The sequence below is a fragment of the Otolemur garnettii genome, unplaced genomic scaffold, assembly GCF_000181295.1.
Source record: "Otolemur garnettii isolate 467f Iridium unplaced genomic scaffold, OtoGar3 scaffold00001, whole genome shotgun sequence".
Classification (NCBI taxonomy): Eukaryota; Metazoa; Chordata; class Mammalia; order Primates; family Galagidae; genus Otolemur; species Otolemur garnettii.
In genome coordinates, this window is record NW_003852396.1 from 58,311,897 (window position 1) to 58,456,075 (window position 144,179).

At 36.0% G+C, this 144,179-nt stretch overlaps 2 protein-coding genes and 1 pseudogene across 2 annotated transcripts in view; 2 read left to right on the top strand and 1 right to left on the bottom strand.

The window, feature by feature from the left end:
* Window positions 1–3,411: 3,411 nt before the first annotated feature.
* On the bottom strand, window positions 3,412–66,006 carry DCDC1 (doublecortin domain containing 1). The gene is made up of 7 exons (XM_012802166.2): window positions 65,836–66,006; window positions 56,147–56,416; window positions 54,693–54,849; window positions 54,049–54,211; window positions 27,471–27,676; window positions 8,322–8,415; window positions 3,412–3,861 (listed from the first exon to the last, which is right to left on the bottom strand). The coding sequence occupies exons 1-7, from the start codon at window positions 65,925–65,927 to the stop codon at window positions 3,851–3,853; spliced, it is 993 nt and encodes a 330-aa protein (XP_012657620.1). The 5' UTR covers window positions 65,928–66,006; the 3' UTR covers window positions 3,412–3,850.
* Window positions 66,007–76,919: 10,913 nt separating this feature from the next.
* On the top strand, window positions 76,920–77,502 carry LOC100961989 (annotated as a pseudogene).
* A 19,714-nt stretch (window positions 77,503–97,216) lies between these two features.
* The window catches only part of DNAJC24 (DnaJ heat shock protein family (Hsp40) member C24), a 57,353-nt gene continuing 10,390 nt past the window's right edge, over window positions 97,217–144,179 (top strand). Inside the window, exons 1-3 of the mRNA XM_003781206.3 lie at window positions 97,217–97,264; window positions 98,044–98,187; window positions 137,415–137,553. Coding sequence (XP_003781254.1) covers window positions 98,077–98,187; window positions 137,415–137,553 — 250 coding nt within the window. The 5' untranslated portion in view covers window positions 97,217–97,264; window positions 98,044–98,076. The remainder of the gene's footprint in view (window positions 97,265–98,043; window positions 98,188–137,414; window positions 137,554–144,179) is intronic.

Sequence of the window (144,179 nt, forward strand, 5' to 3'; positions counted from 1 at the left end):
AAACTTTATGAAAGAAACAGGCAAATGCTAGAGGTAAACCCTAGAGCCACATATTGAATATTGCAGGAAAAGAAGTGCCAGGCAGAAACATTAACTCAAGCCCAAGACCAGGACATTCAAAACCTGAGGAAAGATCATGTCTTCAGAAGGAAATGGCAATTGTTCCATTTCCCCAGTTGATCCCCAACCCCAGTTGGTCCTCACTGGGGTCTTAGGAATAAGAGCCATGGAAACATAAGTAGCTGTCTCAGTTTGGAAATCTGTCAAAAGTTTTCTCCAATTGGAACTGATGTGGAGAGGAGGAGGAAGCTGTGCCCTGAAGTAAGTTTCTTAAGCTTAGTTTCATAAGTAGAGGCTCTTACAACAGCCACTGTGACCCAGGATTGTAATGCCATGCCTAAGACAAAGAGCATGCTATGCTACCAGACAGTGGCCACCCTCAGCTCTGAATGGGGTCCAGAAGCATAGACTCAGGCGGCGGGGGGGGGAAAATATTAAGGTATTCAGAATACTATAAAAGGAAAAAAACAATAACTCAAACAAGTCTTTTTGACTGGTGCTGCCACCAATGAGAATTTCCAAATGTGGCAAGAATGGAACAGTCTCAGAACCCTCTTTGAGAGTAATAATAATTGTAATAACGATGATAATTAATCATAGACAGTATTTAGCAAGTGTCAGGCACCTATTCTAAGGACTTTACATGAAATTCATTTAATTCTTACAACAACCTATTATGGTAAATACTACAATTCCTATTTTACAGATAAGGAAACTGACTCTGTGAAGCAAGTTAACCTATCCAAGGTTATGCAGGTAGCATAACTGGAATTTGAATTCTGGCTCCAAAATCAGAGTAGTTAACCAACATTTTATGTAGTCTGTTTGAAACAGGAGACAACAGTGTGCACTGGTCAAATTTTCCCTCAAGAGACTGTGAATACATGATACTGTAATTGATGCCTTCCTGGGAAGTCGCTTCTCAGGTCATAGACCTGAGTTGTATCATAGGTCATAGACTCTGGTATAGAATGGCCTTGGAAAGACTGATATAACAATTGCTTTCTCTTTGCTGCCTTCCTTCATATAGTCTCTCCTATGGGCTTTGGCAACAGTTATGTGGATCTAGAAGATCCCAAACATAGGATCCTAGAAACATTACTTTATGTGAAATGGACACATTACTTGTACTGACTCCTGTTTTGATTGTGCTGTGTGTGGAGTTGATGTTTGATAATCATTTTGTTTGGTTGGAAGAAAGGCACATGAAAATGCTGGTGTAGACCTAATTCAACTTTTGTGGTCCTGAGGGATGACACCCACTCCAGGAGCCCAGACGGTAGCTGCTGGAGACATTCCAGCTCAAATCAGGCATCCAGAAGCCATCTGGCTGACACTGGGAAGAATAAAAATTAGGACTTTAATTTCTTTGCACTTAAACTTGAGGAGTTTGAACTTTGATTGAATTTTAACTCACAAAGGTAAGATAATTTGATTTCAAAATGTATTTCTGTGTGAACTTAATTCTGGATTTAATTTCTTTGGAATTTTATTCATTGAATTTTAATTTCTCCACAAAAAGTTGATGATGAGCAAGGGTTAACATTCATAAAGTGGGGAAATCTCTATGTTATTGGGATTTTATGATTGAAATATGTTAATTCTGTATTTAATCTCATTCAGAACCTTGGAAGAACATATCTGAACATACTTAGCTATTTTGGACAGTTCTGCTGGGCATAACTTGTAGATGTAAAATGAAATAAGAAGTGAACATTTAGTGTGCCAAAAAATGGTCCTGGAGTCAATCTAATTATGCAGTATTTAAACTCATTTTAGAACCACTGGAGTAAATTTAATACCACTCACTGTAACCTACAGGGATCCACAAAGGAGCATAGTATGGTTATTGGAAGAGCAGCCTCCTAAGAGACTGATGCTCTCTTCCCTCAAGATGGACAGTGACTTCTCTGGTTCACTGTAATGTAATAATTAAGACAAAGAAGTGGAGAGATCAAAAAGTTGGGGAATTTTAGGAGTATTATCAAACAATTCCCTCAAAACTGGACACTATCTATGTCTGTCTGCTGCTGTTAAACACTTCTATAACATCCAATTGCTGAGAAGTGATTAGTGAACAGGGGAATAAATGCCAAAATGATAATGGAAGTTGGTTAGTGAAATGTGTGCTTTCCCTAAGTCAAAGAAACCAAAAGAGCAGGTGAAAAATTCTCCTTTGGCAGGGAAGAAAAAAAACAAACTTCAGCTTGGCTGTGGTACTGGAGTTGCCATCCCAGAAAGGTGCACCCCTGGCCTGACGTGGCTCAGCGATCATGGAAGTTCTACTTCCTACTGTATGTCTTTAAAGAAGCCCCACTGCCTCAAGCTTCCCCTCCACTTCCATCTGTATCGTCTCACACTCTTTCCTTTTGTGCAGCTTTAACCTCTGCTGAAGCAGCACTCTAAGATGCCTGCCCAGGTTGCTTACGTCATCTGCTAAGTTAATAATTGTTATTTTAGCTAGTGTTGCAATTTTAAAGGTAATTTTGAATGGTCTTCTTCAACCCTATTTTTCTCTTGGCTGTTATTTTGGTGGTCATGATGTTACAGAATGCGCTTTTCAAGTATATACATTTGGCCCTCCACATCTGTGGGTTCCACATCCCTAGACTCAACCAACCTCAGATGGAAAATACTTAAAATATTTTAAAAAGCACAAAAATGAAAATAATTAAAAATCATAAAATAATACAGTATATCAACTATTTACATAGCATTTAGATTATGTTAGGTATTTTAAGTATCCAGAGTTGATGTAAGGTATGCATGAGGTTCCATGCTTTGGTAATATACAAACATTCCTCCATTTTATATAAGGGACTCTTCGAGTACTCGTGGATTTTGGTTGGGGGTGGAGGTCCTACAATCAATCCTTCACATATATCAAGTAGTAACTGTATTATGTATTATGTACTAACATGATGATCATCTAAGGAATATGGTATCTGTGCAAAGTTATACGCTCTTCTGTAGAAAGAATAGATCTATATAGGATTTATAGCAAAATAATTTTTCCATGTGAATCAACATAAATTTCTTTATTAAAATCTTTTACAGTTTAGAAATCTAAAAACACAAGCAATTTGCAAATCCTAGGGGTTTTTCAAAACTTTTACTAGACTTCATGTCAATGTGCTCATTTCTCATAGCATAGGAGAAAACTTGGAAGTATATCTAATTCCAGAGGAAGCAACAGATAGGACAAAAGTTTTCATTTTATGTATTTGTTGCTTTTAGTCCTTGGGACGATTATACTTTTAATCTGTGATTATAAATATAAATTAATTTCTATGATTTTAACATTAGATATTATTAAGTGACATTCAAAGCAAGCAAAAAAGACATACATCAAATCCAAAGAATATTAATATTTATTTAAATTAAAAGATAATCTTCACATAACACTTTACCTTTCCCAAGTTGAGATTCAGAAGAAAGATCACTGAACATAAAAATTTAGGGATCTCAATTATTTGATATACAAAATTGTAATAATAAACAAAGAAAAAGAAATTTAAAAACCTAATGTTAAGTGACTAGGGTGTTACAGACTGGAAGTTCCTCCAACAGGATTAGCGTCTATAAGTATTTTAAGTCCAGTGAACTTGTAATGCTTCCACATGTTAGTAGTTGCATAGGCTAACTTCAGCTGGCATAAGCTTTTATAAGTATGCAGAAACACAGGGCAAGGCATGCATTAAAATGGGATAATAGCACACATCTGGGACATGTGAAGCATGAGGCATGAATCCAAATGCCTCTGGCATCCATGAAGTATCATGCCTCAGAGTCAGTGATTTTCTGTTTTGATAAGTAATTCTGTTATACCATATTAGGGATGGGGGGATATCAACTTTCTAAATATAAATCTTTCATCTTAAACAAGGTTTCTTACCAGTTCAATTTTGCCAGTTTACTCAAATGTAATTTTTTAATTCCAGATGAGCTAAAAATAATTCAAAGCTAGATAGGGTCCTAAGAAAATATGTTATTTGTTATTAATGCAAATTTAAGAGTAATTAGAAAATATTATTGATCATAATGAAAATGTTAGCTACTGTAATAGGACATAAGACAAAAAATATAAGAAAGGAAGACATCAATTTTAAGAATAATACTCTCTGGCTCAGCGCCTGTGGCTCAAGTGGCTAGGGTGCCAGCCACATACACCTAAGGTGGCAGGTTCGAATCCAGCCCGAGCCTGCCAAACAACAATAATGGCTGCAACCAAAAAATAGTCGGGCATTGTGGCAGGCACCTGTGGTCCCAGCTACTTGGGAGGCTGAGGCAGGAGACTCGCTTGAGCCCAGAAGTTGGAGATTGCTGTGAGCAGTGAAGCCACAGCACTCTACCCAGGGTGACAGCTTGAGGCTCTGTCTCAAATAAAAGAATAATGCTCTCACTATCCTCCCAAAAAGGTCAAAAGGAAGGGCTCCTGGGGTTTACAGGTAAATGACTTTATCTAAACTCTTCTAGATAATGGGTAAGCATCTACAGAAGCTTTGAAATAGTCAGAAGAAAACTCTTAATACAATAAAAAATAATTATCATATCTAATACAAACATTAAAAATGACAAGAAAAATATACTTTCTCAATATACACACATACTGTAATCCTTAGCCAAAAAAATTGAGTAATAAACTCTAAGTATTAAAATGTCACAGTTATCATTCAATAAGTATTAATAAAGGATGATAAATCAAGGAAATATTATACTTTATGTAGCTGAAGTGAGGAAATTGGGGAAAAAATGGAAGTATATAGTGTAGCCATATCTCCAATCACTGTAGTTATCTGGACCTAGCCTTGCAGCTACAGGCATGTTATTTAGTATCTTGGCTCCCCACAAGCATGGAGTTAAAGTTTAGATGAAGTGATAAGATTATCCCCATAGGACATTAAAATTCGCAAATGTGGAATTCATGGTATTTTCATTATGATCAACAATATTTTCTAATTACTCTTAAACTTGCATTAATAATAAATGTTTTCAGGTACTAACAAAATAGAACTTTTAGATATATTAGATGGCTATCTCATCTGTCAACAAAGATATACAATGAGATTATTTTAAAGCATGTTGTATAACTTTTTTTGCCTGAAGATGATCTCATTTTAATAATGTAACATTGGAAACAACTGAATGCCCAAGAAAAGACAGTTTAGTTCATTCATGCCATTACGAGTGTCAGTTATGGCCCAGACACTGTGCTAATTACTGGCGTTGCAACAAAAACAGTCTCTGTTCTTGCCCTCACTTATGGTACATTCTGGTCAAGAGACAGATCATGCAGGAAAGTGATATAAAATAAAATTCCTTCATACAACCAAGTACTATCTATCAAGTGTATTATCGTCCAGCAAATTTGTAGTGTGGTAGAAGTGCACACACACAAAAAGTAACAAAACAATAAAATAATTACAGTCTATATTAAACAGATTAGGAAAACCGAATGCTTTGATAGATGAGAGGAAGGAAGGGAGAAAGGTAGTGAGGGAGGAAGAAAGAGTGAGGGAAAAGAGAGAATGGAGAAGTATCAGGAGAAGAAATTAGAGGTACATCTGTGGTTTGAGACAAAAAAGAAAATAGAACACATTGATAGTGGCAAGAAAGGCATCCTTGTTTTTGTTTTTGTTTTTCAATTCTCTAAATAATAAATACAGTTTCTAAGTAATTAACATTGTTTCTCTAAGAACTAAATAAGTTAATATTTGTTATGAGTTTAGAATAGTGCCTGGCCCAGAATAAGTACTTATTCTGAGTTGATAACACAACGACCTAGTGTATGAATTTCTCTATGGTCGAATTAATTCCAAATCTGGCAATTCCGTGACAAAGGATATATACTTGGAAGAACAATACTGTGCTGCACCAGCACATACCAATTGTTCTCACCTCTTTCCCAAGCTCTGCTTTCAGTGACTTCAGTCTTTCCCCTCTGCAACTCTGCATTGATTTATAACTTCAGATCAACCAGGGTAGGAGCATCAACAGCATAAAATTGGTAATTTAGTGGAGAGTAATGGGGTCTGGAGTTCTTCCTAAGGGTTCCAAACTGGTCCATAACTAGTGTGATATATTTCTGATATATCATAGCTTTTAAATAACCTCTGGCAATTGAACCAACATATTTTTTTTAAATTGGGCTTTGTGTCCTTTCTATCATTGCTTACTAATTAAAAATGCTGTCCTCATTCAATATAAAATACTAGATAACAATGTACCACAGAAGCTTCTTCATATTTTAAAGAAAACACATTGAAATTTTTGGATATTGGTTTGTTCTGTAGAGTTTGCCATACCATTGATTGAATGTCTAATACTTCTTACATTTTATGAAGACAGTAATTATCTTATTTTTCAATGAAATTATACTTTCACACTAACTAATAATTCCACAAAGGAATTACACCATAGTTTATTTTTTTAAGCAGAAATTAAGAGCATAACAAAACTCTTGGCATATCCCCTAGCTGAACAGCAAGTAAAACTTTACACTTCTATGGAAATGTGTTGTTAAAAATATATTACTGAACAGTAGGAACTCTGACTTCCTGAAAAATTATCAGTTCAAATGCAAATATTTAAACTTGTTTATAATATCTTAAGTCAGGTAAAAACTTTCAGATTCAGAGACCTAAATTGTTCCAGACCTTTCCTGTGCTACTTGTTATTCTTTTAGAGAGAATAATTGCTCTGCTGTTGGAATACAGGGTGGCCATAAAGTTCATGGGCAAGTAAAAATAATGTGCAATTTTAAATTGCACCTGAACTTTATGGCCACCCTGTATTCTAACTATTATTTCTTTAAAGTAGGTTCTATGACATTATGTGGAAAAAGGGGCCATTAGAAACTATACACATTGATTAAACAATGAATAAGCATTTTGGAAAGCATTAACAGAGTACACTAGAATAAAATCCAAAGAGAGATAGAGGTACTTAAGCATATTCATTCTTCTTCCCCTCTCTGACCAACTTTTCTCACTCTCTGTCTATATGTCCTATTAACTTTCCTTTCTACCCTAATCACCTTATTGTCAGTGTAGGCCATTTTGCTTCTTTCTTTCCTTTTTCTTCCTCTGTATTTCTTTCCTATTGGGGTTTTAGAAAAGACAAAATAGAGCACCAAACTCTCTCTGCCCCTAGAACCAACACATTTTTAAAACCTCTATCTTTCTATCTAATCATTCAATAGCACAATTTTTCACTTTTCATTTAGAAATATGTATCCTATAGAAATTATCTGTTAAAATTAAAACCACAAAGAGATACCACCTTATCCCAGTCAGAATGGTCATTGTTAAGTCAAAAAACAACTGATGTTGACGTTGATGCAGTGAAAATGGAACTGTTATATACTGTTGATCAGAATGTAAATTGGTACAGCCTCTATGGAAAACAGTATAGAAATTTCTCAAAGAACTAAAAGTAGACCTACTATTTGATCTAGCTATCACACCAGTGAGCATCTACCTAAAGCAAAAGAAGTCATTATACCAAAATTACACATGCACTTATATGTTTACCACAACACAATTCACAGTTTCAAATATACAGAATCAATTTAAGTGCCTACCAATGAATGAATAAAGAAAATGTGGTACACACACACGTGCACACACACACACATACACACACACTGTGGAATACTACTCAGCCACGAAAAGAATAAAATTTTCATTTGCAACAACTTAGATGAAATTGTAAGCCATCATCCTAAGTAACTCTGGAACAAAAAGCCAAATACTGCATGTTATTACCTATATGTGGGAGCTAAGCTTTGGATACACAGGGAGGTACCGAGGGGTATAACAGACACTGGAGACTCAAAACGAGGGAGACTGAGAGGGGAGGGAGGGATGAAAAACTACCTACTAGGTACAATGTACACTATGTGGTGTTAGGGACACTAAAAGCCCAACTTCACTATTATACAAGGCATTTATATAATTAAAAATCACTTGGAACTGATTGGAATAAAATAAAAATAAAAACTAAAAAAAGGAAAAGAAACTGTTAAATTATAAAAATGTATTAATCACATTTAGTTATGATTTACTAAGATTAAAATGCCCATCAAGTTTTTTAATAATGCTTACTTATGCTAAATAAAAAAATTCCTAAAACCTTAATGCCCTTTTATGATTTCCCTTTATATAAGAATACCATATTTATTCATGTTATAATTTAAAACAAAATTATACGAATGTCTTTCAAAATGTCAACACATGGCTTACATAGTGTTTGCCACTTACCTTTTGAAATATCTTCAATTTTTCCTCCAAACAAATCATAAAGGTATCGGGCTGGTGAATTTAGATTCATTCTCATTGTACAAGTGTCTAAAACCTATACAGAAAAAAAATCTATAAACCAGGAAGCTCTGGTTAAATTGAACATACATTTAAAGTTCTTTCTATATTACATAGCTATTAAAATTATATTATAAAATAAAACTTAATGAGTTATAAAATGTTTCTAATATATAAAATGAAAAAATGGTTAAAGTTGTTGGATCCCAGGTATACTTTGTAAAAAGACACATACACAAAAATGGACAAGGAAAAGATAAAGAAAACATTAAATAGCAGTTATCCATTCTGTAATAATGGTAGAATTTTAGAACTCTGACGGAGTTTTGTATTATTCTTGCTCCTTTCTATATTTTCCATTTATTTTACAATGTGAGGATATTGCTTTTTAAATTAGATTTTAAGGTACTATTTTTAGCTTGAAGATTCTTTCCAAATATCCTAAAATAAATTATAAATATAATCTGATCGTGGCTCACCTTAATAACTTACATTGTTTGGGTAATATAAACTGGACTGAATAATTGTTTCAAGGTGTTCCATGAGTGTGAGGAGTCTCAAGGACTTTAATAGTTTCTAATATGGCCTATTTTCAATATTTTGATATCTTTATCTGTTCTTATTATCTTACATGTAGTCCTTGGAATCCACTGTGACAATCATCTTTCTAACTTCAGAGAAGACTTAAATACATATCAGTTGGAGAGAAATTTCTACTCAAGAGATAAGGAAAACTAAAAGAACAGAGCTGGGTAAGGTAGTGTCAGGTAATCTGAGCAGGTGTTCAGAGTAACTCCCAAAACATGAATTCTCTATTTTTACCTAAAATTACAAAATATATTCCAAATCCAGATCGAAAGTACTCTATATCCATTTTTACTACATGTAGCTATAATATTACTTTCCTATAACCAAGAAATACTACTAAAGGACAACGTTAAATTTACAATTATCAATATAGTAAAAAGAACATTTTTTGACTGCTGATATTACACCATCTTCATTTTTGCCTACTTCTATCTCTACTGCAGAATCGTAGTCGTAGATCAATCCAATTCATTTGTTTTGTGACAATGGACATATTTAATGTTTATACAGAGGCACTGTTATACTTTTAGTCTGGAGAACAACTTTGAAATGTGACTGATTCAGTTTATCTAGTAGCTGTATCTAAACATGTGTTGAATTATAAAGAAAACATTTAAATGACAAATTCAATTTAACAAATTGGCCTTTATTGGACTATATGTACCAGAGGTTCTCAGCCATTAGTCTACCCTATACGTGAGCAATAGTGTTTCCGCATGCCAGATTTTCATGGGCCTTCACAGGGTTGTTACGGGCTTTCTGCACACCAGCTACAATTCAGAGCATCAGGAAATTCTTCAGAAACTGTATTGCTGCTGTCTTTCTCAAAATCAAGAAAGCAGACCTGCTCATTATTAATAACATTATAATGTTGAATGTATCTTGTATAATCTTGTGTAATCTCTAATTTAGGAAGAACAGATCATTCACAAAACCGATGCTTTCCCTAGTTAAATGACATGGTGCTTTCAACATCCTTTATAACCTGACTGTAAACACTGCCATGTGACACATATTCATGGACCTCCACTCTACCTACCTGGAGTGTGTAAATGCAAGGGTTCACTTCCTGACCAATGCCATATGTTTTCACAATACAGACACAATGCTCCCTAACTTGGAAGGGCTACTCTGATGTCCCTGTCTCCAACTTTCTCCAGGCCCCTTGTCCATGGATAAGGTAACAAATCTCTAAATGTTTCTCTTCCTGCTTCCCTTCCACTCTCCTGAGTCATTTCTTTAGTGACTAGTGCACACATGTTCACCCAAGACTCCCGTCTTTAGCAAAGATGGCTATAAAGCAATATTTACATATAAGAGAGAAGTAGCAGGGAAAGAAACAAGCTTTGTCTGTGGCTTGAGACAGAAAGGAAAGTGGAACACATTGGCTGATACTGGCATGCAATCCATCCTTGTTTTTCTTTTTCGATACTCTAAGGAATTACCATGGTTGGTCTCTAACTAACAAAATTCTCATATTGGTTACTTTTTTCCTTGTAACTTTGTGCCCAATGACCATGCTTTTACCATTGCCACCACCACCTCTCTGACAGAAGTACTCAAGGGAGATAGTTCAGTACAAATTCCTCCTTAGCCAATCATCTCTTAAAACTATTAGCAATCTACAGTTGGTCTCATAAACCCTAAGCAAACTCCTGGCCTCAATAGGTTCTCCCATCTCATATTCTGCCTCCCAAAGTACTGGTGTTACAGGCAATAAGCCATCAGGCCCAGCCCTATATTTCAATGATTTGTAAAACTTATTTAGAATATTGCTGCCTTTGAGTCTTTAAAAAAATCAGTCTAATAAAAAGGTCACCACTTTCTAACTCAAAAATTCCTATTTTCATTGAATTAAAACATCATTTAAAATGTTTGTACAAGCCAAGTTTTAAGAATTAAATGAGCTTAAAAACTAATATTAGAAAATCAGATACTAAAAATTAATAATGCATCAGCAACATGCATTCCTTCCTCCTTGCAGAATGAAAACTCCTTGCAGTGTCTAAGCAATGCCATTCTTTAGTAATCATTTTCTCAGAATAAATTACCAGTAGTATGAATTAGTATCAATGTAAGTTTCTGCCCTCAAATGAAACTTCTATTTGTAAGGTCATCCATATAATTCACAATTGAAAAATACTTAATGGTGCCACCTTGATGTAACATTAAGGTTAATTAAATAGCATTTCCACTAATCTGCACCTGTTAAACTTGTTAAACTAATTACTTTTACAATTCACATTTTGTTAATTCTTTACAGGTTAGAAATAGAGAACTCTTCTGATACTAAAGCTTAAAATCATTATGCTGTAAAACTAGAATTCTCTTTACAAGCACTTGGAAGAGATATTCCACAGTCTTTTCAGTTTAACCCACCTGTTTACAGTTCTGGGAATCAACTCCACTACCAGGCACATCTGGTACAGTGTTTGAGCTCATGGAATGGTCACCATATAGGTGGTGTGATTACATAGTCTACAGCTTCTGGGTTGCCACTATCTCAGTTCAGGTCAAAGAGCACACTTAGACCAACATCACCAGAGGCCATGAGACAGGCCAACAAGCCATCAGACCCAACAATGTCATTCCTCCTCAAAAATAAGAGAACCTTGAAACCTTATAACATGTTGTTATGCCCAGAACCATTATCCTCAATTTACACTCCCCAACACACTCTCTTAAAAAGATCCACTATTGCAGGGGGTCAGTAAGCCACAGTCTGAAGGCCAATTCTGGCACACAACTTATTTCCATATGGCCTGTGGGCTAAGGATGGTTTGCACATTTATATTTCTTATAAAAGAAATCAAAAGAATAATTCTGTGATATGTGAAAATTACATGAAATTCAAATATATATACCCATAAAAAAAGACTTCTTGGAGAAAGTCACCCTTGATCATTTACATATTTTCTATGGCTACTTTTGTACTACAGAAGTAGAACTAAAATTGTTGCTACAGAGATCTTACAGCCTACAAAAAAAAAAAAAAATTACTATCTGATGTTTTACAGAAAAAGTTTGCCTACTCTGGTATACTAACATCATCCTTCACACAAAGTTCTATATTTTCCTTCCAGGATATATTAGCCTCAACTCCTTTATCCATTGCTAAATTCTAAATCTCTTCCATTGCTCACTCTGAAAAGGCTTCCTCTGATCAACAAACTTGACCAGAGATTAGATTCTCAACCTCTTAAAAGAAACCAGGCTTTCCCCCTAGTTCTCAAGAGGTGGGATTTTGTTCTCTATTATCATATTGATATTATCATATCAAGTTTGGAAAGTGGTGTTACAAAGCTATTTTAAGATAATTTCTTCCCATCCCTCTTACTGAACAAACAAAACAAACCTACTTCCCCCACTACCAGGATCTTGATGTTCAGCCACACTACCTTCCCTCACTCCAGTTATTCTTTCTCATTCATGAATTACTTTGGCCACATATGGCTTGCAAAATTCTAACTCTGCCTGACCCTCAAGTTCCACTCCCTTGGCATACTGAGAAGCCTGGAGCTGTTGGAAAAAGCCACACAGTCTAAACCAGTGGTTCTCAACCTTCCTAATGCTGCAATATATTTTAATTGTTAAAAAGGGGTCACGACCCACAGGTTGAGAACCCGCTGGTCTAAACACATCAATTATTACTATTCATGATCACCAACCTCCATGGTCTTTCAGTCCCTTCTATGTCATTTGTTTGGTCAAATCTTTCTCATTTTCCACAATGAGTATTTCTAGCCATCTGTTTATCTCCACTCACCCTCCTCTTTCCTACATTTCTCCTCACTTTCAGCCGATGACATGACCTCCTACATCAGAAAGAAAATTAAAGCCTTATTTTTCCTGCTATCAAAGCTACAAGCCTACTTCTAAAACCATCTACTCTTTTCCCTCTAGTCATATTATAGGAGTGCCTGCTCCTATCTAAGGCCAACATTCTACTTATGCTTTCAAGTACACATGCTCTCAGCTTTCAAAGCAGTGTATATTATTAATCACTTCATTTCTCTCATGTATATTCACCAACTTTTCCTGAACTAAATTTTTCTAATGATATACAAACATAGTCAAGTCTTTCCTATCTTAAAAATTGTTTTAATTTTTTAAAATTTTTAATTATTTTTTTAAATTCAGATTAATATGAAGGTACCAATGATTAGGTTACATTGTTTGTGTTTCTAAGATAAAGTTCAAGTTCTAGTTGAGGCAGTTGAGCCTTTCATCCTGAGTGTGCTGTACACCCTCACAATGTGTCCATCAGGCGAGAGACTACCCCCCTCCTTTGTTTTCCCCTCACCCCCTTAAATATACTTGTGCTAATTCTCTTGTGTGGGCATGTAGTTGTTTTTCTATTAGATTCATATTAGTATTGAGCACATTGGATACTTGCATTTCTGTTCTTGTGTTACTTTAGAAGAAGGTGTTTCCGCTCCATCCAGGGAAACACAAAAGATGTAAAGTCATCATCTTTTTTATAGCTGAATAGTATTCCATGGTATACACGCAGCAGTTATTGATCCATTCATCCGTTGATGGGCGATTGGGTTGCTTCTATATCTTGGCAACTGTGAACTGCAATAAACATCTAATGCAAATTTCCTTAAGACAAAATTATTTAATTATTATTTTTTTTTTTTTGCAGTTTTTGGTCAGGGCTGGGTTTGAACCCACCACCTCCGGCATATGGGGCCAGTGCCCTACTCCTTTGAGCCACAATGATTTATTTTCATTTGGGTAGATTCCTAGTAATTGAATTGTGGGATTCAATGGAATGTCTCCATTTAGCTCTTTGAGGATTCTCCATACTTCTTTCCTTAAAGGCTATATTAGTTTGCAATCTCACACTCAAGCCAACATTGCAGCTTTGAAATTTTGTGATGTGGTCTATTCTCACTGGGGTTAGGTGATATTTCAGGGTGGTTTTGATTTCTCTGATAATTACAGATGATGAGCACTTTTTCATGTGTTTCTTGGCCATTCACCTGTCTTCTTCTGAGAAGCTTCTGTTTATGTCTCTTGCCCAATGATAGATGGGATTTTTTGTTTGTTTGTTTTTGTTTCTGAGACAGAGTCTCACTATGTCATCCTCGGTAGAGTGCCATGGTGTCACAGCTCACAGCAACCTCCAACTCTTGGGCTTAAGCAATTCTCTTGCCTCAGCTTCACAAGTAGCTGGGACTACAGGCGCCCACCACAATGCCCAGCTATTTTATTGTTGCCATTGTCATTGTCATTGTTGTTGTTGTCATCATCATTGTTGTTAAGCTGGCCCAGACCAGGCTTAAACTTGCCAGCCTTGGTGCATGTGGCTGGTGCCGTAACCACTGTGCTACAGGCACCAAGCAGTTTGTTCTTTTTTTGTAGATAAATTTAAGTTCTCTGTAGATTCTAGTTATAATCCTTTGTCAGATTTGTAACATGCAGATATATTTTCCCATTTTGAAGAGTGCCTGTTTGCTTTGATTATTGTGTCCTTAGCTGTGCAGAACCTATCTTAAAAATGAAATCTTCCCTTTATCTGGTATCTCCCTCTAGCTACTCCTTCCTTTCGGAGCTAAATGTCTTAAAAGATTGGTCCATGTTCTCTATTTCTATTTCCTGTCCATTCATTTATAGGCCATTCCAGTCAGATTTTCTGCATCATTTTACAGAAATAAATCTCACAAAGATTAACAATGACTACTAGGTTGGTAAATCCAAAGATTTTCTTTACTTATTTTAACCAGTTAGGGTCATTTGACCATTTCCTCTTTCTTTGAATACTTGTTTCTTTTCTGTTTTTCTTTTCCTTTTTTATTTTCTTTATTTATTTATGTTTTTGGTTTTTGGTTTTTGTAGAGACAGAGTCTCACTTTGTAGTCCTTGATAGAGTGTCACACAGCTCACAGCAACCTCCAACTCCTGGGTTTAGGTGATTCTCTTGCCTCAGCCTCCTGAGTAGCTGGGACTACAGGCACCCACCACAACACCCGGCTATTTTTGTTGTTGTTGTTGTTGTTGCAGTTTGGCCTGGGTGGGGTTTGAACCTGCCACCCTTGGTATATGGTGCCAGTGCCCTACCCCACTGAGCCACAGGCGTTTTTGGCCCTCTGTAGTGTGCCATGGCATCATCATAGCTCACAGCAACCTCAATCTCTTGGACTCAAGTGATCTTCTTGACTCAGCCTCCCAAGTAGCTGGGACTACAGGTGTCCAACACAACAGTTGGCTATTTTTTCTTCTATTTTTAGTAGACAAGGGGGTCTTACTCTTGTTCAGGAGGTCTTCAGCTCTGGCCTCCCAGAGTATTAGGATCATAGGCAGGAGCCACTGCACCTGGCCTTAAACTCTCTTTTCCCTTGAATTCTGAGGTATAATAATTCACTAACTTTCGACTCGGCGCCTGTAGCTCTGTGGCTAGAGCACCAGCCACATACATAGGAGTTGGCAGGTTCAAACCAGCCGGGGCCTGCCAAACAACAATGATAATTACAACCAAAAAATAGCCGGGTCTTGTGTCGGGTGCCTGTAGTCTCAGCTACTTGGGAGGCTGAGGCAAGAGACTTGCTTAAGCCCAAGAGTTTGAGGTTGCTGTGAGCTGTGACGCCACAGGATTCTACCCAGGGCAACATAGTGTGACTCTGTCTCAAAAAATAATAATAATAATAATAATTCACTAACTTTTCTCCTGCTTTCTTCTATATTCTTTATAAGCACATCCCTCTCTATTCATTCACTGGGGTTTATCAAGGTAAAGCCTATCCCTCCTTCTGCCTTTCTCTAATAATAATTAATAAATAAATAAACAGCCAGAAAAAACTTAAACAAAAGAAATTAGGTTATTTAAGTCTTTCTAATTTTTTCTTTTAAAAACTGATTTGGTTATGCTAATTCCTTTTCATTGTCACATGAATTTTTGAAATAGCTTGCCAACTTATTCCCTCTACTTCAAAGAAAAAGCTTGTTGGGATTTTGGTAGGTATTGTGTTGATTATGCAGATAAATTTGCAGAAAACACATGTTTTTTGTATTTGACATCTTGAAGCATTTGTAGTTGACATCTATTGAAGTTTCCAGCTCATGAAAGTGGGCTTGGCCTTCTTTAATTTCTCTCAGTAATCATTTGTTTTTACTCCATAGATCTTGCACATATTGTGTTAAACAAATATCTAAGTATTTAATGTCTTTGAGTGCTATGGTACCTGATTTTTATTTATTTATTTATTTTTTGCAGTTTTTGACCAGGGCTGGGTTTGAACCCGCCACCTCCGGTATATGGAGCCGACACCCTACTCCTTTGAGCCACAGGTGCTGCCCTATGGTATTTGATTTTTTAACTTAATTTTCTAATTGTTGCAGGCATATAGAACCTTGCTGAATTTATTCCTTAGTTCTGCTAGCTTTTATGTTAATTATCTATAATGTTTTATGTTCCCACCATATTGTCTATAAATAAAAGTTTTACCTTTTCCTTTCAAATTTATAGACTTTTTCTTGCCTTACTACATAGGGTAGGGCCCTTAAGTAGTATGTTAAGTTGAAATGGTAAGAGAGAACATTTTTTCCTTGTCCCTGATCTTAGGGAAAAATAGTTCAGTCTTTCGTCATTAAGTATAAAGTTAAATTGGTATTTACTTATTTATTTTTAATTTCAGATTAATATGAGGGTATAAATAATTAAGTTACATTGTCTGCATTTTTTTTTTTGACAGTTTCACTTTGTCGCCCTGGGTAGAGTGCCATGGTACCATAGTTCACAGCAACCTCAAACTCTTGGGCTCAAGCAATCCTCATTGTTTGCATTTCTATATTTTTTTAATTTTTACTTTTTTTAGCAGGCCCAGGCTGGGTTTCAATCTGCCACCCCTGCTACATGGGGCTGGTACCCTAACCACTGAGCAACAGGCACCCCCTTGCTGTTAGCCTAAAGTTCAAGTTGTAGTTGAGCCCTTCATCCAGGGGATGTGTAGTATGTCCTTTCACTGTGCCACAGGTGAGAGCTTACCGATCTCCCTCCTTGCCTTTCCCCTTTCTCTCTTCTCCCCTCTGCCCACTTGAATATGGGATTGCTAACTAATACACCCTCTATGGAAAGAAGTATGGAGAATCCTCAAAGAGTTAAAAGTAGACCTTAAATTGGTATTTAAAAGAGATTCTTTGCCAGATTGAAAAAGTTTCCTTTCCAGTAAAAGTTTTTTTCATAAATGAATATTAAATTTTGTCAAATTCTTTTCCTATACCAATTGATAAGAACATACAGTTTTTCACATATTTTCTTAAGATGGTAAACTATATTAATTTTTTATCATTAACTATATTGCTGGGATAAACTCACTTGGTCCTGATGTATTATTGTTGGATTTGATTTGTTAATTTGGAAGGTTTTTTTTTTTTTGAGATAAAATCTTGCTCTATCCAGGCTAGAGAGAGTACAATGGCATCATCATACCTCACTGTAATCTTACATTCCTGGCCCAAATGATCCTTCTGCTTCAGCCTCTCAATTAGCTGATACTAGAGGTGCCTGCCACCATGCCCAGCTAATTTTTCTATTTTTTCTAGAGACTAGGTAGGGTCTTGCTCTTTCTTAGGCTGGTCTTGAATTCCTGGCCTCAAGCAACCCTCACACCTCAACCTCCCAAAGTGCTAGTGTTACAGACCTGAGCCACCATGCCTGGCCTGATTCATTAATATTTTAAGGAGTAATTTTGCATCTATGATGAGAGGCTATTGGTATGTATTTTTCTTTTCTACTAATGTCTCTGTGATGTTTGCCTCATCAAATAAAAGAGCAAGTATTTCTTCTTTCTCTACTTTCTAAAAGGTTTGTATACAACCAATATTAATTATTTCTTCTTTAAACATTTGATAGACTTCATCAATAAAATCATTTGGACCTGGAGTTTTGTTTTTGATAAAGTTTATAATTATAAATTAAGTTTCTTCAATAGACACAGAGATTTTCAGATTCTTAATTTTCTTCCATGTCAGTTTTGGTAATTCAAGTCTTTCTAGGAATTCTTCCAATTCATCTAATTTGTCAGTTTTATAAGCAAAATAATAGTGATATTACCTTACTATTCCTTTGATGACTGCAATATCTGTAGTCGTCATTTCTCTTTTACTACAGATAATAGCCCAGAATCTTTTTTTTCCTTGGTCAAGTCTGCCAGAGTCTTGTCAATTGTATTATCTTTTCAAAGAGCCAACGTCTGTTTTTGCAGATTTTCTCCACTGTCTGTTCATGTTCCCTTTTTCTAATTTCTACTCTTGATTATTTTCACACTAGGTGGCTGGGCACTGTGGTTCACACCTGTAATCATAGCACTTTGGGAGACTGAGGCTGGTGGATTGCTTGAGCTCATGAGCCTGAGACCAGCCTGAGAAAGAGACAGACTTTGTCTCAAAAAATAGACAGGTATTGTGACAGGATCTGTAGTCCCAGCTACTTGGGAGGCTGAGGCAAGAGGATCACTTGAGCCCAAGAATTTGAGGTTGCGATGAGCTATGATGCCATGGTACTCTACCAAGGGTGACAAAATGAGACTCTGTCTCAAAAAAAAATAAATAAAATTTTAAAAAGTTATTTTCATCCTTCAACTAACTTTGAGTAAAATTTGCTCTCTTTTTCTACCTTAAGGCAAAACATTAGACCACTAACCTTAAACATTTCTCCTGTAGGAATACTATTCTTTATCTAAATACTACTTGAGCTTCATTCCACAAATTTAAGAGGATGAATTCATTTTCATTCTGATTTCCCTCCATATGTCTTCTTTGACTTGTGTTATTTAGACTTGTGTTGTTTAACGTCCACATAGCTGAAAAGTGACCTTATATCTTTTGTTATTTATTTCTAATTTAATTCCTTTGAGGTCAGGAAACATATGGTTGTGTTATATTTTAATCCTTTTAAATGTATTGTGACTTTTTAAATGAATAATAAATGATATATCTCAGTATATGTTCCATTTCCATTTAAAATAATTTCTTAAAAACAAATTTCTACCCAAATTATTTTTGGTATCATTTCCTTCAGTGAAAAGTATCCTTAACTTTTCTTACAGTATAGATCATCTGGAAACAAATTGCCTCATCTTTTGTTTGTCTGGGAAAGTCTTTATTTAGCCTTCATTTTTGAAAAAAATAAAATATTTCCACTGTGTATAAAATTCTAAGGTGACATTTTTTTTTCTTTCAGCATTTTAAAATACTGTTTCCCCCCAACATTTAAAAAATATCTGTTATCTTCTGGCTTGTATTTCTGATAAGAAATCACCTTTCATTCTTATATTTGCATCCCTGTACTGAATGTGTCCCCCTCACTGTAGCTTAAACTTTTTTTTTTTTTTTGAGACAAAAGTCTCACTTTGTTGCCCCATTAGAGCGCTGTCATAGCTCACAGCAACCTCAGACTCTTGGGCTCAAGTGATTCTCTTGCCTCATCCTCCCGAATAGCTGGGACTACAGATGCCTGCCCCAACACCTGGCTATTTTCAGAGATGGGGGTCTCTCTCTACCTCAGGCTGGTCTCAAACATGTGAGCTCAGGCCATCTACCCACCTTGGCCTCCCAGAGTACTGGGATTATAAGCATGAGCCACCGCCCTACTGCCTTCCTACCTCCGGGGCCTAGTTTAAGCTTTTTATCAGTGTCTCTCACTTATCAGGTTTTCTTCCTTCTAGGGATTCAATAAGCTGCTTAGATCTGTGGGTTATTTTTCATGAAGTTAAAAAAAAAAATTGGCCATTATTTCTTCGAATATATTTACCCCCTTCCTAGTCTTTCTAGAACTCCAGTTATACATATATTATACTGATTAATATTATCCCACGAGTTGCTGTCATTCTGTCCTTTCTTCAGCCTTTTCCTTTTTCTTCTCTGTACTTCTATTGGATAGCTTTACTGCCTTGTCTTGAGGTTCACTGATCTTTCCCTTTTAATATTTAAGCTGATGTTAAACATATCCAGTCATTTTTTTCCTTTTTTACAATTAAGATATTACATTTTTCAGGTCTAGAAGTTCCATTGGTTCTATTTTCAGTTTCTATTTATCTCCACATTATACCTGTGGCCATAAAGTCTGTGTGCAGCTAAAAATAAACAGGTTTTTTAAATTCCTCAAACATATTTATAATAGCATATTGTGTTTTGTGTTTTTCTTGAATACCTCGAACATGTTTATAATAGCTTTTCAAATGTCTTTTTCTGTTAACTTTATTCTGGGGTCTGTTTCTATTGATTCACTTTTCTCCTGGACATAAATTATCTTTTCTGGTATCTTCATGAATGCCTCACAAGTTCATCAGGATCTCTACCCTTCCAATGGTCAAAATGCAAATGTCTCCTTACCCTGCATATACTCCCATGTCACTTCTCTTTTATATCCTAATTAGTTGTTCTTTTCCTAGTAGCTATTTGTGCCAGACCTTGTGGAGCTCACCTTATGCATAAGCAACTTAATAATCAACCAAAGACACAAAGGGATGCTTATGCGATTTGGGGGAATATTCCACAAATATTAATATTTCTCAAAGCACAGATCTGCTGGAAATAAATTGCCTCATCTTTTGTTTATTTGAGGATGCCTTCTTTTCATTTTCATTTTTGAAAAATATTTTCACTATATATAAAATCCTAAGGTGACCATTAGAATTTGATGGCATTGCTCTGCAAATTTCCAGCCATTTCAGCCTCCTGGAACTTTGATGTCTTTCTCTGCAGCTTATGGAGATTACTGTGGTTTTCTTATATTCTTTCTCTCTACTACAATTCAAAAATTGCTTCCAGGTACAAAGATGGGGTTAATTGTAGGACTCCAACTTTTCCCTTTCCTTTAAGCATTATATCTGATACTTCATGTTGCCTAATATATATAAATTGTTGTCTTATATATTTTACCCAGTTTTTCAGTTGTTTAGAATGAAATGCCTAGTCTGATACTAGTTACTCCTGGTATAACTGGCAATAGATACCTCATGTTTTTAATTTTTAATGACTATTTTAAATCATTCTTAAGTTAAGGCACATTAGGGATTAAAATATACTAGAACCTCCATAGTTGACCACCTCTTTAAGTTGATCTAGTTTTCATAGATTGGGCATGTACCATATATACATATCAGTACAGGAGGCCTAGTTCCTTATGTTGACCACCTCTATATATTGACCAGTTTGTTATAGTTCCTTGGGTGGTCAACCTACAAAGGTTATACCTCATAAGAAAAAATATACTCATGGCAGTTGTGAATAATAATAATAATAAAAAATATTACTCCTTTGCTCTTTGCCCTTTTGCCCTTAGCCTACAGTGTAGTAAATAGTATGATCACAGCTCACTTCAACCTCGAACTCCTGGGCTTAAGAGATTCTACTTCCTTAGCTTCTTGAGTAGCTGGGACTATAAGCCAGTGCCACCCTGCCTGGCAAATATTGCTCTTAAAATCAGAAAATGGGTTCTAGTCTCAGCTATACCAAATAATCCACTTTGAATATGACAGTTAACTTCTCAAATATCTCAGTTTTCTGAGTTGCTGCACAGGATGATTTTATAAAATTCTATGATTCTAATGTCCAAAAACTACGTTAAGTACATCAAAACTACTTTAATGATAAGGTATATATGAAGATCTAGCTAATAAACCCTTTAATTTAACCATTATTTTTATATGTTCTTAGCAATCAAAATGCATTAAAAATATGAAATGTACATATAAAAATGAGTAAAAACTTCAATGCAACAACACAGAAATAAATTTTGCTTTTTCAGGTTTAATATCATGTTTACGTCTTAACTGCCCCTTAATAATACTAAGAGCTGTCCTTAACTATGATCAGTAAACCTTTAGGCTCATTTGTTTTTATTTCCACTAAGGAAATTCACATTTTTGCTTCTCTAGTATTCTATTCAAGAAAAAAGTTCTGAGCACTAAATACTTACAATATTCTGAAACAGGGGAGTCCAACTTTCTTTTTCTCTGCTACACATTGAAAAAATAAGAGTTGTCTTGGGATAAACATTAAATACAAAAACACTAATGAAAGTTAACTCATTTAAAAAAAGGTCTGTGCATACTTTTCATGATATGGAACACCATAGATAAGAAAAAATAGCTCTCACAAAATCTGCATTCAGCCCACAGGCTGCAAGTTGGACACCCCTGTTCTAAAATAACCCAATTGTATAACTCTAGAAATTCATATTAAGAGCAGATAGTTGGCTATTCATAGACTCTTGACTATATTATCAAATTCGATATTTTAAAAATATCTGCTTTTATGTTTTTAATCAAATATTAATCAATCCTAGGTGTAATAAGACTGATTTATACATAGTAATAATTATTATCAATGAACTTTTCCTCATACTTCACAAAAAGCTCTTTAATGAAGTTCCAACATAGTAATTATGCATGACCTCCCCTGTCGGAATCCATGTTCAGTATCTTTAATCAAATTTTGTTACTCCAGGTGCTCCTTTTTAAATCTTTTAAAATGTTCTCTAAATTATTTTACCCACACATTGGGAAAATCTCTGCTGCTATAGTTACTGATCTGTGTGTGAACAGTCTACAATTTTATTATTATGATGTACTTTTTTCAACTGAATTGGGCCTTTCTTCAACTAGAAAGTATTTTTTCTTTCTTTCTTTCTTTTTTTTTCTTTTGTTTAGGTGCATGGAGTTACTTTTCAAATTAACAAATGGTAAAAATCAGGGAAGTCTGGATATTCCTCTGGTTTATAGGCATCTAATAAAATCTATTAATTACTTATACCTTGATAATCATATATGAGTAATTTTCTCAATAGGCATGTAGCTTTCAAGTAATAATAGAATGCTGCTTTTCAAGATACTGGGTAAAACAATCCATTGAGATAGAAAAATAATTATTTATTTTTTAATCTATAAAAAATCAACATTCCAAAAGATTGACACTTGACATACATTATCTAAAAAATGATAAACAGAAAGAAGGGAGATAACTAAGTAGTAAATAATTTAGCAGACCAGAAATGTCAGCACTTAAGCTAGGGAAATAAACTTGACTTGTATTGCAGAACCCCAGAAATGCTCAGAAATTTGAGACATCAGATATTTCTAAAAGCAGGGCTAAAAACAGATTGACTGTTTCTACAGAAAGTAGTTAAAGCCCCAGAGCCTTTCCCTCACATCAAGCATTCAGGCAACTATACTTTTACCTGAATGAGAAGTAAAGATAGATTTGTTCTCTGGAGAGACCAAACTAAAGAAGGGGAGAATTTAGAGGCACCAAGGAAACCTCATAGGGAACATAACTTACTGAAAAAAGAGAAATTAAGTCAAAGTCTGAAATACTGAAAGCACCACTCTTAGCCCCTTTCTCCACTTAGCTACTAGACTGCTCAAATTGCCAGAGTCTAGTTAGTGAAATTGATTACCCTCAGAGAAAAGACAGAATTAGGGAGTCCACTCCAAAGAAAAAGCTCATTCAAAACCTCTTCAGTGAAACACATTCCTCAATATGATACACTTGTGCTCACAGAGATTCTGAACCAAGTTTTTTAGTTCTTCACTTTTAAATATTGACGGAATATTAACTCATATTTAAGGAAAGCCTATACTATTCAAGACCAAAAACAAACAAAATAAACAAAGACCCCAAAACAAACAAATAAAAACCAGCTGGACATGATGGTTCACACCTTTAATCCAAGCACTTTGGGAGGCTGAGGCAGGACAGTTGCAAACAGAAAAATCAGCTGGGCATGGTGGTACACGTCTGTAGTCATAGCTGCTCAGGCAGCTGAGGCACAAGAATCACTTGAGACCAAGAGTTTGAGGTTGCAATGACACCACTGTACTCCTCTAGCCCAGATGACAAAGCAATACCTTGTCTCAAAAAAAAACAAAACAAACAACAACAAGAACAAAACCCAAGTACTTAGAGAAAACAGAAACAATGCAGGGAGAAGTAAAAAATTCATTGAATTGGGAGGTAAAGATAAGCAATTAGATGTTTGATTCAATGAAATTCAACATATAAAAGGAGAAGTTCTATAAAGTCAGAACAGAAAATGTACAGGAAAAGGACATTGTAAAAAAAAAATTCAACAAAATATCTCAGAAGAAAAGGATGAGACTTCAGATTGAAAGGACAACCTGTGTATCCAGCACATCTTGGAAAATTTTTGGAATGCTATCAATAAAGAGATGATTCTATAACAAATCTTTCATTCTTTGTGTCACAAAAGGAATCAGTGCAATACCAGACTTCTCAACAACAATACTGGAAATAAGAATCGATGGAGAAATATGTTTAATATTTGGAGGAAAAAATTGGAGAAGCCACCATATATGTGCACAATTTGAGTAAATGAGGATAGAGGAAAACTAGAGAACAAGAAACAAGCCATCCAACACAACAGAGCAGGAATGATAATCCCCAATGTGATGATGAAGATATCTGAGGATAGAGGTCGCAGAGAGCAACCATTTCAAACTGGAGGAAGAAGACAGGTGTCTTCTGTTTGTTTCACTCATTTCCTTATCTTTTATATTGTTTTCTTCACCACTGTAATTGCATATTAGTAATAGTACACGGAAAACCAAGGACAAAACAAACAAAAAATAATTATTAATTATTCAGAATAAAAAACATTTTTCATGAAGGAAATGATATCCTGGATAATAAAATAATCTATACTGTTTAATACTACTTCTCTAAGAATGAATCCAAGAGATAATTAGTGGAGAATAACACTTATCTACTTAACCTTAAAGGGTGGATTCCTGGTAATCATTTTCTATTTCCCATTAATTTGACATCTTATGCCCACAAATTTTTCTTAATACCTTTTTCTGTATGGGCATGATGGCTCATGCCTATAATCTTTGCACTCTAGGAGGCCAAGGTGGGTGGAGCTCCTGAACTCAGCAGTTTGAGACCCAGTCTGAGCAAGAGCAAACTCCCAGCTCTTCTAAAAATAGAAAAATTTGCTAGGCCTCATGATGGGCATCAGCTACTTAGGAGGCCTAAGGCACGAGGATCACTTGCACCCAAGAGTTTGAGGTTGCTCTGAGCTATGATTCCATGGCACTCCCTAGAGAGACAGAGTTAAGACTCTGTCTCAAAAAACAAAGAAACAAAACCAAAAAAACCCTTTTTCAACCCATGAATATATGTTTAGCTTATACTCTACAGTAGCAAGTGCTGTGTGATTATTAAAATCATATCAAGTAATTCTAAAACCAGATTCAAATTACAAAGGGAGATACTATAGCTCTAGTATTCCAGAGTTTTGTGAAGAAATATATCATTTTGGCCCTCATTTTAAACTTTATAATTACTTCCTAAAATAAATAAATGAATTTCCTTTTGATTTCCTACTTACAATTAAAATACAGACATTTCTGCTTGGCTCTATTCTGAGCTCATAGAGGACTTTTATGCTTTAACTGATTTTGCCACCCATCTTCAAAAATTCTTTCCTTACACTACTATAATAATGTTTACCATATTAAAGTCCTTTACATTCTACTTCAGATGTATATTAGCAATAATCTAAAATAGCTGACATTTCTAATATTTTATTATAAAGGAGAAAATAATCTGTGTTTCTCTTATGACTGTGCAACTTCCTTATTTCTATTACTGATTGTGGTATGTAACCTATAAAAAGAGCATCACCCTATGATTATCAACAAAGCTTCCAACATTTAAATTTTATTTATAAAAGAATTAGTTTGCCCGATTTTTCTCTTCCTAAAAGTTCTTATCAACACCCAGTACCATCATTTTGTAGCCTCCTCTCCCTTTTTACCTCATTTTTAAAAGTGATGTTTAGGCACATATTTACAAATACATTTACTACTAAACCATGTTCTACCACAAGTTTTATAAATGGAAAATTCTTTAAATTGAACAAATTATAAAAAGAAAAAAAATAAGCTAAAGATTTCCTTGATCATCCCGTTTTGAATAAATTGCTCTCTAGAGACAAAAAGCAAAATAGCAATGACATTTTTATTTATACTCAACCTTTCATCTGAAAACATATAATCTGTAAGAGTGTCTATTACCCCAATTTTACCACTGAGGCATAGAATTACAAAGATTGAACTGAAGTGAACTCAAAAGGTTATCTAATCTAGCTTCTATATCTAAGAATGACTGCATTTTAACAATCTAAGAGATATGTCCATCTTCTCTATTTTTCAAAATGTCCAGGGAAGATGTTTCAACTCACTTTAGAAATTGACTCTGGTCTGTAATATCCCTTGTTTTACTCATAATACAAATCTGAAGATAAGAAGGGGAAAAAAAAAAACAACCCAGGTTTCTCAGCTCCTTGGCATATGTTCTTAACCAGTAGTGGTTATAAAACCACCACAAAAATAAGTAAATTAAGAAATACATATTTTTATAAAATTTCTAATAACTAGTCAACTATTTGCATGTTCCAAGCAACATTCAATTTGAAATATTCAGAAACAACAAAATTATTTTTATTTCATAATAAGAATTTCCCATTAGGAAGAAAAATAATTTATATTGTGTATATAGTAGGAGTCTTAAAGATCAGAATAGAAAGCATTTACTGGGAACTTTCTGGATACCAGTCATTGAACTCCATGTGTAACATAACACTGAATTCTCACTGCAGTTCTCTGATATAGACACTATTGTTATCCCTATTTTTCAGATGAAGCTCAAGGAAACTAAGTTGCTTAAGGTCTCATAGCTGGTAAATGGTGAAGCCAAAAACGATTATGTTTTACTGTCTCTCTAACTCATTCTTAATAAATTCAGTTACTATATTATTATTATTATGCTGCTTTGAGTTAGGTGAAAAATCCTTATTTGTACTATCACATTGGGGATTAAGAAAAATCCTCAATTGTGTTTTTTCAAATTCCCATTAATTCCTCCATAGTTTTTAATATCAAAGATGATCTGGGAACTATAAATACCTTCTTAAAAACATGTTTATATAGTAAGTCATGCTTTAAATTTTGTTTTTTAAAGTTTGCATAACTATTTCCTGATTTTTTTTGTAGGCTCATCCAATTTTGTTTTTAAAAATGATATGAATACTTTCAAACTGAATTTTAGTTATTTTGGACTTCGCTAATTCTCTGAAGAGGAGTGTTTTAGGTCTTCTTACCATTCTAAATGTAAAGGGGCAGATTTGAGATTTGAAGCAAGCCCAGCTTAGATTGGCTTCCATTTAAATATCTTATAAAATAGTGTAACTAATTAGAATGTTTTCTCTAGTATAAACATAACTTTTCATTAGGTAAGTGGCCAACTATGTTAGCTAAATAATTTCCTGGAATATTGTTGCTATGCTAAGGTAATTTATGGTGTTAGTGTTATAATCAGACTTGTAATCATGTAAATTTTTTAGTTCTATGTAATGCCTTCTTAATAATTCAGTTTATTAGTTTATATTGATATCTAGAAGGAAAAAAAAACACATTTCAAAAGCCACAAAAAATTAACATTTAATTCATACCTCAATATTTAATACAAAATTACCTTTTCCATTGTTTCCTTTCCTACTGTAATCTCATGCCCATCCTGCCCCATGCCATTTTTAAAGAACAGAATTCGGACTGAGGTCTTCTCAGTAAGTTTCTTCATTCTAATGGAAAGAACAGGCTTGGTTTTCCGTCTTTTGACATCAGTAGGAAGCATCAACCCATTCATTGTCCAAGTTACTTTCTTCATTAACAACAGATGGTCTAGAAGATAATTTTTTTTAAGTCAAGTCAATATTTGGCTTTAAAATTTAAAATGGACACATCATGCTTCCCTCCCCCTACTACCTGTATCATATACACTGGCCAGTCTCCATTTAGATGCTGGTTTTCTGAAATTCTACCACCAGCTTCCCACTAACCGTGACATAAGCTGTAGCAAGCTGTCTGCTCTGATAGCCTGCATAAATCATCATTTCTGAAGGGAACAGATGTTCAGGGTATGAAAGAGTAATACCACAATTTAGTCCTAATTAAAATTCACCTTAGCATGCCTCTATCACTGATGAGATGCACACAGCTGAAAGGGTCCATTGCAAAGGTCCAATGTCCTTTGCTTCCTATAAAACAACATGGGTCCTGAACTCCTGTGCCCTTTAGAGTTGGGAAACACTTTTTTCCTCTTTAATACGATTTCTTGTCCATGTTGCTTTAAAGGTGATGACCTCCAAATGGTGACCTCCAAATGGTATCTCTTCTCCTATGACTAGAATGAAGGTGCTTTCTAGGACATCTTTGGTGAGAGATTTAAACCATTTCACTAAAAATGAAAAACAGTTTTTTACTAACAATTTACTTTGACCTATACATTTTCAAAGCTGTGTGCAGAAATCTAAGTTTCAAAACTCCCACTAACATTTAACGGAAGTGTGACTAAATTACTGTGTATGTCTTTGAAATGGTAAGGGTGAGAATAGGAAAGCAGTATACTGCAAACTGGTTGCTATCAGCATTCTTCTCTTTTCAAGAGGTTTTGTTTCATAAATAAATAATCTTCACCTGAGTTACTTTATTTGTGCATTCACTTTATTTTAGATCATATTTTCTTGTCATAAAAATTACGAAAATATAATTGTCCCTCCCTCATCTGCTCTTATTTGTTCTAATGACAAAAACATAATTTTATTTATCTATAACTGAAAATAGCTATATTTTTTTTTGTCCAAACTTCCAAATGACCCTACCTTTATTAGCACTTACCTTAAAAGAAGATTGGTTTCTTTGACCTAGACATATAACCTATTAATATTAATATGAAACATGAGCCAGTAGTTATAAATAATCTTCAAGTCTCAGAACGGCTATATTAACATTCAAAAAAAAAATCCTCTATTCTCTCTCTCTTTCTGTCAACCACACATATACGTACATACAGTGGGCAGAAATATAAGCAAAATTTGTCAATTAAAACTAGATTATAAAACCACAGATGTAATTAGCCTTCAAAAAGGAAAAATATTTTAATGGAAATTAGTTACTACATCTTTTTCATTTTGTAATCTGAAATTGATAGGAATTAGAATTAGAAAAAATGAGTTCTAAGTTAATGAGTTTATATGTATCCAAAAGATCCTCAAGAAGCTGACTAAAGAATAAATAAACAAATAAATATTTAATAACATGTATCCAAAGGAATTAAAAACAGGTACTCAAATGCATACATGTACACATATACTTGCAACAGCACTATTCCGAATGGCCAAAATGTGGATGCCTGTAAATAGATGGGCAAATGATAGTACAATGTATATTCATATGATGGAATATTATTCAGGCATAAAAAGGAATAAGGTACTGATACTTGCTACAATATGGATGAATCTTGAAAACACCATGCTAAGTGAAAGAAACCAAACATGAAAGGTGATTCCATTTACATGAAATATCCAGAAAAGATGGTTGCCAGGAGCAAGGAGGAAAGAAGAATGGAGAGAAACTGAATGAGTCAGGGATTTTATTTTGGAATGGTATAAACGTTTTGGAACCAGATAGAGATCGTGGCTGTAGAACACTGTGAATATACTAAATACTAATTGTTCACTCTGAAATTATTAATTTTATGTTATGTACATTTCACCTCAATAAATGAATAAATAAGAAGGAAGGAAGAAGAAGGAGTCTTATGGTCACTATATTTCTGAAAATAAAAACATACCTTTCACTGGGGAAAAAAAAAGGTAACAAATTTTCACAGTTTGATGGGAGTTCACACACAATCTCAACGCCCTCAGATGCTTTGCACAGTATAAAGCAGATGTCCTCAAACTATGGCCCACGGGCCATATGCGGCCTGCCTAGGACATTTGTCCAGCCCACCAGGTGTTTTTGCCGCTGCTGCCTGTCCTGCTTAGCAGCCCACTTGTCCCGGGGCCCTCAGTCCAGCCCTCCAATAGTCTGAAGAACAGTGAACTGGATAAAAAGTTTGAGGACTCCTGGATAAAGGGCATAAACTCCCACATTCAAACTAGGTTTGAATCCCAGCTTTGCTTTATAGTGACCCTAGGTTCTTTATACTTCCTTGAATTTCAGATTTCTCATCCACAAAGTAGCTATTGATCATCACTCCATCACCTGCTAAGGATTAAATATCTTATATGTAAAGGCACATAACATATTGAAGTCACACCATAAATGTTAACTTCTTCCCCTACCTCTCTCAATCCTATTGCTTATTACACAGCTCTAGAGCAGAGGTTATCAACCTGTGGGTCACAGCCCCTTTGTAAGCATGAAAATACATCCTACATATCAGATATTTACATTACAATTCATAACAGTAACAAAATTACAGTTATGAAGTAGCAGTGAAAATAATTTTATGTTGGGGGTCACCACAACATGAGGAACTGTATTAAAGGGTCATGGCATTGGGAAGGTTGAGAACCACTGCTGTAGAGAATATTAATTTTCATATTCACCAGGGACCAAACAGGAAAATTATCTACTCAGAGTATCAGAGCAAAGGGTATAAACTGCAGGAAATTGGTCACATTAAGTGAAGGAAAAGGCTGAGTAGCAACCAAAGGACAGTGAAACAACCCAGAGACTGGCAACAGCAAGAAACCACTCCCATCAAGGCCTAGATTTAGAGGATCTTACCCACAAAGGATTTTCCCCTTTGATTACTTCAACCAAAAGCAGAACTAGGGTAAAAGGAGTGAAGAGCCAATGAGGCAAAATTTCAGGGAGCCTGGGCTCTCACAGAACCCTTGGACTTCTTCCAAGGGTTCTCAAATTTTGTCCCATAAGTGCTTAATTCATCCCACCCTGGGCCCAGCCCTGGCGTTGACTATCTCCTCTATATGACGAACTCCTTAATTCCACTAAAAACAGCACTTACTATTACCAGGCACTATTTGTTTACGTATTTATTTATTCATCCATTCATTCATTCATTCAGTTTGTCTTCTCAACAACTTTATGAGGTAATATTATTCCTATTTACAGGTGAGGAAACTGAGGCACACAGGAGCTAACTTACCCAAGATCTTGCAGCTGGCATACAGTGGCACTGGGATTTAAATTTACTTCAAGAAACTGTGCTCTAATCACTACACTATTCACCTCTATCATACATTATCGGCGTTATCTCAAATTCAACATGTCGGTGGCACCTGTGGCTCAGTGAGTAGGGCAGTGGGTTCAAACCTGGTCCCGGCCAAACTGCAACAAAAAAATAGCTGGGCATTGTGGCAACCACCTGTAGTCCCAGCTACTCAGGAGGCTGAGGCAAAAGAATTGCCTAAGCCCAAGAGCTGGAGGTTGTTGTAAGCTGTGACACCATGGCACTCTACCATGGGTGATAAAGTGAGACTCTGTCTCTAAAAAAAATAGAATAAAATAAAAAATCAAATTCAACATGTCAAAAGCAAAATTTCATATCTTTCTGCACAGACGGACTTGCCCTTCACAGTTTTTCTGTTTGTTTTTGGTTATTGTTGCTGATGTTTTGAGACACAGTCTCACTCTGTTGCCCCATCTAGATTGCAGTGGAATCAGCATAGCCCACTGCAACCTCAGACTCCTGGCCTCATGCAATCCTTCCTCAGTCTTCTGAATATATGCCACCATCAGCCTAATTTTTCAATTTTTTTTTTTAACTTTTTGTAGACACAGGATCTTGCTATTGCCCAGGCTAGTCTTGAATTCCTGCCCTCAAGCAATTCTCCTGCCTCAGCCTCCCAAAGTGGTAGGATTATAAGATGAGCTATTGCACTCAGGCCCTTGTCAGCCCCTTCACAGTTCTTATTTCTACAGTTGGTTCCACTTCTTTCACAGTTATGTGCAATCTCAGGAATCTCACAGTTGTGAGATTGTGCAATCTCAGGAATCTCACAATCTGTGTAATCTCACAGGTCTTATTTCTACAATTGCTTCCATTTCTTTCACAGTTATGTGCAATTGGGGGGGAACTTGGAAATTCAAGTTCCAAGAACTTAAACTTTTCCTCCTTATTGATTGAATGATATTTATTGGGTATCCACATATCAAAGCACCAAGGTGATAGATGCTTGTGGAGTTCACAGCCTTCAGGGGAGAGGATGACAGTGAGAGCTGATAAGGTGACTTCTGAATAGAGAAGCCTGCCTGCATGATAAGAGTTAGTCATGAAAATTGAGGGAAGACTATTACAGGCAGAGTGAAAACTAAGCACAACTACTCTGAGGTAAGAATGGGCCTGCCATGTCCAAGAAAGAAAAATAAAGTTTATATTGAAAAAGACTATATATGGTGAAAGCCAAAGAAATAGGAAGGGGCCAGATTGTGCCAGTCATGATAAAGGGTTTGGGGCCAAGTACAGTGGCTCATACCTGTAATCCTGGCAGTCTGACAGGCTGAAGTGGGAGGACTGTGTGAGTCTTAGGAGTTCGAGACCAACCTGGGCAATAGCAAGACCCTGTCTCTACTAAAATTAGAAAAAAATAGATAGGCATTGTGGTAGGCGCCTGTAGTCCCAACTACTTGGGAGGCTGAGGAAGGAGGATTTGTTGAACTGAGTTTGAGGTTGCTGTGAGTTAGGCTGGTGCTATGGCACTCTAACCTGTGGCAACAGAATGAAACTCCATCTAAAAATAAATACAATACAATAAAATAAAAGGTTTGGATTTATTCTGGATGTAATAGGAAGTTACTGAAAGGTTTTCAGGCAGGTGCTATGAAGAAGAGACTACAATTGTCCCTTGGTATCCACTGGGAATTAGATCCAAGATCCCTTCCTCTAAAGACACCAAAGTCTACAGATGCTCAAGTCTCTTTTATAAATGGTGTAGTATTTCCATATAACCTTCACACACCCTCCTATACTTTAAATAGTCTCTAGCTTGTTTATAATACTTAATACTATGTCAATGCTATGTAAATAACTGTTACACTATATTTTTATTGGTAATATTTTTATTATTGATTTGTTATTTTTTATTCTTTTTTTCCCAAATATTTTCCTATTTAATTTTTTTCCCCCTTTTTAAAAATTCTGGCCAGAAGCCTTTTCTCAGATTTCCCAAATATTTTCAGCTTGAAGCTGGTTGAATTACAAATGCAGAGCCTGCAGATACAGAAAGTTTACTGCACAGCAGAGTATAGCAGACACTGTCAGTGCCCCACCAAGGTGCCTTTTACCAGGCTAGAGCACCCAAACTCCAGCTGCTGTGACTCCGGGCTGCTTCCATCTCATAGCTGCACCCTTTTCCTGAAGATTGCCTTTGACTGAAAGAAGTCTAGCCAGAAGATACCTGCAAGGTTATTATCTTTTTCCTGTTACCTGACTGATTCAGAGGCACAAAAGCCAGTCAGTCCCCTTGTCTCAAGAGGGGCTGCTCCATGGTATCTTTCTCATTCCAGAGTCAGCTAGATCTCAGCTGAACACATGCCTTTGCCCCACATCTTTGTCTGCTGCTAGGCTCCTTTTCCTACCTCTATGCATTTCAGCTGAGAGTAGTCACTCACCAAGTCTCTTACACAAAAATCCCCATCTCAGCTCTGCTTCTTGGGAACCTGACCTGAGAAAGAGTAAAAGGAAAACCTAACTCTCAGCTATTCTTTCTTCATAGTAACCCTTAAAAGCATCATTCTTTTCCATTCCCAACCAGATCCACTTCTGTCATCTGGAAAATCTTCCTAATTATATTTGATTCTCTGCCATGACATCTGACATTCTATACTCCAACAACACTGAGTATTCTTAAAACATCAATTTTATCATTGCCTAAAGAGAAAGCTCTTGGAGCTAGCTTTTGAAGTTTTCCACTAGTCAGTCAGCTAGCCAACTAGTCTGTCTGTGAAGCAGTTAACAAATATTTACTGAGCCCATCCTATGTTCCAGATCCCGTGCAAGGAATAAGAAGAAAATATGGTCCCTTTCCTTAAACTCACATCTAACAGAAGTGTTTAAAGACAATCTGGCCGGCTGCCCTAGGTCAGTGGTTAGCACGGCAGCCCTGCACACGAAGGGTAGTGTGTTTGAGCCTGACTGATAAACAAAAAAAATAAATAAATAAAGACAATCTGATACCATTTAAACTCTCTATTCTCATCTTACACTGGTTTAGAGCATTATTCTACCTAAGTCAATCTGTTCGCTACCCTTATTCATTTTAAACTCCATCCTTTAACTATTCAAATTCAAGTCCTTCTCAAGATCCAGCTACAGCTCTTCCCTTATTGCTGCAGCCCACAATGATCTGTCATCTCTCTGAACCCTTAGAGCACTTGCTTCTTGTACTAACCATCCATGCATTTATTCATTCAATAATGTCTGAAAACCTACCATATGGCAGGCACTATGCAGGTGTTAAGGGAAGAGAATAAATTACCTGAAATTATTATATAAATATTCTATATGTATATATCCCATTTCTGATTTCATATTTAAACACTTGATATAGCCTTGTATTTCTTATTTCTCTGCTCAGGGTATAAATCAGTTTATTACATATGGTATAATTATTAGATATTAATTCTGCTTTGCATTTAAATGACCAAATTGATAGGAGCAGAGTAGAATCTCTGTAAATTGGCCATCCAAGAGACTATAACAGACTGGTCAACATACGGAGGTGGTCAACATAAGGACCTAGGCCTATACTGACACATACTTGTGGTGCATGTCTGGCCTATGAAAATTAGGTCAACTTAAGGAGGTGGTCAATGTGAGGAGGTGGTCAACTATGAAGGTTCTACTGTGTGGTTTTATGCCACTTTTAATAAACATGTCACTTATATAAAATAAACTTAATTTTCCATGTATATGTATCTCCCATCTTTATTCCCCACCTCTCCACAGTATGACCTTAAATATGATTGATCTACCACCTTGATGCTCATTGATAGCCACAATGAAAGAAAATTTCTTTGGGAAAAGAAGAAAACTTGCTAAGGATAACTTCTTGGTAAATGAGTTTCTAGAAAGAGTGAAATAGACCGAAAAGAACTCAAAGTATATTTAAAGTAAATTCTTACACATTCTCAAAGCTCACTTTGGGGGTCATCCCTCCCAGCTTGGATACCTTCTTTGCTCTTCATGAAGACCTTTACCATTAAACTTTGCCCACTGTATTATAATTGTGCATTTACTTGGCTTAACACACAGTGTCTACTTGTATGGAGTAGATGCTTATATGAGTACATTAATGTATAAAGCTGTCCTTTTATTTCAATAAATGGATTCCAATAAAGAAACACAGTCATAATTTCATTACCTGAGAAGATATGAAGACACCTTAAAAATTATATACTCTAAAATAGAGATTATATTTCTAAAGTTCCAAATAGGTTTTTGGGAAAAACTATAGATGGATGTAGGGAAACCACATAATAAATAAAATTTAAAAATGTCATTCACAACGTAAATTATACTATATAGTTTTTGAAGACACTCTTATTTTCCAGACCTTTGTTGATATTGATAAACATGGAAACTATTAGACATGTATAAATTTTTTTATACAACTAAAGATTTTTTTTTATTGTTGGAGATTCATTGAGAGTACAAGAAACCAGGTTATACTGATTGCATTTATTAGGTAAAGTCCTTCTTACAATCGTGTCTTGCCCCTCAAAAGTGTGTCACACACCAAGACCCGACTCCTTCCCTCCTTCCCTATTTCAGCTCTTCTTTTGCCCCACCTCCCTCCTTCTCTCGCTCTGCTCTTCCCTTCCCCCACCCTCACCATGTCATTGTCATTAATTGTCCTCACATCAAAATTGAGTACATAGGATTCATGCTTCTCCCTTCTTGTGATGCTTTACTAAGAATAATGTGTTCCACTTCCATTCAGGTTAATACAAAGGCTGTAAAGTCTCCATTTTTTTTTAATGGCTGAATAGTATTCCATGGTGTACATATACCACAGCTTGTTAATCCATTCCTGGGTTGGTGGGCATTTAGGCTGTTTCCACATTTTGGCAATTATAAATTGACCTGCAAATCTAACAGTTTTTGTGCAAGGGTCCTTATGATAAAAGGATTTTTTTCTTTCTGGATAGATGTCCAGTAATGGGATTGCAGAATCAAATGGGAGGTCGAGCTTGAGTTCTTTGAGGGTTCTCCATATTTCCTTCCAAAAAGGTTGTATTAGTTTGCAGTCCCACCAGCAGTGTAAAAGTGTTCCCTTCTCTCCACAGCCACACCAGCATCTACAGTTTTGCGATTTTGTGATGTGGACCATTCTCGCTGGGGTTAGATGGTATCTCAGGGTAGTTTTGATTTGCATTTCTCTAATAATTAGGGATGATGAGCATTTTTTCATATGTTTGCTAGCCATTCGTCTGTCTTCTTTAGTGAAGGTTCTATTCATGTCTCTTGCCCATTGATATATGGGATTGTTGGCTTTTAAAATGTGTATTAATTTCAGTTCTCTATAGATACTAGTTATGCAGGATCTATAGAGAACCGAAATTAGGATGTCAAATGTCAGATCTTTTGTCTGATTCAAAATATGCAAATATCCTTTTCCATAGTGTAGCTTGTCTATTGGCTTTGATTGTTGTCTCCTTAGCTGTACAGAAAGTTTTCGGTTTAATTAAGTCCCATTTGTTTATTTTTGTTATTGTTGCAATTGCCGCAGAAGTCTTCTTCATGAAGTCTTTCCCCAGGCCTATATCTTCCAGTGTTTTTCCTATGCTTTCTTTGAGAATTTTTTTTTATTGTTTCATGCCTTAAATTTAAGTCCTTTATCCATCTTGAATCAATTTTTGTGAGTGGAGAAAGGTGTGGGTCCAGTTTCAGTCTTTTACATGTGGATATCCAGTTCTCCCAGCACCATTTATTAAATAGGGAGTCTTTCCCCCAGTGTATGTTCTTGTTCAGTTTATCAAAAATTAGGTGGTTTTAAGATGTTAGTTTCATTTCCTGGTTTTCTACTGGTTTCCAAATGTCTATCTATATCTCTATTTTTGTGCCAGTACCATGCTTTCTTGACCACTATGGTCTTGCAGTACAGCCTAAAATCTGGTATGGTGATGCTCCCAGCTTTGTTTTTATTGCTATTAACTGCCTTAGCTATATGGGTTTTTTTCTGGTTCCATACAAAATGCAGAATCATTTTTTCCAAGTCTTGAAAGTACAATGTTTGTATTTTAATAGGGATGGCACTGAATTGGTAGATTGCTTTAGGAAGTATAGACATTTTAATAATGTTGATTCTTCCCAGCCATGAGAATTATGTTCTTCCATTTGTTAATATCCTTTCCTATTTCCTTTCTTAGGGTTTCATAATTTTCTTTATAGAGGTCCTTCACCTCTTTTGTTAGGTATATTCCTAGGTATTTCATTTTCTTTGAAGCTATGGTGAAGGGAGTTGTGCCCTTAATTAGCCTCTCATCTTGGCTGTTATTGGTGTATACAAAGGCTACTGACTTGTGGACATTGATTTTATATCCTGAGACATTATTGTATTTTTTGATGACTTCCAGGAATCTTGTGATTGAGTCTTTGGAGTTCGCTAAGTATAAGATCATATCATCAGCAAAGAGGGAGAGTTTGACCTCCTCTGCTCCCATTGGATACCCTTTATTTCTTTGTCTTGCCTAGTTGTATTGGGTAGAACTTCCAGCACTATGTTGAATAGTAATCATGACAACGTTGTTTGGTTCCTTGAAGCTAGTTCTAGGAGGAAGCTTTCAGTTTTACTCCATTCAGTAAAATATTAGCTGTGGGTTTGTCATAGTTAAGTTCTATCACTTTAAGGAATGTGTTACTTATGCCTATACTCTTCAGAGTGCTAATTAGAAAAGGATGTTGGATTTTATCGAACGCCTTTTCGGCATCTATTGAGAGGATCATATGGTCTTTGTTTTTGCTTCTGTTGATATGGTGAATAATGTTTATGGACTTGCATATGTTAAACCAGCCTTGCATCCCTGGGATGAAACCTACTTGATAATGATGCATGACTTTTTTGATGATAAACTGTAGCCTATTGGCTAGGATTTTGTTGAGAATTTGTACATCTATATTCATTAGTAAAATTGGTCTGAAATTCTCCTTTTTAGTTGGGTCTTTTTCTGGTTTTGGTGTCAGGGTGAAGTTTGCTTCATAAAACATGTTGAGGAAGATTCCTTCCTCCTCAATTTTTTTGGAATAATTTCTGCAGTACGGAAATAAGCTCTTCCTTAAAGGTTTGATAGCATTCTGGTGTGAAGCCATCCAGACTAGGACATTTTTTTGTTGGGAGATTTTGTATTGTTTCTTTGATCTCAGTTCTTGAAATTGGTCTGGTCAGGAGATCTATTTCTTCCTGGCTAAGTTTAGGGACAGGGTGTGATTCCAAATATCGATCCATTTCCTTCACACTGTCAAGTTTCAGAGCATAGAGTTTCTGGTCTCATTTAAGTCCCTTATATATTCAGAGATGATCTCTTGTACTCTGTGCCATCAGTTGTTATTTCTCCTTTATCATTTCTGATTGAGGTTTTTTAGAGATTTTACTTTTCTATTTCTAGTTAGTCTGGTCAAAGGTTTATCTATTTTTTCAAAAAATCACCTCCTTGTTTCATTAATTTCTGAAGGATTCTTTTGTTTTCAATTTTATTGACCTCTGATTTAATTTTAGATATTTCTTTTCTTTGCTGTTGATTCATTGTGATGGTCAACATGTAGAACAGGTTTAAGTATTTCCTGTATCGCTGGTCTTGTTGTGGCAAATTTCCTCAATGTTTGCATATCCATAAATAATTTGATTTCTTCGTCAATTTTAAAGCTTAGCTTAGCAGGATATAGAATTCTGGGCTGGAAATTGTTCTGTTTAAGTAGATTAAAGGTAGATGACCATTGTCTTCTTGCTTGAAAAGTTTCATTAGAGAAGTCTGCAGTCACCCTGATGGATTTGCCCCTTGTAAGTCAACTGGCACTTACTCCTGGCAGTTTGAAGAATCTTTTATCTTGACTTTGGATAAGTTCATCACAATTGTGTCCTGGAGAAGCTCTGCTAGAGTTGAGGTGACCTGGGATCCAATATCCCTCTGAAAGTATGTGTCAGAATCTTTGGAGATACTTGGGAAATTTTCATTTATAATATTCTCTAGTATGGCTTCCATTCCCCTGCGGCATTCTCCTTCCCCTTCTGGGATACCTATAACTCGTATGTTTGAATTCTTCATAAAGTCCCATAATTCTATCAGTGAATGTTCTGTTTTCTCTCTCTTCTTTTCTGCCTCTTTAACTATCTGAGTTATCTAAGAGCTTTGTCTTCTACCTCTGAGATTCTTTTTCTGCATGGTCTAATCCAGGGGTTCTCAAACTTTTTAAACAGGGGGCCAGTCCACTGTCCCTCAGACCGTTGGAGGGCTGGACTGCAGGCCCCAGGATGAGTCGGCTACTAAGCAGGACAGGCAGCTGCGGCAAAAATACCCAGCAGGCCAGATAAATGCCCTCAGCGGGCCGCATGTGGCCTGTGGGCCATAGTTTACAGACACCTGGTCTAATCTGCCGTTGATACTTTCTATTGTATCTTTAAGTTCCCTAATTGACTGCTTCAGTTCCTTCAACTCTGCTATATCCTTTCTATATTCTTCACATCATTCATCTCTTATTTGATTCTGTTTTTGGTTATTTTCCACTGTATCAGCAGTTTCCTTCATTGTTTCCATCATTTCCTTCATTGCTTTCATTATCTGTATTCTAAATTCCCTTTCTGTCATTTCTAACATTTTATAGATGGAATCCTCTGCAGTAGCTACCTCACAGTCCCTTGGAGGGGGGTTACTCTGGACTGGTTTTTCAGGTTGCCAGGATTTTTCTGCTGATTCTTCCTCATGAGTGTTTTCTTTTATCTGTTTCCTTGCCCTAATTTTCCTTTCACTTCATCTTGCTCTTTAAGTTGCCATGCCTCTGGCCTAGGATTTCAATGAGTCCTTTTGGTACAGGACCAGAAGGATTAAAGAGCAAGAAGAGAAAAAAGATTTAAAAATTAAAAAAAAGAAAAAGAGAGAGAAAGGAGAAGAGGTGAGTAAAAGGGAATATTGACTAAAATAAGAGAGGCACAGAAAGAGGGAGACAGGAGCAATATAGGTATATAGTAGGGTACTTTGGCCCAACCTTAGAAACCCCCAACCTCTGGGGGTGCTGGGTTGGGTGGTTTCCTTAAAATCAGTAGCTCTTTGCCAGCCTGTTCAGACACAGTGCCCCACCTCCACCAAGTAGAGAAGAAAGACAAAATGCTATAAATGAAACCAAAACAAGCAAACAGAAAACTTTACAGGATAAAATTGGGGGAAAAACCAAATAATAGGTGTAGAAACACTAGCAAAAATGAAGTTCTAATTTGTAAAGAAGGCAACTATGGAAAATTATATTTAAACTAGAAAAATTAAGAAAGAAAAGAAAAAAAAGAAAATCTAGAAGGAAAATGTTGAAATTAAAAAAAAAAAAAGAAAAAACCAAAACCCCAAACAAAGCAGTATATAACTTGCTGAATATTGTCTGGGCAACAGGTGATCTTCTGGGGTATGAGATGTTAAACACAATGCTGATTCAGCTATACAAGATGGAGACTGGAGGCCTCTGCTGATTTCTCAAACCCCTCAGGGTGGAGAGCCTAAATCTCTTCTCAACCTGCTTAAAAGGCACTTTAAACTGTCAACCTTGGCTAAGCCAAAGCTTTCCCAGGAAAGCACTTGTTGCTGGGATCACTCCTGAAGTGGCTGCCCACTTACCCAGTGTGCCAAAACCAGTCTCACTCTATGCCCCTGAGGGCCAAGGCTGTCAGGCATCTCAGTCCCCACCTTTAGGCTGGTCAGTCACTAGATTACTCACCCAAGGTCTCCTGCCTAATCCTTGCTCTGTGACCTGAGGGTGGAGCTTGTTGGGGCAGTTCTCCCACAGTGTCTCCACATGGCCCACAGCCAAACACTATTAGCTCCTTCTGGCTCAGTGGCTTAGTCTGGGGCCCTATACAACGCTTAAAGTTTTCTGCACTCTTACCCAAGTTCTCCCAAGTTAGTTCAACTGAGTCCTCAAGTCCAAAAAAACAAAACAGTTCACAGGGAAGGCCTTTCCAGTTTGCAATCTCACTGCTGCTGTACTTAACAGCTGCCAGCGGGATTAGACCTAACGAACACATGCAACCACTTGCCAGTTCTTCACTGCTTTTGTCCTCCTCATGGGGTCCAGAGGTCTCTTGCTGACTCCCTATATCCCCAAAGGGATGTTTCTGGGCAGATCCAACCAGCCAGAGATGCCTGGAGTCTTCTCTCCCTAGTCTCACCATGCCCAGTTGCAATGAAGCTATTACTCAGCCGCCATCTTTCACCTCCCCCACAACTAAAGATTTTTAAATCAACCCATAAAGCAGCCTAATAAAATAATACTAATGATGACTCAAATGTATTAATAATTTACTATCTAAGCAGCACAGCACACTAGTTAAGACCGTGGTATCTTGGCCCAGATTCCCTGGATTTGAATCTTAGTTTTGTTTCTTACTACTTCTGAAACTTTGGAGAAAAAAATCAGTCAATCTGATTTGCTTTAGTTCTCTTTTCTGAGAAATAATAACAATAAGAGTCATCCCCTTAGCTGTCATATGGATGAAAGAAATTTTTACAGATGAAACATTTATGTATAAATAAGAAATAGTAAATGTTGTCTATGCTATTAGTACCCTCACAATTTTCATTATGATTTTAACATAGGGAAAATACTGCATTAACTGCTTCATAATCACCACCTATTTCATCCTTACAACCTTAGTAAGTAGGCAATAGTAGCACCTTCATTTTGTAGATGAGGAAAAAGAGACTTGGAGAAATTAAACAACTAGATCTTTATTATATATCTGTGAGTCATTGACCAGATTCAGGCTTGAATGAGTCCAGAGCCTACTTTTTTAATCATGACACTCACTGTACCTTCCCTCAAGTGTCTTAAAAATGACTAAAGCAACAAAAGAATTTGAATTCCCCTAATTTAAAATGACTAGATTTCCCCTGCTTTTTAAAATTTCACCACATTCCACCTATTCTCACCATAGCAGCACCTAAAAAGCAGCTGCCCTTAGTGACCATATTTTGTTCAAAATGTTTTTATGAAAATTACTCCAACTGCATTTATAGAGTGTTGTGTCTTTGGTTAATCAGAATAGTCTGATGTATTACAATAAAGTTTCTCAATTTTTTGACAAATGTTTACATTTCTGTGCCTTTTGTGATGGGGCTGTGTGTGCACTGTGGAATGTTTAGTAGGAACCCTGTCCTTTTCCCACTAGATATTCATAGTACCTTTCCAGGTAAGTCAACAAAAATATCTCTAGACACTTCCAAATATCCCCTAGGAGTTAAAGTTACCTCCAGTTGAGAACCATTTCTGTAGAGGAATTTGAGACAATTCCCTTCTACAAAGGTGCAGGGAGCTGCATATAAACTATGGGCACCCAACAGGCTCTTATTTAACTCCCAACTTGCTGATGCCTTTTTCTCTCCTTCTTTGCTGAGCTATCTTCCTTCCTTTTCAATTCAATACCACCTTCTGCAGAAGGCTTTCTATGATCTATCCATCTTCAGGCTTTCCAGTTTCATTCATGTGACCTTCATTACATTGATCTTCTCTGTTTTTATATGTGTGCCTATTAGACTCTGAGCATTTCAAGAGCATAGAAGGTGTTTTCATCTTTTCATCTCCAGTAGCTGGTACGTTGTAAACAAGTGTACCGTCGGATACTTAACGAAGTAATAAAAGCTGATGATCCATTTTTGTTGTTGCAGTTTGGCGGGGACCAGGTTTGAACCCGCCACATTTGGTATACGGGGCCAGTGCCTCACTCACTGAGCCATAGGTGCCACCCTGATGATCCATTTTTAATGAAAGTATTTGTTCCCTGTAGCATAACCATCACCAGAAATAGTGCTTAGAACACAGCCGATGCTCCATAAATATTTGTAGTAGCCAGGTGTGGTGGTTTACACCTGTAATCCCAGTATGTTGAAAGCCAAGATGGGAGGATCACTTGAGACCAGGAATTAGAGAGCAGCCTCAGCAATATAGCAAGACTTCATTACTACATAAAGTCTTTTTTTAAATTAGCCAGGTTTTGTGGCATGCATCTATAGCCTCAGCTACTCAGGAGGCTAAGCCAGGAGGATCACTTGAATCTGGGAGTTGGAGGTTGCTATGAGCAATGGTACACCACTGCGCTCTAGTCTGTATAACAGAGCCAGACCCTATCTCAGTGTTTTTCAACCTTTTTATCACATGGCACACTTGAACCTATAGTTAAATTTCCATGGCATACATAAATTATATCAATAAAAAAAAGATTTAAAAAATAAATATATTTACTGTGCTTTAAATTTCTTTGGGAAATATTTTAGTTAATGATTTTTTAAATATTTAATGGCATATCTAAGATCCTCTCACAGCCATGGCATGCTGGTTGACAATCACCAACCTACTTCAAAAAAAAAAAAAATACATATATATATATACATATATACAGTATAACCTCCATAGTTGATCACCTCCCCACATTGACCACCTCCTTAAGTTAACCTAATTTTCATAGACCAGACATACACATGTCCTCTTAGTACAAGAGGCCTAATTCCTTATGTTGACCAGTTTGTTGTAGTCCCTTGGGAGGTCAACTATAGAGGTTCTACTATATTTATAGAGTATTTGTTCAACATATCTGATTAGAGAATGATTATTATTTCATTAGCTATTAGGTCAATATTAGGTAACTACTGACATGTTTCCTCCATATTTAGAGAAAAGATTATATTTTTATAATCATGATTAATTAGCTTTCTCATTATTATGTTCCACATTGAATTTACCAGGAAACCAATGTCATGAAGAATAGCCCAAAATAAGAAGCAAAAAAATAACAGGCTCTGTGAATACTATCAATTGGCTTTGGAATTTTAAAGTCTTAGGGTTGAAAGAAACTTAAAAAATCATTGACTTTAACCACACATTTCATTTGCTCAGTTATTCAGTTAACAATCATGCATTGAGCATTGAATACAAACTCCCTGTTAGGGACACTGCACAGAGAGAATCTTAAAGAATTCTGCCTTTGAGGGAAGATAAGGAAAAAAAAAAAAGCAATATAGCAGGTGCTAGGTCATATGTTTGCATATGATATTGGGAGAGCACGGAGCAGAGGCACCAGCCACAGCAAGTGGTGGTCAAGACTCTCCAGAGGAAGGACACAGAGTAGGCAAAAATGGAAAACATAATCTAGGTGGAAGAAATGATATAGGACTCAGGAGTGACCAATCTGATGTCCATGGGCCTCATGCTGATGTTGTGAGAATGTTTTTTCTTAGCTGTGATGTCAGATATCAAGAAAAATATGCATGGCCCTTCTTTTTCTTTGTTAATCAGCTTTCGTTAGTGTTTGTGCATTTAATGTATGACCCAAGACAACTCTTACTCTTCCGATGTGTGGCAGAGAATAAAAAGGTTGGACACCCCTGAATAGGTGAAGGCCAAGTTATGCAAGATATGATGAGTCATTGTGAGGATACTGAACACAGTAGAAGCCAGAGATGGAACAAGAAGAAGAAGATATATATATCTAGCCCCCCAGATCAGGACCTCATGCACAACACTGAGAGGCACCTGAAAGCAGGCTATTCGCTCTTTTGGACAGAGGGGACTATTAGAAAAACCCTCTTTATATGAAGGAAAAATTCATTTCCATATTTAAAAAAAGCTATCAGGATACGTGAGGAAAATGAAAGTTCTAGGGAAGCATTTCTCAAAGTGTGGGTCCTGGGCCTACTATTGGGAAAAAATCTGAAGGACCAGTGAACTCCCATATTTAGCAGCATGAGTGATTTTTCTGTACATCACAACTCTGAAGACATATGCCTTCATATAAAGAAATAACAGTTGGAGAGCTGATGTCCAAGGTAAGCATTATTACACCTGGACACAGAAGTAAAACAGAATCTGATTCTTACACACGAGCCCAGAAAAACTGAGGAAGCTCAGCAAAGAAATGACAAGGCTTTAGCCCTGGGGAAGAAGAGGACAATCTCAGAGGCTAGAAGTGAGGGGAACAGGTAGCAACTAAATAGTAAGGGCACTGAAGGGTTTTGGGGGGCAGGGAATCTGGCCAAGTATTAAAATAAGAACTTTAAAGCCATTTAAAGAAGAAGCAATACAATAACAGGCTCAGTGAATACTATAAATTGTCTTAGGGTTGAAGGAAACTTAAAAAATTGACTTTAACCACACATTTCATTCACTCAATTATTCAGTTAACAAATATGCACTGAGTGCCTAACACTTTTCCCAAAAATTCAAATCCATTTGGAACTTCTGGGAAAACAAACTAGCCATTGCTAGCAAATGCTTCCTATGTTTCTGTATTTTATTAGTTTTCTCATCTCTGAAATTTCAAAAATTTTGATTTCCTAGGAATGAGGGTATCTGGGAATTTAATAACAGCCTATACAAATTAGAAAACAGCCGAATTAGAATACGGCCTTGTTATTCCCCCACCCCTTATCCTTGTCCCTTACCCTCACAATCCTTAGCAGTGAGCCACAGCCCTGGGTCTTCCCAAAGGTCATACCATGTCCTCTTTCTTACGTCCTCATTTCAAAAATAGTTAATAAGCACCTACTCTACACAAGGTACTATGAGGAACAGTAGGAAAACTGTTAAATGAACACAAGAGTCCCTTTTTATTCTCCCTCTAAAAGAGGCTGAGGGGAGAGATGGTCAAGAAAGGGCATTCCTGAGAGGATGTGGGAAAGCTGAAAATCCTAAATCTCATGCATCTATAGGTCCCTCAAGAATCATTTATCCCAGCATTCCAGGCCTAACCATTGTCTGGTCTCAGACAAACATTAGCATAACCATTAACCTCTCTGCAATGTAATTACTCTTGGGCTGGTTCACTCTGGCCTCTTGCCAAATGTGAACATTCACAAATCTATATATGAATTTGGGGTAGGGGATTTTTAATATACGCCTCCCAAATGTCCACGTAACATTTGTAGCAAAACAAGCTGCTGTTAGGAGGTCTTTCCCCTCCTCTTCCATCACCACCTCATTGAGACATGGATGGTTTACTATGACACCTATTTCATTTGATCCTTTATATACCCACTGAATAACATTTACTGAGCATCTATTAAGTGCTAGGCCCTGGGCTGGAAAATGGTGCTGAACAAGGCAACCATGGTTTCTGCCCTAAGTGAGCTCAGTCTGGGGGGCCCAGAGGGGTGACAGACATTTTACCAATAATTATAAATCTGATTACTACAAAAGGGGACATTGAGAATACAACTGGAATGTATGCTTCCTGGTGGAAATGTTCCCAGAGGGTAGGAACCCAAAGGGCTATATTCCAGCTGCTGAGGAATTGCCATGTCCCTCAAGAGTTATTCTCCCAAACCCTTGGAGAACCTTAGGCTCCAACCATAGATCATATTTTATTTTGAAGAACCCACATTCTACTTTATTTTCATGGTTTTTTTAACCAAATCATGACAAAAGATAATACACTTTCTAGCCTGCTTCTGTGTTAAAAGGTCCATCTACAATATAATTACATTTCTTCAGTCTACTTCAAAAAAGCCAATGTCTGTCATAAAATTAAATAAATCTGGGTGCTCCCCACATAATTTTTCATTTTGCACATACCAGACAAAAAGAATACTACCTTGTTACACTATTGGAATCAAAGCAGAAAATTTGCAACTTCGAATCCATGAGCTTATTAAAGGTCTTCTTATTTTTAAAAATTCATTCTCTTGTAGTTGGGCAATAAACTTGAAAACAAATTAATGCACTGACTGTCAAGTAGGTATAGATAATGACATTAAATATGAACAAGCACATCATTTCATGGGTGTAAGATGAGTTTATAAAATACAAATGCTCTGACAGTAAGAAAACATACTGCTATATTCAATTATATCATCTGCCCAAAATACAATTGCTTCTATGTTTGGTAAATAGATTAAATCCAGGTCACATTCCTGTGTTCAATTGAGTTTCTAGTCACTCCCTTTTCTCTAAATACTTGCGTTCTTTGTTTCTACGTGTTCCTAAGTGTCATCATTTATTGCTATAGGCATGATGGCTATATTTAACTAATAATGACAGTGGTTGTCATTAGATTTTAACTCAGTAACACTAGACTGACATATTATTTGAAGTATGTCTTCAATTTAAATTTGATTAAAATTACAAACATCCCATCTATTGTGCCAATCAAAATGTTGTCACCCTTTCCCTGAACTTTTCTATGAACTTTCTTTAAATAAGTTGTGGCAGCTTAAAGTTAAGACAAGCCCTGGGTCATGAACATATTTTAAAATATAATTCTTGGAACACAGCAGAGTAAGGGTAGTTGGGGCTCCTTTTATAAAAGGCCCTACCCCCCAGATATTGAGTGTTCACAAACTTTAACTAAGACTTCCATACCATGATGTACATATACAATTGTTGTATTTTAATTTAGTTGTATGTATTTCAAGATCTCAGACCTAGCAAATAACTTTCATAGTAAAATCGCATACTTGTGACAACCTGTATGAACAGCTTGTGGAAACATGCTTAGAAAAGGATGGGGGAAAATAAAAACAGAGAGCAGGTGGAAAGACAATATTTTAGGAACCTATCCTGTACCAGGTTTTTACACACATCATCTTATTTAATCCTCATAATAAATCTATGAAGTATATACTATTACACTCAGTTTATAGATGAAAAAAATCATGCTCAGGGAGGTTAAGTGACTTCCCCTAGGTCACACTGTAGTTTACATTCCAGCAGGGATGCAGGAAGTAAAATAAGTTTTGTTATTGTTGTTATTTTCCTTAACCGTGCCGGCTATTCTAGGAAGGTAAGAGGGGACATAAATTTCTGATTAATAGCCTTGGAATCTTAGTTATGTTTATAAAATGCTATTCTCAGTTTTCTACTTAGATTAAGGATTTATAAATATTTACTTTTCAAATAATTTATCTTTATTAGAAAAATAAGATAATACCCAGTAATTCTTTAAGGTATCATTACCTCTATTTTACAGATAAGGCCACTGAAGTGCAGCTCACTGTGCCCAAGACGACATAATAAGGACTAGAATCTTGCGAGCTGATTTGACTTCCAGGCTCTTTCCAACAAACAATAATGCATTTCTCACACCTCTCCTAACAGATGTCTGAAAGTTACAAAAGTGAACTTTCTGAAAGGCAAATCACTCTGAAAGACTAACTAAGGTATACAGTATAAATGAATTCTCAAGCAAAGTAATAAGCAGAATAGACAAGCAATTGTCTAAAAGATTGGATCTAAAAGTTACTGCAAATACCTGTTTCATTTTCTTAATTCTGTCCTTCTTTTGTTCTGATGATAGTATTTATTCTTATTATACCACCCATTTTATTGTCTTTATGATACTTAACTGTTAATAAATACCTTATTTAATTCTTTATAAGTTTATAGTCTATTTTTTCTCCACCTCATTAGATCCTAAGCTCCGTGAGACTTCTATCTGGTTCACATTATATCCTTAAGGACAGGAGCAGTGCCTGGCACATTGTAGGGAATCAATAAATGTTTCTTGGATAGATAATTGAATGAATGAGTTGTCTCCCTTCAACGCTAACTATTCCTTTTTCCTTCTTATTCAGGGAACCAGTTTACCAGCTACCACATACTCTCTGAGTCAGGGAGTTACTCTTTGTCCATTCTTATCCATGCAATAAATAACATGAAGTGGTAAGAATATTTGTAACCATTCACACTTAATATCCTAGTGAGAATATTATCAGAGTTCTTTGCAACTGCAACAGAAGGAGATTATCCAGAACCCTTAAAGTAGGTGTGGTTCCATATCTAAAAATTTTGGATATCAAGAGTTAACGCAGTGATTATATCATAATAATATAAATATCATGTATTATGTAATACTCCCAGAAAGATCCAGGGTAGCAGCACATCACCAAACACATGAATTATTTTCAACAATGCACTTGTTATGTGTTTTAAGTAGATTCCATTTACTCCTCACAACTTCTGCACATAACTGGCCGGGTACATGACATGTGTTCCATTATCAGGGCAGTTACAGGTTTGGAGGCAGCTTTATTAAACAAGTGTAGTTTCTGTGCATGATGAATATAATTCAACATTTCATGAGTATGTTAAGAATTGAGGTAGTTCTCAAAGATTCGATATTTGACAGTATAAGGAGATGGTGCCAGCTATATTCAGGCTATAGATTTTCCTACTAAGGATATTTTTTTTCAGTACATAACCTTATAACTGTCTTCAAATCTATATTTATCTTATATAGTAAGGACATTCTATATACTTACCTATAGGATCTAAAACTTTTAGTACAGAGAAAATGCATGAAATATATTCCTATAGTTGTACCCTCACATATAGAAACAGAAGAATAATATGCTGTCTCAGAAGAAAGTGATTTTTTTCTCTCTATAATGCCATTTTCCTGCTTTTGAGTGTATACAGCTAAGTGGGAGATAAACATGGCCTAATAATATCACCTAATCCATATATTATTCACACCAAACTATTAAAGGGCATTTGGGAAAGCCAGTCCGAACCCCTGTAGCTGCCTGAATAAAGTAGTGGCTACCCAAGTCATAGATGAACGTCACAAACCAGCATCAGGTTTGGCAGGGTACAGAAACCATTAGGGTAGGCAGCACTGTAACATTCTTTCTCAAGATCCAGCAGCAGAAATAGCAAGCTGTGATGTAGTGTGGTTAGTGGGTCATTTCTTGAAACTTATGCTTTTAACATTACCACATAAAAACCAACAAACTCAGTAGACATAGAATGTAACAGACTATACTACGTGAATCCAGGTTCATTAAACTAATGCATTTTTTGAAAAACAAAATATGACAGAACATTTCATTATTGATGCAGATATAGAAAAAAAGTGTTATGCAGTTATTTAGAATGTGTCTTGTGTGTCATGGAATTGAAATATTTCCAAATCATCAATAATTAAAATGATGAGAATCCATCATTTCACTGACATTTACTTCTACATGAAAAGATGGCCTATTTCAAATGTGCTCACACATATTCTTGTCAATCACAAACTGTCACAGCAAATTATTTCATTTTGTAGATCACATGGCAGTTAGTAGAAAATCTCTAGTTTTAAATTGAGATCTTAGATGTAGTTCAAGTATTCCTTTCAAGGATTTTTTTTTTCTGTGACTACATCCTCACAATACAGTATATAAAAGATATAAAATCTTATTCGTAATAATACTAAGTTTCACTTATGGTTAACAAAACTCAAGACTTAAATGAATCATTGTAAATGATAGTTATGAAAGCCAAATATATAGGAAAGAGTGAAAATATAAAACCAAAACACGTTAAAGACCATCAGAGCTCCACACAGTAAAACTTGGATCTAACGAATTAAGTCTAAATAGATTTTTTCCCCTATTCTTTCTTAAGATATTCAAGCAATCAAGCGGCACGAACGTTTCTTACGTTTGCATTGCTTATAGCTCCTAGCAGTTATAAAAGAGTTGAATTGTCATAAGCCTCATGGATCTGATCCCAAAATTTTCACTATGCCACAGTTAAGTTGAAAAGAAAACTGTGAATAAAACCACATGGCCATGCATCTAAAAACTTAAAATGCCTTTTCAAATAATTCACTAACTACGTTTTCATAATTCCAGCAGAATCATTAATAAACATTAGAATCTTTCAATGCCAGAAGTATAAGACATAATAAGACATCTTCATCAACAGTCTTTATATATTTCTATTTTCCTGATGTTTTTTATATACAATTAATCTTTCTGGTTAGGTGTCCAACTTTAAAATTTAAGGATTATTCTACTACTGCATTTCAACAGGGAATGCTTCATGGCAGTATTGACCTTGGCCTGAGCTCTATATGAAAGCTTTGTGTTTCGAGGTATGTGATGAATGGCTTGCTGGCTTTCTATTAAATCCAGTGCCACTGGTTGTCAACAGTGATTCTCAAAAGGGATAGGAAAAGAGAGGATTTTTTTCTATCTTAGCAAATCTGGAAATAGTTCTTAGGCAATTTTTACTATCTACGTTGCCTTTCCAATGAATAATGGAACCAATAAGGAATGAAAATATAACTGCCAAAATATACATTGACTTATTTTACCATCTTGTGACATAAGTAAGGTAAAGTTTCCTTTGGAATATCCATTTGATTTACACTGTGGAACAGTGTTCTCCAGTTTGGAGAATTTATAACTTATTTACCCAGTTTAAGCTCCTTAAAGGCCAGGACTGCTAGAAAATAATAGATGCTTGATAAATATTTATTGGTTTAAATCTTAATTGAATTGAGTGAAAGTGAATTTAAAATCAGAATAATGATAAAAAAAGAAACTATAAAATCCTTCTTTCATCTTTCTCTGATCTGGTAATCTGGTTTAATATCTGGCACATAGTAGGCGCTCAATAAATGTTTGTTGAATGAATATAAATCAGAAAATTAAAATAATGACCTGTTATGGACTCTAATGTATTATGACTAATTGTATATAAAATACTCATGTTCTTTTAGAAAGATACACCAGTAACACTCAATCCTACCAACTGTTTCCCCCTATTGACCTTCACCATCTTCAATCTTCTAACTTCTGAGAATGCTTCCTTATTCAAAATTTATCTACCACCTTTGAAGTTATTCATACATGCTTTATTTTTATGGTAAACTGTGACAAGTTGGAAAATTATTGATTTTTCTTTTTTTTTTTTTTTTTTGAGACAGAGCCTCAAGCTGTCCCCCTGGGTAGAGTACCGTGGCATTACAGCTCACAGCAACCTCCAACTCCTGGGCTCAAGCGAGTCTCCTGCCTCTGCCTCCCAAGTAGCTGGGACCACAGGCGCCCGCCACAACGCCCGGCTATTTTTTGGTTGCAGCCGTCATTGTTGTTTGGCGGGTCCGGGCTGGGGATTCGAACCCGCCACCTTAGTTGTACGTGGCTGGCGCCTTAGCCGGTTGAGCTATAGGCGCCGAGCCAAATTATTGATTTTTCTATAAAACACATGCTAGAAAGGTAATCTTTGACCTAATTTAGATGGTTTGAAAATGTATGTAGAAATATGTGGGTAACATTATGTTTATATCACCGACATCAATTTAAATACTATCTTTCATATATATGGATATATATTTACATTTATATTCTTCACATTCTGAAAGAAACCAAATATCAGTGTTTAGGCTTATCTGTACGCTTACCTCAGATGAGTGGATTTCCCCTTTATACTTATCCTAAGTCTTTTTCATGAACATGTGATATGCTAGTCTGTGTCCAAGCTCACCTACAATTTCTTTTCTCAAAAGACAAGGCACATCTGCCACCTGCTCTACTCCGTGTCCCAGCAACAACTGTCGAGCAGCATAAAGATTGATTATCAGTCAAAAACCATTGCACAACACCAGATTTTGGTGGGTTAAGCTTGCTGATCCAGCAAGAGATGGTGTGAAATTTTCAGGAATGTGTGCCAACATTTTGGTGCTAAAAGAACAGCAGTGCATGTCACAGTGAAACACAGCCAAAGATATGCAGACAAAGCAGAGAAGTTTTTTGTTCTGGACTTGGCTTTTGAAAAGGACAAAAGAGAAGACAGAAAGTAGGAGGAAATTAGTTTGTACGTTTAAAAATTATCTACCAAGCTTAGTCATGTGTGTGACATTGTTTTTTAGACATATACATCTTTGAGATTTTCTTCTTAGCTTAGCTATCGGTAATTTTTATATATCTCTTCTACAATACTATTATGCATAAGAAAGGCAAGCATTTCTTATACATAAAAGTAATCAGGGATCTTAATAAAGCAATTATTACAGAAACACCTGAATATTTAACTCACAGAAATGTATTTGCCTACTAAGACTCATGTTTTTATATAAACAAATGATTCAATAAATACAAAATAGATGCAGCCATATTTTAAATTTAAGGCAAAACTTGAAAAATATTATATATGGGTCTACTTTACACTATGACATAAGTTAATTTTTAATGAGTATTATAGCAACAAGTCTCTTTACAAGGACCAAATTATCTTGAATTTCATATTGAATTCAAGAAAGTATTTCCTAATGATCAAGTATTTATCACAGAGATAGAAATCTTACTATTATTCATTAAGAGAGGAGATATTTTCATGAACTTATCTGTAATGAATTCCAGAATTACTTTTCTTCTACTTATGCAATTACTGCCTAGACTTGCCTTTGATTCACCACCTTTATGCCAGCTGCAGAAAAAAACTACTTATAATAAGGTATAAAAAACATAGGGAAATACAGCATTTAGACACTGAATTTTTATGGCAAAATCTTTATTTATCCTGTATGTTATTTAAATCTGATTACCACTTATAGCACTTGATAACGAACTCTAGGTACAACATGCTTGGAAGAATATTCTTAGTAGAACTTTTATTCTCTCTTAAAATGTACTCTTTTCCACAGGAGAATTTTTTTTAATATTATAAAATTCCCACATTTCTGAAATGTTAGAAATAATGGATTTTTTTAAAAAAACCTTACTTGAAAATATGTCTAAGATTATAGACTGCATACACATTTTAAGGTAAAAAAAAAATCAGGCTGCAGCATTTATTGTGAAAAATGTTATTAGGAGAATACCATGTATATAAGAATTATATATTCATCACTGGCCACATTTTCATAATTATGTTAATACCATCTGAGAAAAGACCAAGAGTATAAATGAACAAATGATACTTGAAACTTTGAACTATTTTCTGAGAAAGTCTAATGAATTATGTCTGTTGAGCGTCACAGAAACTAAACAGTAAATTCAATAATCTCTGATTTAATTTATTATATTTTCACCATTTAACCTCCTGCAGGCTCCCTAATGTCTATTCAGATCTATATTAAATTAAGCACCAATGCTAATGAAGGGCAATAAACGTGGCTGTCAGTGGATTTTTCTTTCATTAAGCACATTATCCTCTTACTGAGCTGTAAATGCGTAAACATTAGTTTTGTTAAACCATGCAAAAAAGACAGGATGAAAATCATTTTTTAATTGCACCCCTTAAGCAATTTACTGTGGGGGGGTAGCATATATATTTTTCTTTTTACCTTTAATTTTTTTGAATGGATCTAAAAAAGGCTCTCCTGTTGAAACATAAACATCGGCTTCATAGGGTATATCTTTAGGTTTGAAGGCTTCTTTGCCATCTGCCAAGAACACTCGTCTTGCGGCCATGTTCAGATTCAGCTTTTCTGTGCACTCCTCCAGCAACTAGAAGAAAGCAAGAGGTAAGACAAAGTGATTTACGACAGAGAAAGTAATACCTTCCACAAAACAAAATGTCCTAATGATTAAAATAGAAATTCAGTTGAGTCACTTGCCAAGTTCAATAACTTGACCAATATAGTTATTTTCTAGCAGATTAAAATATGGAAATAAAAGATAAATCACAGCAATGAAGAATATCTAATTACTGTCTAACTTTAATCCTTAAATGATCTGTCATTTTAATAACTCTACAAATACAATGCCATTGCATCTGTTTAATTATACTATTTATATATTAATTTTTTTTTTAAAGGAAAGGAGAAAAATGCCTGTGAGTTCTGTGTATATATAAGCAATTTACAGATTCAAATTCCTAAAAGGAAAATGGGTTGATACAATAAATGTCATCTTTTATCATTTTTTTATATTATAAAGACAGTGAGGGAAAAAAATGAAGCACAGAAAACTTTGGAATACTAGTTACCAAGGTGATGGTTGGTACAGTAACTTTGGCAAAGACTGTTCTAGATCCATTTTTATAAGCTGTTACTTTAATCACTCGTGGTTGAACTTTTTGTCTTTGAGACAATCTATGCCATTTCTGGGACAACTGAAATTTTAAAGAAGAGAACTCTGTATGCCTAAAGAAAACAAACAAACAAAAAACAACATAAGAATTGGTACATGTTAATTACTAAAAACTTTAAAATAAATATTATCATGGGTTTTTAAAAACAGATTTAAGACCTAAAGATTGTTCCTATGTATTCCAAACAAAACTTTTTATAGGATAAGATTGTTATAAGATTGTCCCTACGTATTTAAATATTTTTAAAATCTAAAACAAAATGTTTCCCAATACTACTGGTGCAAAACACATACATCAGAACAAATCGTTTTTATTGTTTAGAAAATAAACATGGCTGTCAGTGGATTTTAGAAAACATCATACCAAAATAATCATATTTATTATATATACTCCCAAATCATATATGTGTATATCTGCTAAGTTCTGTAAGTAAAAGATAATATTATTTTAATATCATGAAATAGTAAATGGCTAAGATTTTCCCCAAGTTTTCATGTTTACCACTGTTCTTTAATTTTTTACAAAGATTTGAAATTTAGATAAATTATAAGTAAAATTTTGGTTTCAAAGTTAATTGTATGATCTTTGTTTCAAATTGTTTGGAGGCAGTAAGATTTAAAATTTTCAAGTTTTGCCTTTAGTCAAAACCAGTTTTGATCTTCATTGTTTTCTCAGCAAAAGTACATGATAAATTGACTAAACATGTCAAATTTTTGACTTCAGAATTATTAACCATGTTAATTTGTGACATCATAGAATTACATATTTTAAAACTTCAGATAAATTAAAATCATGCATATCCACATATTCAAATATCTGAAAATAATGAGGTTATCAGTTTTTCGGTTTGAGTTTTGTTTTTACCAACATTTTCTTCTATCATAAACTCTTAGGTTAACAGTTTCTGATAAGAATCTTGATGTGAAAATACGAAATCATTTTATAATGAGTTCATTTTAATTCTGCTTCAAATTTTTGGTTAAATATCAAAAGCATACATTTCTATTCTTTAAAAAAAATCTTATTAGCAAATAAATTTCATGGTCCTACTTCAGTTATTTTTCTCAGAGTGCCAGATTACCCAGTTGAAGGGTATCTCATATTTTCCACAGTGTAATTAGCAACATTCTACTCTAGTGCTTCCAAAGAAAACACAAAAACGCAAACTACTGGTTCTCTGTACCCTCAATGAATCCTCAACAATAAAAAAAAAAAAAAAACCAGAAACAAAACCCTAGAGATGGGTTCTATTTTAATGTCTAAAATAGTCAATTGAATCAGTATAAATTTTGCTCAAAGGAAAGAGCTTCAACAGTCAGTTAAAAAGAACAGAGAACAGCTTTGATTACCTCAGTTGATCCACAGGGGCACTGACAGGTCTGTATCTCTTGGATGCTGATATAAACCAAGAATTGTTTTTACTGTTTGATTTGTAGCTATCTAGGTTTGGTATTTCATCATGGCTGTGATCTGATGCTGTTTGATGTGTGGAACAATCTTGAAGTCCTGACCCTTCTGATACTACTACTGAATGCAAACGGCTGTTGGGGCCAAACTGCGGCTGCAAATAATCATCAGTAGTTTTAATAACTGCTTTTGCCTGGGCTGACATAAACTCCCTGAAAAAAACAATGCAGGAAAGAATACAATTAATTGATTTGTAATCGCTTATTAACACATACTACATACAACTAGTTGTATGCTATACTACACACTTAGCCATCATTTTGTTTAATGCTTATAATATCTGGGAAGTGGGTACTATTTTTAACCCCCATTTTATAGCTTTAAGAAGGCTTAATCTATAATCAGAAAATTAAGATTTAGAAAGGCCAATTAACTTGCCCACTGTCACATAGTAAGTGATAGGGTGGAAATTTGAAACCAAGCTTGTCTTAAAATAAAAATCACATTTATAACCATTAAATTTCACTGCTTTACTTAAAATTAAACTAAAAGAAAACTTGTATAATGCTTGAAAAAATGGAATTATAATTTTTAAATTCTTAGATTTATTTCCTAATACTTAGCAGAGTACTAGTATTAGGAAATACGAAAGTTAAAAAGATGTGGGTCCTATCCTCAAGAAACTTGCAAAATATCCCCTAATAGATAATATATGTTAAATAAACTGCTAGGAGCTATGCATATGTGTTGACTTTAAAGGTAAAAATAATTCGTTGAAGGCTATCTTAGAACAGGTAGTAATAAGTTGGTAAAGGCTTCGTAGCAGACCTGAGATTAGGGTGACTAACTCGTCCTGGTTTGTCCAGGACTGTCCTGGTTTTGGTACCAAAAGTCATCCATCCCAGGAACTCCCTCAGTCTCAGACAGACCAACTGGTCACCCTACCTGGTGTTCAAGCTGGAAGAATAATATTTGGATGAACTACGATATGTGAATAGGTAACCACATGACCTGGGATAATAATAAATATAAATTTATGTAAATACAAAGTTAGGAAGATAGATATAGAATTCACTGGCATAATAAGTTTCAACATATTTGAGAATATCGAGTTGTGTGATGATCAGGCATAGGGAAGTATCAGCCTTCATATATTACTGTAATTGGCACTATCTTTTACACAAACTTGCCTATTTCCAATTGGCTAGTTCCTCATTAGTTTTTATACATAATAAAATATAACCTCTGCAATATATACATACACCCAATTATAAATTAACATATGTTCAGTGTCAAAAACTCAGCAGGGACAGCTCTTCCTCTAAATCTTTCACATCCACAAATGTCATTATAATCACAATTATTTCTTCTGTCCTGCCAACTTTACAAATGTGTTAAAATAGTCAATTACTTCCTCTGAAAGAATGAAAGGTAGTCACATGCCACATGTAAAATGGATGTGCATGTATGTGAGTTTGACACAGTGCATTAATGAAAGCTAAAACTCTGAGATCCAAGCGATATTTTATTGATAGTGGCACCATCACAAGTATCCATCCAAGTCTTTCCCAGACTGAGTACAGTACTGAAGAGAGGAAAGGCCTTCCCTATACTCTGAGGATTCCCTCAGGTTCAAAACTGGCAAAGAGCATCTTGAAAGAATCTATTAGACACTCGCTCTGGCAAAGGTGGGACTTCCCTTTGGACCACCTAAGCTACTCAGATTTTGATAGCAGTGGTTACTGGTGGCATGTGGCAGCAGTTGTGTCACACTGGCAGGGTTTCTATAGCAGCAGTAATGAAGTCATAAATGGTCACCAAGCTCTTCAACCTGGGGAAAGAACAGTAAATGGCCAAGGGAAAGATTCACAAATCTGTTAAATAGTTTCCCAGTTCCGAATAGTTACTTGAAGAGCAAATTCTCATGTAGGATTTCTTAAGAGCAGAATGAAGGGTCTTTTTTGATGAATGCATTTTGTTTATTGTCAAATACTATTCTACCACCAGAAAGCAAAAGGTTTTCCTTTTTCCATGTTCCAAAGTTTTGACCATATTATATCTTCAGTTCTGTACTTTGATTTTTTGACCTAACACTGTTTTATAACCATTATTCATGTTGCTATATGGTCTTTTACTAAATGTAATATTTCAACTATCTTTTGCCTACCTGTACCTAATAATGCAAAAGTTATCTATTATTTTTGTTTGCCTAAAACATCCTTTGGGGAAATGATCATCAACCCTCTCCAATTCCACATGATCCTGGTAGGGTTAGGATAATAAATTATATGAGGTTTAACCTGGTAAATGGTACAAATAATTAAATTAAAATATATGGTTTGCGGCTAAGGCGCCAGCCACGTACACCTAAGGTGGCGGGTTCGAATCCCCAGCCCGGACCCGCCAAACAACAATGACGGCTGCAACCAAAAAATAGCCAGGCGTTGTGGCGGGCGCCTGTGGTCCCAGCTACTTGGGAGGCGGAGGCAGGAGACTCGCTTGAGCCCAGGAGTTGGAGGTTGCTGTGAGCTGTAATGCCATGGCACTCTACCCAGGGGGACAGCTTGAGGCTCTGTCTCAAAAAAAAAAAAAAAAAAAAATATATGGTTTGGCTGTATATTTGTTTATTACTTACTTTTCTCCAAAAATTTATATCTAAAGGGGGTGAAAAGGGTTTTCATGTTAAAAAGTCATAATTGGCCCATTATCCAATGGTTTGGTTTGCTTTTATCAACATTGATGCCAGATTTTCAGTAATTCTTACATATTCTCAAACCTACTATTTATTTCTCTATTGTTTCTCTATTGTTTATTGTTTCTCTATTGTATCTCAATTTCTCTATTGTTTCTATTGCTATGTAACAAATTATCACAAACATCATAGTTTAAAATAAAATAACACCTATTTATTATCACATTATTTTGATGGGTCCAGAGTCTGAGCAAAGCTTAGCTGGGTCCTCTGCTCAGAACCCCACAAGACTGAAATCAATGTGTCAGCTGGGTCTGCAGTCTCATCGGATGCTCAAGATCCTTGAACAAGCTCATTCAGGTTATTGCCAGAATTCAATTCCTGACAGCTGTAGAATTCATAGTGACTATCATCTTTTTCAAGGCCCCTAAGGTCCTAAGTATAAATTATCCACTGTTTTGTATGTTGCTGTGTTTGCCTTGTTACTTATGTTATTTCAAATGAATTTTTTTTTTTTTTTTTTTTGAGGCAGAATCTTAACTTAGTCGTCCTCGGTAGAGTGCCTTGGTATCATAGCTCACAGCAACCTCAAATTCTTGGGCTCAAGCAGTTCTCTTGCCTCAGCCTCCTGAGTATCTGTGACTACAGGCACCCACCACATAGCCTGGCTACTTTTAGAGACTGGGTCTCACTCTTGCTCAGGCCGTTTCTCAACTCTTGAGCTCAGGAAATTCCACCTGCCTTAGCATCCCAGAGTACTAGGATTACAGGCATCAGCCAAAGGGCCTGGGGATTTCAGATGATTTCATATTACATTCTGCAAGAGTAAGATTCCTGTTTTACATCTTTTACATTTCCACAGGAACTCAGTGCTTGATATGCAAAATTGTATTTTGATAATTATGACATTGTGTCAAAAAATGTCATTGGTAAGAAACATACACAATTTAAGAATTAAAATATAATAAGGCAGAAACTAAAAATTATGTCAGGCATCTTTCATTTTTCCTTAAGTAAAAAACCCTAATTATTTGGGGAATTCATCTTCCTTAATATTCCTATGGAAAGTATCCTCTGATCAGTTCCTGTAGGCACATAATTAATGGTCTAAAGCTAGTGATAGTAATTTTCATTTCCTTTGCCTCTGGCTGGTTAAGTAATCACCTTGTGATCCAATTTTGTCCAATAACATAAGAAATCTTCTGGGAAAATGTTCTTTGCCCTAATAAAAAAGAGATATAAGTGATCAAACATTCATCTTTACTGGAACATGTGAGGAGCCATCCTACAAGCAGGAGAGGTCAAGACAAAGGATCTAGCCAATATTCTGAGAACAGCAGAGAGAATGATGTTATGAGCCAAACTCTTCGATAACACTGGTGAACCACCAAATTTAACCCTAGAATTGCTCTAACTCTGAAGTTCTTATGTAAGAATAACTGTTCCTCATTTTTCAAGTCATTCATAGTGGCCCAACTTATACAATCAGCCTTCACTATCTGCACAGAGAAAACTGCATTAAATGTAATGAACATTTAATGTAATGTAATTAATAATCTAATTTAACTTTGTTTTATTTTTGGCTTTATTAAAAATCTTTGCTAATGGGCGGCACCATAGCTTGGTGGGTAGGGTGCCGGCCACATACACTGAGGCTGGCGGGTTCAGACCTGGCCTAGGCCAGCTACAATAACAATAACAACTGCAACAACAACAACAAAAAAATGCCAGTCATTGTGGCAAGTGCCTATAGTCCCAGCTACTTGGGAGGCTGAGGCAAGAGAATTGCTTAAGCCGAAGACTTTGAGCTGCTGTGAGCTGTGTTGCCTGGCACTCTACCCAGGGTAACAACTTGAAACTGTCACAAAAAAACAAACAAATCTTTGCAAATATTGAATTATTTTCCTGGGGTTAAAATATAAGTTGTTGATGTCCTCTAAAAATTCTACTTAGTCAGGAACATTTCACTAGAAATTTCAGCATAAGCATAAAATGATATGGAGTTTTTATTTTTCCTCTTTTTGAAACACAAAGCATCCTTGGTAAGTGTAGATTTCTATGGCACAAATCTGCATGTAGCTAATGATTCTATTGGTAAGGAGGAAGTCTGGCTACCTTGACAGACCATGGCTCAAAACCAAACATGCAGGTCTAAGTTATTACACAGTCTGGATGAGAATTCAACAGTAGGATAATGACAGTTGCCAAGGACTTGTACTTGCTGTCGCTTCATACTAGTGTTGCCTGTCAAAATGTCTCTTTTTCTTATACAGAAACCATAGAATTTTTATGGATAGCAATTACTTACAATATAAAATGAAGTACATCAAATCTAACAACCCCTCTTTAGCCCTTCATTATTTGGTAGTCTCTTTGTTGAATGTAGTCAACCATTTTCATCTAAATTATTTATTTATACTGTATATTTGACAAGCACCTATTTCAAGCACCTATTTCCTTTATATTCTTATGGCATTTAAACCTTCCTGAAGAGTTATTTTTAAAATATTACCATTTGAAAACATTTGTCATGTTACCATTTTAATGGTAATTCAGCTATCTAATTGGAATATATACAAATAAGAAACAATAAATATAAAGAAAAATAACCGTAAGTATGTTTAATAATAATTTACCAGTATAAAATGCTAGAAAGCAACTAATAAAAGAAATAAACCCATATATGTTGGTGAAGGTAAACTTTTATAAAATCTCTGGGGGACATAAAGTATAGATTTCACTGAACTTGATCTTGCCCTTTCTTCAACTCGCTTAAACAAATAACTTCCAAAAATATAAATAACTTTTTACAATTGCTATATTCTGTAATAAAATGTAATTTAAACATCATAAAAAGTCAGTAGTAAAAGCAATAATAATAAAGGTAAACAATTCCCCACAAATTTTATTTCTAACACCAGAATTCAATACATTCTACTTTGGCCTAAAAATATTGGTAATGGTTTTCCAGTTGCAGAGCAACATCAAATCATTTTATGACATGTCAAATTTTTACTTTTGACTCAATGACTGAATTATAACCAACGTATTATGTTCAAACTATACATATGCCACATGTATGATATCCAATAAGTGTGTCTATTAAACAAAACTTGTTTACTTTTGTAATAGAAGAAAATTACAAAATTATTGTAAAAAATTACAATTTTGTTATTGTACAAATTACAATTGTAATTAAAAATTACAATTATTCTTCTAAACAAGAAGAATAATTTCTAAGATTTATAAGGACCCATTAGAGTATAGGATCAGGGGCATATAGCATTCCATCCAAAGAGGGAAAAATATTTTTGCTCATGCAAAAGTACAAGGAGTAAAAATAAGGAAAATCTTCAGTCTAAAAGTATATATAATAAATATTATATACAACTTTTCCAGAAGAAATTTTATTTTTCAGAAAGAAACAATGATTTAGTCTTTTAACATTTTTAAAGGAAATACTATAATAATGTTTAGATCTATCAGAGATCATTTTTTAAACACTTGAAGAAAAAATCTGGAAAAAAATTATGAACTAGAAATAGTGTAATTAGTTGGGCAACAGAGATCTAAACACTGAAGTGTTCTTTTCTTCATTGACTGTTGCTGCCTCCCTCTTGCTCCCTTCTGCCACCCATTTCAGGGTAAGAATCAATAGCTCTTCTTTGGAATGATGAAGTTACTAGACCTAAAATGTCCCTATATTTCAAAAAGTGTCTAAGACTCTCTATAAGTTAAAATATCCAAGATAAGTTTTGACATAAAAAAGTGACTGAATAGATTAGGTGCAGTTAGTATCCTAAAAGCAACATTGGTCTGTGAAAAAACAGCCTCAATCATCTATGACAAAAATTGTTGGCATTCACTTTTTAAAAACTGATTTAATTCCTTATTTAAGGTACTTAAAGTAATACATCCTCAGAGAATTGTAAGAGTTGGTAATGCACTGAGCTGCCAAAAAGATAAAAAATACGATTATTTTCCATTATAAAAATCATGAAATTGCATTCATTGTAATGATCATTGGCTAAAAATCATTAAAACAAAGTATTTTATATGTGAGAAAGTAAAAGATGTTAATTATTTACATTCTTTTAATTTTAAAATCCAATAATAATTTGGAAATTTTTCACTGGCATTTGGAGGTAACTTCTGTGGACATGGTGAAAATGCCCCTGGATACCTATTAATAATAAATAATTGATTCTGCAATCTATGGCTCAAAGGCTGATGCCCTATCCTGAGTCACCTGGGAAGATATCAGGCTACAGATGGGTAGGAAAAGTTCCCTATTGTGCTGCTTTCCTGGCAGTAGCCCCAGAATCGAGGCTAGACTTTTCTAGTCATTTGACTACCAAATAGTGCGTTATAAAATGGGAGGATCAGATTTTCTTTGGCACAATATAATGAACACATTTACAATATTGGTGTATTTTTCTTGTGTGAGTGGCACATGGTAAAGTAGTTTTCACTTGGTTATAAGCAAATGTTGCATGGAGTGACAGCAGAGGAAACACATGGAAAGAACACCAGAGAAAGACAGAGAAAAGAAGAGTGGATAACATGAATATACCAGAAGTTAAATAAGTAGCATTGGGTAATGTCAAAATAAAGTGATTGGTCACTGTATGGCATATATTAAGTCCATTCAAAATAGCCAAACAGTGATCAATGACTTTATTTTGATGTTAATATATAAAAGCATATTTTGTTAAAAAAAAAAAGTACAATATTTTAATTAGTGAAGAAAAGTTCCAACTCTGTGATATAAGTAAAGAAAAAGAAAATTGACTCTATTTTAATAATTATTTCTCATAAAAAGGCCACAAAGATGGTAAAAGAAAGGTGATAAGGAAAACAAGAATGAACAAGAGAAGTTTTAACCTCAATCAGGGGGAAAATGTCTTTATTCATAGAGAAAATTGCCTCTCTCTGATAATCATATTAATACCAATGTATCGTAGATTAACATTAGCCTTTATGAACTTGACCCCTTTCAGGTTGAAACTCATTATTGTCTTTTTCATGATGGTAAAAGACCTTTGAACATTGTCTACAAATTTCCATTCAATGGCCAAGAGAGTTACTCCATTTTCTGGGTACATCATAATCAAAGTTGATGGTATCAGGCAGTAGTGACAGAAAAGTAGTTAGGATTCAAACAAAGAAACAGAAGAAGCACACTGAAACAAAGCTATTAAAAAAAAAAAAAGCTGTAGGAAAGTGTCACATGAAAAGAAAGCCTGACATATAATAAAAAGGATAAATAAAGCCAGAGTTAAAGACACTCAGAATCAAAGAAAAAAAAGGGAGGTGGAGAAAGCAGTAAGAAACTGAATAGATGAAAGTACATTTAGCTCTATCAGAAAAAAATAGAAATGCGCAGGAAAAAGTTGGAATAAAAAGTAAATGTAATACCATTTTGATGTAGAAAATTGGAAAAATTAAACTCCAAAAGCAGGAAAAGTATGTCCAAACACATACTATATTAGAATTGGTATTTGTGTGAAAGAATAATTTAAAATGCTATTTTAAAATGTTTTTATTGTTTCGTTGGGAAGAATACTAACAGGAGTAACTTAAGTCCCTATAATGTAACATACAGAACTGTAGTCCCCAACCCTGAGACCATGCACAGGTACTGGTCCGCGTCCTGTCAGGAACCAGGATGCACAGCATCACTGCTGAGTTCCACCTCCTGTCCCATTATCATCCCTATCCCAAACCCCTAACCCCCATCCATAGAAAAACTGTCTTCCATGGAACCAGTCCCAAAAGGTTGGGAACTGCTGATAGAGTATTCATCAAAAAAATTATCCAGCCATGCAGTTAGCGCATTGTGTAAAGGATCTCATATATGAGTGACTTATGTCCCTATAATATAACATATACCGTATTCATTTAAAAAAATTATCTAGCCATATAGTTAGTATATGAGGATCTCGTACACTGCTAATATACATTCATAGCTGTAAAAGAACAAGGGGAAAACAGATAAGCTGAAAGTCTAAGTTTCACTTTTATTTTAATCTAGTGACACACATACACTCAAAAAAATAAAAGCAAACACTCTAACTGTTCTACAGAAATAAGTATGACCCAGCATATCCACAAGGAGATTAACATAGCCTCTAATTTACATATAATTTCTGTGATGCTCTTATGGCCTCAGTTTTCTAGTTAACATAAAAGACTATGTCATCACGTTTCTCGACATCTGATGTACACCTTTTCGTTCTTTCACTTTCTAACAGAAAAAAGAAATAAGAAAAATACTCTGTCTCTTCTGCTTTATACTTCTGATAAAGTGCTCTGGAGTTAGATCTGTTTCGGTTCAAACTCTACCTTCTCTACATACTGACTGTGTGAGTTTAGTTAAGTTAACAAACATCTCCACATCTTTGTTCCTTCGTAAGTAAATGGAGATGTTTAGAATACTAACTGCTTTATATTCCTCACAGGTTTGTATTGAGAAAAAAATTGAAGTGATGCAGGTTAAGTGTTAAGCATGGTGACTAGCAAATATTACCTGTCATTACTTTTTTTTTTAGATGAATATAAGGGTACAAACAATTAGGTTACAATGTTTGCATTTGTTAGGTAAAGTCCCTGTTGTTGTGTTCCGCACCCAGGAGATGTGCCATATACCCTTACATTGTTCCCATTATTACCTGCCATTATTATTATAATCATTATGCTACATGTCCAAGTCATACCTAAGGGATATGTTTATTGCATCATCACTCTTTATTCTTCTCTTAAAGTAGAAAATCTTGAAGGGCTCTACCCCAGGCAACAACCTTTGTAGCCCATCACATCTCCAGGTTATTGTTTACATCATCTCCATGAAATACCGAAAGAACATTTTCATAGTCAACTTTCATAAGCGTATTTATCACCTTTAGAATTCAGTTTAAACTGCCGAAATAATATTCTTACCTTGGTAAATCATTCAAAACATATTTGTGAATTGAGTCCACAATATTCTCATCCAAGGCACTTTCAGGGTTGCTTTGCTGCAATGTCTCCATCACTTTTGTCGGGGGGGGGGATAAAGAAGACTGAAATAATGCTTCCCTGTGACCTTCTGCTTCTATTTTGCTATTTTCATCTAAGAATGAATAAAAAGAATTATTTAATTTAAAATGTGAAATCCTATTGGGTTACGAACAGAGGCTAGATATTAATCATGCTTTACTTATCATCATGTTCTAGACCACACAGCAATTACTGAATATGTAATTCCATTAGAAATGACCAGAAATGAGAGCCTAAAGGAAGAAAAAATATGAGTCTACATCTATAAGTGGTATAACCCCATTTAAGAAACAATGCTAATTTGTTGCAAAGTATTTTAATTTTTGTTGTTTACTAGAAAACCACTTATACTAGCAAGTTTACATGTGGAATGTGTTAGTGAAAAAAGCACAACACATTTTTTTTTGTTGTTTTTTCCTTTGTCATCCCTTCTTTTATAGAACTTAACCTTCCTCCTGATCTGATGAGACTGTCTCTTATTTGGCCTTGCCTTCCAAGCATGGAATGAGTATCCCCAGGTGAGTCAGACACAAAGATGCGTAAATCGGAGTTCTGATGCAGAAGAACTCTATTTTCTGGCATGACTAGCTTTTAAAAGAATGTAAACCTCCATCATTAAGAATGGGGCAAAAAAAGTTGAAAGCAGACGTGAGAGAAAGGAAGTGAAATCCTGATGACAACATTTCAATCCCTGAAACCAGCCATTAAAAACATCTCTGAGTTTGCTGGGTATGAGCCAACAGACTCCTTTTTTTTTTTTTTTTTTTTTTTGCTTAAGCTACTTTGAACTGAGATTCTCTTATTTGCAGCCTAGAAATCATGAATAATACATACGGACAACTAAAAATCATTAAGACCAAACCTATACATCCAAAAAAAGTAATGTCAAGGCATGTTATCTATAGGACCCTTTCCAGGGTGTAATCATACACTCAATGTAATTATGCACTCACATGCTGACATAAGCTACAAAGTCTCATCACCAATGTGCTCCATTCAAGCAACAAGGAGAAATCCCAAGGTAAGATGATACACTAGGACTAAGGAAAAGATACCACTGTTAAGGTAATACAAATATACTTATACCTTTTGTATTGCTGTTCTGTAATAGTAAAAGCATTCATTTACTCAAAGATTATTTGATTACCTACAAGGTACCTAGTATACTTTCAGGCACTTAGAATGCTTCAATGAACAAAGCAGAAAAAGATTATGCCTGTGCAACTTACATTTTAGGGGTACAGATAATAAAAAAATAAAATAAATTGTATAGACGTTAAAAGGTGGTAATTGCTGTGAGGAAAAAATGATGAGGTAAAGGTAAACTGGGAGTATAGTAGCAGAGGGAATTGCAACTTTAAATAGGGTTGTCAACATAGGCCCGACTGAAGTTGTAGCATCTGGACAAAGACTTGAAAGGGGCCAGGAAGTTAACCATGTAGATATCCAGGAAAGCAGATATCCAGAAGGCCCTAAAGTGGATATATCTGGCAGGCACGAAGAATAGCAAAGAAGGTGAATTAATAGTCAAGGGGGAATGTAGTTGAGGTAAGGTTAGAAAGGAAATGAAGGGTCTTATGGAACATTGTCAGGCTTTACAGAACTAGAAAGCCCTGAGGATGTTTGGAGCAAGGAGAAATATGATCTTTTTAAAAGATAATTTTGGCTACTTTGTTAAGAATGCATCAAATGTTTTAATTTGTATGGACAAATCAGTATTAATATTTTCTAATACTGGCATAAATTATAAAAAGTATCAGAGACTGCTAGTTGTCTGTCAGTATCTATTTCTTTCTTCTACAAAACTAGAATCCTTAATTTTTAACTAAGGCAGATAGCTGCCCAAAATAAAGACTTTATTTCCCAGTCTTCCTTGTAGTAATTAGGACCATATGAACATGTCCTAGCCAATGACATATTAGGAGAAATCATCAATGAAATTGAATCTGCCCTTCTTTTTCCATCTTTCTGTTACCCAGAATGAAGACAATGACTAGCTCTGGATTGGTCATCTTTAACTCTAATATGATACAGAGGATGGAAGCCAGGACCATCCAGGGAGGATAGAAGTTTGAATCTCTGAAAACATGGATTATCATATCAACCCTGCACTACTTACTGCCAAACTTTCACATAACAAGCTTCTAGGTTGCTCACAACAGTATTAATTTGGGTCTTTGTTACTTATAGTTAAACCTAGTCCTAAAAAGCCTGAAATTCTCTTGAACTATGTTGCTCTCAAAAAACTAAAATACAGGCAGCACCTGTGGCTCAAAAGTGTAGAGCACTGGTCCCATATGCTGAAGGTGGTGGGCTCAAACCCAGCCCTGGCCAAAAACTGCAAAAATTAAAAAAAAAACCCAAACCTAAAATACATGGTATTGACTTACAGCAGGGTTATGGGAGAACAGTACAATGGCTTGGAATCTCAATTTAACTCAGAGTCCAGTAATTTGAGTCTTGCCTTGTAGGGATAAAAAATTCAACTATTTCTGTGCTGTGCTCCAAACTGAAGCCATTAGAAGTAGCACTCTAAAGAGGTAGGTGCAGAAGTCAAGACTGTGACTCTGAGCCTTTTTAAAGCACTTTCCTCTAAGAATTTTTTGTCACACAATAAAATCAGCTCAGCTGTCAAAGGTAAGACTAAGGTTGCTACCTTCCCACCAAGCCTATAGTATTAGAAGACCTCAAAGGAAACATCTTTGATGGATAGTCAGGGAATTAAGAAAACCATCCACCATGCTCAAAAATAGTGTCTAGATGTGATCTTTGGTCTTATTTACATGTACAAGAAGCGTACTAATTAGGAGAGAGGAGAAAGGATCATGTTGAATTGCTAAAGAAGTCATCAAACTAGACTAAAACCTTGTGATTGACTTCTAAATCAATTTCATGCCCACATTTGTATTAGCAAGAAGCAAGGTGCAAAAACTGTTCAACACTCTGGACTCAAATTCTCCATTGAACATCTCAGATGTGATCATAAAGTATAATGGATAAAATCCTTCCTATAATGAATAAAAGGCTGAATTAGGAGTATCCTCAAAATCCTATAATGGATAAAAGACTGAATTAGGAGTATCCTTATGGAGTAATCAAGAAAATTGCTCCAACACTAGAGAAGGTATCCTTTACAGTTCCCACATAGCCTAGCAGAATTGATAACCACTTTGGACCAGTAACCATTATGTTGGTCCCACTCTCATCTTTTCCAAACATATGCCCATTGTGTGTTAGGTGTAATGCAGCAAATGTGTCAACTTTTAATTTATAGATTACCATGCCACTAGTATTTAACAAAACAATTATTTATTAACCTAGCAGCCTGGGTTTTAAGCCATATTTTAAAAGTTTGTATCTGGGGGTTTTCAAACATGACTAAAAGCTGCAACAGCCATGTGTGAACAAGAGTAAGTGGTTATGTTCTATACACAGGAAGAAGAGTCTACCAAAGATAGTGTGGCAGCTAAAAGGTCGGATTGTGGAAGAAACTGTTAGATGTCCTCTGTTGAGAGTCATGAGTCCCAGTTCCCTGAACCCAGTTGACCTGGATCAATTACTTGATTGCACTAATTCAACTGAGGTGTGGTGGTAAGTGAAAGCAAAAGGGAATGGAAACTGAAAACAAAACTGGAGTGGCACAGGCAGTGTGAATAGAAAGTAAAAGTAACTTACTCAAGTTTCAGAGTAACAAAGAGAGATTTTATTTAAGAAGAATAAAGAGAAAGTTTGGAGCACTTCCAATGAGTTAGAAAAGGGTCCTCTTACCAAGGACAGAAGGTGAGAGAGACAATTCTCAAAGGTCTCCAGCAGTTTAAAAATTCTCTGTTGAAATTGGTTGCAAGTCTTTCATTGGACTTTCTGAACCTCTAGGCAGTATTACCTTTTTCTATTGGTCATTAAAGATCTTTCTATTCGTCATTGGTTACCTAGGTTACTTCATACCCATATTTTTATGGTACCTCCAAACTTCCTAGTTCAGCAGGCCAGGTTTTCCTCCTTCCCCCTTGAAGTCCCTTTCTTTGTGTGCCTTATCATTCTGTAAAATATGTTCTCCTCTTTTAAAGACTTAGAATTTATAGCTAAAGCCCTTTTCCCACCTAGGTATAGCCACCTGACTGCCTAATTTCTAGTTAGTAGAATTCAAGCAGAATTAGTATATGTAACTTCTGAGTATTCTCATTTAATGAGAGTGGGCACAAGGGATGACTTTCAGCTTTCTTTTCTTTCTTCCTGATGTCTAGAATGTGATCATGGCTAAAAGCTGAAACAGCCATGGATGATCATGAATGAACTCTCTAAGACTGGAAATGAAAGCTACTCACAGCAGAGCACCAATATGGAAGGACCTGAGAACACTATCCCAGCCCTCCAGACTTTCATATGAGCAAGAAATAAACCTCTTTCCTTACTATTCTTCAATGTAAACTTTTCTTAACAACCTGTACACTCTATTCCCAGTAACCAGACTTTGGCTCACACTGTTCCTACACTGAAAGAGGCTTCTTCTTCAGAGATAGGGTCTTGCTTTGTTACCCATGCTGGAGTCACAGTAGCATGATTATGGTTCATTGTAATCTCAAACTTCTGGGCTCAGGCAATTCTCCCACCTTGCTCTCCTGAATAGTTAGAACTATAGGTGTATGCCACTATGTCTTGCTAATTTTTTAATGTTTTGTAGAGACAAGATCTCATTATGTTGCCCAGACTGGTCTCAAACTCCTGAGCTCAAGAAATCCACCCTTTTTGGCTTCCCAAAGAGCTGGGATTACAGGTATGAGCTACTTGCACCTAGCCAAATTTGACTTCTTCATTCCATTTTCTAAGGGTTCATATTTAAGTTGGTTGGTTGCTTGAAACTAAAAATAAATTTTCCTATGTGCTTTGGTCAGAATGTTTGTTTCTCTTCAAAATTCCTATGTTGGAACCTAATCCCAATGTGATAGTATTAAGAAGCTAGGCCTTTGGACAGCTGATTAAATTATGAGAGTGGTGCCCTTCCTTTTCACCATGTAAGAACATATGGTCTATAAGGAGGCAAGCCCTACCAGATATCACTTGGTTCAAGTCCAAGACTTGCATCAAAGACTTGGACTCATAGACTCCAAAACAAAGTCTTTTTGGAGTCTATCTTTGGATAGGCAAGTCCAAAATCTGATCGGGTAGGCAGCAGGCTGGAGACTTAAGGAAGAGTAATAGTTCAACTCCAAAGGTAGTCTACTGCCAGAATTCTTTCTTACTCAAACAGTTCAGTCTTCATTTTATTAACCTTTAACTGATTGGATGAGGCCTACCTAGATGTTAGGGGGTAAAGTGCTTTATTCTACCCACCCATTTAAATGTTGATCTCATCCAGAAAACACTTTTGGATTAAACAGCCAGATCAAATATCTGGTCACCATGGCCCAGACAAGTTGGCACATAACACACACACACACACACACACACACACACACACACATACATACTTACAGAGTCATGCATCACTTAACAACAAGAATACATTCTGAGGAATGCACCATTAGGTGATTTAATGGTCTGAACATCATAGAATATCCACATAAACCCAGATAGTATAGCCTACTACACACCTACACAGCTACCAAGGGTGGGGAACCTGTGGCCTTGGGGCCACATTTGGCCTTCAAGATCCTTGAGTGGAGCCTTTTGACTCAAGCCAATTTTTATAGAACAAATACTTTTAATAAAGGGACTTGTTCTGTGAAGTTTGGATTTGGATGGTGGGCTGCACTTGGGGATCTGGAGGGCCATATATAGCTGAGCCACATTAAAGGCTGCCATAACTTTGTTCTTGATTGAAACTATCTCAAGGTCTACAGGAAGGGACATTCCTTTGAAGACCCTCTGGAGAGATTAGAGAAACTAATCTAGTGGGAGGCAGGCACTGAAAACAGCTTGTGTGGTCAGGAATTTCCTGGAAGAGACCTGAGTAGTGGTAAATCAAGATAAGGTTTTGTAGTGCTAAGTTAAAGATTATGTCTGTTCTTTACAGATGGATACTTTGTTCTTTAAAGCAAAAAGAGATAAATAAGTCTTGTGACTTTCCTGTAACTTTATTATATTGTAAATTTAAGATTATGTGTGTACGTGCAAAATGCTTTATTGTTAGGGTATAGAAGTTAGTAAGAAATAAACTAGGGTTGCTGTATGCCAGAGAGAGCTACAGCCACCCCCTCTTCCAAGACATTCTGACTGCTAGTTTACCTCTGCAACTTCGGCCGGATCACATCATGAAATAGCCCAATAAGGCTTTGAAGCTGCAGGTTTCCCCCCAAACCCCCACCAGCTTATAATTCTATACAGGCTACAAACCTGTATAGAATTTTACTGTACTGAATGCTGCAGGCAATTATAACATAATCATAAATATTTGTGTGTCTAAACATAGAAAAAGTAATGTGCTACAATGTTACAACAGCTATGACATCACTAGGTAATAGGAATTTTCAGCCCCATTATAATCTTGTGGGACCACTACTGTATGTAGTCCATCATTAACTAAAATATTGCTTTGCAATCATCATCACACACACACACATACATCCTTTTTGTTCTGCTTCTCTGGAGAACCCTAACTAATAAACCCTCTTTCAAAAACCATGCCAGCTTGCAAAGCTGAGCTGGAATTGGGGCTAGAGAGACTTTCCTGAAGCATGAACCAATAGAGCCAGTTAGATGATGGAATCAATAGTGTTGACGTGGGTCAGTAAGAAGCTATAGCAAAAGGAGTATTATCAATAGGACCAGAAGCATCAACAGACAAATTGATGCCAGGGCTCTTACCCATTTGGGAGAGGCCAGCTGAAGGACTTCCCTGATGAACTACAATTAAGCCCTAAGCTTCTTAGATAATCTAGGGGAAACAAGAAGCTCAAAGAATATGATGCTACAATTGCTAAGTAAGCATATGGAAGAATAAAAGAAATATAACCAATACCTACAAGTATTATCAAGGAATTCATACATACAGTACATAAGGGAATGACCATATCTTTCTCTTCCACTTTCTTTCCTCATATGCAAAGCAGGGTTATTCACATGGTTATGAGGATTAAATGGTGAAAGTGAAAGCATTTGGCACACCACTTAGCACATGGTAAACATTCAAGAAATGTTAAGTGAATTGGAATTTATATCAAATAAAAGATATTCCTCTCCTCATAATTTAATAAGAGAAGTTTTATATTCTCCAAGCATCACATATACTCAATACCAATTCGAAACCAGGAGATTAACAATCACAGACCCAGACGAGAGAAAATCTAAGTTAAACTCAAGAAGGGAGGACAAAAGGAGGAGATCAAATACCTTCCTGCCCATTGGGTACAATCCATGGATAGATGGTACTCTGCCTGGATGCAAAACAGTTACAACTCTGACTTTCGCCTGCCATGTGCAAATTATATAACCTAATGGTTTGTACCCTCATGTCAATCTGAAATTAAAAAGAATAAACCAAAAAAAGAAAAAAGTTTAATAAGAGTGATCCACTCAGCACTCCTCTGGTATTTTCACTGGAGACCAAGGGGCTGTTGCCCATTCATACTCCTCCTGCCCCTTTAAGTCTTCTCACAATAGGAGGACCAAGGTTCTCTTCTAAGTTGTCCTTAGCAACCACTGTGAATTCTTTCACAGGTTGAGTCTTTCCTAACTGGGGAATGCCTGTAAGTAAAAATCCAGCTGTGTATCTCAAGGCAAAATTATATGACTGATGACAGCAGTGTTTTTCAACCTTTTTTTTTTAATCTCATGGCACACTTGAACCTATAATTAAACTTCTGCGGCACACTTAAATTATGTTGATTTAAAAAAGGGTTAAAAAAAAGAATATGCTTACTATACTTTGAACTTCTCTTAAAGATAACTTAATGATCTTTAAAAGTTTTCAAGGCACACCTATGATCCTCTGATGGCATCTCATGCCATGGCTCACCAGTGAGCCATGGCACATCAGTTGAAAATCTCTGGATTACAGAATGAATCACCTTGTAGAACAAAATTCATGGACTGTTCTGATGTGTTTGTTATATAATCCAACTATTAAAAAATAAAATTGCACAACTATTCAAAAATCACTGTTGAAACATAGTTACTTTTTACTTATGCCAGACTATAATCCTAATTTTCAGTAAAAGTAATTAGTGATGAGTATAGATTTTTATTTTTTCTTTCTGCAAAATAGTTTCAGGATATTCTTAGTGGAATGAGTTATGTAAGTGTGAAATCATCACCACTATTAAATTCTTCTGTAATGTTACTATAAAAACAGTGCTAGCCTCACTAAAAGCAGAGGTTTTCACAGGTTAAGTAGAATATGCAGACTAGAATAGTTTCAGAAGATAACATCCTGCACATTGCTAATTAAATAACTAATTGTTCATGAGAATTAAAGGAACAAAAATGTGTTAATTTTAATTTGATGGACACTAAATACTATGATATCTTAACAGAATACACATAAAGGCATTGCCTTATATTTTATTAACACACGCATGGTTTCTTTGTTGTCACATTGAAAAACCCTACTTTACTTCCTATTTCTTAAAATTTTACATGAATATGTGCTCCTGTATCATGCCCAACCCCTAGATCTGCTCTTTTATCCTTTTTTACAAAAGGCATTCCCATACACAGGAGTTATGAGTTTGGAGCCACATTGCCTAAGTTTGCCTTCTTGCTGCCCACTTACTAGCTGGGTCACTTTCGCCAAGTCACATAACCTCTGTGTTTCACTTTCTTCATCTGTAAAAGGAGGGTAAGAATAGTACCCACCTCATGAAGTTGATGTGTTTGGTACACATGTTAGTTTCTGAAGAGCTACTGAAGATCACAGTGTTGGCAGTTTTCAAGTTATCAAATTTGTGGAGATTTTCTAACAGTCATGAAAGTGTGGCTACTTTAAAGGAAATCATTTCCAGATCCTTGCCGTCTACAAATGTGCTTTTCTAAAGTGCATCTTCCCAAGAAGCCATCTTTCCTAATTAAAGTTTATCCTTGTACAGTCTCCATTTCTCATTTTATAAAAGAAAAGTATTCCTTTTGTGCCCACTCCAGGACCTCAAGCCAAAGGACAGCTCCACCATTCTTCTAATCAAGAAATTATAACTGCATCCTCACCAATCTTATCAATATATATCTCCCATCAATTTTCTTTTCATGTTTATTAAGTATCAAAAATGGTAATATATTCATGATACTTTGAATAATTGCATGCTTCTAATAATTATAATAAACACTCAGTCCTGAAGTAATTTTTCAATACTTATAACTTTATGATCACATGACATTTTAAAAAAAGCTTAGTCAAATAAGAACATGCTATATATGACAGAGAGGCCTATAAAAAACTTCCAATCAAAGAAGACAAAATTCCATATGAAAGCTATAACTCAATTATAGCCCAAGAATATGGGGAAAAGGGAGAAGGAAGGGAGGGGAGGAGGGATGATGGGTGAAGGGAGGGTGTGGGATCACATCTATAGTTCATCTTACCAAGGGTACATGTGAATCTTTCTAAATGTAGAATATAAATATCTTAACAAAATAAGAAAATGACATGAAGGCTATGTTAACCAGTTTGATGAAAATATTTCAGATTGTATACAGAACCAGCATACTGTACCCCATGACTGCATTAATGCACACAGCTATGATTTAATAAAAATAAATAAAAATAAATAAAAAACAAAGATAAATAAAATAAATAAATAAATAAAAGACAAAATTCCATGAAAGAAATGGAGTAAAAATATTAGGAGAAAAGGAGAGGAAGTAAAATTTACAACTGCTGAAGTAGAGCTTATAATGTTTTTAAATCACCATAAAATTCATGTCTGGGGCCAGAAATTAACAAATGAGTGTGTGACACCTAGTCATGCTTAAAAACAAGCAATAGTAGATGATTATGGACGGACAAACACACACACATGGTAGATATGTGAGTGTGGTATGTGTTCACACACATCCTTTTGGTTTTCTTTCCCAGCAGAACTCTAACACACCCTCTTTAAGATGGGCATGTCAAAAGCAAATAAGAGCCAACTTGAAGGGAATTTCATTGCCCCCAAATGAGAGATTCTGCAGAAAAATAAATGTAAAGGATTAAAACACCAAACATATAAAGACCCATCAGTATCTAATACTATCAGAATAAAATTTTAAAAAAGAATTATCATTATTTATTCTTGGAGATTACTGGGGCACCATATTACTGTTCTGGAAAAAGAAAACAAACTACTTTTCCTGCATAAGCTATAATTCAGGATAAACAAAGAGATGATGAGAGAAAAATCTTTGTAGAAGAATCATAGGCAATAAATGTAGAAGGAACAAAAATGACCACAGTGACATCATGAATTCAGGTAACATTTCCTCAGGTAATATTTGTCATCAATGAATAATGGGGCAATGGGAAACTTAGATGAGTTTATCAGACAGACTCCATATTAATGCCATAAAAAAAGGACAACCAGAAATTGTTTTACCTTTGTAATTATCCAGGAATTGTGAACACAGGACTACCTATGAAGCATTCTCATCATAAACATTGCATCTAGTCAAGTTTCTAGATCTATCTTCTTGTTATGAGAAATATGGGAAGTAGAGAAACATGTAAAATGACATGGCAAGGAATAGAGAAGAAATTTTACAAATTATGAGTCTTAGGAATACTAATAATACTATATAAACCAAATGCAATGCATAAACCTTATTTAGATGCTACTTTGAACAAACCAACTTTCATAAGATATACGTTTATTAAGACAATTGTGACCTAAACATGAACTGTGTACTACTTGATATTAAGGAAATTATTTTATTGAGTATGAATAAATGATATCATTAGGATTTAACTCAGCTGTTAGAGATACAAAGCAAAGTATTTGTGAGTAAAATATGGTTGACAATACTCTGACAGGCTTCAGGTCGTAGGCGCTAAGGCAGTTGTGGGTCGCGGTGCAGACATGGCCAAGTCCAAGAACCACACCACACACAACCAGTCCTGAAAGTGCCACAGAAATGGCATCAAGAAACCCCGATCGCAAAGATATGAATCTCTTAAGGAGGTAGATCCCAAGTTCCTGAGGAACATGTGCTTTGCCAAGAAGCACAACAAGAAGGGCCTGAAGAAGATGCAGGCCAACAATGCCAAGGCTGTGAGTGCACATGCTGAAGCTATTAAGGCCCTTGTAAAGCCCAAGGAGGTTAAGACCAAGATTCCAAAGGGTGCCAGCCGTAAACTCAGTAGACTTACCTACATTGCCCACCCCAAGCTTGGGAGGCGTGCTTGTGCACGCATTGCCAAGGGTCTCAGGCTCTGCCAGCCAAAGGCCAAGGCCAAGGATCAAATGAAGGCCCAATCTGCTGCTTCATCTGCAGCTCCAGCTTCAGTTCCAGCTCAGGCTCCCAAAGGTGCCCAGGGCCCCACAAAAGCTCCAGAGTAGAGGCATCTGTCTGCCATGAGGACAAAAGGACTGGTGTGACCTCTAGGCTGCTGTCTATATGGGGCTGGGGTCCTCCTGTGCTATTTGTACAAATAAACCTGAGGCAGGGAAATAAAAAGAAAATACTCTGACAGAAAAAGGAAAGAAAGTATAGGTAAGAATTGCAGAAAGTTGATGGTTGCTTAACTTGAGCAAGGAGTACATGAGGGTTTGTTTAACTATTTTTCCTTTTGTATATGTTTGAAATGTTCTTAAAAAAGTATTTTTTAACAAATCATATGTAATGTATCAGATACACTTAAAAGATTGATGTAATAGTTTTAAATGGCAACATTCATAGATACCAGAAACCACATCTTTGGAAACCCTTAGGAAGAGTTTTTGGCCATATTCCACCAAGCCAGAGTGTATAGCTGTTCCTTAAAGATTAATACAGCATTCCAGCCGCAGAATACCATATTTCCTGCCACCCAACATGGTCTCACTTATTTAATTACTACTTACTTTCTACCAAATGCTGAAACGTTTCCATACCACGGGGAAAGCCATTATACCCCATGGTCAGACCTTCAGGTATTTTATGAAAATCTAGCTAATTGGGGAAAAAAGTAAGGAGGTTAAAGACTGGAGTTCTAGTTTCTTAGATAAGTTATTTTTACTATTGGACTTTCAATGGTGATTTAATTACTATAATTGAACAACTATACAAATTCAATGTCCCAGGATAAATCTAACTATCTGGTTTACTCTATGCTACCAGACCTTGGTTAGCAAAGCAGTTCTTGAATATTCTTATCACTTTATTATCCTGTCGTCCACTGTGAAGATACACAAATCAAGTTACTTAAATATAAACAAGGTATCTTTGTGGCCATCCAAATATGTTTTCTGTAAAACCACTTTCCCACATTGTTAATTGCTGAGCCTATCATCCATCCATTTAAACAACAAATTATTTACTGAATACAAAATATTTCTAGACTTTAAAAAAAGACAATGGATTCAATGGTGAACTATCATAATGAATGTAAACACGATTTTAATCATCTCATTAAAAACGATTTCAATGATAACTAGAGTTGCAGAAATGCCTATATTAAGATCAGATGAAATATATATATATTAAAAATGCCCTACAAGCTCTTGTTCTTGGAATTAGATATAATTATATTTTTGTTTTTAGACTTTCATCTATGATTTTACAGTGTTTTCTTTAAACAAAAATGTGACCATATTAAATATACAGTTTATTAGAGCTGTGTTCACTTAATGAGAATATTCCTATATTATTAAATATTTGTGGAAAACATAATTTTTTATTACCTGCTTAATATTCTAGTTAGTTCTTACTGTAAATAATCCTATGGTTCTTATGTATACACTTTAACCATGCCAATAAATAGTTTATTAGGTTCTAGAAGTGAAACTTCTGGGTCAAAGTGTATTAACAATTTTAAGGCTGTTGATGTATATCTCCAAATTGAAATGCTTTTTGCAAATGGATAAATTTCTAAAAGTATAAGAATTATCATCTGAAAACCCATCTAACAGCACTCATTAGTAGAGCAAAATATTATTTCTTAACTCTGCCAATTTTAGAATGTTTTAATTGATAGCGAACATTTAATTTTTTAAATTACCATTATTCAATTTTTAAGTATATTAATCAATACTCAAGGAGGAATATCAAGCAATAATCATTGAGACTTTATAGATTATAATTCTTTTAAGTCTATTTAGAAAAATATCTAATGGAAGAAAAATTCCTAAAATATAGAATATATGTTAAATGTCTAGATAGTTTAAAGATAACTACATTTAAAATACCTAATTAGCCTGATGTCTCTTTTTCCCATATACTTACGAGAAAATATCCAATTATCTTGAAAAAGGTAATTAAAATTACTATTAATATTCTTAATGCTAAGACAAGTTATAATTCATTTGATAATTACATTTCCCACAAAGATACTGTCAACATAAACTGTGAAACTGTAGATCCATCCTGTTTACAAGTATCAGAGACAATATGCTCACTGTTCTGTTGTACTTAAATGCTGCATTGCAGTTTTTCTTAACAGGTAATACCTGACATGAAACATGTCTGATTTTATGCTTCACAATTTCCACTCTGATGTTTAGCACTAAAAAAAATTCTGTGTATGCATCACACATGTTGGAAAATGATTAAATAATTAAATTAAGAAAAATAATAGCAACTATGCCTTTCATTCCAAATACAAAATAGAAATCTTTTGTTCATAGGTGTCAAAATCATTTTTAATCATAAAGGCAAACTCTTTACATTTTCTGATTTATGTAGTTAGCATTAAATATTTAGTTTAAATGTTCATGTTTCATATTTTTAGAAGTATTCTATGAATCAAAATAGTAAGTCATAAATAAAGAAATATCAAGAGACTACATTTCAAGATTAATGCATGAGTTTTAAAATATTCATTATTTCTATTCAATATTCTGATGTTTACATATATAGCAAGGAAAAGAAAAGAGAATAAATGTAATGATTTGAATTTTAAAAGCATACTACAGGAAAAAGTACCATTTGAGCCAGGCTAAAGTTTACATTATTTATTGCTATTTTTCTTTGAAAATATGTATTCGAATAAATATTTTTCTAAACACTAAAGTAAATACAATACAAGGTTTTGGCATATTTATTTCCTTGAAAAGGTGCTGTGAATCTTAGACAACATAAATACTAGGCAGTGTGCTGGTTGCCATAGTGACGAGTAAATAGGAGCATATAAATACATGCAATTTTTCAAATGCATCCACTTTTTTCATAAATATGCATATTTTACAGGTAAAAGATTAGTCAACTCTGGCTTTAGCTCTCCTTTTAGAGAGAGAAACATGTAATCCTTTAGAAATAAAAGATTATAATGTAGCTATTGAGCAGTCTCACAAAAGTTTTTAAATAGTATATGGGAAATCTTAAGTTTTTGAAAGTCAATTTTCTAAAATGAAAGCAGGAAAAAAGTCCTTTCAGTCTGTATTACTTTAATGGATGGTGTTCTTTAGGTAAGGGTAAAAGCACATAAACTTCTTTTCCTCCCAAGCGTGAAATTCTCTTTTATTTTGCATAAGTTTATTATTCACATGCATTAAGTACAGCTCTTGACCCTAGGAAGCTGAAAGCCCTGTTGATCACAAAGAAGCAGAACTTTAACGTTGATTCTGGAGCTACCATTTGAATAAATGATCTGAAAATCTTTATGCCAACGTGCTAAATTAGATTCTAAGAGTTTTTTCCTTTTTCCTCTTCCCTTATGAAAATACAATCTTCCTGTTTACAGGTACTCTAACAACATACTGCCAAAGTCTTCTCAATTTTATATTTACAGCTTCAAGGGCTTAAAATGTATTTTATAGGGCTGGAAAAGGAAGCAATTCTAAAAGTCATCATGTGAAGTTTGTAATCTATTGAAAGGTACTTGTAAGCCAACTAAAACAGAACAGCAAAGTTGTTCAACCATCAAACAAATCCTTCAAATCTGATTACATAAATTTCTACTTCTAATTTGTTTCAACAACTATTATGTAATATTATCATTTAAAAATTTTAGAAGATCATCATCTAGGGAGGGTACCAAATGAGAGGTGATGAAATAGTGCTCCAGGGGCTTGCCTTATGTTCACTCCTTGATAAAGAGACCACATGCTGTAAACTACTAAGGACTGAACAGTCTGCAAGAGGAAAAACAATTATTTTGAAATTTACTTTTATTGAGGAGAAAGCATTCCTTTATTTAAATTATGATAGAAATAATTATCATGGCCAGGCATGGTGGCTCAGGTCTGTAATCTTGGCACTCTGGGAGGCTGAGGAAGTGGCTTAAGCACAGGAGTTCAAGACCAGGCAAACAAGAGTAAGACCCTCTCTCAGAAAAAAAAAAAAAGAAAGAAAAATTAGCCTAGCATTGTGCCATATGCCTATAATCCCAGCTACTGGGGAGGCTGAGGCAAGAGGATCTCTTGAGCCCAGCAGTCTGAGGTTGCTGAGAGCTATGGTGCCAGGGCACTCTACCCAGGGAGACAGAGCGATAATCTGCCTCCAAAAAAAAAAAAAAAAGAAAGAAAAGAAAAGAAAAGAAAAAGAAATAATTATCATTATGCTTTTACTGAGCATAGATTCCCTAATGTGAAAAATAAATAACAAAGTTCAAACATAACTGGATTCACTATGAACACAAAATACTATGGCAGGCTGGGTACAGAGGCTCATGCCTATAATCCCAGCATTTTGGGAGGCTGAGGGGGAAGGACTACTTAAAGCCAGGAGACTTAAAGACTTTAAAGACTACTTAAAGTTTGAGACCAGCCTGGGCAACATGAAGAGATTCCATCTTTACCAAAAATAAAAATGAGTGTGATGGCATGTACCTATAATCCCACCTATTCAGGAAGCTGAGAGATAGGAGGATCAGTTGAGGCCAGGCATTCCAGGTTGCAGTGAGTTATGTTTGCACCATGACAAAAAGCAGTGCTTTCAATGAACTTGCAGTTAGATACTATAGAAATGTCAGAGCCTTCAACTACTGTAGCAAAATTTCAACACTCGCAACTTTATAATTCAACTAGACATAGCATTCCATATATTGGGAAAGTATGACGATTTCCTATCTATGATGTGCTGCTCAATTTCCAAACATGCTTTCAAAACTAATTTGAGAGATCATTTAATAATGACATGACGGGAGTGCCTGTAGCTCAGTGGGTAGGGTGCCAGCCACATATACAGAAGCTGGCGGGTTCATATCTGGCCCAGGCCAGCTAAAGCAACAATGACAACTGCAACAGAAAAATAGCTGGGTATTGTGGCGGGCACCTGCCCTCTACCCAGGGCAATAGCTTGAGACACTGTCTCAAAATATAAAATAATAATAATAACAACAATGATAGCATGACTAGCTCAGTAAATCCTGGGAGAAATTTTGCATCTACCTAAATTCATATATTTAATAACTATATTCAGCTATTTTTAGTATTCTAAAGAAAAATAAAACAAATTCTCAGAATGTGAGATCACCCAAAATGGAAGGCAAAAGATTATGTATCCCTCTAAGAGCAGCAGTTCTCAACCTGTAGGTTGTAACCCACAGGAACTGTACTAAAGGACCACGGCATTAGGAAGGTTGAGAACCACTGCTCTAAGAGTAAGAGGTGGTCCTCACTGCTATTTGGCATTTAGATTAGACCAGATTTAAATCAGTCTTGTGGATTAGCTTTCATTTTGCCAGTTGGAGGATACAGGTAGAATGTTTATTTTAGTCACTTGTGTTCACTGATACATAAAAACTTTAAGGTCTCTCTTTTCTGTGAACTGTAACATATAAACACATTCAAACACACTTACAAATGTATATTTGCTTAATCTATTATTTCTTTGTTTGACAATAGTTACAATTTCCGCTTTGAATTTTCCAATTTCAGTAAATTTGACTTGTAAACTGAGGGGATGGCCGGATGGCCATCTCTCTCTTCATAATTTTCACAATCTTCACAAAGTCTTTTTTTTTTTGAGACAGAGTCTCATTTTGTGACCCTCAATAGAGTGCCATGGTATCTTACCTCACGGCAACCTCAAACTCTTGGGCTCAAGCAATTCTCTTTAAAGAAGAGAATCAGCCTCTCTAGGAGCTGGGATTACAGGCACCAGTCACAATGCCTAGCTATTTTTTTAGAGACAAGGTCACACTCTGAGCTCAAGCTGGTCTTGAGCCTGTGAGCTCAGGCAATCAATACACCAGCCTTAGCCTCCCAGAGTGCTAGGATTAAAGGCGTGAGCCATTGCACCCAGCCGGACAAAGTCTTCTTGATTCAGTTGGAAGTAATATAAATTAGAATCTGGTATTTTGCAAAATTTTTCATCCACATGGCTGCAAAGAGTGGCCTTTTTCTATACCTGAGCTATCCAGCAGCACAGGCTAAAATGACCAGCCACAAATGGGACATTTCTTTGGAATATATTTATCTCAAAGATTCAAAAAGTGAAAATTCCATTTTATTTGATAAAATATCTGTGTTAATATTACTATTTAAAACATTTTCCTCTTGATAACAAACCACATGTAGACAATAAATATAAAGCGTTCATTATATATAACATCGGTGACAATGCTTAAATAATTTGGCCTACTATCTTCAGTACTCCAGAGCACAGAAACATCCACTAGAACCTGATCATTTCCATACAATCCAACTGTTGATTATAGCTTTAGGTAAAAATATTTTTTTTTTTTTTTTTTGAGACCGAGCCTCAAGCTATTCCCCTGGGTAGAGTGCCAAGGCATCACGCTCACAGCAACCTCCAACTCCTGGGCTCAAGTGAGTCTCCTGCCTCCACCTCCCAAGTAGCTGGGACCACAGGCGCCCGCCACAACGCCTGGCCATTTTTTGGTTGCAGCCGTCATTGTTGTTTGGCGGGCCCAGGCTGGGGATTCGAATCCGCCACCTTAGGTGTATGTGGCTGGCGCCTTAGCCGCTTGAGCCACAGGCGCCGAGCCTAGGTAAAATTTTTTTAATGGTCATTTTTAAGGATAATTTATAGATTCAAGTAAGTCTGATGTTTCATTATTTACTTAAAATTCTTTTGATTATAATCCCAGCATCCAATAATCATATTAAGGCACCATACTAAGTAAACCAACCTCATTTAAATACTGAATAATAGCAAGAAAATTCTTCAGCTTGCAAAGCTTAGTATAAATAGAAATGTCTGTGACTGAGAATTATGGAATTAGATATTCAGCCTCTAAGAAATACATTGTAACCCTCCATCCCTCCCTCCTCTCTTCCTTCCTTCCCTGTTTTGTTTGTTTGTTTGTATAACACAAGGTCTTGTTCTGTTGCCTGGGTTAGAGTACGGTGGCATCATCATAGCTCACTGCAACCTCTAGCTCCTGGGCTACAGCAATCCTCAGCCTCCCAAATAGCTTGGGCTACAGGCAGGCTTCCATCACTACGCCTGGCTAATTTTTTATAGTTACAAGGTCTCACTATGTTGCTCAGGCTGGTCTCAAAATCCTGACCTCAAGCAACCCTCCCACCTTGGCCCCCCAGAGTGCTAGGATTACAGGCTTATAGGCATTTTTCTTGAAGGGATAGTTTATTTAAAATTTAAGATGTTCAAAAATGAATTAAAATTTTAGTCAAATGTTTATAAGTGTCAACACAGAAAAAAATGGGTCACATGGGCAAAGTAACTACTATAAAAGGAAAAGAGAATTTTTTTGTTGTTTTTTTTTTTTTAATTTCTTTCCATCCCACTCATTTAAACTATTTCTCTCTGCTTTCACCATCTTAAAAGAGTGGGAAAATGTCACTGGAGACTGGAAAAGGGAAAAAATACCTATCTTTAAAGCAAAGGGGAAATGATTTTGGTAATTAGACAGCTTAGTTTAACCTGGGAATATGAAATAACAAATTAAGCAATCAATTAGCAACACCTAGAAGCACATAAGATACTGGAAAACAACCAATATAGTATCGGAAGAGCCAAATATGCCAGAAGAACTTAATTTCTTTCTATGATAGAATGACAGGTCATATTATCAAGTGAGAAGCTAACAGTATAATCTGTTTCAATGTTGTAGACATTTTTATTTCATTTTCCAATTCAGTAAAATAGAAAAAAATGATGTAGGAAGAGAGGAATTTTAAAAAGGTTCTGATGCTAGACCAAAAGCTACTGACACATCTCTCTTTTGAGGACCTGTTTCAGAACTGAGTCAATGTCTTTGTTAAAGACTGACAGAAATCTCGGTTTGCTTGAGGTTTTAGCTCTATTAAAAATCAGGTCCCTGAGCACTCTGGAAATTTAAAAAATTTATACCCTTAGATTGTTTTCCAACTTACTGACCTTTCTTTTTTCTAGGGCTGTGGTCCATAACCCCCAGGCCACAGACCAGTGGTCAGTTAGGAAGTGAGCTGCACAGCAAAAGGTAAGCGGTGGGTGAATGAGGGAAGCTTCATCTGTATTTATAGCAGCTCCCCATCACTCACATTACTGCCTGACTTTTGCCTCCTATCTCCTGTCAGATCAATAGTGGCATTATATTCTAATAGGATCACAAACTGTAATTTGCACATGCAAGGGGTTTAGGTTGCACACTTCCTATAAGAATCTAATGCCCCCATTCATCTGTGGAAAAATTATCTTCCATGAAAATGGTCCCTGGTACCAAAAAGGTTGGGGACCACCACTCTAGGTTTCATATATGTTTTGTTAATTCAACTAAGTGATATTTCATTGGGACAAGGTTAAAATAAATTCAAGTAGAAATTTTGTGAAGGAATGAGCGAACACTTTGTAAATGAATTAGAAGTCTTCTATGCCTAGAAAGTGTTGTAAGTATTAGAGTGGGGGTTAAAATATAGGTGCTAATAAAAACATGTGAAACTTAAAGAGTGGGAAGAAGAGCTGGTATTTGGTTAGAGAAGAGAGATGACAGAAAGAAGATCAACTGTGTGGAGTTAAGAGATGAACACAGTTTTTAAGGAGAGAAGTCTCTGTGTCATGATAACTGCTGGCTGAGTACATGAGGGGTTTGGGAGCACAACTATGCTCAAAGGAGCCCCAGTGGGGAAAGAAAATCAAACATTTGCTTGTACTGGAGAATCAGGCAAAAGCCAACACTCTGTTGAACTGAGCTGTCCATCAGGCAAGGAGAATTACTGTTCCCGGTTATGTATAATTAACATCCCTATTCAACCTCTGTTACCACTTAAAATAATAATTTAGATATCTTATAAAGAAAAAGCTTGGTCACTGAATTCTTGTTTGATCTTAATTATCTTTCTAAGCCTAAATTCCAGGGAAATCAATCAGGGGTGCTCCCAGGGTAGAAAGGGAAGAATACCTCTAAGGTGCTATTTATACTGGTGGACACAGAAGGAAATGGAAATGAGTAACTAACATGTTTCCCCGAAAATAAGACCTACCCAAAAAATAAGCCCTAGCAGGATTTCTATGCATTTGTTAAATATAAGCCCTACTCCAATATTAAGACCTAGTGATGAGTGTGGCTATACACTTTGGCGCAGAGAGGAAAACATCCCCTGAAAATCAGCCCTAGTGTGTCTTCTTGAGAAAAAATAAATATAAGACAGTGTCTTACTTTCAGGGAAACACGGTAACTACCCTCAACCTCTCTTCTCAGCTATCTCAACACAAGTGAATCATACTCTTTTCTTTTCCTCTTCCCATAGGACATTCCAGAATGTTTATGGGAGATGCCTACATTATGAAAAAGTTATCCTGGGTACAAATGGCTTCATTTATAACTTAAAAAAGTAAAATTAAGAAGAGCAGCAAATGGAGATTATTTGTATTTACCAACCCAAAGTCTACTCAATAATTTATTTACTTTAGTAACTGAAGAACATACAACTAAAGAAAATGGTACAGGACTTCAGGAAACATTAAGGTAGTGTACTATAATGCAAAGACCACTGGAACTAGACCAAAAAGTTCTGGAATTCTAGTCCTAGATTTTGGGGGTTGGGGGGATTCAAACAGGGTCTCACTGAAATGGCATCATCATAGATCACTGCAACATTAAACTTCTGATATCCTCCTGCCTCAGCCTTCCAGGTATGGGGGACTATAGGTATACACCCCCACGCATGGCTAATTTTTCTATTTTTTGTAAAGATAGTGTCTTACTATGTTGTTGAGGTTGGTCTTAAAACTCTTGGCCTAAGTGATTCTCCTGCATGGGCCTTCCAAAGTGCTAGACAGGCACAGGTCACCTTTTCCAGCCCTAGTCCTAGTCTGGGGGTAGACCTAGGGTTAATCCTAAACTCTCTTCCATTCATTTTCCCTGTCTAAAAAATGGAAGTGGGGGATACTGATAACAGGAAGAACACTAAAGTCCTTCTATCTCTAATATTTTAGCCATTTAATAGAAAAGCTTTCATATATGAGAACTAAGGTAATGTGACAGAAAATGCAAGTGAATTGGAATCAGATGACTTGAGTTGAAATGTTTTCTCTATCCCTTCCCAGTCTTATTTCCTATGTATAATAATAATATTTACCTCACCTACCTCATCAAATGAGAAAATATGTGAAAGTGCTTGTTAATTATAAAAATTAGTCCCCAATTTTTGTATTGAGGTCTGCCTCCTCCACTGTCCAAGATAATTTTTTTTTTACACATGGTAGGATATTCCAGAGACTCATTGGTATCAAAGAATATTCAGCTATTTGCAATTTATAATTTAGACATGTTTCTTTCCTCAGCTGGTAACAGTGATTTGCTAATAGTGGCATGGTTGGAGAGCCCAGGTTCCTGGATACTGAAGTATAAATAGCCATTTTCTCTCATAGAAAAAGTACATAAGTTTTCCAAATGAATTCCTCTAAAGGAAGAAGTGGACATTGTGCAGTAGTCCCTCTTATCATTGAGAGATACATTCCAAGACTCCCTGTGGATGCCTGATCCATACGAAGTATAGTACAGAACACTATATGTACTATGTTTTTTCCTATACATGCATACCTTTGATAAAGTTTAACTTATACATTAGAAACAGTAAGAGATTAACAATAGTAACCATTAATAATAAAAAGTAACAGTTATAACAATAGACTCTAATAAAGTTACATGACTGTGAGCTCTCTGTATCTCAAAATATCACATTTTACTGTAATCACCTATTTTTAGACAATTGACTGCAGTTAACTGAAACTACTGAAAAGGGGAAACTAACATAGCTATGTTGATTGGTGGCATGTTGGAAGGAAAATCTTGGGAAGTCATCAGACATAGAAAGTAAGTAAGATATTTGGTAACATAGCCAGTAAAAAGATCATTACATTGAACTAATAAATACTAGAGACTCAATCCTTTTTATTGATAATTTGCTTTTTCAATTATGATACCTATGTTTTCCCTGAGTAAAATATGTGATATATTTCAGATGTTTCTCATCAACTTTCCAGAATACAAAAAGTTCATCTGTGAAGGCCAAACACTTTTAAGTATATATAAATAAGGAATATATAAAATTGAATATAAAATAAGAAGAATGGTATATATGGCCTTCTTCATTAATAAAGATCCATAAAGATGGATCCAAGATGGCATGCATCTGTTAGGGATGGTATTCTGCATGGCAAACCACAGAAAAATGGTCCAAAAGACAGGACTGAATGAAGGCCTCATTAGTTAAATTAAAATCAACTGAACTCATTATGCATTGATTACCAATTAATACCTATAAGTACAGAGATACTAAAATATAAGCTAATTTAAATTGATACAAATATATTTCTAATCATTTCAAATGCTTAAAGTTTGCCACTTCTCACTGTATTGAACACTATTACTGTTATGTAGCTTCTGCACCAAATTTATTCCAAGTCTAAGGCAGGAACCAGGTAATAGCAGAGCTGTGTCCTCATGACAGACTTAGCCTTATCTACCTAAAGCAAGAAACTGGGGAACCACAATGTGTGTCTTGTGAGCTAAGACAAGAAGATCTGCTTTAGAGGACCTAGAAATATTTCATTCTACATCTGGTTACATTCTCCTCCTCTTCATCTTCTTCTTTTTTTTTTTTTTTATTAAATCATAGCTGTGTACATTAATGCAATCATGGGGCAATGCGCTGGTTTTATATACCATTTGAAATATTCACATCAAACTGGTTAACATAGCCTTCGCTGCATTTTCCTAGTTATTGTGTTAAGACATTTATATTCTACACTTAATAAATTTAACATGTACCCTTGTAAAAGGCACCAATAACCCTCCCTCTACCCATCTTCCCCACTCCTTTCCCCTCCCTCTCCTCTGTCCCCTTCTTCTTGAGCCATAGTTGGGTTATAACTTTCATATGAAAGGTATAAATTGGTTTCATAGTAGGGCTGAGGACATTGGATACTTTTTCTTCCATTCTTGAGATACTTTGCTAAGAAGAATATGTTCCAGCTCCACCCATTTAAACATAAAAGAGGTAAAGTCTCCATCTTTTTTAAGGCTGCATAATATTCCATGGTGTATATATACCACAATTTATTAATCCATTTGTGGGTCAGTGGGCACTTGGGCTTCTTCTATGACTTAGCAATTATGAATTGGGCTGCAATAAACATTCTGGTGCAAATATCTTTGTTATAAAGTGACTTTTGGTCTTCTGGATATAGACCTAGGAGAAGAATTGTAGGATCGAATGGCAGGTCTATTTTTAGATCTGTAAGTGTTCTCCAGACATCTTTCTAAAAGGAACGTATTAGTTTGCATTCCCACCAGCAGTGCAGAGTGTTCCCTTTCTCCACATACATGCCAACATCACTGGTTTGGGGATTTTGTGATGTGGGCTAATCTTACTAGAGTTAGATGATATCTCAAAGTAGTTTTGATCTACATTTCTCTGATGATTAAGGATGATGAGCACTTTATCATGTGTCTGTAGGCCGAGCATCTGTCTTCTTCAGAGAAGTTTCTCTTCAAGTCCCTTGCCCACACTGAGATGGGATCACTTGCTCTTTTCTTGCTAATATGTTTGAGTTCTCTGTGGATTCTGGTTATTAAACCTTTGTCACAGACATAGGTTTAACAGACATAACCTGCAAATATCTTCTCTCATTCTGAGGGCTGTCTGCTTGCTTTACTTACTGTGTTTTTAGCTGTGCAGAAGCATTTTAGTTTGATGAGATCCTAATAATGTATTTTTGGTGTTGCTTCAACTGCCCAGGGGGTCCTCCTGATAAAATATTCTCCCAGGCCAATTTCTTCAAGTGTTTTCCCTTCCCTTTCTTCTAGTATTTGTGTAGTTTCATGTCTTAAGTTTAAATCTTTAATCCAGTGAGAGTCTATCTTAGTTAACAGTGAAAGGTGTGGGTCCAGTTTCAGTCTTCTACAGGTCGCCAGCCAGTTTACCCAGCACCATTTGTTAAATAGGGAATCTTTTCCCCACTATGGTTATAGTCTCTTCTTACCTCTTTTTCTTTTGCAGAATTTCCTGACTTTAACCTAAGATTAATATAATCTATACACTATTTCCAAAAGTGTCTTCCTCTATATTGATATATCTGATTATGTATATATATAATACATATGTATATTATGGATATTATGTGTATATATATATATAATACATATGTTAACATAATTCACTGATACCTCACTCTCTAAATTCAATTTTTTTTTTCAGTTTTTAGCCAGGGCCAGGTTTGAACCCACCACCTCCCGTATATGGGGCCAGTGCCCTACTCCTTTGAGCCACAGGCACCACCCTAAATACAATTTTTAAGATCCTAAACTTAAATACATGTACATTACACTAGAGAATAACCTTTCTTGTTCTTGTATTCAAATAAGAAAATGTATTTATGTTACCCCAAACATAGATTAAAAACTAAAAATAATTAATTTAATATTCATAGTGAATTGTATAATGGATATGAATACAAGTTTAATATTCATAGAAGACTTCACATTGTAGACAGGATTTACACTACAAAGATTTTTTAAAAAACCATATAGTCTTTCAAATTAATATATCTGACTGCCTTTCTCTCATGCTCCTGCTTCACCTGCAGCACATCAGACAAGGTAATAATTTATGATAATCATATGAAAATATACAATTAATATTCATCACCTCTCATTCCTCATCACTTTAGATGATCAGTAATGCAGAGTGAAAATGCTGTCAGATTTCTAATTGCTTTGTAATGGGCTTGAAACAGGGAAATCATTAAAGGCAAACAATCTGTCATTTGTCTGTTACTTTAACTATCTATCACACCAAAAAAACTCATTAAAGAAATTGCTAATGAGCTACAAAGGACTAGACTCAGAGTGCTTCTACAATAGATTAAAAAGTAATACTATGAATTGCTTAAAATATTTTTAAAATATGATATTTTTGTGGAAATTCATCAGCTATTCTTCAGTATATTTTTAAGATGTGTGGTTTCATTATTTTGGCATTTAATCCATCATTTCAGAAATCCCTTAGCATATAAGACATTTTTCATCAGTCTCTAAATAACTAAACTGAAAGGCTGCAAGAAGAAACTAAAATGCTAAATGTGTTTATTACTAGTAAACTGACATAAGTAATAAGGATAGTATTATAGTAATCCTGATGCTAAGTGAAGAATACATTTTAAAATGATTTTTTACCTTCATATTTCTTATGGATTTGAAGTTGTAATGCTTTATTCATCTTAAATATTCCTATCACCATATAAAAATTGCATTCAGCTATTGAGATTAAGCATAATAATGTTAAACTCGCTATAATAACATTAACTATTTTAAGATTTTTGGAGATACTAACCAACACTAAAATATCTCACAATAGTATTTCTAGTAATTTTAAGAAGGAAAACAAATCATTTCTTTAAATGACCACATCAAACATTTTATGTCTTCATCAATTCTACATTTCTAGATGAGGTACTTATTCTTTTTTTATTTTACAAATTTTATTTTATTTTTTGTTTTTATTGTCTGGGATTCATTGAGGGCACAAAAATCAGGTTGCACTGATTGCATTTGCAGTGTAACCTAATTAGGTAAAGTGTAACCTTGTTAGGTAAAGTCCTATAAGAGATACTTCATATTTAAAAATCTATAATAATGAGACTAATCTTTTTTTTTTTAAATAAGATTTGCAAGGAGACAAATAAACTAAAACCAGAAAATTTTTGATAGTTATACAGTACAGCTACATTTTATTTTTAAAGCAATATATAAGTAACAAGGATAACAATTACTACTAATTATGCTTTTCATTTCGCTAAGGATAAATTAAACATGAATTTACTTTCTTAAAAGATGAGTCTTATGAATAAAGTTATAATTCTTCTAAACATGTTGACCTATTCATATTCACTAAAATTTACACAAATTTAAAAACCTGAATGCAATAGCATGTTTACCCAGGTGCCATGGTTAATATACACTAGTGATTTTTAAGCTACACTCTAAAGGTTCCATGACACTCAGAAACATCTCCATTACTCTCTAATTGACTTAAACAGAGTTCTTATCAACTGTTTAACACATTTTAACCTACAAATTAACACCCTTTGATCATTCAGATTAACCTTTCTTCTGTGAGTCAATTATATGACAAAAATAAATTTTTTCCAAAAAAAAATTAGGAATATAAAACAAAAATAGAAAGGGAGAATGCTTTTTAAAAAATAACAGATAGTCCCCAGCTTACCGTGGATTTAGGATTTTTCAACTTTACATGCTGTGAAAGTGATATGCATTCAGTAGAAGCCATACTTCAAAATTTGAATTTTGATCTTTCTCTGGGCTAGGGATATGCAGTAAGATACTCCTGATGCTGGGGAATAAAGTGAGCTGCAGCTCTTAGTCAGCCACTCCATTATAAGGCTAAACAGCCAATGCTCAGAATACTGTGCTACCAGATGATTTTGACCAATGGTTGGATAAAGTGTTCTGAGCACATTTAAGGTAGGCTAGCCTAAGTTATGATGTTTGGTAGGTTAGGTGTATTAATGCATTTTTTACTCAGTTATGTTTTTGACTTACAATGGGTTTATCAGGAGGTAAAACATGGTAAGTCCAGGAACATGTGTATATCCCTCCACATGAATGGAAGAGATTATCACAAATTTCATAGTAACTGGAACATGCACAGAAAACCCAAAGTGTTCATCAGAGCCAAGAGAGAGGGGTAAAGAATTGAATGGGAAAAATAACAAGTTGGTATTTATTATGATTCTTAAAAAGAAACAGAAAATGGATTAGATACAGTATCTTTAATAGGTTCTTACAATCAAAACATCAGATATAAAGAAGATAGAAAAACAAGGACAAAAATCTGAGTTAAGATAAAGACTTTTAAGAGGTCTGAGACACGTTTGAAAGCAGTGATGCAATTGAAGTTAAATAAGAAAAACACAGCAACAGGTGGGGTGCCTGCAAAAAGTATTTACCTCTTGGTCTCTCTCCTGCTTAGTGCATTGCCTTGCACAAATTCAATGAATGTTCATGATGATGACCACTGCTGAAATGACAAAGCAGAGAACAGACTAAGGTAGGACAACCACTAAAGGGAAAAATGAAAACCATTTCTAAAAGATGAGGTAGGATTATTCATTAGAGCTAATTCTCAAATACTGTTGAAAGCTTTATGCTAATCTGCAAACGAAAAAAAAAGTTTCTCTAATTTTAGCCATTCACCTGCACCTTTCTTCAAAGCCCTATTTAAAACTTAACACTTCTAGATTAGTTTCATCTTGATTTAAGGATATTAGTCACCCAAGTAATCTATTCTGTGTGCCACAGCATCTGGTATTTCCCCTGAAATAGCAGTTCCTACCGCTATTGCAGTTGCTTGTTCCCATGCCTATCTACCCAGAAAAACTAAGCTTTTGGGGGGTGAGGTGGTTCATTAAGGGTACAAAGAATTAATTCACACTGATTGCATCTGTTAGATAAACTAAGCTTTTAAGGCTTGTGACAATGAAGTAGGAGCTGTAGGCTGGGTGTGGTGGCTCAGGCTTGTAATCCTAGCACTCTGGGAGGCCGAGGCCAGTGGATTGCTTGAGCATAGGAGTTGGAGACCAGCCTGAGCAAGAGTGAGACCCTGTTTATAAAAACAGAAAAAATGGGCATGGTTGCACCCACCTGTAGTTCCAGAGGCTGAGGCAAGAGGATTACTCAAGCCCAAGAGTTTGAGGCTGCTATGAGCTACACAGTACTCTATTCAGGGCAACAGAATGATACTCGGTGTCAAAATCAGAAGAAGAAGAAGAAGAAGAAGCTGTAGCTTTTCTTTTTCATTATACTTCAGAATGTACAGCATCTAGAACAGTGGTTCTCAACCTATGGGTCATGATCCCTTTTTAACGATGAAAATACATTGCAGCATTAGGAAGGTTGAGAACCACTGATCTAGAAGATGCTTGATATGGACTTATGTACTATTATCAGCTGAGGAGGGCAGTCTGAAAGAATGGATCAACAAGTATTTCCCAATTCATTTAGTGTTTAGTAAATATTTATTAATTTTCTAGACTATATGAGAAACTACTAAATACTTCAATCAGGTGAAAAATCTCAAGTCTTTCAAAGTCTCTTTCAAGAACTTTTGATATTCTCTCCACACATAGGTAGAAAGGTAAGTAAGTAGGTAGGTAGATAGAAAATAAATAGAAATACCTGTATCTCCCAGGAGTTTGAGTTTGTAGTGAGCTATGATGACACAACTGCACTCTAACCAGGGTGAGAGAGTTAAGACTCTCAAAAAAAAAAAAAAAAGAGAAGGTCTCAAACAAAAAAAAAATTATTTTAGTATAAGAAGACAAACAGTGTAAGATAATGGATCTGTTTCAATAAGCCAGTGTCAATTAAAAAACACCAAGATTGTAGTAAAGAAATGGGTCTTCTGTATTGTTTAAAAGATATTTAAAAGACAGACCCACCAACGTATAAACTTCATTGGATCCTAATTAAAGCAAACCCACTATAAAAATACGTTTTTGAAACAACTGAGGGAATGTAAATAAAATCTAGATATTAGATGACATAGATGAGTTATGGACAATTTTAGTTGAATGATGGCATTGTAGAGAGAAAGAAAAGGTGGAATGTTTTAGGGATGCACACTAAAGTGTTACAGAGATGAAATAATAAAATATTTGGGATTTTCTGCAGGGAAAAGTATAATTCTTATTTACCAAACCATATAAATCAATAAAACTAATAAATACCATATGATAATATATAAATAATAGTAAATTTATTTACAGTAACCCAATAGAATAGTAAATCAAAATAGGTGCTTCTGCTATAAAAACTGTAGTATATGGTACCTGACCATACCTATACAAGGAAAGACAAGCAGTGCAAAGCGGGGAGTTTTGAGAGCGAGGGCAGTTCAAGGGGGCATCATTCCAACAGTACTGTATAGGAAGGTATTCCTAACAACATTTAATTCTGTTGCTTTAGGTATTTCCATAGGACCACAGGGAAGGTATGATGGAGCCAGGACTAAAATCAGATCCTCTGATTATTAGCATGCCCTTTATGTTTGCCCTTAAACATGATAAAATCCTGTGGAAGACCTAATCTATACTTTCATTTTTAGAGCTTTTAACTTTCCTGTATCACTCACTCTTTATAGTTCATATCATCATTAAATAGTTGATCATATTAAAACATTTTATTTATTCTGTTTGAGTGCTTCTCATGCTGATATTTAATAGAAGAATGATTTTAAAAGGAGGAGAGCAAATCTAAGCAGTAACAAAAAAAACCCACTTTGGCCAGGTGTGGTGGCTCACACCTGTAATCCTAACACTCTGGGAGGCTGAGGCAGGTGCACTGCCAGAGCTCAGGAGTTCTAGACCAACCTCAGCAAGAGAAAGACCCCGTCTCTCTTTAAAAAAAAAAAAGCAACAATAGGTGTTGTGGTGGGGTCCTGTAGTTTCAGTTACCAGGGAGGCTGAGGCAAGAAGAACTCACTTGAGCCCAAGAATTTGAGGTTGCTGTGAGCTATGATGCCATGGCACTCTATCTACCAAGGGCGTCAAAGTGAAACTCTGTCTCAAAGAAAAAAAATACATAAATAAATAAAAATAGAAAAACTAGCTGGGTGTTGTGGTGGGTGCCTGTAGTCCTAGCTACTCAGGAGGCTGAGAGGTAAGAAGGTCGCCGAAGCTCAAGAGTTTGAGGTTGCATAGCACTCTGCCCTGAACAGAGGGAGACTCTGTTTCCAAAACAAAACAAAAAAACCACTTTAACATATACACCTGAAATTTGTGTCTTGCTGCCAAAAACATAAGATAAAGTTTTCCACTTAGGGTACAAAGCATGGAAGAGAGGGCAATGTAAAATAAGCAGCACAGAGAAGAGGTAAGTAATTAAAGGGAACAAAGGAAGAGAGAAGAGAGAAAAATCACCACCAACAAAAAACCCTACCAATGCCTATTTGCAGTACCTCCTAGCTGCTTTAAAAGAGATCAGTTCATTCTATTCCTGCAAGCTTGAAAAATAGCACAGCTGCACTGGGAATATGTAGTCTTGCTAAGAGCCCTAGTTCTGCTGCTACCCAATTAGCTATTTGGCCTTGAACCTTGATTTGTTTCCTAAAACACCAAGGGAGAATAATAGCACCTGCCTTACTGGCCTCCCTGGGTAGACGCGAAAGTGAAGTGAGTTAGAAAATGTGAAAAGATTTTAGAAAGCTTTGTTATCTTTTAATTCTGTTACTAATGTCTTATAATTAGGTTGAACATCTTTTGAGGAAAAAAATATTAAACTATAAAAAAATAATAAAAACCTCTCACAAAACCCAGCCCTAGGGAGCATAGGTTTTATTGCTTCAATTTTCGAGTGAGAACATTCTAATGTAATTGTAGGGATGAGAATAAGATCAGACCTCCTCATCCTTTTCATATCCTTCTCTATTCTCCAATAGTTCAAGCACCAACCAAAAGGGTTGGGAGCAGCTGAGGAGAAGGTAAGCGGAGGAAGCTCGGATGAAAGCGGGAAAGCTTGGGATGGGGAAGGCTGCTCGCTGAGAAGCAGGAGAGAAGCGATAGTTTAAGAGATGGGACAAAGAAGAGAGAAAGAGCGAAGCAAACGATGCCTTTTTCCACAGAAGGGTTCGGGCGAGAGCACTTACTGCTGGTAAACGCCATCCAAGCGGGAACTAGTTACCATAGCAACCGCGTCGCCGGCGGCGGGGCGGGACTTCCGGTGTGTGCCTCCGCCACTGCAACTCGACTAGGGACGCGCGCCCGTCGGCGCAGTGATTTCCGGCGGAAGAAGAAACCTTTTCCTGGTTCTGGCCGACCTCGGGGGAAAAAGTGGGCACTGCTGGTTATGTAAAGTTTGGTAAGTCTGGTAACATATAAAGACCCGAGGGGGTACCCAGCAAGGTTGGGTAGACCAGCTGTGATTGTAAGGAAGTCCCAAGTCCCAGTCTGAGGCGTGCCCGCTGTCTCGTTAGGTATATACACTTTCTTGTTGGAAGAAATTGCCTGGTTTCTGGGGCTCCTGGTGGTTTCTCTTCTGTAGAATGGCGAACTGAGTTATCTTCAAATGTAGAGTTTCGGAGCATCTTTCTTTGCGAGGTCTGAGCGCCTCTCCAGTAACAAGGGAACTCTTGTTTTCTACTGGTCTGCACTGGGGTTTTTTCGCATCCTTTCCAGGTAATCTGGTAGAAAGAAGTAAACTGCAAAAATTTTGAAAGAATGCCCTCAAATGCATTTTAATTCCTTGATGGTCTGTTTAATTTTCTTTATTCGTTCATTTTGTGAATATTTATTAAGCTTCTCCAGTGTGTTAGTCCTTGCATGTGTACTGGTTTTACCACAAGACTAGCAGAACTATATATTCTTAGAGGCTCATTCACCACTTAGGTCCATTATCAGATTCCTTTTTTTATGCTGTTGTGTATTCATTAACTTACGATATAAGCATATATCATGAAATATCCAACAGGTTTTCTATGTCTTGTCTGTATACTTACACATGGAAATCTTGGGGTGTTTAAAATGAAATATGTGCTTCCTCAGATTTGCATTATAATAATTAGCACAACTAAATATTGAAGAATTTAGAAAGAGAGGTGCATGCAGCTGTAATGAATTGTTATTAATATTTCTATTCAGTTGATCAGAGAAGGCCCACTTCTTGTTCAATGGATGATGGCAGTTGAGCAGACCCCAAAAAAGGATTGGTACAGCATTCTGGGGGCAGACCCATCTGCAAATGTGTCAGAGCTAAAACAGAAGTATCAAAAACTCATATTAATGGTAAGTCTTTTCTGTCAGATTTTAAATCATGAGGGCAAAAATTAGTTTTTTATGTGACCAGAAATTTAGATTTCCAAAAAATAAATGATAAGGTGATACTAATTTGATTTAATTGACACTTTGAGTACTACTACAGAAAAACTTTAAGGTTGGGACAGCATGAAGTTAGAAGCAAGAAATCTGAGTCAGGCTGATTTAGTTAGAATCCTGACTCTGCCCTTGTCATGAAAACTCAGGCAAATTACTTTCCCTTGTGTATGCCTCAGGGCAGATTAAATGAAATAAATCCAAGTTAAATGCTTGGAAGTATTGTTACATAATGAACTGCATCTAGTAGCCACTTTATTAAGCTTTTGAAATGTGGCTAGTGTGAACTGAGATACATTGTAAATGTAAAATATACTTCGGATTTTGAAGACTTAGTACAAAAAAGGATTTTAATCTAAAATTTTTTCATGTTGATTACACATTGAAATATTTTGGATATACTGGCTATTTTGTATATTGTACACATAATGTGTCTGCATATATTTGCAAATATTACCCAAATTAGTTTCTCTTTCTGAACTGTTACATTAATTTTTTTTTAAATCTATGCTGTGATGTTTCTTAAAACAATGTCAGTAACTCTGTAATGGTGTATAGTTAACTCAGCTTACAAGGAGAGTAAAGAACTATTATTTATGCATCATTTGTTGTTACTCTGTTTTATACCAGATATATTAATGATATTTTCCCCAATAGTGTTCGTTGTGAGAGACATTAGCTAGTTCACCATTAGGAATATGCTAATATTCCTGCCTTAGGTAATAAGTTGGACTAATGACCTTAAGGTATCTTTTGTCTCAGAAGTTTTAAGATTTTTATCAGTAAAATCAACCACATTTTATTGAAAATTTCCTAATATTAAATCATCCTTGTACCTCAGTTAATTGTGAATTGAGGCTAGGGAAGTAGACGGGGTCTCTGGACATCTTGCCAGTCCTTGTAGGCCTTCTTGTCTTTTAACTAGTTAATGAGAAAACACTTGAACTTACATGGTAGCTTCTGACAAACACCAGAGTGCCTCAAGGCCACATGTTACCCTAGTGTGGCCCCTCCATTGAATCCAACATTCACAGAACAATTCCTTTTAATAAAGGTTCCATATCCTGGGATCAGAAAGTCAGTTGCTCTATCTCATTGCCAACGTTTGATGCTATTAGTTAGTGGCTTTCATTTCAGCTACTGAAGTTTCTCAGTTTTGCCACCAATGACTTTTTGGGCAGGGTAATTCTTTGTTATGTGGTTTGTTCTTTGTTTTGTACAATATGTAGCAGCATCCCTATATGCCAGTTACAAACAAAAATAACTTCCTGCGTGTAAAAATTGCCACATCCTATTGACAATCATTGTACTACTCTACTGTGTTTGTACTGATATCATGTTTTTTTTTCCTCTGATGACAAATAATGTTGAGCCTTTTTAATTGTGATTGGTTAATTTGTTTTCATTGTGAAGTATCTTTTTAAATATTTGAAATATATTCTTGACCCGTGTATATTTTCTCCTTGTTTGTGGCTTACACAGGTCATTTTTTTTTAATTGTGTTTTTTGATGAACAGAGTTTTTTTGTTGTGATAAATGTAATTTATCAAATTTTTGTTTTGTAGTTAGTGATTTCTTCTCTAAGGTCATGAGAATATTCTTCTGTGTTTTCTTCTAGAAGCTTCATTCTAAAAGAAGTTTGCTCTTACTCTTGGACTTATGATTGTTGTGTATAGTGTGAAGTGGGAGGTCATATTTTTATAATATTTCCCTTAATGTGGATATTCAGCAATTATGGAGTACAGTGTGCTAGTTTTATATACAATTTCATCAAAGTGGTTAACATAGCTTTCATCACATTTTCTTAGTTATTGTGTTAAGATATTTATATTCTACCCTTAGTAGATTTAACACGTACCCTTGTAATGTGCACCATAGGTATAGTCCCACCAATCATCCTCCCTCCCTCTCATTCCCCTTCTTCTTGGGCTATAGTTGGTTTCATTTGGAAGTGTGGATACTTATAAATGAGTTTCATAGTAGGGCTAAGTACATTGGATAGTTTTTCTTCCATTCTTGAGACACTTTGCTAAGAATATGTTCCAGCTACATCCATGTAAACATGAAAGAGATAAAGTCTCCATCTTTTTTAAGGCTGCATAATATTTCATAGTGTACACATACCACAATTTCTTAATCCATTCATGGGTCGATGGGCACTTGGGCTTCCTCCATGACTTAGCAATTATGAATTTGGCTGCAATAAACATTCTGGTGCAAATATCTTTTTTATAAAGTGATTTTTGGTCCTCTGAATATATTCCTAATACAGGAATTGAAGAATTGAATGGCAGGTCTATTTTTAGATCCCTAAATGATCTCCAAACATCTTTCTAACAGGAGCTAATTAGTTTGTATTCCCACCAGCAGTGCAGAGTGTTCCCTTTTCTCCACATCCATGCCAACATCTCTGGTTTTGGGATTTGTGATGTGGGCTAATCTTACTGGAGTTAGATGATATCTCACAGTGGTTTTGATTTGCATTTCTCTGATGATTAAGGATAATGAGCATTTTTTCATGTGTCTGTAGGCCATGCTCCTGTCTTCTTCAGAGAATTTTCTCTAAGTCCCTTGCCCACACTGAGATGGGATCACTTGTTCTTTTCTTGCTAATGCATTTGAGTTCTCAGTGGATTCTGGTTATTAAACCTTTGTCAGAGATACAACCTGCAAATATCTTCTCTCATTCTGAGGACTGTCTCTTGCTTTACTTACTGTGTTTTTGGCTGTGCAGAAGCTTTTTAGTTTGATGAGGTCCCTGTAGTGTATTTTTAGTGTTGCTTCAATTGCCTGGGAGGGTCCTCCTCATAAAATATTCTCCCAGGCCGATTTCTTCAATGTTTTCCCTGCACTTTCTTCTAATATTTGTATAGTTTTATGTCTTAAATTTGAATCTATAATCCAGTTAGAGTCTATCTTTGTTAATGGTGAAAGGTGTGGGTCCAGTTTTAGTCTTCTACAGTCACCGCCAGTTCACCCAGCATCATTTGTTAAACAGGGAATCTTTTCCCCACTGAATGTTTTTAATTGGCTTGTCAAAGATCAAATAACAGTAAGTAGCTGGGTTCATCTCTTGGTTCTCTATTCTGTTCCATACATCCACTTCTTTGTTTTTGTGCCAGTACCATGCTGTTTTGATCACTGTTGATTTATAGTATAGTCTGAGGTCTGGTAGTGTGATTCCTCCTTCTTTGTTTTTATTTCTGAGTAATGTCTTGGCTATTCGAAGTTTTTTCTGATTCCATATAAAACGAAGTATTATTTTTTTGAGATCTTTAAAGTATGACAGTGGAGCTTTAATAAGGATTGCATAAAAATTGTATATTGCTTTGGGTAATATGGACATTTTAACAATATTTATCCTTTCCAGCCATGAGCATGGTATGTTTTTCCATTTGTTAAAATCATCAGCTATTTCTTTTCTCAGAGTTTCATAGTTCTCTCTATAGAGATCTTTCACATTCTTTGTTAGGTAAACTCCTAAATATTTCATCTTCTTTGGCACTACTGTGATATAGGCCTATTCAACATTTCCACTTCATTTGGGCTTAGTCTAAGAAGGTGGTGTGCTTCTAAGTATTAGTCTATTTCTTTCAGATTTTCATATTTCTGAGAATAGAGTTTCTTGTAATATTCATTAAATTTGTTTGAATTTCTGTGGAGTCTGTTGTTATTTTTGTCTTTGTCATTTCTGATTGATGAATTTCAAGATTTTACTCTTTTATTCCTGGTTAGGCTAGCCAAAGGTTTATCTATCTTGTTGACCTTTTCAAAAAACCAACTTTTTGATTTATTGATCTGTTGTATAATCCTTTTGTTTTCACTTTCATTTAATTCTGCTCTAATTTTGGTTACTTCTTTTCTTCTGCTGGTTTTGGGATTGGGATGTTCTTCCTTTTCCAGTTGCTTGAGATGTCCCATTAAGTTGTTAACTTCCTTTCTCTTGAGGAAGGCTTGCAATGCTACAGATTTCCCTCTTAGGACTGCCTTTGCAGTATCCCAGAAGTTCTGGTAATTCATGTCTTCATTATTGTTTTGTTCCAAAAATTGGGTAATTTCCTTCTTAATCTCATCTGTGATCCAGCTATCACTCAGCATAAGGTTATTTAGTTTCCATGTTTTTGTATGAGTATGCAGATTCCTGTTGTTACTGAGTTCAACTTTTATTCCATGATGGTCCGAGAAGATGCAAGGAATAATTTCTATTTTAAATTTGCTGAGGTTATACTTGTGACTTAAGATGTGATCAATTTTGGAGGATGTTCCATGGGCTGATGAGAAGAATGCATATTTAGTTTTGTTAGGATGGAACGTTCTGTAGATGACTGTTAAATCCAAATGTTGAATGGTTAAGTTTAAATCTAAAATTTCTTTGTTTAGCTTCTTATTGGAGGATCTATTCAACACTACCAAAGAAGTGTTAAACTCTCCGACTGTTACGGAGCTGGAGGAAATCAAGTTGTGCATGTCTGTTAAGAGTCTCTGTCATAAATTGAGGTGCATTCTGGTTGGGTACATAAATGTCAATAATTGAAATTTCATCATGTTGAGTGTTACCCTCAGCAAATATGAAGTGACCATCCTTATCTTTCCTTATTTTGTTGGTTTAAAGCCTTTTGTATCTGTGAATAAAATTGCAACACCTGCTTTTTCTGATTTCCATTTGCCTGACATATAGATGACCATCCCTTCACCCTGAGTCTATGTTTATCTTTTAAAGTAAGATGAGATTCTTGTATGCAACAGATATCTGGCCTGAGTTTTTATATTCAGTCTGCCAACCTGTGCCTCTTTAGAGGACAATTTAAGCCATTCACATTAATTGAGAGTATTGATAAGACTGGTGAATTTGGGGTATTGAGTTTTTTGAAAGTCCAGTGGATATTTTTAATCCTTTCACCACTGTAGAAGTTGGAATTTGATCAAAAGTTTCTGAGTGAGTATACTTTGGTGGTAGAGGATTGCACTTGTCATTATGGGGATAGGCTTGATAATATCCTGGAGAGCTGGTGTAGTTATGGCAAATTTCTTCAACATGTGAATGTTATGAAAATATTTAATTTCTCCATCATAGATGAAACTCAGTTTAGCTGGATACAGGATCCTGGGTTGAAAGTTGTTTTAGGAGGTTAAAGGTCAATGACCACCCTCTTGAAAAGTTGAAAAGTTTCGGCAGAGAGATCTGCAATCATTCTAATATTCTTCCCCTTGTAGGTTATGGTTTTCTTATGTCTGGCTGCTTGCAGAATTTTTTCCTTCACATTAACTTTGGTGAAGTTAATTATAATGTGTTTGGGAAATGCCGTATTTGGGTTGAGTCGTGCTGGGGTTCTGAAACTATCTTCTATATGAATTTCAGAATCTTTTACCATGTTTGTGAAGTTCTCCGTGATTATCTCTTCAAGTATAGCATCTGGGCCTTTGGAAGCAACCTCGTAGCATTCTGGAATTCTATGAGGCGAATGTTAGTTTTTTTCGAATTATCCCGGAGCTCTTTGAGAGGATGATCCATTTTTGTTCTCTACTTCTCTTTGAGCGTTTTGGAGCATTCAAAAGCTTTGTCTTCAATATCAGAAATCATTTCTTCTGCCAGCTCCATTCTGTTACTAAGGGATTCTACTGTATTTCTCAGATATTTGAGGGCTGCAAGTTCTTGCCTCAATGTGTCAAAATCTTTAGTAATTTTGCTTTGAATTTAATGAATTCTTGACACAACTTTTGAAATGTTTCTTGAATTTCTAATTCCAACTTTTCCTCCATTCTGTTAATGTTATTTGTAATCCAAATTCTGAATTCAATTTCTGACGTCTCAGCCTTTTGTTTACGAATGGGATCTTCTGGTGTGTCCACCTGGGGGAGTTGATCTACTGTGATTATTCATGTTGCTGGTTATCCATGACTGCAGGTTTTCTGCTACTCTTTGCAAAGGATCCATACAGTACTACAGCCTGGGACACTGGGGACCTGCTTGGGGTGGTAGGGCTAAGTGGCTCTTGTTTTCCTTTAGTCTCTGTCCAATCCTAGTGAATCAGTAACTTTAGATTGAAGTATCAACTGTGCAGAAATATAAGCAACTAAGACACTTGCCCCCCACGGGCAACAACTGGAAAAGGAAAATCAAACCTTCCCACACCGCAACAATGGTCCTTGGGTGATTGGCCCAGGTCAAGAGTTCTAAATCAGTTGTCTGAGTCAGCGCCCAGTCTCAAGTGGGAGAGTTCAAAAGGTCTCTAGCAACTAGATAGCAGGGGTCTGCTGGCAGTTCGAGTATGACTTGCTCTGGTGCTCTGTAGAGTCAGAACTCCCCCCCCCCCCAGCAAATGAATTAGTCCAGGAAGTTTGATGTCTCCATCCTCACCTTGCATCTCTTTCATGCCCAGTCACTGGTAACCCTGCAGGGCTATGAACCACTTCCCTCCAATGAGCAGATGCTTCAGGTGTTTGTGCCTGCCCGAGTCACTGGGAGATTTATGTCTCCTCTGCCAGGCCGTCACACCCTGTCACCAGCTGGCAGGGGGCACTGAAGCCTGACTTCTTTGGGTGCTTAATGTAGGCTAGGGAGTTTCACTCAGTTCCTGCCCCTTCCCCGATTGATGTTACACTTATATTCTTGCAGAATTTGCATTTCTGTCCTGGCTGTGTTCCCCTTCAGGCCAGGTGCAGTTTGAGTACACAGAAACTGCAACTGAGCCCCACCCTATGCCACTGCCGCTGCTCCAATTCTCACGGAGCTGGCATCTCTCTCCGCTGCACTCTGTGTTGGGGCGGGCACGGTTGGAGCTCACAAATGGCTCTCGGTTCCTGCCTTTCCCTCGGCTGATGCTGCTGTCATGCCTGCTTTTGTCCCAGCTATGCTCCCATGGGGGCTGGTTGTCTCTTGCACTCACAAGAGCAGCAATTCTGACTCAGGCTCACCTGGGAGTATGCTGCCTGTGCATGTGGGGAATTCTCTTCTCTGTCTTGCTGTCCTGTGCCCCTGCCCTTACTGCCTCAGGCATACCCTTTGCTCACAGGGCCTGCATTTCCGTCCCAGATCTGTTCTGCCTGTGGCAGCCACAGGAGCAGAGGCCCGGCTTCTTCTGCTTGCTAAGAGAGGCTGGAAGTGTTTCTCTAAAACATCACCAGGGGTCTTGGGGAGTGCTGGGAGTTCAGAATTGTGGATAGCATACATTTTCAGTTTTATGTCTGGTGGGAGAGTGCCATGGCACAGTAGTGGGTCCTCTCGGGGAAGGAGTTCCTGTTTTTACAAGGGCTCTCCTGTGGGATATAATATGAGGAGATCTGAACTCTGCTAACATGTTGGTAGAAGGTATACTGCGAGCTGTTCTCATGGGGGAGGGGACTCTGTGTGAGGGGGAGCTGCTTGGGATGGGTTTTGTATCTATTGTTTGTTTCCTTGGGGTCGCAGCTCACCTCAGCAGGGGTGATGTGAGCTCTTTAATCTCTCTTGTCTCAGCTCCAAACTCTTAGCTTACTTGCTAAACTTCTGTCCTTTAACTCTCCTTCTGGATGGGAGCCTCTGTGTAAACTGGCTCCAGTCAGCCATTTTGCCTCCTCCCAAATGGTGCCCTTTTTATTTTCTTAATATGTACTACATAGGTGCTTCAATTATAATGTTCAACTGAAGTGTCAAAAGCAGATGTCCTTGACTTGCTTCTTCTTTTTTTTTTTTTTGAGGCAGAGTCTCACTCAGTCGCCCTGGGTTTGAGTGCCATTGCGTCATAGCTCACAGGAACCTCAAATTCTTAGGCTCAAGTGAATCTCTTACCTCAGCCTCCAGCTATTTTTTTAGAGACCAGGTCTGGCTCTTGCTCAGACTGGTCTCAAACTCCTGAGCTCAGGCAATACACTGGCCTCGGCCACCCAGAGTGCTGGGATTACTAGCATGAGCCACCATGCCTGGCCCCTTGAGTTGTGTCTAATGTTAAAAGAAAAACCTTTAAGATATTATTAGTAAGTAATAAGTATGCTGTTAGCTGTATATTTTTAAAGATGCTGTTTGTCAGGTTGAGAAAATTCTTCTAATTTATACTTTAGGAGGTTTATGATACATGGATATTAAAATTCATTAGATGCTGTTTGTATTTATTGAATTTTGTGTTTATTGATTTTCCTCTTTTAATCTGTTAATGTAGTGACTTATGTTGATTTTTCTTATGTTAAAACTAGTTTGCATTCCTAAACTGAACAAACTTCACTTGCTCATAAAGTAGTATGATTTTTATGTATTATGGGATTCAACTTGCTATTTTGTTAAACATTTCTTTGTTTAAACATTTCTTTTGTTAAACTTTTATAGGTTAATGTTATGTGTTTTTCTATAATTTTCTTTTCTGGTAATGTTTATATCTAAATTTAGTATCACAGATATGCTGGCCCCATAAAATGAATTGTGATGTGTTTCCACTGTCTTTCTTTTCTGGAGAGTTTGTGAAAGATTGCTATTTTTCTCTTTAAAAGTATAGTAGAATTCACTAGTGAAGTCCCCTGAGCTTGGAGATTTCTTCATGGGAAATTTTATGGTTATGAATTTAATTTCATTAAAAGATACAGAGCTTTCAATTTGTCCTTGTTTTATGTTTAAACTGTCTTTATTGAGACAGAGTCTCTCTGTTGTCATGCTACAATACCATGGCAACAGCCTAGCTCACAGCAACCTCAAAGTTCTGGATTAATCAATTCTCCTGCCTCAGCCTCCTGAGTAGCTGAGACTGCAGGTGCCCACAATAATACTCAGCTAATTTTTTTATATTTAATAGAGACAAGGTCTCCGTGTTGTTCAGGCTGGTCTCAATTCCTGAGCTCCACGGATCCTCCTGCCTTGGCCTTTGAGAGTGCTAGGATTACAGGTGTGAGCCGTCATGCCTAGTCCATTATGTTTAAACTATTTTCTTATGTATTGCTTTTAATTAAGACTTAAAATTTTCCAGTCCACCAGTATCTGTCTTTTTGGGGAGATATTTAGTCCACTTACATTTAATGCAATTATTAATAATACTTGGATTTAAATGTGTTTGTCCTTATTATTCTTGTTTCTTTTTTCTTTCTCTCCTTCTTTTCTTCCCTCTCCCCCTCCTTCCCTGCCTCTCTTCCTTCCTTCCTTCCTTTCTTCCTTCTTTGTCTTAAGCTGGTCTTTGTTCTTCTATTGTTTCTTTCCTTTTGAACAAATCAAGTATTTTTCAGTATTTCATTTTATTTCCTCTGTTAAAGTTTTAGTTATATCTCTTTGTGTATTTTTTAGTTACTGTTCTAGGGATTAATATGCATCTTTAAGTTATCACAGTTTACCATCAAAGAACATCATATTACTTCACAAAATAAGAACTTGATAGCATTATTCTTCCACTTATCACCTTTTTTTTTGTATTTTACTTCTACATGTACTATAAACTCTATGCTTAATTACTATTTTAAATATTTTTACTCAAGCATTTTTTTTTAAAGGAGATTTATTAGAGTGTTTGTGTATGTGTGTTTGTATTGTATTTATTTTTTTGTGATGTTTCTGTCTGGCATTATTTCCTTTGTCTATGATATTTCTTGTTTTTTGTTTTGAAATCCATTTTCTATTTCCACTGAATAGAGAATTCTAGATTGACAGTTCTTTTTCTTTTAAAGTGCTTCTAATGAGAAGTCAGCCATAATTCATATCCTTGTTTCTTTCCTTATAATGTGCTTTCTTTCCTCTGGCTGTTTTCATGATTTTCACTTTATTTTTTGTTTTTAGTAGTTTCACTTTGTGTATCCTACCTGCTGTCAACTGAACTGTGGGATCTATTGGTTGATGTCTTTCTTTCATTGGATATTTGGTATATTTGCAGCCCTTGTGGCTTCACATATTTTTTTCTTCTCCATTCTTCCTCTTGGAATTATACAGACAGTGCTAAAAAAATGTATACACATTTTAAGAAAGGAAAAAATTGCTTTATATTGGTAATGCTTAAGTCACATTTGATGTCTCCAGTTACGGGGGGGTCAGTGTGACTTGCATTTATCTTTTGTTATTATTTTGAGAAATATTTCTCAGGTAGACTGCATTGTTTACCATTTATTGATCAATTTTACATCTCAAATTTTGGTGTTTCTCTTCTTCGCTTGTATTTGTTCTTACACGTTTATGCCTTTTGCCTTTTTAAAAAATACATTATTTCTTTGCTGTTACTATCATGGCATTTGGGGAGGAATAAAAGTGTATTAATTTGCCATTTAGTAGAATCCTTGAACTATAGTAGAACCTCCATACTAGACCACCTCCCCACATGGACAGCCTTTAAGTTGATCTAATTTTCATAGACCGAACCTCCTCCACATGTATGTATGAGTACAGAAGACCTAGTTCCTTATGTTGACCAGTTTGTTACAATCCTTTGGGTGGTTAACCATAGAGGTTCTATATTCATTTCCCTTTACGGCGGTGGTTCTCAACCTTCCTAATGCCACGGCCCTTTAATACAGTTCCTGTGGGTTGCAACCCAACACAGGTTGAGAACTGCTGCTATAGGGGCTAGAAACCTTTCCTTGGCCATACGCATATACTTTTGCATTTGCTGCTATCTCTGTTCCACTTTCCCCCATCCTCCAGCTCACCTGATTTACTCTCACTCACTGTTTCAAAATTATCTTACTTGAAACCCTTGCCTCACCAGCTCCTTGCCATCTTCCTTACGGTGACCTTCCTGTAGCTGTAGTGCATGCCAATATTTCTCTATAGCTGTTAGAGAAGGAGAATGAAGGTAGCTGGAGTATGATAATGCCATGGCCCTTTAATACACTTCAACCCACAGGTTGAGAATCTCTGTTGTAGAAGGTGAGAGAGATTTGAATCTGTTGCATTGTATGAGAATTAGCCAAGGAAAAATATTGGGATTGATATTACAGGAGAATGAATAATTGAAAAGAGGCAGAAGAAGGTGGGATCTCAAGCATAGGTAGAAGGATTAGCTTTTAGGTAAGAGAAGTGAGGGACCTGTATTCATTGTTACAGAAGGGAAGAAAGAAAGGATTTGTGTGATAGCTAATTTGTTTTATGGTTTTGTGGCTTCTTTTTTTTCTCTGTGGAGTAGAAGGCAAAATGATCTCTTGAGAGAAGGGCAGAAGAGGAAGTGAAACAGTAAATTATAGGAGAGAGGATTTCAACTAGTGTTTTTCTGGGATGGCATCTTCTAGGTATGTGTAGTGAGAAGTCCAGCCAGCAACTGTGCAGCAGGCAACAATAGCTAGAGGGAGGCACCAGAACAGTCAGTCTAATAGCATCATGGTCTCCTTTATTCTAGGTGGCTGTTACCAGTGGTCCCTTTGTTACTACAGCTGAGCACAATAATATATATTCATAATTATGGCCATGAGTTCAATTATGTTCAGTGTACTCTGTTTAAGAAAGCAAGGAAGTATGTATATAATTAGTAACACATTTCAGGCTTTGCAGTTAACAAGTGCTTTCAAATCTTAGTTGGTTTTATCGTCTCTAAGGTAAGTAATGTTATCCCTATGTTTATAATTGAGAATACGATGGCTTAGTTACAGTTAAATGGTTTGTTAGAAAAACACAATTAATGAGGGTTAAAATCTAGGCTTGATCGAATGTCCTCTGACTTTACACTCTTCCATTATATCGCACTTCGCATAATTGCCATCCAGAAGGGTTTACTGTTGTTTAAAGGCATAATTTTCATTTTTCTGTATTTCTGTGAAACATCTCATTTATGTACAGTTAATGAAGTATTACAGAAGGTCAGATATAATTACTACTCTCTTTTAATTGTGAAAGATCTAGATTTTATATAGTTTACAGAGTGAAATTTATTTTCTTTATTCTTTTTGTATGATGAGTTTAGAGCAGCAGTTCTCAACCTGTGGGTCGTGACCCACAGGAACTGTTGTGGCATTGGGAAGGTTGAGAACCACTGGTTTAGAGTTTCTAGTGGATTTAAGAAGGGGAAAATTATAAGGGAAAATCATATTCATTATGTTTATAGGTTTTTGTTTAATAAAATAGGCTTCTAAAGTTCTTGTTTTTCTTTTTTTTTTTTTTTGAGACGGAGCCTCAAGCTATCCCCCTGGGTAGAGTGCCATGGCATCACGCTCACAGCAACCTCCAACTTCTGGGCTCAAGCGAGTCTCCTGCCTCCGCCTCCCAAGTAGCTGGGACCACAGGCACCCACCACAACGCCCGGCCATTTTTTTTTTGGTTGCAGCCATCATTGTTGTTTGGCGGGTCCGGGCTGGGGATTCGAACCCGCCACCTTAGGTGTATGTGGCTGGCGCCTTAGCCGCTTGAGCCACAGGCGCCGAGCCAAGTTCTTGTTTTTCAATTAGAATTACCATATTTTTTTAGTCTGTTTTTCAACAATGTCACAAAACAGAATAAAATTACATTTGACTAATCACATTCTGTATCTAATTTTGTAAAAAAGCACATTTATTACATGTACTTTTTCAAGTTCAGAAGACTTTGAATTTAACACCTCCTACATAATTAGTTGTTAGGATAAAATATTGCTAAATCGTAGGCTGCTAAGTTTACAATACATGTTGATTTAGTAAATACTGTTTCTTATTTCAGTTTTTGTAAATGTAGTACTTATTCAAGGTCCTGGTTCTGGAAAAAAATCATATTGGCTAATTGAGATATTTTAGAATGCTTTAAAGATACATATAAATGTAAAGTACAGAATTAGCTTTAAAGAGACATTTATTTCACATACTATTAAATAGTCTATTGCCTAATAATTTACTATATAAAATTAAAAATAATTGAGTCAGCATTTTCCCACACTGTTTTACTTATTGGTAAAATTGCATTGTTCTTTTTTCTTTTTATGAATCAGTTTTTAAAATTTTTTTAGACTTGATGCCCATAGCTCAGTGGTTAGGGTGCTGGCCACAAATAGTGGGGCCCATGGGTTCGAACTTGGGCCTGCTAAACAACAATGACGACTACAACAAAAAAATAGCCAGGCCTTGTGTTAGGCACCTGTAGTCCCAGCTACTTGAGAGTCTGAGGCAAGAGAATTGCTTAAGCCCAAAAGTTTGAGGTTGCTATGAGCTGTGATGCCATGGCACTCTACCAAGGATAACATAGTGAGACTCTGTCTTAAAATAAATAATTAAATAAATAAAATGTTTTTTCAGTTTTTCATTAAAAACAATTTGAATAATCATATGCTTCAAATTGCCCTAGGGTCCAGAATGATTATTTACATCATTCCCATAATTTTTGCAGTTATGCACATGAAAACTACTATTTACAGAAGATAAAAACTCCCCCCTCCAAAATGCTTTGTCACATCAAAAATTGGTGGTCTTTTCTCATTGATGCTGATAATATTACAGGATACCTTTCAATTGGAAAAGAATTAGTGTGTTGTAAAATTATATGCTGCTGTTATAATATGTTCCATAATCTTAAAGAAAATCATGTAATTTGAGTTAGTGTGTAGAAGGCTCTTACTATTATTAATGTTGGAAGGGTATAAAATACCGTTTAATACTTGTATTCATCGGGTCTCTCATGATTATAAGTGGTTATATATAGATTAACAGTAAGCTAGTTACATAATACATTTTAATGTCTTAAAAAAGAAAATAGAAAGGGTACCTGTACTATAGTTGAAGGAAAATTACCACATTGGGAAAGAAGGGCGCTAAGAACAATTCTTTAAGCAGATCTTTTGACTACATTTCAAAGCCGAGTGTTCTTGATTACAGGAAAGGTTCTTAGGCACTAAAAGAAATCTGTGAAAAAATCTGGGAGTGTTGTAAGTAAAAATCAGAAGAGTATAACTTATAGTGTCCCTTACAATTTTTGTTAATGTAATTATTTAGCTATAGTTTAGATCAGTGGTTCTCAACCTTCCTAATGCTGCAACCCTTTCATACAGTTCCTCATGTTGTGGTGACCCCCAACCATAAAATTATTTTTGTTGCTACTTCATGACTGTAATTTTACTACTGTTAGGAATCGTAATGTAAATATCTGATATGCAGGATGTATTTAGGTGACCCCTGTGACAGGGTCCTTTGACCCCAAAGGGGTCTCACAGGTTGAAAATTGCTGGTTTAGATATATATATGATGCAGGATATATAATGATACATTATGAAGGTATCTCATGGAAATTCTATTATAAACTGCTCTTGTTTATGATAAAAAGTGGTAGAAATAAAACATTCTGCCTTAACCCTTAAGTAATAATTTTAGCTAATACAAAGTCTTATTTATCGTATACTCTTATAATCATTTGATGTATATTTGCTCATTTAACACACAATCAGTAGCAAGAAATTATGACACACTCTACATATATTTTCAAAACTAGCAGACAGGTAGTTACCTTTCCATTGCTTTCTTACTATTTCTACTGCATACACATAATAATAATAGATTATATCTTTAGAGAAAAGATAGTATTAACATTAAAGGTATGTAATAGTGAAGAGTTAAAAGTGAGCTCTGACCAACTTCTTGAATTTAAATTCTGATTCTGCTTCAGAGTATGTATTAGCTGTATGACTCTGAGCGAGCTTAGTAACTTCTGTGCCAGTTTCTTTATCTGCAAAATAGATATGAGTCATTCATGACAAGTATTTATTGAATGGTTACTATGTCCTTGCCCACTTCTGACATGTAGTAACTAAATATCACTTAGGATAGTTAAAAAGATTTAAATGTGTTACACACATAAAGCATTTTTTTTTTTTTAAACAAGAGTCTCACTCAGTTGCCCTGGGGTTGAGTGCCATTGTGTCACAGCTCACATCACAGTTCACAGCAACCTCAAATTCTTAGGCTTGAGCAATTCTCTTGCCTCAGCTTCCCAAGTAGCTGGGACTAAAGGCACCCGCTACAACACCCAGCTATTTTTAGAGATGGGGTCTCACTCTGGTTCAGGCTGGTCTCAAACTCCTGAGCTCAAGCAGGGTACTGGGATTATAGGCGTGAGCCACCACACCCGACCTTCACATTAAGCATTTAAAACAATGCTTGGCATATAATATTTGCTCAGTTTTTGGTTTGTGGTTATAGCCTAATAGCCTAACCTTTACTATCAGTCTGTTGAAGAAGTGGGTTTCTATTTAGTTGAAGATTATCATTTTTTTCTGTTTTTTTTTAACACTGTGAAAATAACTTTAATCTTTTATAATGGTTTGAGAGCCGTCATTATGAATATAAATGTTTGTACCATGAAGATGCAGACATAGATGCTTGAGAAGATAGTGCAGATGTCAATTTCACTTAGTTTTATCTCTTAAAGTGAGCGTGAAGACCATATATGTACATATGGCTGCATATTAGCACAACTGGTTATTTGATCAAGTGAAAGCTGCTTTCTCCCAGATAACGTTTCTGCATTGTCGTCTTTTTCACCATCTTTTGAATGTCAGTATTCTTTAAATTGTTATTTCTAGACCATTAGAACATTGTACCATATTGGCCTTCTTGTTAACTTCAACTTTTATAAGTACATTGTTCATTAACGCTATGTCAAGGAGAATTTCCCCATATTTTGGGAATTTGTAGCTCTTTGTTTTTTGTTTTTTTGTTTTTTTTTTACTTTATAGTAGGTCCCCCCACTCCCATGTATGGTTTCAATTTCCATGGTTTGGTTTTACACATAGTCAACTAGAGTTTAAAAATAGTATGGAAAATTCCAGAAATCAATAATTTATAAATTTTAAATTGCATGTTGCTTGAAGTAGTATGATGCAATCCCGCACCTGTCTACCTGGGATATGAATCATCCCTTTGTCCAGGATATATCCCCACTGTATATGCTACTGACCCATTAGTCCAGTGTTTTCAACCTTGTTTATCTCATGGCACACTTGAATCTATAGTTAAACTTCTGCAACACACTTAAATTATGCTAAACCATTGCATTAATCCATGGAAGCAGAAAGGAAGAAAGAGATGAGAGCAATATAGATGTAGATTCAGTGAAGGATCGAGTATGTCAGAGAGTGAGGAGTTGAAGATGAATATGTGATTTTGAGCTTAAGATACAGGAAGGTAGGTGATGTAAGGAACAGAGGAAATGTTCTGTTCATTAAAGAACAGGTTGAGTGTAATATGTCTGTGGAAGAGCCATGAGAAGATTTGTTAGCTGGTGGGATTGCAGGTAGCATTCGAGAGAGGTCGGAGTTGCCTCTGTAAGATCACCTGGGGACTGAGTCGAGTGGGATATGGTGAAGTATGGCTTCCTAGGACAAGATCCTGTGGAATGGGTCTTAACTAAAAAACCAAAAAAGGGTAGCCAGAGATAATAGGCATTTAACCAGGAGAGTACAGTGTTTAGTCTGTGATTGCATTGATGTACACAGCTATGATTTAATAAAAAAAAAAGAAAATTGCCTAAGCCCAAGAACTGGAGGTTGCTGTGAGCTGTGACACTATAGCAGTCTACTGAGGGCAAAAAGTGAGAAAAAAAAATTTACTTTCAGATTAATTCTGGATTTTAGCTTAGTAAGGGCCTTTTACTAGGTAAGGTTACTTGTATTTTGACTAACTTTTATTTTTGAACGCATTTATTCTTAATAACTAATAATTTATATTATATATGTATGCTTTATTTTCTATGTCACAAATATAATTAATGCTGTTGTATTTGTTATTTCCTAATTAAAGATCAAGTAGATTCTTAAACTCAGTAAACCTCTTCTCATTCTGTTATGACTTTGAAATTGACTGTAAATTTAGGTTTATCCTTGGTACAGTGTGTGGGATAAGTGTCTGGAAAAGACATACCTCTTTTTCTGAAGCAGCTTTAAACTAGCTATTAACTTTTGGCTACTTAAAAATATTTAAAAACTTTTTTTCTTTGAGAGTTATACTTTTCAAATTAGTTAAATGTATAGAATCTGATTTATTTATGAAGATTGAAACAATCTCAGGTTGTCTTCAGTAATTAATTCATCCATTCACTCAATATTTGTTAGGGATGGAGTCCACTATATTTCTAGGCACTAGTCTAGAGGCTGTGGATATGGCAGCATCTGGAGGAGAAGGATACATATGTTTAAATACTAGTTTTTAGGGTAATAAATGTTGTGTTATGTAGAGTATACAAATTCTGAAATGTGGTTTCATGAGGAGTCTGTGTAACACAGTTATTAAGAGTCCTGGCTTTGGATCTCACAGTATTCACGATCTGTGTAACCCAGGAAGAGTGACTTCACCATTAGCCTGAGTTTTTTATCTTCGAAAATCAGGATGTTAATAGCCTCCTCACTGAGTTTCATAAAAGATTAAATGAAATAGTGAATGTACAAGGATTTAGCCAGCATCCTGCATGTGGTGGCTTTTTATAATTTATCATTATCCACTTAAAGTTATGTATAACATGGAGGGCTGTATAAAAATATAGCATAATGGCATTATAAAAATTTAATTATTATTGCACACTAAAAAAATTGAAAAATGACACAATTTTAGGTATGTGCTTTTTACTTGTTTATTACTGTGTATGTTATGCATGTACATATACATATTGCTGTACAGGGTTGTATCAAAATAGGAAAAAAAAAAAGCATTTTTCCTACTCTGACACACAACTCAGTACATCTGACACCAGATGTACAGGGATTTCCCCTCATACATTAAGTATTTTACCAGTGGACACAGCTGGGTGTCCTGTAATTCAGTTTTGACAGTATCTACTTAGAGTTAATGTCATATGCCACAAGTTAAGGGTTCAGTCCCCCAAGATTGCCCTGCACTTAAGATGTCAGTTGTAAAACTAGTGTTTCACTGGCTATAAATCAAGGTTTCCATGATTCTGTCTTGAGATTTGATTAATATGCTAGAGCAGCTCACAGAACTCAAGAAAACTTTATTTATAGTTATTTATTACTAAGAGTATTTTACAGGATACAAATAAAGAGATATGTAGGATCAGATGTGGAAGGCTCCTTATGGATTTGGCATGTCTCACCCTTCTGGCACATGGATATGGTCTTGTTTACCCACCTGGCAGCTCTCTGAACAGTCTTTTGGGGTCTTTATAGAGGCTTTATTTAGGTAGGATACTTGATTAAATCAGTGGCCACTTACAATTGGCTGGAGTGGACCATCAGCCTCTGTGCTCTCTGTGGAGGTTGGAGTGGGTGGGGCTGAAAATCCCAACCCTTCAATTATGCCTAGTTTTTCTGGTGACCATTACCCATCCTGGAGCTACAGATCTCCCCCAACCCCCACTAGTCATCTCATTAGCATACAAAATACATACTTATCACTCCAGAAGTTCCAAGGGTTTTAGTTGGTGTGCACCAGGAATGGGGCAAAGACCAAATATGTATTTCTTCTTCTGATCACAATGTCACAAGTTGTATTCATGAAACTTCAGATACTGTATTTAATGGATAATTTAAAGATTTTTACTAGTAACTTTAATTAAATGCAATTTTCAGATTGCCTTTGGACCTGGACTTCCATGGAGACTACCCTTCCTGTCTAAGTCTTCAGTTGAAAGTTGGGGAATTAATGCTATTACCTATTGTAGGAATTGGAGAGCAAGGTTGCATACCAAGTGTTGCTTGTAGCTTATAGAAAAGAACTGCCCTTGGGTTGCTATATCGAGAGGAATGAAGGACAAGGGCCAGCATATGTGTTAAGTTTGGGAACATATCCTGCCCATACCTGAATTGCCCCCCACCTGATGTAGCAGAATGGGTTTCCTGCACAGCTATGTATTGGACTATTTCAGCTTTTGTGTTGTTTGTTTGTGTTTTTAGAGACAGAGTCTTACTTTGTCACCCTTGGTAGACATAGCTCACAACAACCTTAAACTCTGGGGCTCAAGTGATTCTCTTGCCTCAGCCTCCCAAGTAGCTGAGACTAGAGGTTCCCACCCCGAGACCCCGCTATTTTTAGAGATGGGGTGTCGCTTTTACTCATGCTGGTCTCGAATCTGTGAACTCAGGCAATCTACCCTCCTCGGCCTCCCAGAGTACTAAGATTATAGGCATGAGCCACTGTGCCCATCCTAGCTTTTGTGTTTTCTATTCTATTAACCTTTTATCTCTTCCTTTGTCCCCCTTTCTATGATATATGTAACTATTGTAAGTCAAATGGAGGTATTAAAATGAAAGTTCATTTCCAAAATAGGAAAAATACCCTGAGGGAAGAGCACCTTCCTTTGTCCTTGATTATCTGTTGTCCCTTTAGTTTTGGCCTTACTATCTTAATAACTCTTTAATGCTTTTAAGATGTTTTAAAATATATTTTACCTACATTTTGTCGTTTTTCTCAATGAGAAGGTTGCTTTGAATAACCTAGCCCTACCACCCCAGGAAACAGGAAGTCCTTTTCCATTTCTCCAATAGGAGAAAGTTCACCTCCTATTAACATAAAATACAAATGCTGGGAGGCCAAGGTGGGTGGATTGCCTAAACGCACGGGTTCCAAACCAGCCTGAGCAGGAGTGAGGCTCTATCTCTAAAAATAGCAGGATGGGTTGGTGGGTGCTATAGTCTCAGCTACTTAGGAGGCTGGGGCTAGAAGGAGCAGTTGAGCCCAAGAGTTTGGGGTTGCTATGACACCACAGCACTCTACTGAGGGCAACAAAGTGAAACTCTGTCTCAAAAGAAAAAAAAAAAAAGATAAAATTCAAGTGATACCTTCCTAGAGTTTTCCTTTATAGTTAGTAAAAAAAATTTCTCTTTAATGTGTATCATTGATAAGTTGTCACTGTGTTTTTCCACTGTCCATGTCCTGTGTTAACTGTAATTGCTTATGCCTGTGGCTGCCTCTCAGCTAGAAGTGAAGTCCTTGAAGGTATAGATCCTGTCTTGGTGATTTTTGTGTCCTTTGTAACACCAACTTCATGTGCTCTATTTAATAGAGTCTCAACACGTGGTTAAATTGTACTGGATCCTGGTGAAATAGAATAAAAGGGTTAAAAGGGAAGTTGGTTCTTGTTCTCTTGGCCTCTGTGTGAGTTCAGTACTCTTCTCTTTTTTCTGTTACTCCTCGCAGCTTCAATGATGATATAATCTTTGACCCATGTGAACTGATGACAAGAGACAAGAGAGCATGTGAAGTGATTTGACCTGTGGCAATCTCTGAGCCAATGTTTTGTCTATACCTGTCTGTCCTCAGAGGCTATCCAACTATTATATTTCATTTTTAATAATTCAGTCAGTAGTGTGAAACATTTGCTCTCGAGTTTTCAATAGGTAGTCTGAAGACCTTGAGAGCTTTAAATAGTATTGCAGAAGAGAATACTGGAATCAAGAAGAATAAATATATTAGATAGTTAAAGGAAAACATACAGTTTTAAGATAATATCTGAAAAATTCAGATATTATTAATATATTAAGATAATTCAGATATTAATATATTAAGATAATATCTGAATAATTCAGTCAGTAGTGTGAAACATTTGCTCTCGAGTTTTCAATAGGTAGTCTGAAGACCTTGAGAGCTTTAAATAGTATTGCAGAAGAGAATACTGGAATCAAGAAGAATAAATATATTAGATAGTTAAAGGAAAACATACAGTTTTAAGATAATATCTGAAAAACAGCATAGGGAGTCTAAACATATAATTTCCAGCTTATTAAAGAATACCTTTTTTAGGAAAGAAGAATTAATCACTAAAATTAAAGCGCTAAGAAAGTTTATTTAAAAAACTTCATTTACTATTTTAGTGCATCTTTTAGTTCAGACATGACTGCTTCAGAATCACAGTGACTTTTGCACACTAATAATTTTAAAAATTATTTAAAATCATATCAAAAATTATAAAATCTTAGCACTGGGATTTTCAGAAGTAAATGTTAAAGGGCACGTTAGGTGATGAAATATTCCACTGGAGCAGTTTATTATTGCATAACTAAAAGGCCAAAACATTTGATTATTCTGACCATGTTTTCTTTGAACCATAATCTTCTCAAATACATTAAGCATATTTTAGAATCTAGCCTTACAGTGACCTTTTGGGTCTAGAGTGCCTTCAAACTCTGGTGACCATCTGGATGTCCCTGACTATTTCATGAATGCCATCTTATGCCTTTAGTATAGGAATGTGCCATAGAAACATCTGAAATAAAATATGTATTAGAAGATACCTATTGGTTTTGTGTTAGTGTTTGAAGATCTTAGACATATAAATCTTTAGTCACTCATTCCGCTGTATGAATTGACTCTGATCTCTCTGGGATATAAGAAGGGTAAATCTTATAATTATCATCAAAAGACTTACTGTTTTCCCAGGTTAAGTAAACTAGAGGTCACTAAAAATACGAAGTTTCTTGTATTTTGCCACATTTGGACAAGATTATGAAAAGGTAACAGTAATAATGTAATATTAATAAGGTCCATTTATATTTTTAGGCCTAGAGAAAGAATACAAATGGAGATCTAACATAGCAGATACTTATACAAGCTAAAAGTCAAGCTGACATCATAATATTAAATGAGATATGTTGATAGTCTATCACAAAAATAAACTTTGATGCCAAAAACTGCAAAAAATAAAAAAATAAACTTTGATGACAAATATATCTTCATACTGACCTTGAAGGTCAGTATCAAATTTAATACTCTTGGAGTTTCTATGGACTGAATATTTGTGTGCCTCTTGCAATACCCCCACTTCTTAACCCTACTTTGATGGCATTAGATGCTGAGGGCTTTGGGAAGTGGTTTGTTGCAGCACAAGAGGGAACCACAATGTGGTGGACTGAGAATTCCTCAAGCAGGGACTTTTCCCTACTGCCCGGGGTCTGGCAGGCAAAGGGAAGAATGGTGGGATAAATTCACACACAAAAGGTTCTTTTTTTTTGTTTTGTTTTTATTTTTGTTTTTTGAGAAGAGTCTCACTATGTCACCCTGGGTAGAGTGCTGTGGCCTCACAGCTCACAGCAACCTCAAACTCTTGGGCTTAAGTGATTCTTTTCCCTCAGCCTCCTGAGTAGCTGGGACTACAGGTGCCCACCACAATGTCCAGCTATTTTTTGGTTGCAGTTGTCATTGTTATTTAGCAGGCCCTGGCCAGGCTTGAACCCACCCCTTTCAGTGTATGTGGCCAGCGCCCTACTCATTGAGCTATGGGTGCTGAGCTGCACACAAAAGTTCCATCTGAAGACCCAGAGAGATGGACACCATATCGGCCTGTAGGGAGGCAGGTAAGTGCTGCCTCAAACCAAATTCTCAAGAGCTTTTTATTGGGGTTTGGGGGCTGTGCATTTACAAAGTAAAAAAGTGGGAAGTTAACAGTCTCATGTTTCAATTGAGACTGAAACATGAGACTGTTAGCGATTGTTTAGGCAGTCTTTGTTCAAGGAAGGGGACTATCAGGATGAGGACAGTGGAGCACTAAATCACAGATCAAAGGACACTGTGGTAGGGTTTTAATGAGGGAGAGTTACCAGCCCACAGGTTAGAGAGCTTTGGCTTGAGGGTAATTGTCAGGTGCTTTCTAACTCTCCCGACATCTGGATTCTGCTAAACTGTTGACTTCTGTCTAAACATTTCCCAGACTAGTTTCTTATCTATTCTGCTGAACATTCTAGTGGATTACCCCCCCAGCCTCAGTGATGAGATGATGAGGGTGGAACCTTCATAAATGAGATCAGTGCCCTTAACAAAGAGACTTTCAGAGATTTTCCTCACCCCTTTGACCATGTGAGGACACAGAAGGAAGACAGCCATCCATGATCCCAGCAGCAAGTCTGCACCAGACAGGGAGACTGCTGGTACCATGGGGTAGGACTTCCCAGCCTTCAGAATGGTGAGAAAGAAATGTTTGTTCCTTAAGCAACCCAGGGTGTGGTATTCATATTATAGCAGCCCAAATGGACTAAGACAGCATCTTTGTAGTTCTGCGCCAGAATTCAGTAGTATAGAGAAAGATACCACTTGCCCTACCTCCTTCTTTTCCCACTTTCAACCAGAGGCTAGCTGTGGTTCAAGCTTCCTCTTGACTTTGGGTTATTTGGGCAGGGAATTTCCATGTCCTGAGACCCTAAAAGGACAGGGTAGGGCATGACTCTTCTTGGCTAAGGACTTCATGGGGTATGGCAAGAGAGAAGGACTGAGAAAAGTGCTCTAAGTGGGAAGTTAGGCTCAGCACCTGTAGCTCAAGTGGCTAGGGTGCCAGCCACATACAGCAGAGCTGTCGGGTTCAAATCCAGCCTGGGCCTGCCAAACAACAGTGACAACTACAACCAAAAAATAGCCGGGTGTTGTGGGTGAGCATCTGTAGTCCCAGCTACTTGGGAGGCTGAGGCAAGAGAATCGCTTAAGCCCAGGAGTTGGTGATTGCTGTGAGCTGTGACATCCTGGCACTTTTCCCAGAGCGACAACTTGAGACTCTGTCTCAAAACAAACAAACAAAAATAAAGTGGGAAGGTAGGTTATGGTGTGAATGTTTGTCCTGTCCAAAAACTCATGTTGAAATTTATTTGTTGTTGTAATGGTATTAAGAAGTTATTAGGCCATGAGTGTTCACTGTTGGGGTTGGGATTGGTGCCATCGTAGAAGGGCAAGTTCAGTTCCTGTAGCTCTCTTGGTCTTTCTTCCTTCCTTGCCATGTGAGAATCCAGTGTTCACCTTTCCTCCAAAAGATGCAGTATATAAAGTCATCTCGGAAGCAAAAAAACTGGGCTCTAACCTGCTGGCACCTTGATTTTGGACTTCCCAGCCTCCAGAAGTGTGAGCCAATAAATTTCTGTTCTATGTTACCCAATTTTAGGTATTTTGTTATAGCACCACAAAACAGACATGGTACAAATTAATTGTAATAAGTATGTTTATGTTATTATACAGTCCATTCCTGTTATTTGCTATAGTTACAAAGTTGCCACAAAACCTGAATTAGCAACTACTGGACCATTGCTCCTAGGGAAATACAGGGTTAGGTTCCTTTGAGGCTCTGGTCACAATGTTTTTATCAAATATTCAATAAATAACCTTGATTTATGGGTTTTTCTATTTTAACATTTTTTATTTAATATATATAGTTGATGCATTTGACTTTGAACTCAGGCCAACAGTTCTATAACTCATGCCCAAATGAGGCATATCTGAACACATTATGTTATCCCAATATGGCATATCACAGGCTTCTTACTGTTAGGAACGCTAAACAACATTTAATACACTATCCTTGGGGGCCATTTGGAATTGAAAAACTGCCAAAAAAACACAAATACACAAAGTGTGGCACTTATTTGCAGTATGAGAGCTGAAACATGAAGGCAGAGCATTACTTTGTTTAACCTTAGCTGGGAGTAATGCCTATCAGGTGACTCAAATTGTTCCCACATGGCGCATGTCTGCCCGTGACCTGGAATCTCAGTGTTACAAATACGTTTTATATTTGTGTGGTTACAAATACGTTTTAGCAGGTAGGTGAATTTGCAAATGGGAATCTGTGAATGAAGAGGATCAATTGTACTTATATTGGTGAACTTGCTGTGATGGCTCCCCTCTCTCACCACACCCTGTTTTTAAAAAATGTTTTAAATTTTATTCAAAATATGTTCTGTTATACTATGTCATTTAATTTATAAAACGTGTGGACACATTTTTTTATTAAGTAAACATTGAGTCTTTTCTGGTCAGGCACTGTGCTAGGTGTTGTGGATATCATGGCGAGTATGATGGACTAATGTCCTTGTTCTCATGAATAGCTCATGTAGTTTAGCAAATTTTTTTTCAAATTTCAGATGAGGAAATTTGTATAGTTGAATAACTTTTCTAGGGTCACAAGACCCTAAATACAATCTAATGTGAGGCTCAGGTGCTTTCATTAACCCCTCAACTGCATGCAAATTTGTCAGACTCTTAGAGGAGGTAATAACTAAAAGTGTTGAGAAGGACTTTTCTCTGTATATTTCTGTGGCTTTGTCTGCTGCACACTTGACCTCTAAATTCATGTCCCTGACATCCCACTCTTCCTCTTGTCTGACTGCTGTCTTGGATCCTCCACATCCATAGTTCCATAGTACCACAGTAGTTTCCTCACTGCCAGTCTCCCTACCTACCTCCTACGCATCCCATTCTCCTATCAGGTTAGAGGTTTTGTCTTTGAAACAAAAGTATGGTTACTGGTGTGTCCCTGTCATGCAAATAAGTGTCTAAGTAGGGATGAGTCCATATTTCTTAGAGTAGTAAAAAGCACCTTTATGATCTGTCTGTCTAGCTTTTCAATTTCATCTCCCATTATTTTTCCGTACTCAATCATTCCTTCACACATTCTTAATCTGGCTTACAATTCTGCTATTCATAACTCTGATGTTCATTTTAGTCCTTTCCTGTCTTGTCCTTGCTGTTTCTCTCCCTGGAATGCCCTTTCTCTTCCACTTGTCCACAAGCCTCTTACTCATTCTTCAAAACCCAGTCAAATGTCACCTGCCTTTCTTCTTTTTTTTTAAGAGACAGAGTCTCACTTTGTTGCCCTCAGTAGAGTTCTGCGGCATCACAGCTCACAGCAACCTCCAGCTCTTGGGCTTAGGTGATCCTCTTGCCTCAGCCTCCTGAGTAGCTAGGACTATAGGTGCCTGCCACAGCACCTGGCTATTTTTTTGTTGCAGTTTGGCGAGGCCTGGGTTTGAACTTGCCACCCTGGGTATATGGGGCTGGCATCCTACTCACTGAGCCACACGCGCCACCCAAAGGTCGCCTTTCTTATGAAACCTTCTCTCCTTTACTCTAAGTGGGTAACTTTTTCATGCTGTCATCTTTTCTTAGCACTTCATCCTTCCCATTGCATTATAATTAATTGTTTACATGCCCACTCTTTCCTCAAGGGTAGGGATTCTGTTCTACTTTCAATTGTATCCTCATTGGCTGGCACAGTATCTGGCTTGTGAAGGTGATAAATAAACATTTTTAGATAGATAAGCACATTTGGAGCTTCCAGTTTTACACATGATTATATTTTTGTTAAATTGTAGAACCTTAAAAAAGTTAAAACATATTTCGTTTCATTTGTTGTATAAAACCGTGAATGAATTGTTGACTGCTTCTTAAAAAGGCAATATTTTACTAAGCATTAGGTGGCAGTAGTGTGTCGTACTTAACTTTTTTTACCTTTGTGATTTTTTTTTTTCAGTTTTTGTAATCTTAATGTGATGTCAAAGTGTAAAGGACACAATTATGGTACTCGATACCTAACTTTTTGTCACATCTTGTTTCAAGCAAGTACGCATTGCATTGAAGATAAAGCAAAACAGAACCCAGCCATGTCAGTCAATGTGTATCTCTCTCTTGCCTGTGCAAACTGTGTTCAGAATCATTGGAGAATTACTACTGCATCTTCCTCACAGCACTTTACAACGTCCTCACTCACAACTGTTTAATGGCTCCCTCATAGTAACAGTGATTTGTAATAATGAAAACCAAACATTATCTCAGAGGATATGTGTTTTCTTGGAATCCCAAGAAGCTTACTTAGGCCTTTATTTCAAAATAGTTTATTAAGGTTGTTTACTGCTATTAAATGCTTTCTGTTTCTTTTCTTTCTTTCTTTTCTTTTTACTTACCAATTTTTGCTGGTATTAAGGTTACCTATTTGTTTATTGAGTTTCATTTCAGGTGAATTTCTTTCATTATTAGGTAGTTAGAATTAAGGATTGTCACTTCCAGACTTATGCATGTAATTCCATCATTAATTTTGACCACTTACATAAGAGAATGTCAGTGCTTTGACTATATATTTCATTGCCATTGTGACTTCTTAGAGTTTATAAAGTTAAATTGGTAGAAATTTTGTTTTATTTAAGGAACATTTGTACATTTTAGGTCCATGGAACATTTATGGAAATAAAAGAAATAGATGACTTATAGGACACAGTTTTAGCATTTATTCAAATAGGAGATAGGTAAAGCTAATCTGTGACATTTTCTTACTCATTCCTACTTTACTTTCTATCTCAGGGGTAAAGCACTTGAGGGAATTCAAAGCCACTGTGCTAGTATCATTAATATGGCAGAATGATCAATTAATAGAAAAGGAACATGAAAGTGTTGACAGAACATTCTACCTAATTAGTGCCGGATGGCCATGGTTACCACAGAGCAGAGTTCCACGTGGCTGTAGGAGAGCTCTTCTGTAAGATCCATATCTGCACATCACTACTCTTATTTAATAGGGATGACTTTAGTTTGGCATCAGTTTCTTAAGTTCTTAATTATATAAAAACCATGTCTTCCCTGAACTCAGAGAGAGGTGAAGTAAGCAGTGCCCTTCTGCTAATTATCATTTGGGGAGATAGGAGGCAGAGTGTTTATCTGGGAATCTCTCTCTAGCTCATGTTGAGTATGCCATCAAAGACATATTTGATTGGTTGGGGGGTAGAGTGGTCTAACTTTGCACTTGAATGAAATATTAGGTAATATTTAATTTGGTCTTAAAGGCAGTAATTTGGTCTTAAAGGCAGTAAAGGTGATAGTGACATTTAGCAGAAGTTTTAAAAATAGGCTTAGAAGACCATTGCACAAGATTTAAAACTGTTTTCATAGCTCGTGTGCAGTCAGACAGGAACAAGAATTATGCTACTCTTGCATATATATATATATTCAAGAGAGGGAAAAAAGTATATTACTAGCAAAGGGAATTGGTACAAAATTTTATTTTAGAGTTAGCAAATCTCACAATTTAAGGGATATTATAGAGGTCAGTTTGGCTTTGAAAAGGTTTTGCTGTGTATTGCCATGGATTGAATTCAGCCACATACCTTTCTACCTTTTACGTTTGTTTCTTCATTTCAGTGAATCTAATTCCTACAGGTCTGTCTCTTAATTCTTTATTGGAAAGCATCCATACCTCCTGTAAATACTGCTCCACTTTGTTTTCCTTTAGTCTCTTCTCTCTCTTCTCTTCCTTTCCTTTCCTCTTCTTATGCTTCCTCCTCATCTTCTGTCCTATCATCCTCCACCTCCCACCACTTCCCTCTGCTGCCTTTCCTCTGCCTGCCTCTTCCATCCTACTGCTCACCCTCCGTCACTTCTTTTTTTTTCTTCTCTTCGTTTTCTCCTTCTTCTTAGAGCTACCAGTATTCTCAGAATGAGTCTCTTAAGTCACATTTAGCAGAAGTTTTAAAAATACACTCAGAAGACCAGGTGGTCTCTTAAAAAGTATTAATGTTGTTAAAGTGGCTCATTTGGAGAATGAAGGCAAACTAGAAATTCTGGTAGATCGAAGGTACGTATATTTCTTCTTATCCTGTCAGTGTGGCTGGCCATGTAAGCCCACTGAAGCCTCAGTTTAAGGCTCTCTCTGAGGATGATGGGACTATGTTATGTGTAGGATTCTATTATAAATAATTTATAGGACTATTCACAGTGATTCCTTAGTTTAATAAGGGCTACTGTTATGTGTGAAGTCAAATTGTGAGTGCTGGGGAGGATTTTCTTTTTGAATATATAAAATTATGTATTGCTTCATGGCAGGAATATGTTCTGAGAAATGAGTTTTTAGGTTTGATCCTTGTGCAAACACTGTAAGAGTGCACTTACATAGGCTATCTCTACATAGAGGGTACAGCCTACTGCATACCTAGGCAAAGTAGTATAGTGGCTAGGCCACAAACTTACATAATATGTAATTGTACTGAATACTGGAGGCAAATGTAACACAGTGTATTTGTGCATCCAAACATATCTACACATAGAAAAGGTACAATAAAAGTGCACCATGAAGGATAAGAAATGGTACACCTCTATAGGGCACTTACTACGGGTGGAGCTTGCAGGACTGAAGGTTGCTCTAGGTGAGTCAGTGAGTGAATGGTGAATGAACGTGAAGGGCCAGCACATTACTGTGCACAGTTGTCGTCTTTATAGACACTATACATTTAAGCTACACTAAATTTAGAAAAAAAAAATTTTCTTCAATAATAACTTTTTTACTATAAAGTTTATGAAGTAGGTTTGCTTACACCAGCATTCTTACCACAAACATTAGTAATGTGTTGATTGTGCTATGGTATTATGACAGCTGTGCCATCACTAGGCAATAGGAACCTTTCAGCTCTATTCTAATCTTATGGGACTGTGGTGTATGTAGTGAGTGCATCATTGACCAAAACATCATTCTGTGGCACATAACTGTACACTCTTTTTAAGTTCTTAGATATTTACTAGCATTCCCAAAGGAACTAAGAAAGGTAAATTTTTGTAGATACTTAAAAATCACAAATATTCTTTTCAATGAATTAATATATATGTGTATGTGTGGGGGTGTATGTGTATCATTCCCAGGCAGAATATGAAGGCTCACAGACAGGAAGAAGTTGTTGAGGAACAGAAAGGGGAATATGAATGATTGGTGATAAGTATACACAGTGGGTGATGAAACTGTTCTGAGCTGTACTGATAGTGGTTACACAACTCTGTGTCTATCTGTAGAATCACTGAATTGCCTCCCTTAAAAGGGTCAGTTTTACAACATGTGAGTCATATCCCAGTAAACCTGGTATTTAGAAAAGTAAAAGTTATTCCTGTAAGATTTGATGTTTAGGGGGAAAAAAATAAAAATACACATTTGTATCTAAAAACCCAATGATTTTTGTAAATGAGAGTAGTTACATTAATGTTTATTCTTAATTTCACTTAAATGCATAAATTAATATGAGTTCTACTCTATAGGGTCAATTGTGACTTAGTTGCATAAATTCTTTTTTGACTCTAAAAGCAGTGTTTTAACTTACAACATACTTGAATAGCAGTTGAGATTTTGTCTTTCAGTTTCTTTAAATATAAAACAAAATTTTGTTTAAAAGACCAGCTAATTTCAAGATGCTAATAAACAGGCAATTCAGCATATAACAAAATAGATATAGAATATATGCTTTGGGGCAGGTGGAGATGTTGTTCAGGCTAAACAGAGAACTCCTGGGCTTAAGCAGTCCTCCCATCTCAGCCTCCTAAGTAGGAGAGACTATCTGTGCAGCATAGCACCAGGCTGGAATTTCTAGTTTTCAAAAGTGGTGAAAGCTTAGGTTTTGATGTGAATGATTGTGACATCTGTTCTAATTGATAATCCCATGACAGTATCTCCCTACCCCCCTAAATTTGGGGAGATAATAATTGCCAACTCTAGTAAGCAGGACCAAGTAAGAAGACCTACCTGCACCTGAAGAATATTACACAAGATGATTCTATGCCCTTTTTCCATTCTACTTATCCATTTCCTTCCCTGGTAGAGTCTTCCACAGGGAGCTATTTTGGAAATCGGTTGAAATACAAAATGACAAGGGTAAACTTTTCTCCCCTAGTCCTAGTTCTTTACCAGTTGGCTTAGTGATTCCATCATCTGTATTCTTTCCTTCTAGAAATCTCAGGGACCCAGTGGTGGGGAGTTCGCATACCTGTGGCCTCACTCCTTCCAGCCACTCTTGATTCCTGCTTTCTGGTGGGTAGTGACAGTGAGACACCCCAGCAGAGTGGACCTGAGAAGCAAAAATTCAGGCTTCCTATCTATTCAGATGTGGAAGGAAAGCAAGTCCTGGGAACTGCTCCCTGGTCCCATCAGCAGCTGGTCAGCATCCCAGACCAGTGCACGTGTGCACTGCAAGATATTTTGGCATCTGGGAGAAGTTTTGAGGGAGAATTGGAAGAAAAAAACACAAGAAGTGTTTCAGAAGCTGCTTTGTGAGAGAAGTATATGAAAAGGGGAAGATTTAGGCAGTGTTGGTAAGGAGCAAAACACATAAACCATTTTTCCTCTGTTGTTAAAACCCAGACTTCCAAGACATGATGTATTTGGGATTTTCCCCACATACCCAGCAAGCACACAGTTCTGCAGTGACACTGTGTACCTGTAGATACACCTTCACAGGTGAGGGCCCAGTCCCACATGCTTCCCATGTCAATCACAAGCCCCCCAGTTATTTTACCTGTACTTCTAGCTGATCTGCTATAAATGCAGTTCAGTTCAATTCTGACACTGTGTACCTGGAGATAGTGCCAGTTTCCACAGGGGAGGGCCCAGTCCACGTGACTGCCCTCCCCCATTTCCGATGCCAATTGCAGATCCCCTGAGGTGGTTTTGCCTATACTTCTAACCAACCCACTATAAATTGAGATGTCCATGACCTCTTCCTTGGGTTCAGTTAATTTGCTAGAGTGGCTCATGGGGCTCAGGAAAACACATTCATCAGTTTATTATAAAAGGTATTAGAAAGTATAAAGTATGAAGGAAGGAGTGAGGAGCTTCCGTGCCCTCTCTGAGCTCACCACCCTCCAGGAAACTCCCTTTGTTCAGCTATCAGGAAGCTCTCGGAACCCAGTTCTCTAGATTTTTATGGAACCTTCATTACAGAGGCGTGATTGATTATATCATTGGGCATTGGTGATTAGCTTGACCTTCAGCTCCTTTCCCTCCCTGCAGGTTGGTGGGGCAGGGGCTGAAAATCTTAACTCTGTAAGCATGCCTTGGACTTGTGGTGACCTGCCCCCATCCTGAAGCTGCCCAGGGCCTGCCAGCCTTTAGTCAATTTATTCACTTACAAAAAGACATCTCTTAAACATTCTAAGGATCTTAGGATTTGTATGTCAGGAATGATGTCACAGACATAGTGACTGAAGAATAAGAGCAGAGAAACAATTATTTGGAATGAATTTATAGTAACTGGATTTTTTTTTTTTTTCGCTTTTTAGTAGAGAGAGAAGCATTTGGGGAAAGAAGGTCCTTGGTTTTCATGAAATTATCAAAGAGTAAGAATTACTGATTTTTGTGAAACATTTTAATAGAACCTATATTTAATACTTTGCTAACTCAAAAGCAGTTCTTCATGAGGAAAAATGTTAGGAAATGCTATTCAGATTTCTGCTGGTGAGATATGGCAGTGAGACTTACTAATGGCTAATTATTCATATAATTCTCTCAAATTGACTTTTCTCATTTTATTTTACAGCAGATGGCCAAAAAAGGAGTTTTTAATATCTTTAGAGGTAATGAGTGCCTCAAAATAAATATATTGAAAACTGGACTTGTAAAAGTCCTAAGTAAAATGACTCATAATAAGCTTTTAGTCAGTGTTTATGTGTGTGCTAAACTTTGAAATTTCTCTGTGGTATTTCTGCATTATAATCTGTCTGGAATGTGTATCCACTATGATATCATGGAAATTTGACAATGGTCATATTGGGGTTTGACAAGATAGTTCTTCAGTGGGAGTCTCCCGAGAATCATTGAAACAAAAACACCATTCACCTCACCTTATGCTGAAACACTGATAAGATCTGTTGTTGTTATAATACTTTTTCCTCCTTTGGGTAGTATAAAACTGATGTGTGAAACATTAACAATTTCCAGAAGACTAGAAAGTAGAGAAAGGTGCATTAGAAATTTTTTTCTTTTAAAGGACATGGCCTTGTTCATATTTAAATCTCAGAGCCATAGCTACTGTCTTAATCCTTTTGGTGCTACTGTAACAGATTACCACAGACTGGATAGTTTATAATAAGCAAAAATTTATAGCCTCACGGTTCTGTAAGGGAAGTCCAAGATTGAGAGGCTGGCATCTGTCAAGGGCTTTCTTGCTATACCACCCCATGTCTGAAGGCTGAAGGGCAGAGTTGGGGGTGGGAGAGTACACATGCAAAAGGCCTTGGATCTTACCTTTCTGTAGGGAACCAACTTCTGAAATAATAGGATTAATCTATTCATGAAGACAGAACAGTCATGGCCCAGTAACCTCTCTAAGGCCCCTCTTCCTGATACCGTCACAGTGCCAAATTTCAACATGAGTTTTGGAGAGGACAGACATCAAATCATAGCAGCTACCAATCCAATCTTTTCTAGTATACTCTTTGTGAATGCATTCCTCGTAGTGTTTATTTGCCCTATGTCTTGTTCCTCAGGGTGAAAAGGATGACCATTGGGGAAGTACATTCCCGTCTCACGTTCATAGTGTCACCTTAATAGAATGGCATAGTAAATAGTTGTTCACTGGGAAAAAGTAGATGTGAGAGAAAAGACACAAAAGTGCAAAATTTAAGATTAAACCTAAACTTTGTCCTCCTTTTTGTCTGGTATATTTTAGATTTTGTGCTTTGGGGGAAAGTATTACACATGCAAGTTAAATACACAACTACTTATAGAGGATCCTTATGCGAAGAGGTACTTTGTTTATCTCTGCATAGATACAGATACATTTAACGTAATGTTTCTGTTCTCTGTTTTAGATAAAGCTGGACTGGTAGGTTGGAGTTTTTATTAGAGGACTTGACTTGTAAAGATAAAGAATATCACTGTAATTATGCATTAAGTTGCCATTTAAAATTTATGAGCTGGGGTATCCCATGGTTACAAGAGTTAAGAGTTAAGGCAAGAGTTACAAGTTAAGGCAAGTGACTTTGGAAGCAGATGAAGTGGATTGAAAAACTGTTAAGAAGATGAACACCGGAGACCAGGTAGAAGCTAATCTTGGGTTTAACTAGGTTTGGCATTGGGACTAGAAAGGACACTCTACAAGTAGAATGCTAGAAGATTTGGCAGTTCATGTGGTAAGGGGAGGAGAAGTTACCATAATATTGGTAGCCTGGATTATCAGGAAAAATTTTCCCCTCTCATTCATTCATTCAGCATTTATGGAGCATGCTGGTGATTTCAACAGAATAAGCTATTCAACATAGGGAGGAGGAACTAATTTTAGAATCTGGATAATAAAGTGGATATTTAACATGTTCAACTTGGTAATGCTGACAAGATAGCTTTTAGAAGATATTTTGATGTTTGGTTTTAGAATTTAAGAAAGTTTGAAACTTGAGAAAGCAAACTAGCATGTTATTAATGGTTCTAAACTCATCTTTAAGAAACGGACGAGAATCAAAGGACTGTATTCTCAGGGGCCATGTTGATAGATTAAATAGTATCAGCCCATTTGAGGATTTTCATTTAATCATATTTGCCCACAGCTCTTTTTGTTACTAGTTATTTGCCATTAAAATTTTATAAATCAAACAGCATAATTGCAAGTGTGTAGTAAAGGATTAATATATGTGGACAGTTTACCATAAAACTGTCTTATAGGCCAGGCACGGTGGCTCATGCTTACTATAATCCCAGCTCTAGGAGGCCAAGATGGACAGATTACTTGAACTCAGGAGTTCGAGACCAGCCTGAGCAAGAGTGAGACCCCCCACCTCTACTAAAAATAGAAAAATTAGCCAGGTGTTTTATGGGCACCTGTAGTCCCAGCTACTAAGGAAGCTGAGGTATGAGGATCACTTGAGTTCAAAAGTTTGAGGTTGCCGTAAGCTATGATGACAACCCATGAGTGCCATGTTGTCATCACAGCTTTTGTGAGACTCTGTCTCACAAAAAACCCCCCAAAATACCCCCGAACAACTCTGTTGTATGTGTACTGTAAAGAAATACAATTTCATTTCAACTTTGTATATTGCTTAGCCCGTTGAAAAGTTCATTTGAAGCTAATGAATATTTAACTTTTCACTAAAATCTTTTAGAAATTGTTAGAATTCTTATACTGTTTTATAATATCCTATTTTCACAATTTATACATCATTTTTTTCTCTTTCAGTTGAAAAACACTTGTCTCTGTGCTAAACCTATCAGTGGACACTGTAGTGTTTGGTAGCTGAAGCCTAATACAAATTATGTCCCCTCTTTAAAAAAAAAAAAAAGTCAACAGGCTAATGTATCACTGGCATATTGTTCAGAGTTCATCAGCTTCTTCAAGTAATCCTTGATATTAGTACAACCAATGGAATGAAAGATTGACATATATGTTTGGTAGACAAAAGGTATCAAAATATTTCTGACTTGGAAGACAATGTAATTTTCCTTGCGGTGTTACAGGTTAACATAATTGGACAATTATCACTCATTCAGCATTTATTATCTTTTACTATTTCCCTTGTACATATTTCGAGAGGGATACATCTGTCATGGAAAAATTCTTATGAAGTGTTAACTTTCTGACTTGCATTTAAATTCCATGTTTTAAGCAGTAGAAGCTAACAGTGTTCTTCTCAAACTTTAGTATACCTAATAATTGCCTGGTGGTTTTAGCAAAACAGATTCTGGAATCTCTCTCTGAAATTTTTGGATGGGATCCAAGAATTGGTTTTATTAAAATGCTTTCAGATAAGGTTGATGCTGTAAATCTGAGGACCACGTTTTGAGTAGTGCTGGGGTGGTACATCATGAGAGTCACTCAAGATTTAGTGATTTAGAAAGTACTTAGACTTAATATGTATGTGGAGAGAATTTAAAATCAAAATACAGCGTTTCATATTGCATAGTCCCTTGCCATAAAATCTCAGCTAATGAGAATTAATATTTCATAATTAAAGCACTAGTTATCAATTATAAAATTACTCATTTAGGAAACAGATAACATATACCAATCCTGATGAAAATTACATAATTTTCGGTATTTTGTAGTATCATGACCCTCTATTTTTATATCAAAATAGTTCCTTAATCTTTTCTGTTAGTTTTTCTTATTCTGATTAAATGATCTAGAAATTTAAAGAACATAAATTTAACTAAAACATTTATGTAATTAAAAATTGAAAAATTTTATAATTTACAAATATAAGTTACTGAGATCATAACATTGTGTCATCTGAGAGTAGTAAAATAAGTTAGCAAAAAGTTTGGAAATCAACACCTTTGTACAGATAACGATCACATAGAAATGCTGTCACTATTAGTATTTTTATTATTGTGACTTATTTATGGTATTTTAATTTTGGATGTTCTGGCTCGGCACCTATGGCTCAAGTGACTGAGGCGCCAGCCACATACACCTAAGGTGGCGGGTTTGAATCCAGCCTGGGCCCACCAAACAACAACGATGGCTGCAACCAAAAAAAATAGCCAGGCATTGTGGTGGGCGCTTATGGTCTCAGCTACTTGGGAGGCTGAGGCAGGAGACTCATTTGAGCCCAGGAGTTGGAGGTTGCTGTGAGCTGTGATGCCATGGCCCTCTACCCATGGGGACAGCTTGAGGCTCTGTCTCAGGAAAAAAAAAAAAATTGGATGTTCTTTGGCTTTCAACTCAGCAACACTTAACTTTTTCTTTTCTTTAAGAGACAGAGTCTCACTGTCACCCAGCCTATAGGGCAATGTGCTGTCATAGCTCATTGCAACCTCATACTTCTGGGCTTAAGTGATCCTCCCATTTTGGCATCCCAAGTAGCTGGAGAACAGACACATGCCACCATTCCCAGCTATTTATTTATGTATTTATTTAGTCGAGATGGGGTCTTGCTGTGTTGTCCAAGCTGATATTGAACGTCTGGCTTCAAGTGATCCTCCTGCTTGGACCTCCCAAGGTGTTTGAATTTTAGGCATGAGCCACCACACTCAGCCAACACTTAATTTTTTTTTAATTTTTTTAGTTATTAGAATCAAATCTGAGTCGGCACATTTACTCAAAAGTAATAAAACTATATTTCCATAAATTAGTTCACATTTATTACTAATATTAGTTTTTTTCATTGACTTCTCTGTTTTGTACTTTTCTATTAATATTGGAAGAATTTTTCATTTTTTCCTTTGGTTTAGAAAGATTTGCTAAATTCCCTTTTTTTAGTTTAAACATATCTAAAGATTTATTTCTGAGATATGGTCAACATATAATGAAAAATGCATGGGTCTTAAAAGTTTGGTGAGTTTTTATACCATGTAACCACCACCCCAGACAGGGTATAGAACACTTCCATTCCTCCAAAAAGTTGTTTTGTACTAATTGTTTGTACCCTCACATTAATATGAAATTTTAAAAATGAAAAACCATAAAGTTCCTTTGTGTCCCCTCCCTTAACTCCCACCCGCTCTTCGCACCTGGAAACCAACTAAATTTGGACTTCATACCAATGTAATCACACAGTATATGCTGATTTTTTTCTTGCTTCTTTGGCTTAACGTAAGGTTTATGTGTTATACCGTAATTTTTATACTCTTACTATAGAGTCATATTCCTTTATATGGATTTAATACAATTTATCTGTTCTCCTGTTGATAGACCTTTATGTTTTATTTCTCATAGGTAGATATCTAGGTGTAGAATTCTTGATTATGGAGTAGATGTTTAAGTAACTTTATAAGCACCTACCTTATAGTTTCTTGCCGGCAGTATATGAGAGTTCCAGTTATTTTATGTTCTTACCAACATTTGTGTTATCAGTCTTTTGTATTTTATCCATTCTGTTAGATGTGTAGTAATAGTTCATGGTGATTTTAATTTGCATTTTCCTAATTATTAATAAAAAAGTTTGAGCATAGATCTGCACATTATCTTTGGAAAAGAGTTTTTCCAAGTTTTTCCCCTGATTTTTAGTTTGGGTTTTTATCAATTTATAAGTTTTGTGTGTATATATTCTGGATAAGAGTATTTGTTAGAGATATATGCAGCTAGTGTTTTTCCCCACTTTGTGGCTTGTTTATTGATTTTCTTAGTGGTGTCTTCCTTGAGTAGAGAGTTATAAAATTTGCTGAAGTTCTGTTTATCAGTTTTGAGTTATATAGTTTATGTTTTTTGCTTTCTGTCAAAGCAGTCTGTGCCTACTCTAAGAGGAAAACTGGTTTCTTTATGGTTATTTATAGTTTTTTAAATTTTTATTTCTATGATTCATCCTCAATTAATTTTTATGCATAGAATAAGGTAAGGATTGAGGTTATCTTTTTTTTCCCCACATGGATATCCAGTCCTTTCAAAACAATTTGTTACATACTTTGCTCCTTGAGTTCCTTTGTCACATTGTTGAAATTCAGTTGACCACATGGTCTGTTTTTAGACTCTTTATTACAGTACTGTGTATTGCTCACTGCTGGAATTTTGATAGGGATTGCATTAACGTAAAACGAATCCAGTGATAAGGGTAGTACAGGCTGTAATTAAAAACTTACATATTTTTTGAGTTCTGTATTGAAAATTGAAGTTTTTTGGCTTTATGATACTTGTCACAGTTTACTGAGTGACTTTGGCCTTAGAAACTTGGATAATAAATGATATGGTACTTAACATTTTTTCTGCTCTTCTAATGTCTATAAAGCAGTCAATGTAGGAATTGAAATGACTGTACCATTAATTGATGAGTGTGTGAACTAGCCACATTGATGTGTCAAGCATTGTGAATATGGATGTTGGCCTGTAAGAACTTGGAGGGAAAAAAGAAATAAAGAAAAGTTGTGTTCAGTTTACTTTTGAAATTAAAATATATTCTATAATATATTAGATAAAATTTTCAGAGTCATTACTGGTTGAAAATACTGTATAAATTCTATCAAGTGGTTTTTTAATTGAGAGGAAAAATATGTATATATGTATTTGAATTATCTGCTGCTGTTATCCCCAGATTGTTTAAATGAAATGTCTCTAAATTTAGCCAACCTTTCCTCGTTTGTTTGTTGAGAGACTCCTGAAAAGCAGATGACATATTGATGCTACCAGAACTGTTGGATAAAAAGAAAAGGGAGAAAAGAACCCCATAGAAATTAGAAGGGGAGGAAGGAAGGAATAGAAGTGATATTACTAGATTCCTGTTCCTAAGCTACATTTACATTAGCATTTAAGAATGGATGAATTGATGTAAAACTTTCTGACTTAGACTAAATAATGTAAAGAAATTACTACATATTGAAAACATTCTTAAAAATGTGTTAGATTTAGAAAACTCACATAAGAAAAGGCTAGGGAAGAAGACGAAATGTTCGATAATTATAATTAGGTACACTTTTATTTTTATTTTTATGGGATAACTGTATAATTGCCTGAGAAAAACCTGATAGTCCATTTTATAATGATTTTTGCAGCCAAGCACGTTATGTAACGTAAGCTTCCGACTCTGCATAGTTTGTGTTCTTCTTTTTCATGTCCTGCTTGTCTGCACGTACTTATTTCTATTTGTGTTAGTCATCCTCTCTAGGTAAATTGTCCATGAGACCAATGATTCCTTGAGCAAATTATCCAGAAAATGCTGTCTTTGCACGTTGTGACAGATCAAGTCACTGGTGAATTTAAAGCTACTCCAGTGGTCTAATTAACCTGGCAGTTGTCTCCTGTGCCCAACACTGTTGTCTCATTGCCTCGGCATCTTCGTTTTCATCTTCTCATTACCTTCTCTCAGCTAAAGCTGAGATTTACAATTATTATTATTTTTTTACCTACCCCTATTCAACTCTCTCTTCACCACTCCCCCCTATTTTTGATTGACAGTATCATCCAGATAAACAAAGTACAGATGTACCAGCAGGAACAGTGGAAAAATGTATACAGAAGTTCATCGAAATTGATCAGGCATGGAAAATTCTAGGGAATGAAGAGACGAAAAGGGAATATGACCTGCAGCGCCGTGGTAGGTACCTGTGAGGAGCCAACAACATCAGCAACTCTTTGAAGCACAGTGTGCAGCCATTGCTGGGGAGCTTTTCCCAGCATTTGCACCAAGTTATTATTGTCGCCCTACTCCTCCCTTCCATCACTGTTTTTAATTATGCCCTATTCTTAGTAGTGATTACTGTGTATCCATTGAGAAGTTAACAAAACTACTAGGATATGGCTTCTTGTGAAGCCTTGAAAGCTACTTTTATAACTATTGAAAAATGTTTAATTATATATTCCTAATTAATACACTTTGTATGTTTAAAACTTTTTGTTAAATTTGATTAATCATGTATTAAAATTTTAATTGTAGTTCTTTTAAGACTGTATGCTGTATAAATGACCAAGTAAACAACAATACTGCGTAGGGTAATAACATCAAGCTCTCTCCTGTCTTTAAGTTTATTTTAGGCTAAGTTTTATGATTATCTCCTGGAAAATCTATTCCTTATGAGATTATTATGAATGATATTTCATGAAGGCACATTACCAGCAGTTTTAAAAGTCATTTCTTCTATGCTTTTTGGAAAATAGCTTGTTAAAACAGTGACAAGCTGTTGTGAGAAAGAAAGGGAGAAAATGTAGGTCATGTTTGTCACACATGGACTGCAGTTACACGAAGTGATAGGCTGTCTTTCAGCACTGGCCTTGGGACAGGAGTCCCTCAGCCTTCTATTTGAACCTTCAATATGTACCCCACATGCTAATGGGGGGAGTCAATAATCAGTTACAGCCTGTGGGGAAAACACTCAATTGCTCTCTCCAGTAGCACATCAGGCTCAGCACTGATAGGTCGAGTTGATAAAAGCTCACTGTCTGTGTGGTTGATTGTTCAATCCCCTTTCATGCCCTATACTGGGACACAATCAAACCTCTTTAAATGATTTTAAGGCTTCTATTGCTGTTTTATGGAAGCTTGATTTGAGAAGCAAGGCTTTATTTTTAAAACACAGTATTATAGGATAAAGGCAATGATTATTTGTAGAACATTTATTTTCAGAGGGAGTTGTACCAATAAAATTAAGTATTTCTTCTAGGTTATGTGTGATACCTTTGTGGGAAGGAACTAAGGAACTATTTATTTATGTACTGCAGTATTTTAATAATGACCTATTCATAGTTGATGAGCTTTTTTTTTTGAAAACATTAAGCTTTGTATGCCTTTACAAATAATTTGCTTTAATTTTCAAATAAGGCTTGGATATTGGGTTCTACTTCTGTTTGGTGTGTATATGAGCATCTTTCTAATGTGTTTCTTTTAAAATGTGTTTGTACTTCTAGCAAAAGAATGTAGAGATGACTTCATTTGATGACAAACTCTGCCCATAGGTACATCTTTCTAACCTTAGTTCAGATGACATGATTTCTGTGAAAGTATTAAAACTAATACACTTGAATGTGTTGTGTGTCAGAAGCATCTGTGTTCCTAAAACAAACCAAGCTCAACTGGAGGTGATTTTCTCATGGTATTTTTGCACATCTTTACTGGTCTTTACTATATGGGGTGCTACTTTGCTTAAGACAAGAATAATTCACAGAGAACTGTACCCTAAAGAGTGTAAGGTATGTACTTTCAGTGTCACTCTGCATTTTTGCCACTCCACAGCCCGTGTGCTATTAAGAACATGTCAGTGAAATTGACTAGAAGCCTGCTAAAGTGAAAGGTAGGGAGGGATCAGGAATCATAAAATATTCTCTCTTAAGCTATAGAGTGGGATACACTAGAAATGGAAAGTAATAAGAAACCAGGTTAAAAGTGAGCATAGAATTGCATGAAGGAAGCATTAAGATAGAAGAACAAATAATCAACAAATTCAAGCCTTTCTCATTGTCTTTGAGAAGTCCTTGGAACTGTGGATTTCTTTTGATCTTTGAGTCCTAGGTTTTAAGCTCTTAATGGAAGCACCTGTGGCCTACTCTATCGCTGGAGACTATTGTAGGTCGTTGATGAGGGCACAGTGCAGTTTAGACAAACCAAATACAGTAAGAGTTGGGCATGATTTGTGATTTCAGATAAATATCTTGGCATTTATATCTGTTTGCTCTGCCAGTTTTTCAGGTGGCCAATTACTGAGTTAAGTTTTTCTTGAAGGATATTTAAAATACAACTTTTCATGACTCTTTAGGACCTCAGATCTGAGTACTAAACATTTCCTTCTTTACCAGAGGCTCCAAATAGTGAGAGTGCTTTGTTTCAGTTTTTAAGGGAGATTGGCTTGTTTAGATAAGAAAGATAAGTATCTCTTACCCTGCCATTGTGGTGGGCACCTGTAGTCCCAGCTACTCTGGAGGCTGAGGCAAGAGAATCGTGTAAGCTCAAGAGCTGGAGGTTGCTGTGAGCTGTGATGTCACAGCTCTCCACCGAGAGAGACAAAATGAGACTCTTGTCTCTTAAAAAAAAAAAAGGAAAGAGAAGTTTCTCTTATCCAAATATAACTTGTTGTTTTAAAATCTTCAATACCATAGCTGTTTTTTTTCAAAGTCATAATAAACCTACTTTTGTATTTTTATTTATTTTGAATACTGTATTAAATTTTTCTTCTTGATTCAGAAGTCGCTCCTCAGAAAAAGGAAATGAACTTGAACTTCTAACAGTGAGGATTGACATTTGAAAAAAGGAAAATCTTTGAGAGTGATAATTTGTTAAAGACCAGGAGAGAGTGAGTTTATTATAACCAGGTCAAAGCACTCTTTTTTTCTGGATCACCGCCCCACCACTGTGGGAATAGCTTTGTTAACAAAACTCTTTTTTGCATGTGGTGATAGTTCATTGTAGAACTGTCTTTTATTTTTTTTTTTGCAGTTTTTGGCTGGGGCTGGGTTTGAACCTGCCACCTCCAGTATATGGGGCCAGCACCCTACTCCTTTGAGCCACAGGCACTGCTTGATTGTAGAACTTTCTTTTCATATAGTGTGCTTTAAATATGTTTGTTTCCTCCCCACCATTAACTTGTAGTATAAAATAAATTTGAGAACTCTTGTTATACTTGGGAAGGCGGCAGGAGGTACTTCATTGGCTGATCTTGAATGCATTATCTTATTTCATAGCTCAAAGTTCGTGTCTGTTGTAAGAAAAGCCTCTTCAATATTGCCCACAGATACATATTTATCTAAAAGATAATTCAAAGGAGCCCTTGACATCCGTATTTCTGTGCTTTCCAAAAGACATGATTAAATGAATTCTAGAGAAAAATAGTCTAGATCAGATAACCTAAAGCAGATCCAGTTTTTCCTCTTTCACTTCTATTCTGTATTCTTAGTTGACATTTTAGGGCAATGTTGGTCATGCCAGAGAAAAGCAAATCTAAGAAAAGGATGAGTAATAATCAGTTCCCAGAGATTGTACATGTTGAAAGCAAGTTAACTAGTGAATTTAATCATTTTGTTCCGGTTGGCATATTTACCTTGTTGTTTCTAAGGATGCTTCCAAAGGCTAGCTGCAGTGTTCCCCTGGAAAGTATGTAGTTATTTAAGACTAGGTTTTGCATTTCAACCAAATGAGCACTTTGGAAAACCATTACAGGATTTATAGAATGTTTACATGGTGTAAACATGTTTGGTGCCTTTATAAATCTTATGGGACCATTTTCTCATACTAAACATATTAAAAACACATCAGAAGTATATCATGGGAAAACAGTAGGGATCATGATTCAGTAGTTTGCAACGTGACAATCACACAGATCTCTGATGTCTTAGTGGCTCTGTAGAATGACACAGCTTATGAGTTAAGTTGCTTCTCTGTGACCTGAAGAGTAAAAAACCTTCAAATAAAGTAAATCAGATTAAGTAATATTTAAAAAATTATATGGATTGTGTTTGGAATGCTGGTTAACGCCAAACAACAATGATGGCTCCAACCAAAAAAAATAGCCAGGCGTTGTGGCGGGCGCCTGTGGTCCCAGCTACTTGGGAGGTAGAGGCAGGAGACTCACTTGAGCCCAGAAGTTGGAGGTTGCTGTGAGCTGCGATGCCACAGCACTCTACCCAGGGGACAGCTTGAGGCTCTGTCTCAAAAGAAAGGGAATCCTGGTTAATATGTTATTTTATATTATGATATATCTTGGTTCCTTCTTAGTGAGTTATTTTGGTGATGTGGAATCTTCACTCAGTTGGTCAAGTCAGAACAGCCTGGTTCAAAAGGGGGTCAGCCCAGACATTGTGAGTGTGCCTTTGCTCAAAGCTAATCAGCTACTCTCCTCAGCTAGATGCAGGTGGTCATTTCTGGTGTTCTGTTGCACAATTCACTTGGTCCCTTTGTTAGGATAAATATTTATGAATGGAAGATAAGCAAATAAATGTTGGAAAAAATGAGGAACATAACTTAAAATTCCACCAACATTTGTGTGTCAGATAATTAAATCAACATGTAATTTCTTAAAATAAGAATCCTTCTTGAAAAGCATGTTATAGACTGATTAACTCCATAAGAAGGGAAAGTAATATACCTTTAAATGTAGAAAATATGAATTTGGTTTAAATATTAAGAATGACTTAATGCCTGATGTTTGTGTATATTATGTCCTAAAGCTGACTCTTACAAAATATGTGAATTAGTCAGATTAGGGTTTCCATTCATGGTCATATTAGTATTTTCCATTTGATTTTAAGAATTTTACAGTTGGCTGTAAAAATGTGCTTCGGGTAAAACTGGAAGATAAACATTAGGGTATTTTTTTTTTTGATGACTATTTCTGAGAAAAGTAAGTCTGTGAAATGATGCAGAAAATCTATGTAGACAGTCAGGGACTGGCTTTATCTTGAGAGAAAGAACATGGATAAAACTTTACTGTGAGAATCCCCCTGCCCCAACTTATTTTTCACAGAAGATGACTATTCAACATCATTTATTACTTTTGTTTGATGCAAAATTGTTTTTGCAGTGAAAATCTATTTAAAATTATTTTTCATGATTTTGAATAAAATTTGGCTAGTTTCAAATAATGCTATAGAAATCTATAGACAGATTATGGTCATAATTCTGCTACACTTAGGCACAGTTGGGAGTTCTGATTTAATAAGTGAGACTTGTAGAATTTTAGGAAGTATTTTTTCCAACTTTAACCTTTTTCCCAATTTCTACTTGGTTACTTGACTCAGTTGAAATCAGTGGGTCCAAAATCAGGACTTGGGTCACCTTTCTCAACTGTTTCTTCCTCAAGTTGAAACTTTAGTTTCATATTATACTCTGGTTACTTCTGCTTTGCTTTATTTACTATCAATGAATCAGAAATGTCAGTTGACATTTCTTTCTTTAATTGTTTTTCCTATTTGATCTTTTTATTCTCATAGCTACCATTGTAGTCTATCCCCAGATTAAAACACATATCCAGATTATTTCCATAGCTGCTAGCTGGCCTTCCATTCTCCACTGCTGACTGCTGCCTTCCCCACAGTTCTTTACATTTTGATCGATCTAGCTTTCTTTATTCTCACTCCTTTATAATCTTTATAACTCTATTCCCTCCCAACGCAGCACTTAACCATCCACCTGGAATTTAAATGGGACAGAAGCTTTTACACTCATCCTTGTTACATGTACTTTTTCCAGCTTCATAACCTATTGGAAACCTAACGTGAATTTTCTCCTCTGGTCCAGTTAGGGACTCCCAGACACATCTGCCTATGCTGTTTGTTTTTACTCAGAACCACCCTCCCATTCTGATTCATTTTCTCCATTCAGGTCCAACTCAAGTCATTCCATTTCTCCCACCCTACTTCCCACCGTGTTCCAAAGACTTCCCTGATGTTCTGTTCCATCATCATTTGTTTCTACCTTATGAATTTAATTCATGAAATTAATTATTTTGTAATTTTTTTCTTTCTGGTTCCTATCTTTTCATTCTGTGTTTCCTAACTTTGGAAGGACTAAAAACCTGTTTAGACTATGGCTTTGATAATAATTGGCCAGTTTTATTGTGACCTGCATATCAAAGTACTTAAAATTTGGTAATATTGTTATAAATCTAAAGTCAAGAGTTGCTGCCTTTTTGTATTGTGGTATTTGATTCCCCCCCCTACTAATAATAGATTGATCTTTTTATAGTTTTCTTATGGTCCCATATAGACACTCCAACACAAACACGAGATAATAACAGTTAAAATAGCTATCGTTTACTAAGCACTCAAACTGTAGTTATTGTATTTTAAACATTGTTTAACAGTCTTATGACGAAAATAATATCTGTTTTCTATAGAGCGGGTGTAAGGCTCAGTAGGTTAAATAATGTGATTAAGGTCATACAGCTAGTAGTTCATAGAAAGGATTCAGAGGAAGAAGAAAACATTGTCTTCATCACTGAGCTGTTCTTCCAAGTTTCCTAGGTTGTATACAATCTATTTTTAGTTCCAGATAATCAGGTATGAGGCATTTTTGAGGGTTAGGCCTACTACTGCTGCTTTCCCTATTCTGTAGTGAAACAGAAAGAATTAAGTTTCCGGGTTTCATATGGTCCCTTTCATGAGCACTGAGTTTATATCCAGTTTATAAAAGCTCCACAGTTCTTCAGGTTCATAATCTTTGAGTTGGTAGTTGTTCTTCAATGTGGAAAGCCTTATAATTGTGACTCTTTAATTTCATCTGGGAAAAGACTTAATGAA

Excerpts from the sequence above, each read along its gene's own strand:
- DCDC1 (XM_012802166.2), bottom strand. The coding sequence starts at position 65,927 with ATGGAGACATTGCAGCAAAGCAACCCTGAAAGTGCCTTGGATGAGAAT. Across the intron at positions 56,417-65,835 it reads GTTTTGAATGATTTACCAAG|GGAGTTTATGTCAGCCCAGG; the intron begins GTAAGAATATTA and ends TGTTTTTTTCAG. Across the intron at positions 8,416-27,470 it reads GAAAGGAAACAATGGAAAAG|GTTTTAGACACTTGTACAAT; the intron begins GTAATTTTGTAT and ends TTTTCTGTATAG.